This window comes from Miniopterus schreibersii, assembly GCF_964146895.1.
Source record: "Miniopterus schreibersii genome assembly, chromosome: 3".
Lineage (NCBI taxonomy): Eukaryota > Metazoa > Chordata > Mammalia > Chiroptera > Miniopteridae > Miniopterus > Miniopterus schreibersii.
In genome coordinates this window covers 49,622,675-49,766,853 of record NC_138103.1, presented here as the reverse complement: position 1 = coordinate 49,766,853, position 144,179 = coordinate 49,622,675, and the positions used below count along the sequence as shown (strand labels likewise).

The 144,179-nt window shown below is 37.2% G+C and overlaps 1 protein-coding gene across 1 annotated transcript; it reads right to left on the bottom strand.

Moving 5' to 3' along the window:
* Positions 1-64,150: 64,150 nt before the first annotated feature.
* SLCO4C1 (solute carrier organic anion transporter family member 4C1) lies at positions 64,151-123,207 on the bottom strand. Its single transcript, XM_081132061.1, has 13 exons — positions 122,800-123,207; positions 118,561-118,824; positions 83,950-84,132; positions 82,513-82,609; positions 80,991-81,112; positions 79,671-79,786; positions 78,102-78,246; positions 77,492-77,687; positions 76,688-76,841; positions 72,895-73,085; positions 70,321-70,385; positions 68,602-68,739; positions 64,151-66,821 (listed from the first exon to the last, which is right to left on the bottom strand). The coding sequence occupies exons 1-13, from the start codon at positions 123,140-123,142 to the stop codon at positions 66,661-66,663; spliced, it is 2,175 nt and encodes a 724-aa protein (XP_080988187.1). The 5' UTR covers positions 123,143-123,207; the 3' UTR covers positions 64,151-66,660.
* Between the last annotated feature and the right edge of the window lie 20,972 nt (positions 123,208-144,179).

Here is a 144,179-nt window from a genome sequence, read left to right as displayed (position 1 = left end):
TATGATTCATGCTAAGATATAAGGTGATATCACAACTCAATTTTTCTGAAGTTACTTTTGACTTTATAATTTTAAACCAAAGCACCAACTGCCTTAATTATAAAGTCAATATAAAGTCAAAAGACAAATGTTCAAAAAGAACTTGAAATATGCCTGTATATCATATAGCAGCCAGAACTCAAGTAAGTAGGAGGGTAATTGAATCCCATCATTTTGGGAGACAAATTAACTTTTCCATTTTTTTATTTTTATTTTTTTGTGTGTGATGAGAGCTTTTAAGGTTTACTTTCTAAGCAACTTTCAAATATACAACATAAAATTATTAAATATAGTCACCGTGCTGTATATCACATCCCCATGACATTTATTTTGTAACTCGAAGTTTGTGCATTTTGACCACCTTCACCCATTTCACTCACCCTCCATCTCTCGCCCCTGACAACCACCAATCTGCTCTCTGTATCTATGAGTTTGTAGTTTCTGTTTGTATGTTTTCAGATTTCACATATAAAAGAGATCATACAGTATCTGTCTTTTTCTGTCTGACTTACTTCACTTAGCATAATGCCCTTGAGGTCCAGCTATGTTGTCACAAATGGGAAGAAATCATTTTTATGGACGAATAATATTCCATTGTATGTATACACACACACACACACACACACACACACACCACGTCTTGTTTACTCACTCATCCACTGATGGACACTTGGATGACTTCCACATCTTGGCTATTGTAAATAATGCACGAAGGCACCCAGCTCAGGTAGGAGAAATGCAATTTTCTCTGCACTCCACTCACCTAGTGAAGCACTCTGGCATCAACTTACATCCCTAGGGAGGAAGCTGGAAGTTGTGACTTTGATACACACATGCACATGTGTATACACACACACACACACAGAGTTCTGCTAAGAAAGCCATATTTGTGTGGGGATCCGTCTGTCCTCCAAGGAGAACTATTTCCTAATTTTCACAAAGGTTCATCAAAGCAGCAGAGACATTAAAACTTGATAAGAGGCTCTGAGCTCCTTCTGATGCCAGAATTCTAGGGTTAGCATGGGTGCAGTGTAGGTTTAATGGGCTCTGCAGCAACAATTTGAAAAACACTGAAATTAGTCACTTGGATATGAGTTCTGACTCCCACTCCATCACCACTAACCACTCTGACCCTCAGCCTTCTCCTCAGCAACAGACATGCTGCCTTTTTCTCTACCATTAAGGGTGGCATATGCCTCAAATGAGATGAAATACTCACTCATAAGCTGTAAAGTACTATGGACTTTAATACATAGATGAAAAAGGAGACGTAAACTTGGAAGAGTAAAAACAGCATTTACCTGGATACTATTTATGAATAAACAGAGTAAGATTTTTTCCCCAATAAAAAGATAAAAAGCTGGAGCAAAGTAAAAGCTTTTAACTCCACATGCCCCACAAACTTCAAAGATTCAAAACCGGAACTTATTTATCAAAAGTCTTAAGGAATATTTGATGCTAGAAAAGACTCTGGTTAAGTTGAAATGTTGTTTCCTTCTTAGGCTTATAGGGTCTCATATCATGTATAATATATTAAACTTAATGAGCTCTTGAGGAAAAGAACAATGAATAAAAGACTTAAAAGATGTGGGAGAGCCCCTGATTATCTCAGTAAACAGACTACACTGTGAGTGGCTGTTCTCAACTCCAATGTACTTCTCTCAGTGTAAGGACCTCACCAGGAGGAGTAAAGATTTAAAGTTGCATAAGGCAGCTACTTGTCTGATGCTCAGAAAACCAATGATATAGAGCTATGCCCAAAAGTGTTTCTATTAGACGAGGTGCTGCAATATGTGAGGGAACTGAATAATCTTCCAGGGTAATACTTATTATATTTTAATGACACCTTTCCCATTTTAGAATTTAAATCATACATAAAATTTGATTCTACTCTGTTATATTAAATAATTCTAAAACCTATTGGAACTTCTTCCTACTGAATCTTCTCTCGTTCTAACCTTAGTTCTTTCAACTGACCCTTTAAAAGCTACCTGTGATCTTTCTAAAACGAGATTCAGATCATCTGTCTCCCCTGATTAAAATCTTTCCCAATGAAGTTTTATTACAAAGAGTAAATGCCAAGTTATTTAGTCTGGCATAAAAGTCTCCCCTTGACTTGTCCCCTAACTTGATTTTCATCTCATCGCACCAGTCATTCCAGACTCACCGAATGCTCCAGCCAAACTGAACAGCTTATAATTTGTTCTAGACAACAATTATTTATACATGTTCTTCTGTATGCCTGCAATAACTTCCCACCTTCTCTTCTGCCTACAACACTGTTACCTTTGAAAACTCAGCTCAGGTATTACCTTGCTTAAAAAGTCCTCCAACAAAATGGAATTTTTTCTCTTATCCGTGCTTCATTTATACTTTTGCATATTTGTATTCTAGCATTTTTAGTGCTGTACTATATAACTTTAGTAGACTGAATTTCTTAGAAGCAAGCACTGTTAACTTACTTTTCCAGTGCCTGGTACAATGCTTGATTCATTAAAGGTGCTCCATAAATTGTTTATAAATGAATCAGCAAAGTGCCATGGCATTAGCTTCTCGCTTTGCATTCCAGTGCCAGCTAAATCCCTTTACCATTTTCCTTTCCCCTAAATTCAGAGTATGTCTGCTTGCTCTCACTCTTGACTCAAGATTGTTCATAATTTCTCCCTGAAACCCAATCCCTGTCGAGGAGATTTACTGATTCCCTAGAACTAATTCTATTATTGTCTAGTCTTCTATACTTGTCATCTTTGGTTACAGTAATGAACCTTACGATCTAAGTGGCTCGCAACAACACAATGTGTTTCGCTCCCACAGTAAAGGAAAGCTGCAGATTGACCGCAGGGCTGCAGTGGACAGGAAGAGACCGACCCCCTCTCCTAACTGCAGGGTTTAGGCAGAAGGGCAACCCTCATCTGGAGTGTTCTGTTCTCTCCTAGATGAGCCAAGATAAAGAGACAATAAAGCAACTTCACAATAACACTCAAAGTTTCTGCTTAAATCTATTCAACATCCACTGGAGAAGCAAGTCTTCTCTCCTACTCTGGTGACAGGGCAGGGAAACATCCTGCTGCTCTGGCCCCTTTCCCCAAGGCTTTTTCTCTAGTCCAGGCGAGAGCCTATGGACAAGTCCCTTAAGCAAGCAGATATGCGATAGGGGAAAGAGCCCAGTCCTCCTTTCTGCATACGCACAAAAAATTCATGAACAGTTCTATTCCCACCCTACATTACTTTATCTTTGGAAAAGAGAACCACTAGTATACCCTCTCCCTTTCCCCGAAGGAAGAGAAAGGAACAGGTATTGACTTCTTTGAACTGTATACTCCATAAAAGTGATCTGTCTTACCTCCAAGTACTACTTCTTTGTTTCCCAAAGTTAAAAAAAAAAAAAAAGTTATCTTGGCTTATTTTACAACTGAGGCATCATCAACTCACTCCAAAAACGTTGGCCTTCTTTAAAACAGTCTTTGCTTTCATCAGGCATTTCCACTGCAATCTCTAAACAGTTTGGTCATTTAGGTGAACGGATAAGCTCTCCACTGGTGATTTATACCATACTGTTATGTGACAGTCACCTGAAGTAGAGACATTCTATAAATAATCAAATGTGAATTTAAATAGACATAGTGTATACCCTGGACATATATATTCTTTTGACAAAGGAGCTACTTTTCCAAAGTGTTTAAAATTTCTTTGGCTTCGTAAATTCCTCTTGTAATGTGGTTTCAAATGCAGGATCAAGTTTATCAATAACATGACTTTGGTGCAGTAGTTGCATATTCAGAGAAAAGTAATGATGCCATTGAAACAGCAATTAGAATTTACCGCTTCTCGGATGTTCCCACAAATTCTGTTATATGCAAAAGCTGCCAGGGAATCCCATGAAAAGGAAAACAATTAGTGGCTAGATGCATAATTATGATAGAATATGAGTCATGTCTCTATTCAGGAGTAGTAACATAAAGCATGTGTCAGGATTATAGAGCCATTTCAAATCAAGACGGGGACTAGGGCACAGAGAGCCATTCATCACTGCCATGATTTGCAGTAACAAATGAAGTGCCCAGAGGCCATGGTTTTAGAGACGCTCGGAACGGGCATAACAACAGATTTATAGTTACTCCTCTAACCTTTAAATCAGTGCTGATTACTAAAAGCTCTGTGGGAAGTACTTATAGCATATTCACAAAGCATTTAGGATTTTTTATAGCAAAAAAATCTGTGTACTTTCAAACTTAAACAATATTCAGAACCAAATTTAAATGAGAACATGTTCATGCATAACACAGTTATAGTAGTATATCCTAAAAATATTCTCCATGCACTAAGTTGTTTTACTTTCTAGTTTCCACTGGAATTAAATGCTGATCATTTCCCTGAACTGTAGCTCGTAAAAGCCAGCCTAGAAACCACTGTCAGCATATTTATTGCCCTATGATCTCTCACGAAAAATGGGTACACCCAGAAAATACGCATGTGGTAGCATTTCTGGTAGAACCAAGTAGAGTTTCGTATAAAACAAATAAATAAATCTACCAAATGAGACCACATGCCTGGGGAGTGCTCAGGAAAATCTTTATTCCATGTTATTTACCTTATTACCTACGTATGGGAGTACTCAGTATCACAACCTCCCAAACGCTCACCCTTGAAACCTGACAGCAGATCATGCAGGTCAAAGCAACATACACGGGTTATATGTTAAGAGTTTTCCCAGAGCCTGGGCTCATCGGCATTAATGCAGCTTTACCTAGTTCTTAGAAATACCTTTAAAGCCTGGGGAGGGGGTGTGAGGAGGGGGAGGGGGTCAATGGGCAGGGAGAGGGTGACATCTGTATAACTTTCAACAATAAAGAAAAGTTAAAAAGAAAAAAAAGAAGAGAGAGAGGGAAGGAAGGAAGGAAGGAAGGAAGGAAGGAAGGAAGGAAGGAAGGAAGGAAGGAAGGAAGGAAGGAAGGAAGGAAGGAAGGAAGGAAGGAAGGGAGGAAAAGACCTTTAAAAATATAGGCCCTTCGTTCAGTCTTCCACATGGGAAATTTTTCTTAGCATTTTCAATCATGGTTCTAATATGGTTCATTTAACAAACAAACTTTATTGATTTATAAGCAAGTGTCTAGTCTGTTTCCCCTCTTAGTTCTGTCAGTTTTTTATTAATAAATTTTGAAGTTCTGTTATTAGTGAATTTAGATTTGTATGTCTTCCTAAGAAATTGTCCCTTTTATCATTATGAAGTATCACACTTTATTGTAGGTAATACATTTTGTCTTAAAATCTAGTGTGTCTGGTAGTAATACAGTTATTCTAGCTTACTCAGACTTTCAGGGGGGAACTTCAGGTGGGAAAAGACATCAAGAATTTCCTGGGCTTCTGACTTGCCCTGGGCTCTAGTATATCCTACATACAGAGTGTTTTCTTACATGATGTTCTCCTGTAATGAATTGGTTTGAAGGAAGAGATAGTGAAGAAAGATGTTCTGTAGTGTTTTGTGGATATTTAGAGATAAATGCATGTTTTCCTTCCTTCTGATTACAACCAGAGTGTGCCAAGTAATTATCTGGACACAAGAAGAAACTGAAGTGGTGACTAAGAATGACGACCTAGGAAAGTTCTGTTATAGCATATTTATCTTCTAATTATCAGTTTCGAGATTTTAAATGAAATGAAAATACACAGAATAGTCACATATAAATCTCAAATAATTGCAAAGCATGGGTGGAGAGTGTGCTCTTTGTCTTTTTAATTCCCATAACTCTCTGGTGTCTGGAAGAGAAGCCAATATACTGTGTATTGAAAAAAATGTTTGGATTAGAAAATAAACCAAATTGAGCTACATACTGCTTTCATAAAGTGATCACTGCTTCAAGTACTTTAAACTAGGAACTTGACAAAAATGCCTGAATTCTATCATTATCAACTTCAGTTTCTATTGTCCTTGAAAAAAGCAGTATGACCACCCTCTGGTCACCTGTATGACTTTATATCTCCCTTATAATTGATTTTTCAATACTTTAAGCACGTCACCTCACTTCTGTATCTTTGACATTAAACATGGTGTTTCGATTGCAACAAGGTTTTGACAAACTATTGTTAAACATAAATGCATATGTTTTCTCATCCTATCCTTCCTAAGGTCCTCACAAAATGCTATTGCTTAAAATGATGTGCTGGACTACTGACCTTGGACAAACTAGAAAGTTTTTTTACTGGTTATATCTTATTTCATTTTAAAATCATTTTAGAAGTAAAATAGTCTGAAGTGTCACTTATGATTATTTTGAATGGTAATGTTCACGACCCTCTTCCAATCTCATTTAGGGAATGGGTCTTGCTGGATTCTATGTGGTAAAAGGAAAAAATGGAAAAAGTCCAGCACTACTTAAGGTATTAAAGATTTGTAAAACACTTCAGAACAAACTCAAATTAAGCATTCACCTAATGATAATTACCATTGCATATTTTTAAATGCTTGTATCACATTGAAGACTTAATGAAATCTCAGCAGGCAAAAGTTCTGCTTGTATAATTCCCCAAAAACCTTTTCTAACTATAAATATTCATCACATCACTGTATTTACTGACAAAACTTGTTTACCTCATACAAAAACATCTACATGATTTGTGTATATGTTGGACAATGGCTATAAAGTTTCGTGTATGCTAGATGAATCAGTTCTACAGATCTGTGTTTGCATATATCCAAACTAATCAAATTGTATACACTAGATATGCACAGATTTCTGTATATCAGTTATACCTCAATAGAGATGTTAAAAATAATTTGTATATTCCTGAAAATGTAAATACTTTTAGAAGGTATTTCATAAACAATTTATATAGCATTGTTAGAGACTCTGGTAAACTATAAATCATGGCATGTCACTGAACAGAACTCTAAAAATTAGCTCAATACTTTTAGAAATCTATCTAGCAGACTAAGAATTTTTTCTCTAATATTTTTCACATCTGTTCTGTTGTGCTTGAGTGTACATATATATGCACACACATCTACCTTAAATAGTTTGTACTACATGATTAACTTCCCCAATACCTCCACTTATAACACTACCATTGTATTATACAATAAATGAAATCACTGGAGCAATGAACAGAGAGCTGGAGCAATCAGGCTCATTAACATGGATCAATACACCAAATAATTTTCTTTCCAGAACACTTGTATTCAAGGGTGGGAAAAGGTGGGTGTACAGTTTTAAGTACACAAAACACAGTTTATTCTTGTATTATTATTACTGTATTATTTATTTGTATTATAACCGAAACCTACTTTTGCCCACCCCATATTTATTTCTAAACTCTCTGCCATGCCTCCTTGAGGAGGCAGGAAGGAAGAAAAAAGAAAGCTCTCTTTGACGTGTCCCTAGAGAAGAGCAGAGGTAGAAAAATGAGCTTGATGCTAAAACGGAATTAAAATCGTGAATAAGTGAATTTACAAATGCCTAACATTTAAAAGTTCATCTATAGGGAACAAGAGATTTGATTTGGAATTTGGGAGTTTTCAGCCAAGTACCTTTTGTGGGTTTACTGAGTAATTCTGCCCCTTGTCCAGTGTCTGGAGTCACTAATATGACTGTGTTGAGTGTGTGACTGGGGCAAGCTCAGTTATACATATATTTTCTCTCTCCTTCCCTCCCTCCCTCCACGACTTCTCTCTTCTCTTCCCGCACCGGCCCTTCCATGAGGCCTGTCTCTAGCAGGGCAGCCTGAACTTCCTTAGGGTATGGACACTGCATTTCACAGCCCTGCAGCACAACCAAGGTGAATGTTCAGTAATGTCCTCAAACTGATGTTTATATTATAAAATCCTGGTTTGTGTGGGGATTAACAGACTAATATTTAAAAACACATTGCATTTTCTAAAATACAAGCACAATGCCAATGTATGTCATGACATGGTAAGACATGTTATCTCATTTATTCTGATCCATCAAAAGTGTATTGGAGTGCCTATATTTTTAAATATTTTTATTGTGGTAAAATATATATAACATAAAATTTGCCATTTTTACTATTTTTAAGTGTACAATTCAGTGTCATTAATTACATTCACAATGATGTGTAACCATCACCATAATCTATTTCCAAAACTTTTCATCACCCCAAGTAGACACCCTGTAACCAAGTAAGCCATAACTGCACATTTCCTCCTACTCCCAGTCCCTGGTTACCTCTGATCTACTTTGTCTATGCTGTACTAGCCCGTTCTAAATATTTCATGTAACTGGAATCATATAATATGCGTCCTTCTGTGTCTATTTTGCTTCTCTTAGCATAATGTTTTCAAGGTTTTTCCACGTTGCAGCATGTAACAACATTTAATTCCTTTTTATGGATAAATAAAACTGTATTGTATATATTTACCACACTGTGTTTAACCACACTTTTTGGCTACTGTGAATAATGCTGCAATGAACATAGTATACATATAACTGAGTGCCTCTTTTCCTTTATTTTTTATTTAGTTATTTTTTAAATATATCTTTATTGATTTCAGAGAGAGGAAGAGAGGGAGAAAGAGGGATAGAAACATAAATGATGAGAGGGTCATTGATCGGCTGCCTTCGGCACACCCCTTGCTGTGGATCCAGCCCTCAACCTGGGCATGTGCCCTGACCGGGAATCAAACCATGATCTCCTGGATCATAGGTCAATTCTCAACCACTGAGCGATACTGGCTGGGCTCCTTTTGTATGTTTTTTAATTAAAAAAATTTTATTGCCATTTCAATTCTTTTGGGCATATATCTAGGAGTAGATTTTCTGGGTCATAGGGTAATTTTGTTTAAGTTTGGAAGTGGAGTGACTATTTTATACCACATACATGAGTAGGTACTAAAAACCCATTAATCTTTCCACTTAAACACATTTGAATATAAGTTTTGCATGTTTTGTTTTGTTTTTCATTTTAAAAATCTGTTTCCATTTTCATCCATACACATACACTCAGCCATAGATGTTTTCTGCTGTGCTTTGTTTTTTTACTTATTGCTTACTTATTTATGCATTTTATTATTCAGTTGAGAATCCATAAGTATATATTTTGTTTAATTTGACTCTTCTCACCCATCCCGCAAACTGGCTGGGGTGCTTACGATACCTTTTAACTCCATCCATTCCTAAAACTACACTGCCTTTTACCCCCTGCAACCTGTTGCATCTAGCCACATAAGCTTTAAAGAGTTTTGATACCCAAATTACCACACCTGAACTGAGGTCTCACATAACATGATAGCAATATTTTACTATTCCTTAAAGGAAGAGGAAGACTATTTTCAAAGTCAATTTTTAAATATTTACCAACTTTTAATTTTTCTATATTGCTCTCAAATAGCTGGAAGCCACTGCCACTTGCTTATTAATGAATGTGAGCAAATGAGTATCTGAAGAATAAAGCAGAAAACTCAAGAGAGAACCTACTCCTATTCTATATGTACTTATTTTTAGTGACGTGTGCTGAGTGCTTGTGTTTTTATAGAGACACATAATGTAGAGTAATTTGCCAATAACCCATTAAGTTTATATGTTAAAATGGAATCAAACCATGATTCACCCAGAGCTTCATGACTTCCAGCACTCTACACCTCAACATACCTCACAGCCTTGAACTTGGAATGTTAGAATCATTATGACTCTCAACGGCCTGGCAATTCATAAAATCAGGGAAAATGCCATCAGAGAATGATTGGAGAACAGGAAGGTGATGAATCAGCAGAGCAAGTCCATATGCCAAATGCAGAGTCACTCTCAGCCACCAAGACATTCAGGCAAATGTGTTATGGGCCAATAGATTTTTTTGGCTCTGTTACATCTAAAGAGACATCTTAATGAAAGGGAAATGATTAATGACCAGCCAAGCAAGACCTCTGCTAGGATTAATAAATGGGAAACCTCTATCACCAACCCCATCTAAGGAGGCACCGATCATAACTTGTCATCTTAATAACATTTTAATGCCAGCTCCAGATTCATTGCACTTTTATGGAAATTTAAATCATGCCCAAGTGTGGAACACCTCCAATAATGAGCATGAAAGTGCAAAGAGATTTTGATTAACATCAGCTACTGAAGAACTGGAAATGTTGCGTGGGGAGCTGAGGGGCTTCACAAACTCTTTGGGGCTCTTTTAATGACATAAGTTCAGTTACCATATTTACAGTATGTGTGTACATTAGGATTGTATCTTTGAATACTGCTTTTTTAACTAAGATTTAAGACAGAAAATTTTTTCTCACTATGAACAGTTCCTGTCACGGAGCATCCTAAGTAGCTTTATTCAGCAGTGCACTTCGCACAGATAGAGATTTTCTGTTCACAACTTTACTCCTACAGCTGCACAAAGTAGAAGACAGCACAGACCTTCTCAACTTGATAATAGAAGCCAAGAAAAAAGAGATTATGGTAGTCTCACTTCAGAAATCACATCGAACATGCGCATCATATAACCCCAGAATCTGGCCTCCAAATTATACGACTATCATTTGGGACACACATCAATATGGCATTCCCAAAAAAGTTACATCACACTGACACTTTGTGACAGTGGAAGTCATGAAAATCCTCAATGTCTGAAGAGCAACAATGTCAGGAAAGTACATGAGGCTTGTTGGCATCTCTGAAGCAGAATGGATACCATCCGCTCCACAGATGACAGAATCTAGGCAATAACTTAAGTGATATCTTTATAGCAGTAATACCTTTTTCCTTTTTTTTCAGCATAAATATATAGGAACCTTGTCAATACATTTTTAAAATTATACTTGAATTTATATTTAGGTAAGTATCAAATGAAAATATTATGGAATTAATTTTAAACTAAAATATTTCTAACTTCTAAGCCACTATTATTTACCTATAACACTTATGCATTATTAAGTAATTTACAGTGTCAATAAAAACACCAGACATGCTTTTATTGAGTGGAATAAATGTTGGGTGCAAGGGCACAAACCATCTCTTCCACTGCTCCAGCAATGCCATCATCACGACTTCAGCCCACACTCCAGCCACATGAAACCTCTTCTTCTCCTTAGTCACCTCTCATTAGTTATTGCATGCGTGTGTGAATCTACTTACTGATTTATTTTTTAAATTAAGCATATAAGTGTGCAAGCCAAAGGGCTAAAGGCAGAGATGACCAGTATCGTCATTTACAATGTGCAATCCAGATGAAATGTTTCCACATATTTCTGCACGTGCATTTTCCTTCCTTTGGCATATCTCCTTCCTTTCTCTCCTGTCTGAATTACCTCTGCTCTTCATGGTCATCCAGCTAATGTAGGGACCTTCTTTGAAGCCTTCCCTTATTCATCCTCCAAGAATACCAAATTTTCTCTCTTGAATACTCTCAGCACTCCTTTTACATGACTCTGTGCATATATTAGTAGGAAATATTTGTTTACATATCTACCTATCCCCCACCAGACTGTGAACTTCCTATGAATAGGAACCATGGCTAACTCATCACAGTGCTTGGAGTATAGTTAGTATTCAATACATCAGCTGGTTGGATGAATGAATGAACAAGAATAAAGAAGCTGCTTCCATTTACCATCTTTCCCCAAAATGTTTGGCATTTGTTCTGTATCTACATATGTTTTTCCTACCCATAGGAACATATTTAACTTATCTTGATGTGGAAAAACAACTTCTAAATTGTGAAAAAATATAACAAGGCAGAATTTACTATAGAAATAATAAGAAAAATTATAAGAAAATATCACCAAAATTTTAAGATAAATGATAAGTGAAAAAGTTGTCTTTATTAAATGTGACAAATATCTAACTTCACTATTAATCATAAAGTTAATCAATGAAATGTCAACTAAAACAAAGATAAAATCCACCTTCTGAAGAGAGATTTTTTTTTAATTCAATGCCAATGAAAATGTAGCTCATCCCACTTTGCTAATAGCAGCATGAGGTGTAATGACCCACAGTTACTTCTTTCCTTTCCAGACAAATGATATTGTCTACATTATACTAAGAAATACCCAGAGTATATAGTATATTGACATAAAGATTTCCAAAACAGTATTTACAGTTGCATAGGAGATCATGGGCATAGATTTCTGGGTGTCACAACTATAATTTAAATACTATATTGTTGATCATGGTGAAATATTACATATTATACAACAAACGACCACCAGAGAAGGGACAAATGGAAACAGACATTTCCCTTTTGTGTCATTTTTTTAAGACCTTTCAGAGAGAAAACAGATTCTGAGTGGCAATTTGAAATTCTCATATAAAGATAGTCATCTGGATGGCTTCACCTTTTACCTTATCAACAGCAATTCCCTAGGCCATCACTGATTGATTAATTGAGGCAACGCTGAGAAGCAGTGAGAATGCTAGTGGTAGGTGGGGTTCCCTGCCTGTCTGCATTTATGGATGGTTCCTGGCTCTGTGTAATCTCACTTTCAGTATCCAGAATGCTAACTCAAACTAGTCTTTTAGTGAATGACATATATATACTCAAATATAGAAATTCTCAAATATTATCACATTTAGTCTGTACAGCCTGGAAAACATTATCCCCATCTTACAGATAAGGAGACAGAGGCTTAGACAAATTAAAGATCTTCCCCATCAAAACACAGGTAGTAAATGATAGGACACAGATCAAAGCATTTCTTTCTGACTCCAAAGCCCCATTTCCTTCTACAGGACAATCTTGGCTTCGGGAGCTTCTAGACAGCAAGGCAATTTTAGTTTTGGGAGTTTCTGGAATGAAGAAGCTGCTGGAATAAAGGGGTTGAAGCAAGGAGTGCCACAGTAGAGCTGCCAAAGTCCAGTCAAAGACCCGCTATCTAGGAAGCACCCAGTAACAATGCTTTAAGAGGACACTGGTATTAATGGTCACCCATTTTTAGAAAGTACATAACTGTTCTCATTGCAGAGGCCTCGGCCACAATGTGCAGTGCTGCTGGACGCTGTGATCCTTCTGGTCCCACATTACCATTTGAAGATGTTGCAGTGGCCTCTCTATAAACACAGGGCAGCAGTTGCCCTTAGGACAACTTCTAGAAACTTCAAATGATTAAGGTTTTTGTATAATTATTACCTGTTTTTGCTTTTCCACTGGGAATAAGATCCAAAGGGTTCCTTAAACTGCCACTTTGGAATTTGCAGACCCCATCCTTTTTTTACTCAAAGGTTTAATAATATTTTGTATAGTAATATCAGTTTTTCAGAATAATCATTTTCAGATTTTTTTTTATTGAAGTACAATTTCTTGGTGATAAGATGCACAGAACTTAAATGTTTGGGATGATAAGTTTTGACAGCTATATCATACCTATGTAACCGCCACACGAAATAAAATATAAATCATTATTATCACCCTGGAAAGTTCCTGCTCCCATACTCCACCCCCTTCAAAATAAAACACTTTCTTATATCTATCACCACAGGTTAGTAGGGATTTGATTTCTTTTGCTCAGCAAAATATCTGTAAAATTTGTCCAAATGGTTGCATTCTCAGTAACATTTTAATCTTTTTCAAATTTTATTGGAGAAAGAAATGAACTTCATGTTGTTGCTCATAGAACAATAAATAATTTCTTTGGAAAGATCATATGTTATTTTTTTGAATGAACTAGAAGTATCTACATTTGACTAACTGGATATTTCCAAAGCACAGATACTGCTTTGGGAGCAACAGCATCCGTACAGGAATAATAAGCCAGTTACTGGCATCTATTGTGCTTATCAGACTAAAGTTTAAAAAACATTCAGACTTCACTAAATCCTTTAATTTAGGATATTCAGCCATGCACTTACTTTTCTAGTTTACAAGAAACCAGCGCTACTCTAATGCAACACTGAGTATTAATTTACCTCTGCCATAGGGAAACAGTGATCTTCAAAAGCATTACATTGTACCCATGCAGACACAATTTAAGGACTGAGTATAAGACCTGCAGAAAGATGTATTTCTCCCATCACTTGCTGCAGTAATCCACCCACAATTCCCAGTATAACATATGTATTTTTTAATACAAAGTATTAAGAAGCACAGAAAACTCCATTTCACTTAAATCAACCAAGGACGCTTTAAGACCTTGACTACCACTGTAGCATTGGCATAAGTAGCTGAAAATGCATTGGTGTGATAATGTAAAATATGTCAAGAGTTACAGAGAGGATCATCCCCTTGATATATGTTGTCCTTTAGGTATAAAACTATCAAGAGCAGGTTGATATAAAGCCCAGTGGCTGCTGTAAGGTATGCATACACTATTTCTCATTTTCAAAAGTAGCAAAATATATCCTAAAGCAAGTGCACCGTTAAGGATTTGGAGTTCAGCTCAGGCTTGAATTCTTTGTTGAGGGTCACAGTAGAGTCACAGTGTTTGACTGCAAAGGACCTTAGTATTATACTGATGACTAAACTGAGTGCTAAGACCGTGCTGCTGGTCAATGGCAAAGCCTATAGTTGAACCCTCATGATCCTAATCCTCTGCATTTGCCATGATGATATATTGCATTCCTCTGAAAATCCTTCTACAACTACTCATGCCTACAAAGCTTATGTTGACACTTACTCCTATTTCTTTTCAAATTGTAACAACGTTGTCCTAGGCTTTTTTTTTTTTTTTTCCAGTTAGAGGATTCTAAGTAAAACTCTTCCCAGAAGAAAACAAGACAGCATTTCTTGTTGAGCCCCAAACAATAAAATTGTAAACTCTATAGCCCATTATCATCCTTCTCAGTCCCCAGCCAAGGCTATTTCTGAGAATATAATCTTAAGGTGCAGAGAAGAAAAAAAGAGGGGCAGGGTCCGGGGAAGGATAGGGAATAGTGAGTTGAAAGAACTATCACTGGAGATGGTAAACTGTCCAATTGTCCCACCTGCCATTACCCTGGACCCAGAGACGGACTGGAGCCAGTGTGCTGAATGTCAACACCGACACTATAGAGCAAGGCCTTCTGCCCTACTGCTGCCAAAGCTAAAATCATGCTCCTGCTTTAATAGCATAAATAAAGTTCCTTACATATATGTGTCAGAGCCTCTGGGATTCCAGACGAGTCTAGAGAACGTACACAAGACCCCTGCCCCAATCCAGAGGCTCAATATCTTTCTGAATTTTTTTTTTTCTTTTTTGCCATCATGGTTATAGCGACCATCTCACAAAGGCTCATGTTTATTTATGTTCTCTTCTGCCTCTATGTGTTGTCAAAACCCTGACTTTTAACTAAGATCCCCAGTTTTTAAGGAACTCTGAGTTTACATCTCCAGTATACTATATACTTCTTAGACTGACAGTAATAGATTGTATCAGCTAGGAACTCAGAACAAATTCATGATTATGCCTCATTCCAGCAACACGACAAAGCTACTCACTTTGCCATTGGAAAATTCAACTTCAGCAAATTACTACATGCTCAACTGTGGATTCTATGATTCACCAAAACTACGGCTTATATACCTCACAAATACAACAGCTTTCCGAACCTTTATAGGGCAAGATGCTCTTTCTTTTTTTTCATTTTCTTTTTTTGGCAATGAAACTTCACTGCTTTCTTTCTTTTTAAAATATATCTTTATTGATTTCAGAGATAGGAAGGGAGAGGGAGAGAGAGAGAGAAACATCAATGATGAGAGAGTTATTGATGAGCTGCCTCCTGCACGCCCTGACTGGGGATGGAGCCCGCAACCCAGGCATGTGCCCTGACCGGGAATCAAACCGTGATCTTCTGGCTCATGGGTTGATGCTCAACCAGAGCCACGCTGGCTGGGCCAGGATGCTCTTTCAATCTGCTCCAAACAAAGCAGACATTGCCCTGCCAGCGTGGCTCAGCGGTTAAGCATCGACCTAGGATCCAGGCAATAGGGGTTCGATTCCCGGTCAGAGCACATGCCCGGGTTGCGGGCTCGATCCCCCGTCCGGAGCGTGCAGGAGGCAGCCGATCAATGCCTCTCTCATCATTGATGTTTCTCTCTCTCTCTCCCTCTCCCTTCCTCTCTCTGATATTAAAAAAAATAGCAACAACAAAGCAGACATTTATTGTCTACTCCAGGGCCAGAGCTAGAGCCAGGAATTACCATACAAAGTCACAAGTAAAGAGGCAAACCAAATCTGTTGAAACGATCTAAGGATACAAAACAACTAAACAAACAAATCAAAACCCAGACTCATAGACACAGAATTGAATTGGCTCATAGATACAGAAAAGAGATCGGTGGTTGCCAGAGGGAAGGGGGGACTGGGGGTGGTTAACTGATTGAAGAGGAACAAGGGGTACAAATTTCCAGTCTTAAAACAAGTCCTGAGGATACAATGTCCGGCACGGGGGATGCAGTCAATAATATTGTATTAACTTTGTATGGACACAGATGGTAACTAGACTTACTGTGGTAATCATTTTGCAATATGTCCAAAGGTCAAATCACTGTGTTGCACATTATGAAACTAGTATAGTTTGTGTCCATTATTTTGCAATGAGAACAGGTGTCGTATGCATCTGTGTATTTATGGCTCTTTAATTCAGTTGTGGAAGAGAATCAGTTTAATACTATATGCTTTTTGCCCAACGTGCTTGGAAGAAAGTTATTCAGCTATTCTTTTAAATTTGTCAAGGTTTCAATGTATAAAAAACTGGAAGGATTCGTCTTTAAAATATTTTTTAAAATAAGAAACATTAGGTTCATTTTTAAACTAACTTAAATAGCTGCTTACCAATTATTTAAAGTTATTGGAAACACACTAATGATACCAGGAAGAACTGCGATATGCATGAAGACATTTATTAGCCATTTACCATTATTCCAGTTTGTGCTCTACTCTGATCTCTTCAGGTTTAATGGCCTTCTGCTGCCCTGATAGGAATGTATCCAATTGTACAGCCACAGAATGTGTCTCAGGTCATTAAAGAGAGAAGCCCTTACTCTAGCAAGTTTTTGTGTGTTCTCTACTCCATTTCAAGAAAAGCTAAAGAATATGCATAAACACAATTTTGTTCATATGGGAGCTTTTTTATTATTGTTATTAAGGTCTCCAGTTATAACCTCTTTAGGCTCTATGGTCTTTAAAAAAAAATCTCTTCTGCAATTTGTGTGTTATTGTTATAACAAGTTGAAAATAAATCATGACACAATGTGTAATCTCCCTTCTGTTAATTAAAAAACAAAACAGTTTTATCAAAATAGCTCTTCTCTGAAAAAAAAACTCATCCAATATTTATACTAATTATCCTTTGCTTCTTTTAAAACTAGAGATAATCACATGTAATAAAGAACAAAAAAAGTTTACATTTTCCCATTTTTATTTCTTATGCTTATGTTTTTAAATTATTTCAAAATGTTACAATAAAATTTTATTTACAGCAGGGGAAATAGGAGAAACCTTGAAGGAAGAAGTAATTTTTAAGTGTAGGTAAAGGCTGAGTAGGATTTCAGCAGATAGAGATGAGGAAACTACAGAAAACAGCTTTTAAAAAGATGATTATGATGAGTTGCTATTTACTGATTGTCTACTTTGTTCCAGTATTGCTGTTTGCTTGTCCCCTATAATTTCATTATAGTTACATTTTTCGAACACAAAAGTTAGGCAAAATTATATCTATTTTACTAATTTGGAAACTAAGGCTATGATATAAGAAACTACTAGAGGATCACCAATCATGTATCTGAATTGTACATATAATATGCAAAGATTTAATCCAGGTCTACTTAACTTTAACATTAACTCCTGACTCTCCTTGAGAGAAGAAAATCCTTTGAAAAACTGAATGTGTCCAGTTTACAAATCATTGTTCAGGATGCTACTGCAGATATTCAAAGAGATCAAACTCTGTCCTTTGGTGTTTCTGTGGCCTCTGAAATTTTAATCACTTTTTGAAAACCCAGCCTCAGGGGAGAGATGATATATTACCCTGCATTTTAAAAGTGTTCTGAATTATGGAATCAACAGAGATCATGGAATTTAAATCATAGGTCTTTGTCATTTAAAAAAAAAAAAAAGATGATTTTCTATATGAAAAGGAGGCTATAAACTGTTTTGATAAGTATGATACTAAAATATCAATTGACCTCCACATACTACTTTAGGTAAAGTATTAGAATATATATCAGATCTACTCAAAAAATTAAAATAAGATGTCAGGCCTTCCTAGGGCTACTCAGTGTTTGGTATAGTTGTTTCACAAAATGCAGATATTGCTGGGCTTTATCATTGCCCACTCAGGAATATACTCTATGGTTCTGAACGCACCAATGGGAGGCATTTTCTAAACTGTAACGTATAAAGTTATTCACAACAAGCACAATGCCGCAGCTATGGCCTATGGGGTATGCTCGTTGACTACCTAAGGAACCACCTGTACAAATCAGGTCTCTCAGACTGAAAGTTTGCACCTGAAGGCCACCTAAAAGTGTTCCTTAGTCACAAATTGGTCTGGGACATCAACAATTCAACTTTATATTACTTGTTTAAATTATGAGCCCAGGAATCTTGGATGTTTAAAAAGAACACTTACCACTGTAAATGGATATCATTAATGAAAATAATTATTTACAGGGGAGGTAGAGGGAGTATAGGGAGGATTAATGGTGCTGGAAGGAGACTTGACTTGGGGTGGTAAACACACAATACAATATGCAGATGATGTGCTGCAGAGCTGTGCACCTGGAACCTGTATAACTTTGTCAACTAGTGTCACCCCAATAAATTCAATAAATAAAAAGAAAATAATAATTAACCACTCCACTTGTGCTCTCTCTCTTTCCACCTCTCTCTTCCTCCGTCTTTCTTTTTCTCAAGCACAAACACATACTTCCAGAGGTATGTGTTTCTAAATGACCAAGAAAAGAAACTCTGATCCCTGGGCACCCAGGGTTCAAATAGCTCATTTTCAGAGGTTAAATAATTGACACCATTTAGTAAGCTGCTACATCCAAGTTTCAAATGGTACCTTCAGATTCAAAGAAGCAACAAGTCAACAAAATACGGACTTTCTTCCAAAGATTCAGTGAGTACTGCAGTAAACCCTTAGGTGATGGCTGAGCTACACAAATACGACATCCCTGAGGCTAACCTGATTGTGTAACACGGGAGTTTCAGAAACCACTAACAAGATCAGGGGGAAATTGATGATGTAATCTAGAAAAATAAAATAACTTCCATCTTTAAGTGACTGCTTTTTAATAATTTGGCAAGAGTACTGTCAAGACCTTAAATGGATTAGATAACATTTCTGTCTTGCTTCCTTATTTCATGACAAGTCTCCAATGATTAAATCTAAATAACAGTCGGAGATGGACATGTCATTGGTATCTAATGAGGCCTAAAAAATAAAAATGTTCTTTTATCTAGAGCTAAATTTGTCATTTATAATAATCATCTTACTATAAAAAATATTTTCAAATGAGATTTTTAATAATTTTCCATAGTCCATTGTTGTCATAAAATATTTTAATTACTCTAGAACATAATATGAATGTAAAATAGTGTCATGATTTCTGGGAACTTACTACCTTGAATCTCAATTCAGTGTGTAAAATTTAATTTTTTTCATATTAAATGATATCTGAAAAATCTTTGACCAATATTACTAATTTAATTGGCCTCATGGTTTGTACCAATCTCTTCATTATGGAAAGAATAACAACATATGAAATGTAAATTGCAAATAAAACTGTCCAAAGTTTTTTATTTTATTTTAAAATAATCTGAAACTTAACAGAAAATTTGTAAGAAAACCTCAAAAATGTTTATATTGAGTGTGAGCCGTTGACACGATGCTACTCCTCCACAAATACATTAGTGTGTGTTCCTTACAAATGAAGACAGCCTTCTACATAAACCAATATGGAAACTGGAAAAAGGAAATTAACATACATTCCTGATTCTCTGTCCTTTATTTTGCATCCTATCCAGAGTCTCAGGATTTAAACTTCTTTCATTATTGATAATGTTCACTTTGATCAATAATTAAAGTAGTGTTTGCCAGGCTTCTCCACTAAGAAGTCACATTTCCCTTTTGAAATTGGTAAGTACTTTGTTGGGAGTTATTTTGAGACTCTGTAAAAATCCCATTCCTAATCCAAAATTCAATTTATTTGTTTTTAGCAGTATGAACGAACATAGGATACCTGTGTCATGATCCATTACTATCATTATTTGAGACTCAAATTTTTCCAAATTTGACCCTTGGAAACCCCATTAAAGGCTGGCTCCTATGTACTTCCAACATATACCCACTATTTTTTAACACTTCCTTACTTTATGGTGCAAAAAAAGTTCCAGTCTCATCTGGTACATTCTCTGTCCCAGCCCTGGCATTTCTTTATGGAACCCTAGCTCTTCAGAGGAGAAATCAAGAGCACAGTGTTGATAACTGCTATTATTTCCATAACCCATCTTATGGGCTACTATTGTCATTACTTTCATATATGCTGTAACACCAAAGTGCATTGCTACCTACTTTTTTAAGTACTTACTCCCTTCAGAGCAAAAAATTTATATCATTGCCAACAGCTGGTATTGTCAGATTTTTGGATTTCTGCCATAGAAATAAGTGTGTAATGATATCTCACTGCTGTTTTAATTTGAATTTCTCTAATGATAAATAATCTTGAGCCTCTTTTAATAAATATAGTATTTACCATACATATGTGTTCTTTGAAGTGTGTTAAAACCCTTTGCCCATTTCTTTAAATAGTGCTGTTCACTTTCTTACTTTTGAGTTTTAAGAATTCTTAACATATTCTGGTGATGAAGCCTTTAACAGAGGTGATTTACAAATCTTCATAGTCTGCCGCCTGTCACTTCAATCTCGGTGTCTTTTCCAGAGCAAAAGTTTTTAATATTGATACCGTCCAATTACTTTTCCTCTCCCAGGGTAACACATTTTGGTTTCGTGTCTAAAATGGATCTTCTGCTGTGTCCCGGGGCCCCTGGGTGTGCTGCTCTTCCCTCAGTGACTAAGACTTTCATTTCCTAAGGAAGTGGGGGCCCTCCAGCCTTTCCCACTGCGCTGGCTACCCTTCTCCCCGACTCTACCCTGGAGACTCGGCCTTCCCCTGTCCTCCACTCCACCTCCAGCCTTTCTTGGGAGCACACATTAGAAGCTCCTGAGAATGAGTGCAAATTCCCCTTTTGTCTGCGCAGTGAGGGGGGGTTCTCCCCGCACCACAGTCCACATTCAGCCTTTCACATTCGTTACAAAGTTTAACTGCACCTTGCATGCTCCTGGGAGTCCAGCACCTCACCCTCCCACAGGGTGCGCAGTTGAGACTGTGGTGTAAGGTACAGGACTGTCTTGGCTTCTACATCCTTAGAGGGACCTGTTTTTCATTAGACAGCTGGCAACTTGCTTGTCTTATGACTTCAGCTCTCTTGTGGATACAAAAAAGTTACAATTATTTAGTTTATTTCATTTGTCCTTGTGTTTGGTTGACAGTGACACATCTTTTCCAGTTTTCTATATCCCAGGCAGAAGCAGAACTCTGGGTAATCTTTTAAATTGTTTCTGCATTAAAAACTCAAGAGGCTCTGAGCTGACATTTTTCCAAAATAAGAACTTGATCGTGAATTCCTCAAATGCTGAACCAAACTTGCTATGTGTGCATTTGTGTGTGTGTGTGCACACACAGGAAAGTGAAAAGAGGTAAGTTCCATTTTATTCTAATAAGTAAAGTTACAAAGAAGTTAATGAAGATTTCCAAAAACTCTAAAGTGTGACACAATTTATTACACAATTTAGCCTAATTTCATAGTTGATTTATACACTGGCATTTTATAGTAGATGCCAGGGAACATAATGAGATATAAAATTGCAGACTGCATAAAGCCTGTAAAGAAGACAAGAATATATATCAAACGGCAGTTACCGTTCAAGGAGATTGCCGATTACCTGTCCTTTACCCTGGATCATCCAAGACCGCTCTCAAACAGCCTGAGACTACAGTCGAGGGATCCCATCTCTGCTGTCTCCATGGGCTGAATGAACAAATATCAGTACTTTATGAATTTGGCTCTTCAAATAGTTCATAGTGCTTTTGGTATTTTAACCTCATAATATAAATTTTATAGCTTTGCTCAAGCCAACTACCAAAATGCTTCCCTCCAGAAACAAATTTTGTAAAAACTGGCCCCAGGCCCCTAAAGAAATCAAAAGGAACAAAATGATGGTGTCATCTTCACTGAAAATGCAGCCGAGGATACCATCAGCACAGCACTGGCTCGGGACAGCAGGCCCGCGACAGGGCCACTGCAAAGCACTGATGTGCCCCTTAGCAACCCCGCTGAAAGAGGCTGAGCTCAGGGCAGGGAGGGGAAGGGCGGTGGTGGGAGGCCCCACAGCGCGGAGAGCACGCTCACGGTGTCTGGTCGCTCATCACTCAGGCGAATGGGACCCACGCCACGCTTACAGCGGCTGCTTAGGGTAATACATTGCTTTGGCTAAAATAAGTTTTTCATCAGATCTATTCTGGGAACTTACAACTCTTCACTCGGAACATCTCCAGGTTTGGTGGGAAATGCAAGAAAAAGAAACATCCTACCTAGTCACCAATAACTTTAAACTGAAAAAGACACGAACACATGGAAAGTATTCTGATTTTTTTAGGGTTACCCTCTAAAAAATGTACCCAGCAATGTATCCAGGATGACACGGATCCATGCACAGCGCTCTTGCCAAATTCACAGAAAATAGAATTTCATGTTTTACCCTCTTAAATTACATCTACAGAGTTCACGAAATTTGCCATCTTGTTTGTCTCCTTTAGTTCCTGTCAATCCTGTGCCTCTCCCTCAAGAAGAATGAAAATTTCTCTTTTTGTCTAAGTCTATTATCTTTTCTGAACTTTCCCACATTTCAAACCCTCTTTACAGCCCATCAGTAAACCCATCACTAACCCCTAAACTTACCTTTCCTCGCCAGGTGTACACTCCCCTTTCCGCTACTGTCTTCTTCCGTTTTATTCCTTTTCAGAAAGAAAAGAACTTTTTTTCCTGCCACGGCCACAGGTTCTCATTTGTCTACCCCTTTCGCATATCTACCCAAAGATCCTGATGTTTGAAATCGGAATGAAGCACTGTCTGTGTCATTGCTGGGTCAGTCCTAATGAACACTTCCCTAGAAGTCAGAGCTAAGCACCAGCAGGGGAAGGTAGGAGCTGTGGACACCAAGACCCAGTGACTCAGTTTACTCTGGCTGAGCAATAGGTACTAGTCATTTTTCACTCAAACCAAACGATTTCAACCTGTTTATTATATTACTAATGAAATAAAATTATTCAGAAAGCATGGTATTGACTGGTTAGGCTCTCGTGGCTTCAAATTCAACATGCAGAAAATCCTTTGCCACTATTATAACTGGACCAGGATGCCGCTTTATTTGTCTACCAAACCTGCCTTTAAACACACTCTGTTCAACTCTGTTACCATTTCCCTGGTCACATTTCAAATATATCACATGACTTTTGAGTCATTTTAAGGAATCAAAATCCATATTCAACAAGAGGTACATTCAGGTACTAAAAACATTCATTCTAAATCAAAACTTCACTCTCACTTTCAATCCAAAGGTTTCCTCACCCAATACACACCTGTACCATTACTCGGGATCTACAGTGGGAGAGGCAAAACATGTTCTTTCGTTTTTACTCTACTTCTTTCCCCAGTCATTTTCTGGGTTTTCTAGAGCCTGTGAGAAGTTTAGAGAAACAGGGTGAAATTTTATATTTGCATTTCTCTCTCCCTGCCTCACGTTGGCTGACTTCCAATGTCCCTCTGTTTGGCAGGCATACAAATCTAGGCTTTTGTGTAGCACAGATAGTGTTCCTTGGAGGCCCTGGGAGGACTCGGCCTTTCACATTTCCTAAATATGGGCTATTATCCTTGGACTACCGTCTTATAATTCATCCCTACTCAATTCATACTCCCAAAGTATTCAATACAACCTCTTACTTTTGATTCTCCCTGACCCAGCATGCTAAGCTATTGCTTTTAATTTACTATCTTGGCCAGTGAGAGTGGAGGGCAGAGGCAGTCCTTTCCCACTTTGTCATCAGATTCCAGTAGCTTTTCTTATGGCATTTCTTTGTTTATTAATGTTTGTGATTCTCCCATGTTAAAAAATAAAAAGTGTACTAAAGATAAACACCAGCATAAACACTGAAGACCAAATACTAACATAATCTAAAGAATTAAAAATTAGTCATTCTGGGATATATCACTGCAGTAAATATCTGCACAGTTGACCAGACTCAGCCTCCTTTCTTGTCTTATGAAAGCATTATATTAATGTCTGTTTGCAAGACATCTAGAAATAAGACTGAAGTCTCCAACTCCTTTTCATCTAAATCTATTACTGCCCGGCCGATGTGGCTCGGCAGTTGATCATCAACTCAGGATCCAGGAGATCGAGGGTAGATTCCCAGTCAGGCAGGGCACATGCCCAGGTTGCAAGCTTGATCCCCAGCAGGGGGCATGCAGGAGGCATCAGATCAATGACTCTCTCATCATTAATGTTTCTCTCCCTTCTTCTCTCTGAAATATATATATATATTTTTAAATCTATTCTTCCAGTATACTGAGAATGCTAAAAATGTCAAAAAGTTAATTTTTGACAATATCGAATATAAATACACAGCCACAAATTCCCCTTACCTAGGTCAATTTACTCTGCTTGTCTTTTTACATCTTTTATTTTGTAACGAACTATGAACCTGAATGTCAGTTCTGTTCAGAATAATGAATTTAAAATTGCCAGTGACAGAAGCTCCTTATTGTCTGTTTATAAAGGAAAAGGCAATAGAGCGCAGTGGATCTTACAGACCTGACGTGGAAGCTTCTCATCATTGCAGATCTAAAACACTGTAGAAAGCAAAAACGCCAAATAATTAACACACAGGCTAACATAGGCCACAGCAAGAGGAAGCAAAGTCTATGCATATAATTTTTTTCTACTTAAAGACTTCTCTGCACATGCTCGAGTTTGCCTAAAGTGCCATACGTCACAGAACTAGATAAGTACACACAAATTCCATTTGCATAGTCCACTGGATACACTGCTAACAAATACTTGGCTTTGTATACCCTATTTGTTTATAACATACCAGCCCCCTTCAAAGAGAAGGCCGTCTTGGGGAAGGGGAAGCGGCCTAAGGCTGCCCAGGGAAGAGCTAGCATAGGGGAAAGTGGAGAGGACTAATTTTCCTCCCTACCTGTACCGTCCCCTATGGGCGAGGACAAGTTGAAACAAGCATTATATAGAGTTTTGAAAAACTAAACACATGCACACAGACACAGAAGATTCCTGGCATTCTCTACGCCATTCTCCCAGTTAACTGTCCACACTTCTGCACTGTGTCTCATTGCTACACGGTGAGGACCTGAATAGAAAACATCCTAGACCCACCTGCAGGCCTTCTGCCCTTCTATCAGGTTGGACCAACTGAGAGTCCAGCTGGATACTGGAGGGAAGGATAGGGCAGAGGGATAGAAGGGCAGTGGTGGTGTTCACTCTCCAGTTCCCTCCACGGGGGTCCCCTGGGGTTGACAATATCCTCCACCCCAACTGAAGGTCACAGCTTCTCTCAAGGTGGCTCCTTCCCACAGACTGTCTTCCTCCAAGTTGTAGAAACCACTCCCTTCCCTTGTTTCTTCAGGTCAAGAGTGATAACAGCTGCTACTGGCCCCAGGATACAACCTTCCACCACTTCTTTTTTAAAACATGCTCCTTATTAAACCGTTCTTGAATTATGCAATTTAGAGTGTGTCTTTGTTTCCTTCTGGAACCATGACTGATAGACAGGAGTGTGGACAATATACCAGCTTCATTCTCCACTATGCACTGAGTAGCTTGCATAATGCATGACAAGGGCTCATAATAAACATTTAATTCAAAAAAGGAGAGAGGGAGGGAGGGAAGCAGGGAGGGAGGGAGTCTGCCTACAGGACAGATTTGTGTTCCTTCCTTTAGTGATTATTTGGGAGGGGCATTAGTCTCTGCCTCAGGTCTCCCCTCCTACACCTCAATTGGACTCTTAAAAAAGCTTTAACTGCTTTATCCCTTTTGATTTTAGATGTCCTACAATTCATTTTCTCTATAGCACTCAGGCTGATTTCTCTAAAAATGCATGTCGCACCCCCACACACACACCCCCACCCCCGTCCCCAACTCCCAAACTCCTCACAGGCTTATAGATCAAGCCCAAACTCTTGAATGTGGCACATAAAATTTGCCATCTCTAGTTTCTAACATACTCTTTAGACTCATCTATCATTCTGACAACTCAAATATCCTAAAGACTCTTCACTCTGACAATAATCTGGCATGTCTCCTCCAAAACAAAGAACTTTCGGCAGAATGGAGACATGTTCTTAGGTCCAATACATTCTGGCAGCATATACAGAGAGAAAATATTCTAAAAGTAGATTAATAAGATATTCATCGAATGACCAAGTTCAAAACTCCTTGTCTTTACACTTTACATATAATTGTTCCCGGTTTTATATTCCCTATAGAAATCTGGCATTTGATATTTTTAGGTATTATTAAAGTTTGGAATCGATCAGAGATTTTGTTTTTATTGCTTCAACATAAAGTGATTGGCTAACATGATTGAAAAGGGAATTGATTAGGAGATTGTCAGGTAAATCAAAGATCAGTGCCAATAAAATGGGTAAAATGACGAAAGCAGGGGCTCTGCTAAGGTGGAGAATGGTGATGTCGCTAAATGTCCTCACGCAGGAGGCACCACTGGAATGCAGGAACTCCAATTTTTTTTTTCTCTTTTTCCTGTCCATGAATTATGTAAAGAGCATCAGGATATATATACACCTAAGATTTTGCCAGTGGGGGAGGCAGAGTTTTCTAAAGGGAAATCGAGTGCCGTTAGGAACAGCGTGGAGCCTGGATGCTGAGGTGGGGATGCAAAGCCACGATGTGAAACAGCAAATGTTCGCTGACATTAGATTGTCGATTTTAAAACTTAGGAAATGAAAAAAAGTACATATATTAGTGAATAAGAGAGAGAATGATGGGCTTTAAAATGTAGGCCATAGAAATAAAGTAAGTATGACGGACTAACAGAGAATAACTTAAAAATGTGTTTTGCATCACAATATCCCATTAATCTGTATCTAAGTTACTGTATCAAACTAAAAGTAAAAACTCTGTTGAATATTTAAATTTATTATTAATGATTTGCTTGTGATATAAACTAGACAGTTTAACCTTTCGAAGGATTTTTCTTCGACTGAAATATTTTAAGACTCCTTTTCTCTTTTTCCCCTCTGAGAACCTGAGTCAGTGGAGGAACACGGCTAATCCAAGGGGAAGCTCAATGCAGTAAACAGATTTGATACACCAAAGAAACATCACATTATAGGAACTGTTCGGAAAAGCAATCAATCAATAGAGTAGGATGCACTATTCTGTGTTGTTCCTATCGTGATGTGCAAACTAAACACCATGCTTTTTGTTGCCATTTCATTTAGCTTGCAGAACATAATTATAGAATTATCGGCTGTCTACCCAGGATGGATGTCTAAGCTCAAAAGAAGCCGATCACATACGGCCTGTCCCATTTGTTTTGGTCTCCTTTCATATCAATTGCCATGACTGCCAGTTTGACAAAATTTTAGCACAAAGATTATAAGATTATACCTGGTTATATATCACCCATGGAAGGAAAATTCAATGTTTCTCAGCTCTATTACACTATCCTTTTTCCATCTGCCTTCAATATTTATAGCCTTTTAAGGAAAGGAGGCATCAAAGTGATAAGGCCCCATCAGTAAAGATAAAATAAAGCAGCTACATATTTTCATGCAGGAGCTCCTCATCTATTGGTTACATTTAGGACTCTCTTCGTTATAAACCATCTCACACAAACTTAAGTCAAAAGGCAATTGTTTAGTGCAGTGATTTTCAACCAGTGTGCAGCCAGAATTTTTAAAACATATGCAATACCTGAGCATTTAGTCGCACTTGAAATAGCAAGTCCTTCCCTAAGGAGGGCTCTGGGTGGCTCAAACTCCCATCCACACAGACCCCTGGGCACCACTGAGATCCACCTCTGCACTGAAGTTCAGGAAACAGCACCTTCAGGAATCTAGTAACCCTTATTTCTCCAGAGAAATGAGAAAATAGAAATTGCTGCCCAGTCCACTGCTGATACTGGTTTTCACTGTCCTCCACGACCCATGCTAGATTTCCCTGACTCTCTGCTACCACCTCGGCTGGTCTCAGGGGCTTATTTGATGACATGACCCAAACTCTCATCCCAGGGGGGACTGCACCTCAAGTCAGGATGCCATTTTCAGGCTGGTGCTGCTATTACTGTTCATTTACAGTAAAAAGGGGCAGCAGGAGTGTATTAGTCTACTTGGGCTGACTTAACAGAATAACACAAACTCAGTGGCTTAAACAACAGGAATTTTTCTCACCACTCTGGAAGTCTGAAATCAAGATCCAGCGGGGTTGGTTCATGGGAAAGCCTCGCTCCCAGGCTTGCACATGGCCTTTCCTCCACTCGTGCAGAGAGAGCACTATGGCATCTCTCCTCTTATAAGGATGCCGCTCTTACTGCACCGGGGATCCTCTTTATGACCTCCTAATTACCTCTTTAAGTGCCCTATCTCCAAATGAAGCCATATTGGACACTAGGGCTTCAACATACTAATTTGGAGGAGACAATTCCATCCATAACAAGGGACACCTAGCATGCCTAAGGACTTCACCTTGGTTCCTGAAGTAGTGCCCAGCCCCAGCAGTGGGTCGGAACTCCTGAATCCTCCTGGTCAGGAGGAGTTACTCCTGCCCAGATGGCATCTGCACTGTTAGTCTCTGAACACAAAAAAGTGCCCAGCTGGCTGATGTAAACTGTAATCCAATAGGACCCTGGTAGAGTACGCTCACGTTGGAGACCAGTATATTTAACCCTGCACAGCCTGGAGTTGCAGAGACAGGACGCACGCAGCCCCACGCAGGTCATTATGAGTAACAGTAACTGAGATTACTCCTGCTTTCACTGTTTGCTTCTGGCGAAGGTAAACACAGTAGAGCACTGGCTAAAGTGGTTAAAACAGATTTTATTCAATAATTACTGACAGTAGTGGAGAGAGCTGAGCTTCATTCCTATTTGTGCAGAGGTAAGAATGAGGGACGGGGAGAGGTTATGCATATAAAACCTACATTTTAAAGTTTTGGTCGACATGAATTAATTATTAATATTGTCTTTGTGTTTCTAAAACAGATAATTGGGTGAGAAATTTTCTCTTGGCTTTAGGACAGAGCCAAGCTAACTGGGCCCTGTGTACAATTGCCAATATAACACTGCCCATAAACATTAAAACAAAAAATAATAACATTATAACTAACATGTGTTGCCTAATGTCTATGTGTCAAGTGTTTCACATGGATTACTTCCTTAATCTTTATAAACTTTCTATTATGTAGTTACTCTATGTGTATATATAACTACATAATATTATTATAAAATATTATAGTATTTTATATAGCATTATATATATTTTTAAATTCTATGTCATAAAGGAGGAACAGGCCCCAAAAATATTTAAAAAGAAACATACACCTGCATATTTCAAACTGTGCAGTCCTAAAATACACTAAAAATTTCTCCATAATGAATCTTATTTTCTACAAGTACCTAAATAATATATTTTTCAAAAAGTAAAGCTCACCTAGATTCTTTCACTGAGAAAAACAATGAACTTTTGAATACTGTTAAATAACTTAGTTATAAAAGAATAGCATTTATTGCCTACAAAAGCTAACACCTTGGTGGAATTTACTCTCTTTCCTCATCTCACAGGAAAAAAAATAAAATCAACATGTCTGCTATTGTTCTCCCGTGCAGGCAATGTCATTCCAAACCTTCTTCTTACTACTTAAAGGGCGAACGCACGGACTTGCATCAACCATTACACTCAAGTCCACTCGAGGAGAAAAGAAGAAGGCAAGGTGTGTGGCTGTAGAATCAGGTCGTCACAGTCTGCATCGCCCTGACCGGAGGTCACCCGTCTCCCGAACCACAGCACAAATATTAACACACTGTGGGATATAGTTCCCAGTTCAACTAAAGTACTTGCTCAGAGTGGGTTCACTGTCTTTAAAATCCCCTGAACTAAATAAAACAAAACTCTAGAACTTTTGATTTTATTTAAATTGTCACATTGCCATCTGGTGGCTGTAGTTGGTAGAAGCTGAAATTGATGATGGCGGGGAGGCCCTGATGCCTCTGTTTTGAATTTGGGTTAAGGCCATGATACCATCTTAACTGCCTGAGTCAGGAGAGACTAAAAATGCTTTGTTGCTCTGACCGGCAGCAATAGGATCACACAGAATACAGTAGAACTACATATAAAATGGGGATGTGATTGCCGATCGGGAAAAGGCATCTTCTAAATTAAGAATAAAATAAGTAGACACTAAATTAAAATCTGAAACGGTCTTGTTACAAAACATCATCTAGTTCTCCAGAGAAGGACAATGAGGTTATTTTCTCAGGAACCTGTCCTATTTTCTCTAACTTGGACAGTTACAGAATGAATGCTTCTCAGGGACATAACAGGTTGGACATCCAGTTCAGGCAGCTACAGACCAAGTGTAAAGCAGAAGCCACCCTACACAGGTCTCCCTGCTTGGTTGATTTAAAAGCTCCACAAAGGCCTGCATCAAGACAAATATAATTCCCATGTCCACTTTGTTGCCTTAAATTACCAACCTTATTTTGAGTTATTTTTTCTAAAAAAAAAAAAAAATCTTCCTTTAAAACATAAATGGCATAACCTTAGTAGGGCTGCATATTAACATCTAAATATATTTGCCTGTGGATTCATTAATTCATCCAAATTTGCCAACTTTAATATTGGGATCTAAAAGGAAAAGTGTGGTTTTGTAAAGCAGTTTTTTTCTAAAATATTCCAGAGCACAGAAATTTTCAAAAGAAAGATAATGTATCTGAGTGGCCAAGTAAGCAGTTCCTGCTAAATTAGCCGGGTTGGGGGAGGGGGGTTGTAAATAGTTCAGGGAGCCTGGGAGGGAAACAAAGGGAACAAAAGGCAGTGCAACCGATAGGAAAAGCGTAATTGGTCAGTGGATATAGAACACTTGGATAACTCTCATTTTTCTGAATACTTCCAGGGTTCATTTTACTACCGCATATTTTTCACTTGGAACTTCCATTTACCAAAACAGCAAAGCCATGGCCACCGGCGTGAACCAACCGCAGGAGAGCAGGAGTAGCTGCATCTCCCGCTGTCCTGGACAGTAACGAGCACGAGGCTGCTGGTGTTCCGGCTCCATTCGGGGCCTTGTCACTGACGAGCAACATTCTTGGAGCCACGAGATAGACCCATCTGACATGAGAGCCTGGCTGTCATCCTGGCTGTCATCCCTGCTCTACGGCGCCTTCTCCTCAGCAGAAACCTGCCCGGGGTGGGCCAGGGCGGCAGTAGGTAGAGGAAGAGCAGAGCCAAGGTGGGGCAGGAAGCCGACTGAGCAGGCGGGGGAATCCCACCTGGGCCCCGGCAGCCACTGCGACAGGCAGGGGCAGGTGTGGCCGAGGGTAAGACCATCACCGACCCGGTGGAAAGCTGCAGAAACCTGCCCTGTCGTTCCTCTGAACTCTGGTCTGAGAGAACAGTCTCCTCCCGTCCCCCGCCCTCCCAACCCAAGCTCAACAGGCCACCTCATTTTTCTCAAAATCCATATGGACTAACTAGCACAACCATTTATTTTTCAAGTTTTACTCAAGGTATGTCGTATTTAAATAAGAGTATGCTTTCAAATTAATGCACATCAGCAACAACAAAAATTCTGAAGTCTGAGTAAGCCTGCATGAGGAAGGTTAGCATGAAGGGCTAGACTTGCCCTGCAGCTCTCACTGTTCTCTCGTGAAAGGCTCGGGTGAGTAGCCCGCACCGGCGCTGCTCTGCACACAGGAGGCAGTCGGGAGGGGTACTGTTGAATTCCAAGCCAGGGAAATGACCTTCTCAGCTGTGAGCTTAACCAACGGCTGCTGCTATGCGCTAGAAACCTTGCTCTTCATGCTATTGATGCCAAACCACTGGGAGGGGAGAGGGCAGAAGATGTGAAAGGCTTCTCTCTCCTCACTCACCCTGAGAACATCTGCCATCCTCTCCCTCTGCAGCTCCAGGCCTTTCCATAACGGCTGCTGGCTGCGAAAAGCATGGGTACATATGTGTCTGTCACTATGGCTGATGGCCACCTTGACTATACCACTCAGTGCCAGAAGCTAGTTGAACTTTTCTTTGTGGCCTAGTATATAATATTCAGTCGTGGGGTTAAATAGTCACAAATGGGTGAAAAGTTATATTGACTACAGCACATAAAATGCAATACATATCTATTGATTCTACTCTTTTGCTGAATTATTTCTATCAATTTAATTAAATAAAAATTAATTTGGTGCCATTACATGGCAGGTTCTTATTTTATCTTATTTTATCCAGTCACGGATTCAACACTTTACTTAGTCTCCCAATACAATTATATGTATTTGCATCAACTCTTTCTTTTGCTTATAGAAATTTATGATTTCCTTATTTTGATTTTATATTTATTCAACATTAGAACTTCTGCTTGCTTTTACATAGTGATTATTGTTATTGCATTTTATTATTTGTTATCCATGCTTTCCTTAATTTTATTTTAATTGAATTCAGTTCATTATACCTTTCATTGTTATCTAATGTTTTTCTAAGAACTCTAGCTTGTGCCCTGGCTGGGTAGCTTAGTTGGGTAGCACGTCATCGGATGAGCCAAGTTTGAGGGTTCAGTCTCAATTCAGGGCGCATACAAGAAAAACCAATGAATGCATAAATAACTGGAACAACAAATCTCTCCCCACCCCTTCCTCTCACTAAAAATCAATCATTTAAAAAAATTTCTTAAATGATCTCTAGCTTGCAAATGCCATGATGTTGAATTACATTTATGCTATACAATCAAATCTGAGATTCTTTACCATTAAGCAAAAAAGTCTGGACCACTTACTCTTTTTGTCTTAATTATTATAGTAGGATTGATTTTAGTTTCCCTATTTAATACATTCTGCTGCCATGTTCTCTTGACACTTTTTTAAAAATTTTGTCCTCACTAGAGGTATGCACTAGAATGTATTATTTACAAAGCAAATATCTTAGTTTTCTTTACTAGGGATTATTTTAAAACAGAATTCCCAAATATTTTGATAAATCAGTTGTATATTTGTGATAATATAAGAAAAATTATTTTTAATTTACTTTTATTAAGGGCCACTATACAGAATTAAACTGCTTTGTCAAGTATTATAACAGAGAAATGTCATGAAAAATATCGTGTTAAATTCAGACCAAGTAGATTTAAGAGAGTGATTCGCCTTACTGTGGCTCTTTATCTGTAGAAAATAATCCCGTTGCAATAGCAAAAACCATGAGCATTAGCACTGTAAAGAACTCTACCTTCTCAATTTCCTTGTTTACCATGATTCTTGACATGTAAGGTCACCTATTTAGTCATGATATTGGACATAGATCTATTGCTTCATCTTGACTCCCCATTTACATTCCATTTCTCTCTCACAACAATGATTGCCATGTTCCTGTTAACTGCTCTATTTCCATCTTGATTAGGCAGCTGTTGCTAAATTATCTTAATCCTCACATTCATCCTACACAAAGGAAATCAAAAGTGTTTTGAACTTTATTTCAAGAGTTTATACCACTTACAGTCTTATGGTGTAGATGACTACCTTTTCCAAAATGCAAATACTCTTTCCACTGTCAAAATCAAAAACAAATGGAGACCAGCTTTGAAAATTCCCTGAGCAGACAAAACCAATTTAGTCATACATACAAGCAAAGCTTATTTAGCTTATCTGCAAAACTACCTTGACCTGGTTCAATCCTTGTTTATGCCTCTGGAAATCATATGCCAAACTTAAACTGCTTCCCAAGATTGATATGGAGTAACCACTAACCAATTCCCTTTCATTTAAAAAAAATTAATATTATAACCAATCACTGTGAAAAATAAACAGTCACTGCATTCTCACTATATGAGCTGCTTTATAACAATAAACCCCTGAGCCTTATGCCATATTTAGGCTCAAGTGCTTCCGGTTCGTGAACTGTCTTTGGTGTGTGCACAATAAACTTTTACTAATTACCACTCCCATGATCCATTGGTTTTACTTCTTTTATTTCTGAATTTTTGACATCACGTCCTCCAAAATTCATGTTTCAAAAATATCACTGTAGGACTTCTACCTCTAATTATAGAGGGTTAAATTGTATCATACCAACCTACCTAATAAGAACAAAGTAAATAGAGATAAAATACTTTTTAACACTGGAAACTTATCTGATTTTATTAACCAATGTCACCCCAATACATTTAATTAAAAGTTAAATATATAGTTAAATAATATTTTAAAATATCTTTGACAACATCAAGGGCCTACAAAGGCAGGCAAGACTTGAAGTTTTAAGATTCTATGTAGTAGGCTCATTTCAAAAACATCCCCAGTTTCCTACTCCCATTTGCACCCCCTACCATTGCAATTTGATTCTGTAGAGCTCCCTGTCTAAAGATAAAAGCTTTTCCCACACGCCTGTGTCTAGGTGGATTTGTGACCTGCTTTTAGCCAGTGGAATGCAACTAAAGATGTGCTCTGCCAGTTTAAAGCCTAATAGGCAAAAAATGTTTGAAGTTTTCTTCTTTCTCTCATGGATTCCCCACCACTGCCACGTGGACGAGACATGAGAACAGCAAAGATGCCCAGGCTTACACCCACCAACTTTCAGAAGAACTGTCTAGTTACTTGCAACTGATTTAAAAGAAACAAGAAAACCCAACTGAAACAAAAGTCATCAACAGAGTTCATCCTAAATCACAAACCTACAGAATCATCATTAAATAAATGTTTGTAATTTGAAGCTACTCATTTTTGGAGAGGTTCACAGCGGTTGCTAGGTAGCACGATCCTGGGAGAGAGTAAAGTATAAGCATTGCTTTCCAGTGAAACTAACTTTCAACAACAAAGGAAAATACATTGTCAACAAAAGAAAATTAAAAGACCTACCTTTGAAGAATGGCTCTGCCTCACTTGGAGCACCTCCTCTGTGCATCTTCATACAAGTTTTGAAAAAATATTGGAGGGGGCAGTAATATCTATTAAGAAACAAAAAAAAAATCAAATGTAGAAGCAAGCACCATTTCAAGCCCAAAAATAGAATTCTGTTGCATAAAATAAGTTAATGCTTAAAAGAGAAGGGGGGTGGGGGGCAGGAAGAGATTAACTAAAGAATTTATATGCCTATACGAATAGCCCATGGACACAGACAAAGAGCAGTGAAGGCCTGGAGGGGGCAGATGTGGGGAGAAGGGGACATCTATAAGACTTTCAACAATAAAGATAAATTTAAAAAAGAGAGAGTAATATATAGTTCACTTGTTAAACAGCCTATTCCTGAACCCAAACACCTGTTACCACATCTTCAAGGCTACAGTCTCATATTTAGCATTGAATGCTTATTTTCTCCAATATTGGAGGAAACTGCAGTCCTAGCATCACAGAGATGTATTTATCTAAGGATATAGCTTTCTCACCCAAAGCTCAGGCTGCACAGCAATAGATGATTCAGGTACAGGGGGGGAAATAAACTAAGGTGCTAAATCTGTGATCATTGTCATTTGCTGTGTATTAAAACCTATATTCACTAACTATATCCAGCCATTACCCCGCTATATAATCTCACTTGACACAACATAAAATCACTACCAAAGATAAACCAATGGTCCACACCTGATGCCACTGGGATGGAACTGTTTCACAAATGACAAGTGTCTGTTTAATTAATGGTCACTGTCGCTCTACCCACCCACCCATCCTCAATTCCATATATTCTTTTATTCCATTCAGAAAAAAAAAAAAGTGGTGCAGTATTCTCCCCTTTTAAACACATTTAGTTTCTTCTCAGAACTTGTCCCTAGTAGCTCTCTTTGCTCAAAGGGTAGAATTAGATTCATGTTGACCACTTCTTTGATTCATGTAACGACTTCTCCCTGCCCATTTCATATCCTTCCAACTCTGTCCATTAAAAAAAACAGGGAGTGATAAGTTTTAAGGGTTCCCTCAACAAATAAAATAATAAAAGTAGTCCCTAGATTTTAGGCTTTCAGCTTATTCAAATCCATTTAATCGGGGACGGGGGGAGACTACTTTATTAGGAATGTAGCTTTTCACCTTAACTTTAGAAGCACAGTCATACTTATCCCAAGCTGTGATTTAGCTGATGTTAGATTTAGTAGTTTAAGCTAGAAGAGGTTAAGTATTTGTATGGATGGAAAAAGCCAAGGTCTCATTTTTCTGTGTCAGTTCATTTGTGGTGATATAGAATGGGCTTTTTCATGCTCTTACACTTAGGCAGAGTCCACTAGTCCTTCCCACTAGTCTAAGTCATAAAGAGGCCTTGTTTTCACTTTCCTATACCTTTTAAGAGTGCTAAGTGTAGATTATTTTATCATCAGGAAACAGTTTTATTGTCCAAAAGTAAAAAGAGTTTCTCTGGTCAATCAACACTACCAGCAAGTATAAAAAAGAAATATTTCTCTTTTCTAAAAGCATCTTGCCCAGCAGTTTTCCATTGCTGCATGATTGGTGGGCTCTCCCTTTTCTGCTGCAGAGGAAGAGATACCCAGACCAGAGGAGGGGCACACATGCTCCTTCTCACATGCTAGGGAGCAGGCTCTGCAGCATTAACTTTTCATCTGCCCATCTGTGTAGCAGCTGCATTGCCCAGTCTTCTACCTGTGCCAAGTTTGCTGCAAGATGCCCTGTCAGAGTCACTTCCAGCCGAGCTAGAGTTGCCATGTGTCCGCCATCCGTCCCTATTAAAAGCTCTGTGGTGATAGGATGTGATGCTTTCACTGAACTTTCTTATCTTAGCACATGCCTCAGTAGTTAAGAAACTTGAAAGATACTTTTCTGTTCTTCCTTTTCCTTTCCACCCCTGTCTTTACTCCCCAGACTTACTATAAAACATTAGTAAAATAAGAATTAAAATCACATGAATCCAACCAGAAAAAAAAATGGCTAAAAGGCATTCTTCAAACAGAAAATAAATTATAAAAGAATCTTGGAGCATCAGGAAAGAAATAAAACTGGGTACATGCAATAAACTATCTTTATTCTCAAGAGTTTTCTTGTGAACATAAATTTTTGAAATGTTACCAGATCAAACCAAACTAAATATAAAAAATATAAGATCTCATCTTCACCTAGATTTTATTCCAAGGAATAGAGGTAGTTATTAATCAATGTATCTTCTCATTAGAGTATTCAAAATCATATAATTATGTCAACAAATGTAAGAATTATTTAACAAAATTCATTCATGACAAAAACTATTATCAAAGTATGGAAAGAAACAGTTTATTTATATATAAAGAGTATTAATTAAACCAACAATAAATCATATTTAATGACTTAATGGTGACCTTTTGAGAGCTTGCCTCCTAAAATTGTGAATGTGTCATCTCACACTACTACAGATAATTTAAATTTTTAAATAGTATAGCTTAAGATAGTATGAAACTATCAAATATCTAGGAATAAACAATGAGAGATCTGTATCCTTCTACATATAAAGTTACAAACCATCACTGAGTAGAATTAAGACATAAATAAATGGAAAGATAAAACATTTGTGAATCAGAAAACTCAGTATTATAAAGATATTATATCCCTCTTACTTTATGGATTCAGTGCCAACCCAATCAAAATCCAAACAATTTGTTTTATGGAAATTTATATGCTATTCTCAAATTTCTATTAAAAGACAAAGAAGTGTGAACACTTAAGACAATCTTGAAGAACACACATTGGTAAGACTACAGTAATTAAGACTATGTGGCACTGGTGCAAAAAGAACAATAGAACAGAATATGTCATCCAGAAAGAACCATATAAAAATAGAACCTGATTATAGCAAAGTTGGTGTGAAGAATAAAAAAAAATACACAACTTTCTAGTAAGTTTTGCTGAATTTATTGGATAGCCATAAAGAAAAAAAATGAATTGGTTGCTATCTCACAACACACACACACACACACAAATCTGTGTTATATATTTTTATCTTGATGATGACTACATGCGCGTGTTCACTTTGGAAAAAAACTTATACTTTACACTCATGATTTGCCCACTTTTCTCTATGTATGTTATACTTCATATTATGATATACTAAAAAGATTTTCTAAAAAAAAATCTTTTGTAGATTGATGGCATCATGGCCTATCTGTATCCTTGCCTTTTGCCCTAAAATTGTGTTGATCCCATATATATGAGTCTGCTAGGACTGCCATATTAAAATACCATAGATTGGGCAGCTTAAATAACTGAAATTTATTTCTCACAGTTCTGGAAGCTGGAACTCCAAGATCAAGGTGTTGGTACGTATGCTTTTTTCTGAGGCCTCTCTCCTTGGCATTCAGATGGCTACCTTCTCACTGTGTCCTCACAGAGGCCTTTTCTCTCTGTGTGCATTCCTGGTGTCTCTTTCTCTTCTTCTAAAGGCACAAGTAATATTGAATTAAGGTCTCATTCTAATGACCTCATTTAACCTTAATTATCTCCTTAAAGGCCCTATCTTCCAATATAGTTCCATCAGGGGTTAGAAGGTTCAACATACAAATTTTGAAGGGACACATTTCAGCCTATAGTATCAACCACTCTAATTTGGGGGCACAGACATGTGACTTGCTTTACCAAATCCAATGTGAAAATGTGGATGCAGAGCCATGAGCCTGGATTCGCGATTAAGGATACAGCAATGAGAGCAAGACATAAACAACCCATCTTTCCAAAAATATAATGAAAAGTCTAAGTGATTCAGTAAAGAAACACACACACACACACTATGACCCTATTAACAAAAAGGAAAAAAGAGATAGAAAGAGAGGACAAATAATGACATTCATACTCATGTGCCCTCCTCAAGGCTTTGGCCCAGGTTGGGGTCAGGGGATAGTGTACTGGATCATTTGGAAGGGATGTCAAAGACAGAGGGGCTTGGGAATCTGAAAATCTGAACAGAAATCACTTGTAGGCTGACCCACACCATCTTGCAGGCAGCCATGGTAAAGTAGGGAAAACCACATAAAGTCCACAAATGTGGATTTAGCAAATGCCATCCACTTAGACCTGTGCTAAACATTTTTAAAAGTATATGAAAGATAAAATATTTTCCCTGCTTTCAAAGAATGCACAATCATTTTGGAGAAAAATAAACATCATCAGTAGTACAAAAAATAGACACAGATGGTCGTATTTAGAGGTCATATAATCAGTTATAAGAAAACAGTGCCGATGTTTTTGCTACAGAGTGCTGTGATGCAAAACTTGTTGTAAGATTAAGCTTGATATTTGAAGAGGAACACCTACCCTGCCAAAAATCTTGCTGCAGTATGTTCCAAAGTACATTTGTACATAAATATTTCATTGTTGAAATGTCAATAAAGCCAAATGCCACACAGGTTTCCAGTCTCCATTCTATGAGGCAACACATTTATAGTTATGGAAACTGAGTTCACATTAACCACTAAATAAGTGTATGTCTAGTATCTTCTTAAGCAACCCATTAGACAGGTGGAAATTAAGTCAGATAGTGATGCATGATCTCAACCCCTGTGAATGGTTTTGTTGATCTTATAATTGATTTAAGTTTGGGAGAGATCACTGGTTTATATGTTGTCATGTTTCTACAGGGCCTCAGGCCAAGAATTCCAATCTTCAGGCCATTTCTCCTTCTTTCATGTGTGGTTTTAAAGCCAGAGGTACAAAATGTACTTGGTGCTTTGCTTTTCATAATTGAGGTATAGACTTGCTGAGGGGTTGAGTTCAGGGCACATTTCATTACACATTATAAAACACTTAACCATTTTCAATCACATCCAGTCAGGCAGCAATATTCAGGAATGATTTTAGTACAACCTCATTCCTGTTCTTCCAAATAAGCAATGCTTTTCATCTAGAGCCACGTTTTCCAAAGTGGAGTCAAAACTTTCCACGGACATAGAAGTTTTTGCCAAGGCACAGAGGTCTGAGGCCTGTATCTTGAATTTGTTAACAATTCATATTCTTTCCATGCGCATAATTTCTGTCTTTGCTTCCATGGAGACCCCTATTGCTTGTTTTTTTCCTGTTTCTCCTCTCTCCTTCATTAATTGGTGTTGCCCGTCAGTCTTCTCTCTCTCTCCTTCCTCCTGGGCCTCCCCCCCGCCCCCCCCCGTCATATGCACCCACAAGCATTCTTTTCTTCCTCTCGCCCTAAACCACAGCACGCGAAGAAACCAGAGCCTGACCAAGAAGTTCGCTCCGTCCATCCAGGGTGACCTTAAGGCCAGCGGAGGCTGCTCGTGGGCAGACCTGTAGCAGCACTTCCCACTCCCCCGACAGCCTGCGGGGCGGGAATGAGCCAGCGCCGCAAGGCTGCCCGTGGGGGCGCCTCCCTTCACTGCACATGCAGCCAAGCGCTGGGCATCCTCCCCTGGCGAACTTTCTGTGGCTCTCAATGGAAAAGATCTTCTCTCTCTCAGGGTGTGAGCCAAAAGGACAAAACCCCAGCGATGCTCAGGCCGCTCCCCTCATCCAGGGAAGAGGCCTCACGGAATGACGTGAAGACAACAGGGCTTTCCTGCTTTCAAAATCGATTTCTTCAAGCCTCCTCCAGGTTTTGGTTTTTTTCCCTAATAAAGCTTTTTGTTTTATTTCATTTTAATTATTTTGCTGTGTTTATTAGAATTCAAACTGTGTTCTGTTACTTGTAATTGAATAAGTCCTACTCAATAATACTACTTATTTGTGTCTCATTCCTTAACAAAATCTTCTGATTCCATTTTTAAGTTGTAAGATACAATGGCTAGTTTTATGTTTAACTCGACTAAGCCACAGGGTACCTAGATATACAGCTAAGCATTATTCCTGGGTGTGCCTGTGAGAGTGTTCTTGAAAGAGATTAGCTTTCGAATCTACAGACAGGTAAAGCACATTGCTGTCCGCAATGCTTCGTCCAACCCATTGAGGGCGTCCATAGATCAAAAAGCAGAGAAAGGAAAATGAGAATTCTCTCTCCTCTCTCCCCCACATATTAAACCTGATGAGCTCGGGGGAGGCCTGCCTAGCCGGACTTGCAAACCCAGAAACCGAAAGTAACCCCATACGATGGGCTGAACATAAAAATCCCTAACTAAATGCAAGTCATGGTGGGCAGTTACATCCTAGGCCTGTAGCTTCCCTGACAGAGGTCATTCTTTAAGTGAGCCTAAGATGTCTTTTTTGCATCTAAGATAATATACCCTTGGAAGTCAGAGTAATCTTCTTTTCCAGAACCCCTAGGGCACAACCTTCCACCAGAGCACTGAGACCACAGAACCCTTCACTGTTATCTTGTTCCCCCAATACTGTCTCTGTGTGCTGTAAATGTTCATTATTACCTATCCTGTACCCATGGATGTAAAAGAAATATGTATCTCTCCATTTTATTTTTTATCCAATCTCAGAGACTTCCCTGCTTTGCTTTCTCCCGCCTCCCTAATTTACCACCAATGAATTTCATGTGACGGACATTCCTTCTGTCTCCTGCTTTTATTGTAATGTATAAAATAAGCTGCAAAACTGCCATTCTCTGGAGCATTATCTCAATCCGTTGAGATTTTGCTTCTGGGCAATTATCAGTTTAGCTCAAATAAACTCATAAAAATTCTTTACAGATTTGGATGTTTTTAACATTGACAATACACATGGTAACAGCCACAGGGATGAGCTATATGAATAATGAAATTTCCTCCTCTTTAGTTTTTAAAGCAAAATGTGTCCTCGTTTTTCATAAATGTTATTGATGCTATTTTGTTACCTGCAATTCAGTTCTTATCACATACTTTGTTTTTCAGTTTTATTTCTTTCATGGCTGCTCGCCTCCAACTTTCTAGTATTAGGAGGTCAAGGAGAAATATATGAGAAGTAAGGTAGTTTTAAATGAAAGACATCATTTACGATTATAGGAGGAAATACAGTCAAGAAAGAAAGAGTTCTTCACTCAGTGCTCTCAGTACAGACCATGCACCTGGAGGGAACAGAGAGTCGCCAGGACATTTTCAGCAGCTGTCCTTCACTGATTTCCTCACCACTGCCTGGGGCCAGACATCAGAATGATTCACCCGAACAATCCAAAACCCCATCAGAGATCAAGTCAAAAGAGCTTTGTAGTTCTCATTATCCTGACCTTTTCCAGTGGAGAGACAGATCATCAGGATAAACCAGAATGTGTGAAAGTATGAGCCTGGGAGTAGATTGGGTCAGAACCATCATTGCCATTGGAGGGGAGCCTGGGATAGCAGAGCTTTTTATGAAATATAGATATCACACAGTGGGTATAATTGTGTGAAGCTACAGTCCTTAGAGTGGAAAATTTATTCTAGAAATGTACTAATTAAATGTATAGATTGATATTGGGTGGCAACCTCTTTGGGAGCTTCCCAGGTATAGCCTGAAACCAGCCCAATTCTCAGCACCAGGGAGAGTGCAGAAAAAGGCAGACCATTCCAGGTTGGTGGGTGGCAGGTTTAATAAGCAAGGGAACTTATGAGGCTAAAAGACAAGAAGATTTCTGCACCCACCCCCAAATCTTAAAATGTTTATATAGAGGCCTTAACTGAGTTTAGTCATATACCCAGTACAGGTCATCTCATCACCACATCTCTATCTCAACGCTGTGTGCTTGGGCAGCTTCTAGTGTGGGGAACACAGGGGAGCACACCTTCCAAGCACCATGAGGGGAGTGGGGAGCCTCCAACTGACCCAGCCCAGTTTGGGTGTCAAACCAGTCTTCACATCTTCTCATCTTCTTTCTGACCTTCCCCAACAACTGATTGCCCATACTTCATATCCCATTTTTTCATGTTACTTATCATATTTAAGTTCAGAGGCCTTGTCTTCCTCTCAACTCTACCTTTAATCAAGTCACTTACAACACTGAAAATTATCATTGCATGAGATTATTGTCTTAAATCCTGCTGAGATTTGTAGTAGAGTTTGTAATACCTCAGACCTTTCAATCTGAAGTTATTTAAGTTGTAAAAAGTCTTGCATCCTGAGTTCTCATACGTGTAACATCAGAAGTTAATAAATGTCATCACAAATGACCCTGTCCTCTCCAAGTTTATTTTCCTGCCTTTGCCTCATTCTTACATCTTCTCCTCAGCAGAGTTACTTGAAGTTCTTGTGGTGAATTAACTGAATTGGGCTGAGACTGTAATAGTACTCAGGTGAGAGGCTAGGTGGTCTGGGACAGTGTAGTAGCAATACAAGAGCTAAGAGTTGAAATCAAGCTCGGTACATTTTTGAAAATTGAGATGACTTTACTGCTCATGATTTGGTTGTGAAATAGAAGGCATTTATTGAGACTGAGGGACTATCAGGTTTTTGGGGAAAAGGGATTAAGATAATTAAATTTCATAGAGAGCTCTATAGACATTCAAGCACAAAAAGTCAAGCAAGCATTTATAGTTATTGAGTTCAGGAACACAATGAGTGCTTGCGATATAAAGTGGGAATTACAAGGATCGAGGTGGTATTTGAAGTTATGAGATTAGATGATAGCATGCAGGATGTGAGTATAAATAGTTAAAAAAGAAAGACCTGTGGATGAGCACCAAGTGCTCTTACATTTAGCGATTCAGGAGAGGAGACAAAACCAGAACAAGAATCTGAAAAGTAGCTACTAGTGAAGAGGAAAAGTATGCAGGGTTCTAAAGAGGGTTGTAGGCCAGAAGCCAAATAAAGAAAATATTTTTTCAAGGTGATATAGATCAATGGTGTTAAATGTTATTAAGAGCTCCAATAAAAAGAATAACATGGATTGTCCATTAGGTTTCAAAGATGGAGACCATAGAGCACTCATATGAGATAATTTGAATGGAGCAGTGGAAATGAGACTGGGGAGGGTTGAGGAGAGAATAGGAAGTGAGTATGGGGAGATAATGAGTACATTTAAGTCTTTGGAGGACTTTTGCTATAAATTGATCATCCAACAGTAGCTAAAGGATCCTGTGAATCTAGGAGGATTATTTGTAATAGGAAACCAAAAAGGAGAACACAGAACAAAAATATAGTGAAGCAAGTAGGTGTGCAGGTTTGCAGGTGGGACAATAAGGCAGTTTTCTTTAGATTGCTCAGATTTTCTCAGGAAAATCAGAGATGAAACAGCTCAGATTAGGAGTGGAAAGAGTAAGCAGAGATTAGCAGTGAGATGAGAATGAGGGATAGTTTTCTTGGAAGTAAGAGAGTGACGTTCTGTGCATTCTTCTGTCCCCATGGTTGAGTAATCTGTGCACCTTCCCAAGTCTTGTCTACTGTGTGAGCAGCGGATACCCTCCACTCTAACATCAAGAACCTCCTGCAATTAGCCTACCTTCAGTTTATCCCATACTGAGTAGTAGTCTCTGTCTCATTTGAGATTTATGGTCATAAATTAAAAATGAGACGTATAAATTGGATATTTTTCCCCAGCTACATTCAGCTGGTTGGGTACAGGTAGTGAGTAGATAGAAATTTGAATGTAATGAGGTTGGGGTTTTGCTAGATAAGAACAACTGACAGAAGAGCAAGGGAGTTAGGTGTTATTCTGTTTCAGGGCCTCTCATTTAATCATCACCAATATTTCCTGCTATCCTTGCAGCTCCCTGCATGTGTAGACACACACACGCACACGCATGCACACCAAATGAGTATGAAATTTAGGGGTATAAGGATTCTCATAAGTTTTCTGGACATTCGCCCTTGCTGTACAGAATTCTCTCAAAGTTTTAAGATCATTTTAAGTTGAACTTTGATGAAGGAGACAAACACACAACATTTGGCTGACAAATTGAAACAGCTCTTGATCAGCTCATGGAAACCCTGGAAACCAGGTAACAATTAAATTTCAAGCATACAAACAAATACTGTGTGAATAATTTATGATATAAAAATTATGACCAAACCCTACCCCCATTAATAGTAAAAATAAACAGCAGTGAATCCACTTCGATAGGAGGTAGATATAAATATGTTTGATGGAAAAACATAAATTTTAGATTTTAAAAATATTAATTCTACACACTATTCCTAAGAATTCCACTGTTAAAGCTGACTATATTTAGCTAAAGAGATAATAAAAAAATCACTTGGCTTAGACCTAGTATCTGAGAATGTTGGTTTTTATCCCCACTGTGGCATTAAAATTATAGTGAAAAAATAAGTACATACTATGGCTACTAGAAACATCTCAGTCAGATGTTTCTTAAATGTTCTGATTCAAAAACAGGCATGAGTAAAGATATTTATTATCTTCTCATCAGTATTAAATTATTCTATATAAATTACGCTAAATATAGTTGAATATCCACTTCCAATTTGTATAGCACTATACAATTTAGAGTTGATAGAGATTTTATGTGTGTTTGTGTGTGTGTGTGTAATAATACAAAGAGCTGATAGAACTCCACATGTAGTAGAAACACAATTTGAACATTCCACATGGTTGCTAAGATCACAATATTAATCTTAAAATGCCTTTCTGATTTATTTTCCACTTATCTAGATCATTCATAATTATGATGCTCTACTTTATTTGAGAAAAATAATCCAAGTGATTATTTTAGCATTACTGGCGAAAGCGGAGTTAACAGTCTACTTTTTCAAGTGCATAGTCAATGGCATTTATTTACACAAGTAGGAAAATAAAAGCAGGTCATGTGTAACAAGTACAATATTTGTTGAATATCTCCTGATTTATATTCTCTTTGTGAGCTTGTTTCTCCCTCCCCATGCATTCCTGCCTCTAGGATCTCAAGATAGGAAACGGGAAATACCATTACAGAAAGGAGACATTGATTTAAGGGAATGCCTAGCAGAGAAGAGAATGCATCCCCACCCCCACTCCATGTCCCCTGAGACGTTAAATAGAGGAGACAGGAAGGTGGTGAGAGAGGACAACCTATGTCCTCATTTTTCCTTTCTGGAAAACTCCTGCTGGGAATGGTGGGCCTTGAGAATAGGAGAGAGAAAGAGAGGATAGTGACATGTTTACCCAGGATACTCTGGGAAGGCTACAAGCCTCTAGGGCATGAGGCAACAAATCTTTTCTGTAAAAGCCCAGGTATTAAATATTATAGGCTTTGTAGCATAGATTATCTCTGTCACAACCACTCAGCTCTGCTCTTGAAGCATGAAAGCAGCCACAGACAACACACAAATGAATAAGTGTGGCTGTGTTCAATAAAACGTTCTCACAGGATCAGGTGACAGAGGACTTGGCCCACAGGCAGTAGCTTGCTTACCTTGGCTCCAGGGACAGCCTTGCGTGTGGTCACATTCACCATGGCATGCCAGGGTCACATAGCATTGGAAGACAGAAGCAGTTGGAGAGGAGCCTCAGGTTGCCCCCAACTCTGGAGGCTGTGGAGGGGTGTCGATAGTTTTGTTGTACCCTGGCAAAGAGATACAGGGGATCAGCAGAAGGGTGAGGGACTGGGATCAACAGAATGCTCTGAGTAGGGACTTCACGACTGGTGGCAAAAGGTGGGAAGCATGCACTGCAATAGTAAATGTCAGTATCATGCCTGTTACATTAATTAAACAGGAAGGCCATTAGATTGAGCTGGCGCCAGTGCCATGGCAGCCTGTGTAAGCAACCCAAAATCTAAGCCTGTAACTCCCTCAAGGCTACAGAACTGAAACCTAAGGACGACAGATCACACACACCCAACTAGGCTTTAGTTGTAGCTAATAAAAAATTTTCTTATTTTGCTTCAGCCCTTTTTCTATAAAAGTCTTTCCCTCAGCTCCTATCGGTGGAGCATCCTAACCATTTCCTGTTTGGCGCTGCCTGATTGGAATCAATTTTTGCTCAAATAAACTCTTAAAAATTTTAATATGCCTTATCTTTTTTTAATTTCTATTTATCTTTCAACAGCACAAACATCCATGAATCACCACATCAGTCACTAATCCAGGGAATATAAAGGAGTAGTCACTCCGCAGCAGAAACCAAACGAAATCACTTGATTCCACAGACCTCATCTCCTGACACCACGAGGTGATCACAGAAGCCCCACCTCATGTGTACCAGACAGCATCCAGGCGAACAGGTGGGGATGATGAAAATATTTTTTGAAATATCTAATCATGCCCCCCAAAATTAATTACCAAGTTATCTAAATTAAAATTGTTTAAATTACTGAATCTGAATGAGTTTACTGTATTGTAAATATATTTACTGCATTCAGGGTGGGAGGACATGAGAACTCTGTTCTCCCCTTACAAGGCCAAGACATTGTACAAAATATCAGATCAATTACAGAAAGTAAAGAAACACTTTGAACAGATAAGTATCAAAAAAATTAAATGTTCGACCCTATTACATAATTTCACATAGTTTTTCTTTTTCCTAGAAAATTTATTTTGTGAAGAAAGGACGGCAGTCCAATGCCTATCCTTACAATTCTGTACCTTTTCTATATATCAACACAGAAGAAGAAGAAAACCTCATGCAACTTTTAACCTTAAAATCAAAGATTAATACAAGGATTATACTCTAATAGGAAGAGAAAACTGGAACAAATAATGCAGCCTCATAGAATAAAAAAATATATATTCAAAGAGCTGGATTTATTTGTAAGGTTAGGAATTTGCTTCACTTTCTCTTAAGATTGGCTCTCACTTCCACATTTCAAATGATAAAATGCAAACCTGGGAATACCAGGAATGATCAAAAGGGGTTTTTAAGCATGTGACTTCAAAGCTAGATGATGTTAAAAGGAGAGAGGAGATTTGATTTGGTTAAAGTAGCTTTTCCACCCTCAGTAGGCTTGTCCCTGCTTTTATGACATTTCTGTGCCACCCACGGTGCTAAGAAAGCACTTTGCCCTTGCTTTCAGGTGAAATAAGGCTTGTCCTTGCTCCTAATGGCTATCCCATGTCACCTTTGTACCACAGTGATGTTATGGAAGAAAACACAAAGGTGATTCACATTATTCTGAAGGCAATCTTTCTCTAATTATCTGCTGATGGGCCAGTTTCTAAAAGAATATAACTGAAGATAGAAATTAAGCTCCATTTACCCAGATAACTCTTGTAAAACATCAATGACAGAGACAAGCAGCAAGAATGTGGAAGTATGGCAGTACTTTATAACTAGACTTTTGTTTTACTTTTCATTAATTTTAAAGCTTTTCTACTAGAATGATCCTTTAAAGACTGAATAATGATGCCAAGAACTTTCCATAAACCCTATGCTCTTATTTTTTTACTATAATAAAGCTTTTGCAAGGACTCTGCTATTTATCGACTTAACTTTTTTGCTACATGAAGAGAAGCCTCATTCTTGAAAGCAGTGATTCTAACTCGATTTCTCTAAGCATCAGAATACTGTGAACATGGAAAGAACAAATGCCTGTATTCCTAAAGTGACAGATAACTAATAGTATATAACAGAACAGGGCCAAATATTCAAAACAAAGAATGAATACAGGATTATTATGGTAGTCATTATTATACAGAATTAATATATTTTTATAAGAATACCATATTTAATTATTTAAATCCACTTTTTTTCCTCATAATTTCACTCTAATTGAAGGGTATGTGAGTGGTACGCAAGCATCCATGTTCTGATCTATGGCTACTTTTAAATTCTTTAAGTCTCACCATTAAACAAAGACTAATGAGTGCATTTAAAAGCTCCTATTAAACTCTGGTTTCTCTTCTGATTGCATAAATCTTTCGCCTTTTAAGAGCTCCTTTTATTTAAAGACATAGTTAATTAAAAATAAAAGAGTACCTTTAATTGAGATCTCCATTTCCTAATAGTTATTCCTTTTAACTACCTAATTCCACGGAATATAATGCATCTAATCGTGAAAAAAGAAAGACATATCATCAGACTTCTCTTTTTTAAGTTCTGAATTTGGAATTTTCAAGCAACTCTGCTGTCAGGAATGGGAAAACGGGCCAATGCACTTGTGCTCTCTATAATGGATTCTTCCCCAGTTTCCAGGTGGCAACCGTATCTTCAGTGTTTCCTTGCTAAGAGAGTTTTTCAGGGTAGGAAAACAAAATCTTGCAGCCAAGTCTTTTCTCTGTCCTTCGAAAAACAGTGGCCTAATGAAGACATTATTTTAAGTGTGATGAAGGGGGGAAAGAAACAAATCCACAGAGGGTTGTGCAACCTCAATACTGGGAAATAGGATATTGGGAGGTACAGCAAAGGGCCAAGGAGGAAAAGTAACACCATTTTCATTAAGAGGACAGCAACCCTGCAGAGTATCTCTAAGGATTTTCCCGCACTCCCCAACTCTTCACCTTTGCTGGCAGGATAAAAGCCAGGGAGCGGACAGAGAGGGTGCGCGGGTCAGCGGAGGGCAGAGGCGGCCCCCCTTTTCCTGTCCCATGTTCCTGACCCTGGCAGGGCCGGGCCAGTTACCTTTGGTGCAATGACTTCATTTCTGATTCATTTTGTGAACAGAAGTTAAAAAAGGTAAATATTGATTATAATTGATGCATTTTATATGCTCCTTCTGTTTATATATGAGGGAAAAGAGTCAAATTTTGTCACATCACCTAGATAATTTCCTGAGCTCTTCTACTTACCGAGGGTTTCTGCTAATATACAGTAAATTTTATAATGCATGAAATTACTTCTAAGTATTGAAACATTTCCTGGGCTATGCTTAGTTATAGAGCTGTTCAGTACAGTTATTTACTGGGTCCAAGGCAGCCTCAGAAAAGACACTTTTTGTGTGTGTTATGTGCAAGGAAGAAAGTGAGATCTTCATATTACTGGGTCTACAAAGCTCCAAAGTGTATTCTTTCATTCATTTTATAAACTGTTGGAAGAACAGTCATTTAACCTTCTCAAATCTCCATTTCCTAATCTATTAAACCTCCCCCCCCCATAGGTTGTGTGGACTAAAGAAGTTACTACCTGTGAAGACACTTGCACTGATTTCAGGAACATAGTAGGTTCTTAACATATCTAAACTTTGTTGATTAAGTGCCAAGGATGAGATAAGTGATTAGGATGCACGTTCTCTACCCTAAATTTCTGAGGCACATTCATGACTAGGTCAATAGCAGAACTCAAAGCATGACCAGTAAACTTATTACGTATTAGTGTTCTGTCCCTGGCAACGAGTTACAGAGGTCCCTGACACACTTCCTGCCTGGGCCACGGGAGCCCAGGACTCTCAGCACCGTCCGCAGAACGGGAGATTTAAACTCATCCGGGCTAGACGTCTGCGCAGGCACCCGGGGTCGAGTTCCAGTGTGCTGCTCTTCTCCCACTCACGGACTCCATCATCATTTTAGTCATGGCCTTGCTTTATTGCTTAGGGGAACATTTCTAACAGGTCACAGATAAGCCACATTGAAAATAGCAAGCTCATAATAAATATGCCATGAAACAAAATGACTGGCAGAAAATGCCCTGGGAAGGAAACAAGGTGGATAGGGGACCCATTCACTAGATTTATGTGGCAAGAAATGAAATTTGTATGATTTGTTTAAGGCAGGGATTTCCACATCTTCCTTTAAAAAATGGGCAATATGATAAAAAGAAATGTGTGTTTCATGCTAGCCCTATGAAGACACTGTGAAATTTCTTTTCATTTTCTGACAGATGTTTTGCAAGTTTTCTCTGATATTTCCATAAATCAGTAGCTGAATATATAAAATTGTGATTATGTAGTTTCTGCAAAATCACCAAAAACCTTTTTTTAGATGACTAACTTCAATATTTTCAGTCTGTATATTTTATATATTTTAAATGTCAGTTTAAAACATTAGTTTAAATTATAAGCAATCAACTTCCTGGCACTTCCAGCCTGCTCCATACCTACGTCAAAACTGTTCCCTGTGACCAGAGACTTCCAGATGCTAGCAAGTACGGCAGCTATCTGCGTAGCCTGCTCGGGATGGGCTGAGGGCATGTGGCTGGGCATTGACAATGTCTTAGTACAGTAAAGAATGCTGAAGAGTTCAAAAGATTTAAGATGATTTGAAACTGTGTAACTCAGGAGGCGAGTAATAGAATAAATATAGTCAGAAAGAAGAGCAATGTGTAGACTAAATCCAGTTTTGGTAGCACTGGGTATGTGAAGCTAATGGGACAACCAAAACTGTGTGTTTGGAACTTGAGAGCTGACTTGGGTGACCCTTAAACAGCACAAACAAGAAGACTGGGAACAGGAGAAAAATTGACATCTAGGAGGCAAGAAGAATAGACCACCCCCCCACCCCACCCCCGGCAAAAAAAGAATAAGGTTACAGGCTGCAGAAGAACTAGATATTACTAAGTTATCTTTATTGGCACCTAAACTAACAGGATTATGCTAGTTTTGCAATAGTAGAATTCTTTATCCAAGATAATTTGCCTATGGCATTAATTTGGAAACATACAAGAAGTTTATAGAATATTTGGTTTTGCAATGTTAAATTTCACCCATCACTGATTTAAGAGTGGCTATTAGAGAAACTGTACAGATTAATAGCTACAAAAGTGGACATTCTCCAAAACCTGTTTTCAATATTGCTGAATAATTTTTTTCTTCTACTTACAGAGACATTACTCTCAGGAAAGTATGAAAACAAATGTTCAAACACTGAAGTAAAAACTAGGTTTTATTTTAGTTAATTCAAAGTGATTGAAAGTAAGGTATTTTGTTGAAAGATAGATTGTAACCTTAGTTATTGTACTCATTACCACATACCCCAGAATAACAGCCATTTGGTCAAATGACTTGCCTTGACTTTGTTTGATAAAAATATTGTGTGTGTTTTTTAACTTAGCAATTATCTAAAATAACACCAGCACTGCACAGTTAGCCCATCCTGGGATGGTAAGTGTTACTCCTCTAGTCAGTGTCATACTTTTGGTCCGGGGGCCTAGCATTTCTGTGACCAGAGAAAATATGATGCAATAAAAGCATGTCAGAAATTTACTAGCAAGAGGAAAGAGGGAAAAAAGACTGTGAGGCTTTCTCTTTTTCTAGGAGCTCCTTCAGGCTTATTATGTCTCATGATAGTATCTTAGCAGTGTAATGAACTGTTTTCTTATGATTAGTTTAATGTTAAAGCCTCTGGTATCTAGATATTAAATGAACTCAGTAATGATTTTAGTAGATTATTTCTCATTTTCTCAGCCTCATCGCTTAATGCTGCTTATCAGTAACAGAGAGAGTATGATTACTTTGATTTTCACGGTGCTTTACTGCTACTTACACACAGATTTTTGAACAAAGATCTTTGGAGCCCAAAACTATTAAGGCGCATATTGAGCTAAAATTTACCCCATATGAATGACTCGCGGAGCTTGCCTCTCCGACCAACTCCTGATTATTTTCATGCTATAAGCTGCCAGTATTTAATTTCCAATAAAAAAACACAAAAAAAAACAATGTAAGGTTGTGCTCCTAAGCGTAAAAATAAAGTGTTCTGTTTCCATGCATTTCTCTTACTCTGGTCAAGAAACTTTTTCAAAACTGAGGACTTCAGTCCTTCTTTGAGAAAAAGGTGTGTGTGTGCACGCAAAAGCTTGAGTTATATTTAATCAATCCATAGCAAATGTATTTAAAACACTTTTGTATAAATGCTAGAAGGCATGGAGTTTGTGTCTATGTAAGATAGAAAAATTGGCACCAAGTCAAAAGGCGTTTTGCATTCCCTTGAACAACTAAAGTCTTCCCTTGTTAGCCGGTTAGTCTGTCATCATATGAAGACGAATTGTTAGTATCTTTCCAAATCTGTAGACAAACCAGAAATTTCAGAAAGTCTTCAGACTGTATGCTTCCCTTTGAGATCCATCAATTTCTGTGCATCTTTTTCATAAATATACGGGAGGAATAGAGTAAAAGAGGGTATATTACGATATCAAACTCAGAAAACTGCAGCTAAGGAAAAATGTGAGACATGCCACTGAAAAGCCCCAAAACCCTTTGCAAGTCAATGGGATTTTCTTCCCCTGAAACTGCTCAGTTTTTCTAACTGAATTAAGAGGTTTTTAACTGTAATTTAGTCTTTATTAAGTAATATATACACGGTTTGAAAAGATGAAGAATGTCACTGTCTCTAAGAGAAATGCAAATGGAAACCAAAAGGCGACACCACCCGAGAGCTGTGAGAACGGCTGCTATCGATGAGACACGAAAGGGCAGGCGCCGGGGAAGGCGCGAAGGGGCAGCCCTCGGACCCCGCGCTGCTCGGAGCTGCGCTAGGTCCACCCAGACATGACTGCGACCCTGACAGAGTCAATGACGGGCGGGAAGGGGTATACAATTCTGGACAACTTCATTGCATTTTCTAGCTTTGTAAAACTAAATAGGCAAACAAATAACTGACTAAAGAAGAAAACTATCCTTGTGAATGTGCGCGAGTGTGTGCAGAAAAAAGTAGGGAGCCCGTATGCACTGCCCCCTAGTTGTTAGGGGAGTGAGATTGCGAGGGAACGGGAAGGCTGATAAAGGAATGGTGAAGGGATGGGGGATATTGAATTTGTTTTAATAGTCATATGTTATAATTTTAACTAACACAGAAGAATATCAGTAAAGTACAATCTCCCAAAAGGGAAGTTCCAGAAACTTACTTGCACATAATTCCTATGTCTTACAAATTTTAACACACAGGAAGATTTTTTTCCTCATAATTTAACCATATTTCTTCGTCAGCCATTAAAAAGAACAAAAAAACATTCTTTCATAAGGCTATGGGAAGTAGGATGAGATACTGAAATGTAGGTGTTGAATTTGACTCTCTGGCAAACCACATACTCTGAGTTTGCTAAAATAATGAAAAAAAATAGTCATACATGTCCTCCATACTAGCCTTGTCATTTTCTGGAAACCCATGTAATCCCTGTTAGATTGCTCTCTGTATCTAAAAAGAACTTTAAAAAGGAGTGTGATACATGCCTTCTAACTTTTAGAAGGTTGTGGCAATGCTGTGGGACACAAACCATTTCAATATATAAGAAAGTGGGCCCTGTCCAGGTAGCTCAGTTGGATAGTGTCATCCTGATATGCCATGGTTGCAGGTTCGATTCCTGCTCAGGGCACATACAAGAATCAACCAATAAATGCGTAAATAAGTGGAACAACAGATCGATGTCTCTCTCTCTCTCTCAATAAAAAAGTAAAAAGTCTGTAAATATAAATCTATAATAACTATAATTTGTTTGCAATGTTTAAATCAGGTCAAAGCATAAAAGATTACAAACTGTGCATCTAGGATCATATTCTGAAACTAAGCCCAAAAACTTGGGGAAATATAATTAAAAACAGAATCCTCTCCCAACAGAAAGAAGTTGCCTTTCTAAAGGAAATGCTCGCTCAGCCAGTGTGGTTCAGTGGTTGAGCTTGAACCCATGTTCAAAACTGTTGTAGGTTCAATTCCCAGTCAGGGCACATGCCCGGGTTGTGGGTTTGACCCCCAGTAAGGGGCGTGCAGAAGGCAGCTGGTCAATGACCCTCTCATCATTGATGTTTCTTTCTCTCCTCCTCCCTTCCTCTCTAAAATCAATAAAAACATATATTTTTTAAAATAAGTAAAAAAAAAAAAAGGGAAACGCTCTAAGAAAAGGGAGAGAGAGAAATCTCTTCCCTTATTTTCCACAGGGAGAATTAAGCCTCTAATTTTAAATTTGTATTTCCCTCATGCCATAATAAACTCATGGAGGCCCTGTAGGATATTTAAAATTTTTAAGAAAACACAGCAACACTGGATACCTGTTATACTCTGCACAAATTGTTAGCTTGAGGAATTCAGTCTTAACATTTGATTGCACTACGGACATTCCTTTGATGATGACATATCTTTGAAAAGCTGAGTTTTCAGCAATCACTATGATAAAAAGCAAGTATCTGTGAAAATCACTGGGATAGGAAACAAGGATGGCAGCGTCCGTCCGATCTGATTCTAAGGCTGGAGAAGCTGTGTAGTGTTCAAGTGGTGCACACATTAGTAACGGTAATTATTTAAGAACTAAGTAAAAATATAATTTCTTTCAAGTTACATGTGTTCTTTTTTTAAGTAACTATTAACTTTAAAAAATATGAATATTTATTCAATTTTTGGACCCATCTAGTTCATAAACGCAGTTGTTAACCGTTTCTTTGGGTCTAGACGTGCAATAAAAACATTACTGAGACGCTAAGTTTGTTGTGAACTAAGAAAATTTGGGAACCCTGGGACCAGTACCTCATCTCTGCAAAACTCCGAGGCAACGTAACAGCGCAGCAAACGCACTCATTCCTATAACTCACGCCTCTTTTTCCTATAACTTCATTGATTGAAAGGTCCTTGCTCTTTTCCACTCTCTGAGAATTAAGTGCACATTTAATAGAATAGAAATGATTCTAAGACAATATTTTTATCTAGGACAGATCAGAGCCGGCACCAAATTTAGGTTTTGTTTCCCCTCCCTGTACCCAGGGTCCACGGATGTCTTGTCTTAGGACTAATAAAGCATATAATTCACATTTATATGAGCATGAGAATTCATTTAAAAAATTTACTTTCCACCAAAATGGAGACTTCCATCCAATAGAGGGCCAGAATTCCCGGGCCTCGCAATTCACTGAAAGGGGGTAAAGCCCTCAGGACAACAAGATTCTGATCAGCACCAAACAGCCTTAGGAACAAAGCCTCAGGTCTGCTGACCCCACAGACAGAGTTTCAGTCAAACTAAATGGAACCATCTAAGTCTCGGTTGTGTCTCAGCTCCAGGGCCAGAAAAGCTGAGAAACCAGAGGAAGTGATGCCGTGGCTGACATCAGGAGCAGATGCACTGACCAACTACCCCTACCCTAGTGCCAGCCAGTCAGGACCCCAGCTCCCTCAGTCACCATGATTAATGATTTTCCCCTACATAACCCATCCCCTGGAAGCCACGGGGAGCCAGGCCTTTGGGCATGAGCTCACCTGTTCCTGGGCATGGGCCACTTCCCGAAATAATCCCTCACTGTCCTGCCGAAAGCGCCTGTTCATTCATGTCTTATGGGGCTTTGACACTCACGGGCAAAAGGGCCTTTTAGTCCAGGAACATGACAACACCTCTCTCCATCAACTGAACAGTTATTAATGTATAAACGCAGCAGTTTTTGACTGGCGAAGAGGTACGACATTGGAAAAGTCTTCAGGGAGATGAGCATAGCCTATTGCATCTCCATTCTTTCAAGTTCCGTGTGTATGGATTGCATATCTGCAATGCAGCTACTCACCTAAGCATTAAGGAGAAAAGATAGAAACAGAGAAAGGCAAAAAGAAGCTACGCGGCATACCCCGTGTGCGTCTGTGTTCCTATAAAGACTGGATTCATGAACCCCCGCCAAAGAAGGTCGTTCACTTCAACTGAGATGAAGCACAACCGCAGTGTCATTTTCTTAATCTCCCGTATGACTTTCCTTCCCTGCGTCACATTTCCATCCCTCATTTCTTTTGTCTCGTTTCATGTCTTCTATTACAGAGCCTTTAATATGCTTACTGCCCAATCTCTTATTGGCCCGCATTCAAACCATTTACTGTATGTAATTAGCTTTAGTGTTTCTGAGCCTGTGTTATCACCGCCAGTTCAGCTCGCAGCAGAGTCTTTTATGCGTTCTCTTCTTTACTGAGAATGTAAAATAGTCAAAATCGGATCAATGTCTGTTAAGGACACTGTGGCTTAGTTTCTCTCAGTTTCTAGCAACTAATTGCTCTATTATACTCTTTTGATTAAAAACACAAATCCATTGACAGATATATTGTTTAATTATAAAGTAATAGGATAAGTCAGACTAAAACTTAAGAGCTATTATACTACAGATTCCCAAAATCCAAAATCAAATACCAAGCAACCACAAAGAGATGCTGTATAAAATGTGCTCAGAGAGACTTTAGGGAAGACTGAAATAAAGTCTAAGAACTTGCATCCCCTTGACCAAGACAGCTTTACCATTCCTCTTATGACTAAACCTTAGAAAAGCTTCTGGCTGACTCAAGGCCCTGACCTCCCTTTTCTTAGAACACATATAGTACTTTAGAAACCTGGTCATTGTAAATTCTTTCTCTGCCCCTTTAAGGTGTAAATATTTTTAAAAGCTTCTTGCCTGTTTTACAACCTAGAAATGTCTTTCTCAAGCACTTGGGTACCATTCCTTTGAAATGTAGTCACACAGGAAGGTAGCACCCCTTTCACCAGGCCCAACTTCCGTGGGTTCCTTGATCTGCATTGTAAAACTGCCTCCTCTCATGAAGATAAGTGAGAATTTACTTTTCTTTGGTTAAAACCAGTTGGAAAACAAAGATGGCCTGTGATGTCCCCCTCTCCACACCTCTTAAAAAAACAAATCAAAATAAAACACTACCTCTTGTTTCTATGGAGTTGCTTTCAGACTGAGTTCAGGTCTCTCTTGAATAAAGTCTTTCTTACCTATTTAAATGTGCCCAGTGCAATTTTTGCTTTGACACCCTAATGCCTGATAAAATTATTTTTAAAATATTCAAAACCATCTATTTTATTTCATAGCTTTTCCCCAGGACTGGGTCTGGCCAATCAGCTGGGTGCTGTGGAGCTGGAAAAAAATTCCAGAGAGTAAGCATTTCCATTTTGAGTTTATATCAGCAAGTGATTCATATTTCAGATTACTAAATTATCATGCATTTGTTACAGGCAGTTAGACAGACAAGAGCAGAGCAAGGACAATGGGCCAGGTACAGAAACTCGCCAGGGCAAAAGTCCCAGATGCCTGGCAAGGAGCAAAACTGGAAAACAAGAACCTCACCCCAGGGTAACCTAACCTCCCCCAGTATATCCCTGGTCACTCGGTTTTGACCCCCTGACTTTTCATATCATTAGTCATGCGGTTTAGACCCTCCTGACCTTTACCTCCATAAACACGTAGGCCTCAGTTGTATTTCAGCTCCAGGCCCAGAAAAGCAGTAAAACCAACCAAGTGATCCCATGGCTGCCTCAGGACCAGCTGCATTGACTAATGACCCCCTGCCCCGGCACCGACCAATCAGTGGGGACCACAACCCTGAAAGAGCACACCTGGAAAGCTGATGAATATTCTATTGAGACGCTCCCCCGAGACCTCCCTAAGATTTCCACCTGCAAGAGAAATAAATATGCTCAGGATGAAGGACCCACTGCGTGTACTCTTCCACAGAGGAGCATGCTCTTGCCATTCCCTTTCCCCTTCCTCCATCTAAGGGACCCCACTTGCAACCAGGGGAGCAATGGGCAGCAGCAGCTCGTCCTGGGCTAATTCCCTGAACCTGTCTCCAAGGTCCCCTTCTCTCTGACTTCCCCGTGAGCAAAGCAGCCCCACCTGGGCTCTCCAGTTGATTCTTCCACGCCCTTTCTTGGTTCACTGTCCTAAGCATATTTTTGCTGCTGTCGATAAATTCTTACTTTGCTACACTTTGTCTCTTGATTGAAATCTTTCCCTCAAGTAGACAAGAACCGAGGTCTCATCATCTCCCCAGTAACACTTTCATGAAGGAAATGTTTGAAAATAAAAATTAAGCCAAGAAATTAAATTTAGTACTTTATCATTCTTGATGTTTCCTGAATTCAATTGTTTCTTGACAATATATATAGATAATGAATAAATAAAAATTCAGTCTAGATCTAGATATGCCATTTTTTGAAGAAATTTAAAAATATGTTCGTATGTTATCCTTTTCTTGAAATTATGGCCATTACACACAGTAGTTGTTGCTGGTTTATAGCCTGTTGTCGAGACAGGGATTGTTCATGGGTTTAGAATAGGATTGCTGATGGCTTCAGGCTGAAAAGGCAGAGGGGAGTCTGGGAGTCAGCCGGGCACAGCCATTAACCAGAATGGAGAAAGCAAGAGAAGGAAGGAGGCCGACTTGGGGGAAGCAGGGTAGACGGTGAGCTCAGTTGCTGGCAAATGGAGTTTACGATGACTGTGATTTGGCCCAAGGGACATGTCCACTACACATCCACCTGAATATGGGGAGGCAGATCAGGGCTGGAGTCGTGCGTTTGGAAGACATACAGGGAATGAACAAATTTTCTAGAGAAGGGAGAACCTTAAATTCTTTAGATGTGAAAGAGGAAGGGAGGAGAGATTAATGTATTCTACAAAGGGAAATTAATTGAGCAAGGTCCAGAAAAACACCAACAGAGGGACTCCGAAAGGAATGAAGGGGCGAAGTTGGCACATAATTTTTAAAATGAAAGGGTCTCTTTTCCACTGAGATGGTATGAAAACCAGATAAACGTTAATTTGTAAACAGGGTGTAAAGAGATGTAAATAGAGGCTGAAAAGAGTCCTATTTAATGTCTTTCTCTTTTCTGTAAAGCAAAAAGCAGTATCACCTGTGGAAAATGAGGTTAGGATGCATACTCAGGGCCTGTTAGTGCCTGTTCCACTATGAAGTCAGCTCTAACTAAACCAGTTTGGGCATAAAACTCGGCAAGTCGTTTGCGATCAGGTATTGCTTTGTAACATGATGTCAATCCATCACTTTCTAAATCACTAACACAGCTGTCATTCCCCTACATAAAAATTCCAGATAGAGTTGTTGAGTCACTCCCATTGTGCATTCTGGTAACAATTTGAACACTACATATTATATTTCTTTACAGATTTACTGACTGTAAGCACTGGCTTGGGAGGGGCTGTGAGAGGGTAGGATCTATATTTCTGTATTAAGTGCCGTGCTTCACACCAAACTCCTCTACATAAAAAGCCTGGTGATAAAATTGAACTATATTTTAATATAATTGATTAACCATGATTCTATTTACAAAAGCTCATGAGACCCTGAAGAATATAGACTGTTTGGAACTCAAATAGTTCCTGGTATTAAATAAAAGGCCAATAAATGTTTCTGGAAACTGAATGTTTTGACGTTTACTTAAATTTTGAATTGTTTTGTTAACTCTTCACATACTTTGGCTTTATTTCATCAATTAGATGCTAAGTTTTTGAGGACGGTAACTCTAGTCACAGCAGTGCATATTAAAGCCCCAACTGGACTAAAAAGAAACTTTGAGAGAGATAGTTTTGTAAGAGAACTACAGAACATAATGCATTTCCTGGCTAGCCAAAAAGGGCTTGAGATTATAAACACACTTGTATATAATAAATACGAGAACATATTATCTATATCCTCAGAGTCATTTTTTTAAATTTTATCTTCAGGTGGTATTATAGATACTAATGGCAGGAAATCCCAGTATAATAGTAAAAAAATGTTAATAATTTTAGTATGCACAGAACTCATATTTGCCAAAGGAGAGACAACCTGGTCAAAATTTAGAAATTTATTATTTTTGGAATTTCTTTTCTATGCTTTATAAGGATCAAATACTGTTAATAGGAGAGAATTTAAATAGGTATTTGGTGTTTAAAATAAAATATAAGTATCTAAAACTATATACATTATCTAAAATTCACTCTTGGCCAATATCTGGAAAGAAAAACAACGAAATCTGTGCCATTCCATTTTCAAGTGAGGGGGAAAAAAAAGTAGAAAAAGTGAAAGTTGCACCGACAAATAATTCTCATTAGTTAGTAAATAGTTTCTCTTCTAACTGGAAATCCTTCCAATTACCTGCAGTGAGAAAAGAATTCTGGAAAAATCACTAGGAGAGGGACAATGATAATAAAATATGCAAATGAAAATTTTACCAAGAAACGAGAAATACTCCTCCACGTAGAAAAGGGAAAGGCTCTGAAAGCAAAGCGCCTTTACTGTGGTAGTAAAAACAACACTGCCACCTGCTGGTACAAACGTAAATTGCAAATCTGGAAATACGAAAGGATTTCAATTTAACACTTTTTTCTGGTGACGAACACATTTTTATATCTAGTGACTCAAATTTGCTTACTAACTATAACTTCATGAAATATAATTTTTGGATTGAAAGAGATATTGTATAATCCCCATAATTAAATCTGTGCTTTTGGTTTGCTTGCTTTCTTTTAAATCTATGTACTTATCTTCAGCATATGCCAGTGAAAAAAAGAAAAAGCCCAAGCTTTGGAACCACAGATACTTGGATTCAAGTTCTAGCTCTGACACTTACTAGCTTTTTGCCCTTGAAAATTTAATTCCCCTGGGCTTTAGTTTTCTCTCGTGTGAAGTAATTGTTAGTGCTGCAGAGAGTATAAAATGTGTAATACATCTAGCACATTTCCTCATGCTCAATAGATAAGCAGTAACTGATATTTTCAATAAGCAATAACAGCCTCGTTTTCACTAGAATTACTTGATATTTGTTATATTTTTTGAAAGTGTTTTCACGAGCAGTGTTAGCCAACAGGTTCTGCTGCTTATAATTTTCAGACCTTCAAATCACCTGTCCAAGACATACGATAATTACCATTACACCATTTACTTATACGTGCAAAGGGAAAGCCAATAGATTGACTTAATCTAACCAAAGCAAAAGGAGATGTATGTAAGACAAGAAAAAGAGAAAAAAAACAAATTAGATATATTTGATACAGTGCTTTATTTTTTCATTTCCTTGGGTAAACTGCTTTGCTGACAATAGCAAAGAAACTAGTCAGAGTATTCTGTCACTGGGAAGCCAGATGGGTCAGTTTTTTGCATAATCTTTGGAAGATCTCGAGAATATAGTTGAGGAACATTTGCCAGGATGTCTTTATTTTATGTCTGTCAGTGTCTTAAGTATCTCCACTTAGTTATGTCAAATCTGCTCCATTCTCCTTTACCAGAATTTCTCACATTATCGCCACATAGTGCCACACACTCAACTCTATCCTTGGATCTCTCCAGGAAATAACCTGTCTTGAGTGTTGGGCCCACATTATTACGGAAATGGCTCACTAACGTGTTTATCAATTTATCATGTACTAATCTCTAAGTTTTTATTTCTGAAAGGAATCGCTCTGGGAATAACTTAAAAACAGGCAAATTTCTCTCCAATGCTTTCCAACTTTCCAACACCCTTTCTTCCCCAACTCAATGTTTTAATATTTTCAGAAACCCTCAGTTACCCCATCATTCCTTTTCTATTCTTTGCTTTCAAACTAGACTTTTCTTCTCTTAGAGATCAAATTAGAAATAAGAAAACATAATTAAATCACTCGCAAAATGTGATTCTCTACCTTTGCCTAAACTCCTTCAATTTGCTAGTTTCTACTTAGCCGTTTCTAACCTTGACTTCGTTTTAGAATCACCTAGATTTTTAACAAGTGAATTTAATTGGTCCTGGATGGGGTTGAACAGGTGACTTCAACTTCAGCCTTTGTTGTTAAATCACTCAACCCAAATTCTAGTTAATGATTTTCAAAAAGTTAAAGAATAACTTTTCTCACAGGTTAGAAATATACTAAAGTCATAGTGTTTATTGGCTCTGAATAAGTAAAAGGACACAAAGATCGTAACAAAACTAGGAGAGGTGGAACTCCTGTAAACAACCTTATCCCATTGCTACCTTCAAATACATTTTGTAGGATCCATTAACCCCACCTCCTTGACAACATTCTGGTCAGATTCCATAGCTACAAGGCCCTTTTTTAAGTATCAGAAAGGTCTGTTCCCTCAGGCCCCCAAATTAGAACCGACGTATAGAAAAGCATCCCATCAGGGGAGGGGTAATAAACTCACTAGTCCTTCCACCTTCTGCAGGGAGATGGAAAGAGGCAAAACCCTGATACCGCCAGGACCTGCATCATTTTCTCTTAGCTAACACGGGCTGACCTCCACGCCCTCCTTTCCGGCAGGCCTCTCAAGAAGCTGGTTTAATTATGGGGTGCAAGTGTAGGTCCATGGTGACTCCTGAGATGACCCACTCCCAGACAGGCTGATGCTCCCTCGGGCTGATTTCTTACAGACCCACTCACCTTAGTTCCTGCCTCTACAGATGCTCTTCCCCTGACGACGGAGTTACGTCCCAATAAACCCATCGCAAATTTAAAATACTGTATGATATTTTAAATGCATTTAATACTGTTAACCTGCCGAACATTATAGCTCGGCCCAGTCTACCTTAAACACGCAGAACAGTGACACTGGCCCACAGTTGGGCAAAACCACCGAACACAAAGCCTGTTTTATTAAAAAGTGCTGAATATCTCATGTCATTTGTTGAATTCCGCCCCGAAAGTGAAAAACAGTGGCTGTCTGGTCACTCACCATCGACGCACTCGGCTGAGCGCACGCCGGGCCTGAAGACCGGTCCAGGCTCTGGAAAGACCAGGAGTCCAAGCGTGGTTTCTACCGAATGTTTGTTTATTGCTTCCCCGCCCCCGTAACATTGAAAACTCGTAAGTGAAGCCAGTGTAAGTCAGGGCCCCTCTGAGGACCTCCCAGCAGCAGCTCTTCGGGGCAGTCCCGCCAAGGCCGCTCCCCAATGCCATGCTCCCGGCCCTAGAGGCGTGCAGCCGCTCCCCAAGGCTTCCTGCAGCCGCTCCCCGCGGCCTCCTCGGCTCAAGCCGGGCCCCCAGCTGTGTTCCTTCCCTCACTCAGCATATTGGGGTGTACACGCCATTCTGATGGGCTGAACCCAGCAAACATCCAACTGGGAAGAGACACCAGCCTCCTTCCTGAGAAACATCCCCATCACTAGCATGATTCCCAGCAATGTTTTTGTGGTTTTTTAAAAAATACGTTTTTTACTGATTTTTAGAGAGAGGAAAGTAAAGGGATAGAGAGAGAGAAACATCGATCAGCTGCCTCCAATCTGATCTCTTTAAAAAATACTGTACTATTTGGATAACCCAATATGAATTAAATATAACCTTTCCAAAACATTACTTTTGCAGTGTCAGGTATTTCACAACAAATTATCTGTAACATATATCCCACTCATATAACTATTTTATATCCATCTTTCATACATGGAAACGACTGTGTGAAGAATTTCAGTATATATTTCATAATGTGTGTGGTTTATATTGAATTAAATACATCTGTTGAGATACCACAAATCACTGGATTAACTAAATCACATTCACCAAGTTCAAAAGTACACTGATTTCCCCTCTCCCGACCATCATATGTGCAAGTATTCATAAACAGACAAATCATATTTCAAAATCCGTACCATTTAATAAGATTAAACACTTAAAACACACTAGTATAAACAGTCTGATTTTTAAGAAAGGCACGTATATACATTTTGCACAACTGTTTACAATTTAAAAAATCTTGAAAGAAAATAGAGCTAAAATTTTATTTATATTTTCCTCCAATTTACATAGCTAAACCAATTGTATACAGTTCTCTCCCTGTATAAGAGTGTTACATTTGGATTTCCTACAGTAAGGAAACCAAAGGTTAAAATGAAAGTTTTAAGACATACGCAATTAATTACATACAAAAACCACAGGTCAATTTACAGATTCAAGCTTAAAAATCATTACAAATTGTGAAAAATACATATTATGAAAAATTTTGTTTTTAAGAGTAGCATAATACCAACCCGTATAAATCCAGGTGAATCCAAAAGTATAAACAACATTTATAAATTACAGTAGTGTCTATACTGCCCTATCATGAAAGGAGGTATTCTTTGTAATTATGTATATTATAAATAAGAGACTGACTTCCTTCCTTCAAGTGCCAAAATTACTTTCACTTCAACCATTATTAAAGTTTGTAAAATGTATCATAAAATTGAGTACACAGAATACAATAAAACCCCTGAAAACTAAAAATCATTATGAATGCCAATTATTTAGTGACTTGTTCATCAAACTATTTTTATGTATGGGGTGATTTTATTCTTCTCTTAATTAAGTGCCTTAGATGAATATATTTTCATAGTTACTCTGTTTCCTCGCTTGCTGTTGTTTCACATCTTTATCAATGAGTTCCTTGGAATTTGCCATTATTTTACATCCAGAAAAATTTTTTATTCAATTCCCTGCTTCCACATGTAGACACAGAAAGCCTAAGCTGTCCTTTAGCCGCGGCTCCAAAAGGGAGCAGCATTTAAAATGTGTCTGGCTGGGTGGAAGGGAGACTGATTCTGAATCAAAGTATCATGTGTTTCTTCCCTGTCTACCTTGCACTGTCTCTTTGGTTGCTGTGAATTTCCTGCTTCCCAAATACCTGGGTTTTCTGACTACCCATCTGGCCTGAACCTCTGGTTTTTATGTTCCTGGTTTAAGTTCATCTGTCTCTGATTCCTGACCCACTGCTCCTCTAATTCTCTAAAATTCAGTGTGCTTGCTTGCCTAACTCTATTTCATTCCTCTTGCACTTCAATTTATAAATGCTACTGGTTTCTTGAATCATCACTGGCCACAGATTACCATGAAACATAATCTCTTAAATTCTGTAAAGACTAGTGCTTTTGGTCCTGGTTTCCTACCAGGCCTTTACTCTCATTCTGTTAGTCTGGTCACAGTGTATATAGCACGCTGCTTGTAAAAAAGCTAACCTTATTAAGTTAGTAAACTTATTTCACAAAAACTTCAAGTGGTTATGAATCAACACTCTTCTTAATCAGTAAAATTGAGGACCAGGCAGGTGTTATTTTCACTGATGTTCACTGATCTATTTTTCTCCACATTCTAAGTAGACAAAGTTGGCTGAAGTCTGACCTGAATACATGGAGTGTTGTAATGTTATCAGACATGTGAAATGGTTTATCCTTCAAATAAATGGATCAGTTAGAGTAGAGTTTGTTTTAATCAACAGTAACAGTGCATGCCTCCTATAAGCAAAGTGCTATTTTAGGTGCCATAAGTAATGTACTAGGTAATCAGTTTTTTAAATGATAAAAATTAAAGTACTGAGTATCTAAACATTGATCAAAAGTTCATTAAATCTTTTCAAAGAAAACCAATAAAAAACATATGTCATTAAAAAAAAAAAATCTTTTTGTGTCTAACTGGCACTTTGCTGAAGCTGGTACTTTTCCCTGGAAGATATGTAATTGAACAACACTATCACAGATTCATATTAAGAGGTAAGTGTTAAAAATCAGCAATATCAATAAATTACCTCCTGGATTTCTTGAGTTAAAGTGAAAATATGTATATATAATGCTGATATTTCTAAATTCACTATATGCCGGGACACAGAAGATAATTAACCTATGTTCTAACAGTTCTGTAACTTTCTGTGATAAAGGACAGATTAGTATATGTAAGTTTAAAAACAAATGATATTATTTAGCTGGTTTTTAATTCATGGATTTTCAATAGTAGTTTTTGAAAATCATGCATAAATACAATTAATTTTTGAAACGATAAATTTTAACTCATCACTGGCTTTTTTTTTTTAGTTGAGAACTTCATACTTAGACAATGGGAAGTGTGTGTGTGAGTGTGTGTGTGTGTGTGTGTGTGCGCGCGCGCGCGTGTGTTGAGGCTTTTGGTGGAACTTTGAAGGCACAGGTCTGTTTCTTACATCAAAATAAAACAAATGAGTCCATACATATATGCCATACATACACAGAAAGCATATTTACTTATAAAACATCGATTTTTAAATGACTGTCCATATTGAGCCGATGACGCTGCGACAGCAATGTGCACTCTTACAAGTGGAGGCCAGTTCTCCAGCTGTACCACTCTCCCCTCTTTTCCTATTTCATCCCTCATTTCTTGCTCTGGTGAGGTCACATTCCACTGCAACAGCGGTCAAAACTGCACTCGAACCGTGAAAGGACACATCTGTTTCTACTGGTGGCGGTTTATAGAAAAAGATTGCAAGCCCATTGAAGAGAATGGTGATAACTTTACAAGTAACACCTAAATGTAAGAAGAAAAACTAATCATGCATTTGGGCCTTTAATTATTAAAAAAGAATCAATTCTCATTGAGAGATTCTTTATATCTAGAAGTTCACTATATTAAAAAGTATACAGGCATTATAGTTCTATGTTTTAAATTTTTAAAACTTTAGGAAGCTTATATTCTTCAATAAAAAAATTGTATACATTTCAATGAACTAGTCTGCATTTTTCTTCTAAACAATAAAAATACACAATAATTATTTTATTCTTGGTTATAATTGTACATTCCTTTCTAATTTTATTGATACAATACCATATCTATAAAAAAATTACAAGCAACCAGAAATCAATGACAAAGGAAAACAGCTTATAACATTCTTGAACCTGAAACAGTTGCAGAATTTTCTTGGTCATAATGGAAAATAACTCTAAAAGTAAAAAAGTTTTGGAGTTCTTAGGAGAAAGCCTCTATGAGAATATATCACATTTAGTACTCAGCCAAACTTACTTTTAAGTATCAACTAAAAATATGAAACATCAAGAGTCACTTCGACAAACTTTGATTTGTTTTCAAAGAACTCAGATTTTGAGCTCAACTATATGAAGAGAAACTAGTTCTGGCCACATCACAAGCCTTTAAGTTCCAGTCTAATATGATAAATAGCCTTACAATGTAGTTTTTACAATATAGCTACTTTGTATTAATCATTAATATTTTACTCAAAATGTGCATTTGAAAAATAAGAATGAGCTAAGTGTTTCTAGATTTATAGGAAGATTAATTACATAAGTACTACTGTTACAATGTTTTTGAAAAAATTAAAGGTCTATGTGTTTGAGGGGAAAAACTCTCACATTCATCACAGTAGGAAACCGAACAATTCATTACCTTTATCTTTTGATGAAAGACTACAAATATAATCAATTACATTTTTAAACATAAAAGCACACTGAATAAAAATGTTTTTCAGCAAGTAAAAGTGATAGGAAGATTAATTTTGCCTATTCTAGTCAATATTAACTTTCCCTTTTTAAAAATTTACATATTTATTTCTTCAGTGGATATTTTACTACTGTCATAAATTCAGACAGCATACTCTGGGTTTAAACACATGCAAGAGCAATAAACTATCCTGAAACATATGCCAATATAATTGCAATGAAAATCACACATTATGTAAATATATATTTTCTATCTAGGATTTCTCTGTTTTAAAACATTCTAATTTCTTAGGGTGTTTTAAAATTTTTATCTTACTCTTACAAACTAGATGCATTGTTCTGTTTCCTTAATCTTAATTTTCATTTATTGCTTTACCAAGACTATATGACAGGCTGCCAAAGGCAAAAAGGGTTAAAAATCATGGCTCATCTTCTAAACTTATGAAAAGATTTCTTGTAACATTCCTTAGAGCCAAAAGACACTACCCTTCCTCAGCTCTATGTGCTTTCTAAAGCCCAGATACCTAGATGAAATCATTCCAGAGTTTATTAGCATTCTCCTTCAACTTCTGTTAGATTCCCCCAAAAAAGTTTGAGAGAAGTTGTTAAAAGAAAATTAAATGATATGTGGTGTAATGAAAGCTAAAATGTTATTCTCTCCTATTTTAGACTTAGTCCTGCAGACCCCAGGAAAAGCCTTTCATAACCTGCTGATACCTGATCTCTGCTTCAGGACTATAGGAGAGCCCAAAAGTGCAAACTGAACATTTAAAAACTGAAGTAAGTAACAATGAAATTGTTTTTCTCTTGCCATCACAGATTTACTCTAAAGTTATTAAGAAGTCACTACTTACTTATAGCCACTAGCAGACGGGCCATCCTGATGTTATCATACATCCAGCAAGCTCCTTTAACTCCACATTCATTAACATCCCAGAGAATACATGCGCTGTCTATTGTGACACCAAATATAATCGGTCCAGGTATAGAGCCTAGAAGAATTATATGTGAAATACACATGGGTAAAGATTATAGGTTATAATTACAGATTTTTATGTTTAAGGATATCCATGTATTTTATTTTTTTACTGTATCTTGTTTTTTCCCATCACTATTTATCCCCTCCATGCCTTCTTCCACCTCCCCACACAGCAGTCGCCACACTGTTGTCCATGAGTTCTCTTTTTTCTTTTTTGTTCAATCCCTCCACGCCCCCAACACCCCACCCCACTACAGCTGTCTGCCTGCTCTCCATATATTTTAAATAAATAAGAATAGGTATTAATCTGTCCATTTGCAAACCAATCAGTTCATATACAAGTAATAAGGAAGAAACTTAGGCAAAAAGTCTAAAATAATTACACATAATTATACATTTCTAATCAATTAAAAATATTTTAATAAAAATCACTGGCATATATTGCATTGACATCTAATTAAATATTTTAATTCACTGCTTTTCTAATTTAATAAGTGTCTTTGAAATTAGCTATAATACCTTTACAAATCAAAATAAATTATTGATGCACAAAATAAGTGCTAAGAACAGCGTGTACTGTATGTATGTGCGCGCATGAGAATGTAACGTGTACACAAAACATTAATACTAACATGCCTAGTGCTGCTATCTCAAACACACACCCTCCCCTGAGTGAGATCAGAAGGCACAAAACTTTCACATGATTAAGGAACTTCCAGTTGTTACAAGTCAAATACATGATTTGAAGTTGCATTTCTTAGACAGAGATTTCAGCTACATCCAGCCTGTTCTTTTGTGACCTGTGGCATGACAGAGTCAAAAGAGCACTGGTCTGAGTAAGGAGACCATCTTCCTACTCTCATTTGCACCATTAATCGTTTAACTATGGGCAAACCCCTGAATCTCTAAGGGCCTTCATTTACTCATCTGAAAAATGGGAAAGTTGGTTCAGGTGACCTCTAATGTTCCTACATTTGGTTTTTGTTTTTAACATGATTTTAATAATATGTGCATACTATTGTGAATGTAAGTATACACACATAATTATGTGTATAATATAATGCTTGTCTTTTGTATTCTTCCCGGATCTGGAACCTTTATAAATTCTTTCTTCCATCAATTCCTAACTAGTCTTCATTGTTGATGCAACATAATCATACCCTAAACATAAATAAATGCTGGGAGAAAAAAATGACAGTAGTAATTTTTAAGATTTTATCATAATTTATGTTGGTGGTAGGTTTTATGTGAATAGAAAAAAAATGTCTCTTACTATGCTCTATTAGAAATGCATTGATGATCATATATTATATTTCAAATAAATACGATATACTCTTTAAGGTTATATTTGCAACGGAATTGGAAACAATAGTTATAACCAGTCAAGGAAATAAAAAGTAAAGTCATTATTTTCTTATGTGATATATGATACTATATCTTGAATATTGGAAAACAGATTCTTCAATGGCAATTATGTAGTTTTCTACTGCATTTAAATTAATTACTTTCTTGGCACATACCATAAATGAATAAATCAGTAACACTAATGAACAGAAATAACCAAGTTACGAATGAATTAAGAAAAACGGCATACCTAATAATCGAAGCATCATAAACTGAATTCCCAATGCTAGAGACCGTTGCCTTTGATTAACACACCTGGAGATAGTAAATGCACATGAGGCCAAAAATAGTTGTACAGTACATTCGCTCTTTGAGCAAATTCATTTTATACCAGGGTGGCATTTCTAGATTAAAGTAAATTTTATGCATATGAAAGAAACAAGTTATTTGTAACAGTTTATATACAGTTCAAACTTTCTGGAATTAAAAAAGGAAAAAAATGTCTTCTGAACTAAAATACTGCAAATTATACCAAGAAGAGTAAAGTAAATTTTAACAAATATACTGAATATATATGAATTTTAACCAACATAAAGGAGAAAGCACATTCATTAACAAGACCTATTTTTTTTACTACTGCTTAATTCACATGTCACATAATTCTTACTCTTACTAACTGTGAAACAAAAATCATACCTATGAGATAAGAGTACAAATTTGAGAAATGAAAACAGTCGCTGAGGCTCAATCTAATTCAACAATACGTAATGACTACCAAATATGAATGAGAAATGATGCTGGGACATGAGAGTTAGAGGACAGATAAAAGAGATCAACTACTCTTTAAAAACAAATTTGCAGTTGAAAGGTGACATAGATAATTTTTTTCAAAATAAATTTTTAGAAAGTATATTCTCTATTCTCTAAGTAACTCCAATTTCCATGTAGTAAAATGTTAACAGATTCATTCATTAATGTTTTTAGACAGAGTCTCTAAAACTTCCATTTGTCAAAAAGTATGTGAAAAGACACAACTGATAAAGGGTCAATATTCAAAATATATAAGGAACTCATACAACTTAACAAACGGAAGACAAACAATCCAATTAAAAAATGGGCAAAGGACCTAAATAGACACTTCTCCAAAGAGAACATACAGATGGCCAAGAGACACATGAAAAAATGCTCAAAGTCACTAACCATCACAGAGATGCAATTAAAATGACAATGAGATATCACCTCACACCTGTCAGAATGGCTACTATCAAAAAATCAACAAACGACATGTGCTGGCGAGGGTGTGGAGAAAGGGGAACCCTGGTACACTGCTGGTGGGAATGCAGATGGTGCAGCCACTATGGAAAGCAGTATGGAGGTTCCTCAAAAAATTAAATATGGAACTGCCATTTGACCCAGTGATCCCACTCCTAGGAATATATCCTAAGGAATCCGAAACACTAATCAGAAAGAACTTATGCACCTCTATGTTCATAGCAGCACAGTTTACAATAGCTAAGATCTGGAAACAGCCCAAGTGCCCATCAGCAGATGAGTGGATAAAAAAGCTGTGGGACATTTACACCATGGAATACTATGCGGCTGTGAAGAAGGATCTCTTACCCTTTGGCACGGCATGGAGGGAACTGGAGAGTATTATGCTGAGTGAAACAAGTCAGTCAGAGAAAGAAAAGTACCAAATGATCTCACTTATATGTGGAATGAACAAAATAAACTGATGAACAAAATGGATCCAGAGACACAGAGGCATGGAACAGACTGAGGGATCTCAGAGGGAAGGTGGGGAGGGGGGAGCGGGTGGGGGGAGATTAATCAAAAAACTTATATGTATATAGGCATAGCTCATGGACACAGACAATAGTATGGGGTGGGGTGGATGCGGGGTGGAGGGGATCAATGGGGAGGAAGGGGAACATCTGTAATACTTTCAACAATAAAGATAAATTTTTTTAAAAAGTATGTGAAATGGTTAAGTATCAAGGAACCAAAAGTGAAAAGGGCAAAAGCCAGGGTTTGTTAGGAAAGAGACAGAAAGGCTGACGGGCTTATGGAAGGGCAGATAGGAAATATATTTACAAAGTGAGGTGGAAGGAGGAAGAGCAACTAAAAGCACGGACCACTGTGAAGAGCCAGGTGACAGCCAGCTGCTTATCTATCAGGGCTGTTTACAGGAAGGTGTAAAATCGCAGCACCTACTGTAAAGGGAGCATGCAAGCCATTCGGATTCTGACCTATGGGGAGCACACTGTCTCTCCGTCATACTCACCACTCTATTTCCATCAAATAAAACTGAACATATTTCCAGCTTACAACTGAAGCCTCACAAAAGCAGCAGAGAAACTGACCAAGTATATAACAGGTGGGCAATATTAGGACACTTCCACATACATGATCTCATTTACACCTCATACATCTGAGGCTCAATGAAGTAGCTTTTTATTTATTTTTTATTTATTTTATTTTATTTTTTTAAAAATATCTTTATTGATTTCAGAGAGAAGAAGGGAGGGGGGAGAGAGAGAGAAACATTAATGATGAGAGTCATTGATTGGCTGCAGCCCGCAACCCGGGCCTGTGCCCTGACCGGGAATCAAACCCCGATCGCCTGGATCCTAGGTCGACGCTCAACCACTGAGCCACGCCCGGCTGGGCATGAGGTAGCTTTTTAAAAGCATCAAACTAATGATCTTGTAGAGCTGAACTGTTATTAGAACCAATGGTCAATATAAACCTCAAATGACCCTCTGAGTCCTCTCTCTTTCATTCAACATGCTGCCTTAGGGATGGCAAATTTCAAAATCCATACCTTAGGATGGACACAGTTATGGGGGTACCAGCCATAAAAGTAAAAATAACTGCAGCAAAGAAAATGCCGAGGAATATGGGCAAATTGGTACATCGAGTTTCACACTTTCCAGCTTTAGCTTCAAAACCAAAATGTGCTGCCAGAGGTGATATTTCTGTTTTCATTCCAATACAGGAACAGTTGTAATATACCTAGAATATTAGACATAAAAATACCAAAAGTGTTTATCTTGAAAACATGTTTTATCATTGTAAATTAGGTGATCTCTAGACATGGCTCTCTCACACAGTCTTAATCTATACACAAAAAATAATGCTGAGAAAAAGTAATTAACCCTAAGAAATGAAACAAGGGAAAGCAAGCAGCCATAGTTATAAAGTAGAATCATCTCTATTTGACTTTTCTGTTCATTACTTCAACTTGTAACCTATTATTGACTCCGGATTTATAAAACAAACTGACAAGAATATAACAGTTACGTCATCGAGCAATTCCAGACTGCTTTGAACTCATCATAATTGTTCAAACAATCTTCCCGATCACTGTCTTCATTTCCATTACAGGACACAAAACAAAAAGCATGCACAGCGACAATCTCACCATTACACTAGTTTAAAAGAACAGATACTGTAATTTTAACAAGTGCTTCAGTAAAATAACTAATATGTCACAAGAGTTTGGGGAAAAATTGCTTCTTTCAACTAAAGCTTATTACTATAGTTGAACTTTTTTGAATTGCTTTATCAAAAACAGTCTCCCTCTTAAGATGACATATTTATGAATATCAAAACTAGAAGTTATTACATTATCCGGAAGGCTATTTTATATATAAATAGCATAAATATGTATGTTAACAATTCTTGTCAACACATTTAAAGAATATGAAATGTTGGAAGGCAACATGTCAAAAAAAATCACAAGTATTACTTTGTATGAAAAAAATTCAGATATTTTAAAAGTTAGGCATAATTATTTTTTAAAGGCTTTTTACATCTCAACTCCATTCTTGCTTTAAATCCTTTTACACATTTGAGGCCTCAATAAAAGAGCAGAGGCAAAGAAATCAAAGGGAAGTGGTACTTTTATTGTTCTGAAGTCAGAGACCTTTTTTGGCTGCTAGAGGTGTTCCATGACCACTGGTACTGACTCAGGACAACAAATAATTAGATGACGCCCCCAAAATAGACTGTTTTATACTCAGCAATCAGGTATATCAAATAATGGAGTAATGTAGCCTTTAAAATTTTACAGAAAGAAAACTGAGAACAGTTTTTTTCTCTTTTTTTTAATATTTATTTTTAAACTTTTTAAAATTTATTGTTGTATTACAGAGGTCCCCCATTCCCCCCTTGACCCCCTCCAGTTTTTTGTCTTGATGAAACTTTACAACTCTCTTACATAAAAAGAGTATACATTTGCCTAAATATAGTTGCTGTTAGTTAGCATCTGTTTTTGTATTTTGGGTCACTGGTGTGAAATATAAAACTAATACTTCTGTGAACAAATGTGCATAGGTATTTATTACGTTAACATCAATGCATTTGTCTATCTGAAATACTCTATAAGAAAAAAAATTCCAAGAAAAAATGAGTTGCTACATGACATAGTTGGACATTAAAAAGTCAGAACAAATAGAAAATTTGGAAGTCAAGATAACATGCTTTTCCTAAACAACCCCTAGAAGACAATTTAATGTTTAAAATAGCGATTATGGCACTTGGTTAAAAATATATAAACATGAAATTAATCATATCAAAATAACCAATACTATTTTCAAGTATGTTCTGGGATTAGATTTTTATTACTATTTACTTATTTAATTTGGGTTTCCTTGTGCAGGATAATATTTGTATCTAAGTATTTTACTATGTAAGTAAAACTCTTCCAATAACTTAACTTTCATGTCATAATTTTCTAATTAAAGTTAGTTAATAGCACTATTGATCACATTTTATATACAGGGAAATTTTACCCACTTATCTACCTCTCAAAGAAATAGTTACCTTCCAGGTAGTTCCTACTCTAAGATATACATCATGCTCTTTATATTGGACACAAACATCTAATTTTCTAAACCTATTTTGAAACTGAAGCAATACCAAATGTCCACTGGTTTGGAGGTATAATAACCCTCAGTTTGGGAATCTTAAAAATATTCCTGGCTGGCCAGGGCTGCTCAGTGGTTACTGGCTCAGTTCCCTGTCAGGGCACATGCCAGGGTTGCGGGCTCAATCCCCAGTAGGGGGCGTGCAGGAGGCAGCCAATAGAGGGTCCTCTCTCATTGATATTTCTATCTCTCTATCCCTCTCCCTTCCTCTCTCTCCAAAATTAATAAAAACTTATTTTTAAAATTTTTTTTTTAAATATTCCTGATGTCTTATTAACTTTCACAGGCACTTCATGGCAGTGATCTAATTAGTTTCATTCCAAGGATTAAAACTGTACTTAGTCATGTCTACCAGGTCTACTATGACTCACCACAGACTTTTTTTTCAGTGTTCTTAGATAATCACTTAAAAATCTGTAAGCTAGGTAATATGAAAAAAATGTACATTGTTTTTCACATTCTGGTTTACTCCCAGTAGGAAGGTCAAATCCTGGTCTTCAAATACATTAACACTGAGATAAATGTTTAATGTATTTATTACATGCAAAATTATTACAGTTATGCACATATATACACGAACATGTATTTATGTGTGTACATATGAACATATAAATGTGTATAAATGTGTATAACCACATACCCATATACACACATCTGTTAGTTTTAGAAGAAATCGGAGGTAATTTTATAGATCATTTCAAATAATTATTTCACCTTATTTATATGGAAATATTTTTTAAATTTATCTTTATGTAGAAAAAGAAATGCTGTTTCACTAGTTCATGTTTCAAATAAATAAGATTATGCTGTTTTGTCATATTATTCATTGTGGTCTATTATATCATAGAATATATTTCCCTCAGATCTTTTTAGTGTTACCACATTATCTATTAATGCCTAACATATTATATAGTATTAGTAATGTGAATATTTGTTTCCAAGGCTCTTAAATTTAGCTAAGATGAAATCTTTGGATTGTAGATGTAGTACCATAAAATTCTATTGGATCCTCTTAAAATGATTTAACTGTTAAAAAAAACACATATCTAGGAAAACTGATATGCATTCTAAATCCAGAAATAAAAGTAAATTTGTATTTGAATATGAGTAAATGATTTGGATATTTTCAAATGAATCCATGGTACATCAAATAAAAGCAAAAATACTTATGATACTTCTACTATGTACACTGTAATTAGCAAGAATAGGAAAAGTTCCCTGACTTCAAGGGAGGTGTACAGTTGAGGAAAAAATAATGAAAAAAGGTAAGTAATATTTCACTGCTATAATACAGGTAATGTTACAAAGATGTATGTAACTACCAAGTTAATTTTTCGACAATAATTGCATCTAAGGTATAAAAGAAGACTTTTCCTGTTGGAGTGGTCAGGTTTTATGTTTTGTTTTGTTTTGTAAGGTAAGACCACTTAACATGAGATGTACCCTCTTAACAAATTCTAAGTGTACAATACATAATTGTTGACTAAAGGGACAATGTTACCCAGCAGATTTGTGAAGCTTATGCATCTTACGTGACTGAAACTTTATGCCTGGCTTCTGAATGGAGGAGGTGGGCCAGGAAGGAAAGAATAGGCATTGCATAACTCCATTAGAGGGATCGAGAAGGCCGTCCATAAGTACACGAACACACTGCCTCATTAAGGTAATGTAGTGGACACAAGTTACCTCCGGATGGCTTTTTGAATCAGAACTTTTACAACCTGCAAAGCAGGGAGAAAAATACTGAACTCCATCTCTGCCACAGACAGGGTAATAATGTGACCGCATGCAGTTGCAATTGGCATTACAAGGAGTGGTCAAGTTTCCCAGGTCTCCTGTCCTGTCAACGAGAAATGAAAGGTGGGCAAATGATCTCTGTTACAGCATTTAATATACAGTTCAGAAGCATTGCTATATCTTTCCATTTAGTCATTTATTCAATCACTAATTCAATTTATTCAGTCATTTATTCAATTCAGCATATATCTATTGCTAAATAAATAAAACAAAATGCCTTTTCACATAGAACTTAATGTCTTGTGCAAGAGAGCAGTGGAAACAATAATTACATGCCTGTCGGTGAAAAGAAAAACAGATAGAGTAAGCAAACATAGTTTCTCATTTTATACCAAAGAACTCTTTTGGGGGGAGGGAGGAGCTGATTCTGAAGACGGTAGGATGTTCAGCAGCATCCCTGGCCTCTACCCACTGGATGCTAGTAACATCCCCTTAGTTGTGATTCTGCTGTATTTAAATCTTTGTATCCCTGAGCATAGTACCCAGTACAGAATAGTGGCTCTCTGAATAAACACCCAACTTTTAATAAGATGTCAATTACTTAAACGAAAAAAATGTACCTATTCTTACACAGGAAAAAGCCTTCCAATTAAAAAAAAAAGCCAATCGCTTATCATTTCATCATATACTTGGAGAAACACACATAGTTGATTACTCTGATAATAATATCAAAAAGCACTGAAATATACCTACCCATTATATAACTGAGACACACCAGCAAATGGCTCATTTTCACAGCTGGCATAAACAAATACAAAACTCAGCACAAGTGCAATTAAAGATGTAAGCAAAGAAAACTTCATTGTGTTCTTACACGTCATTTTGAATTTTGAAACAAGAACACCACCTAAAATCTGACCAAGAGCAGCTCCAGGAATTAAAATAGCCCCTAATGAGAAAGAAGACACAGTGAGAAAACATATAAATATACTCAGTAACTCCTACCAACAACTGGAAAAATATCAAAAACAAGCAGCAAATTGATTTTAACATATGAAAGCACTCATGATTTAGACACATATGAATAAATGATTTAGTTGTTATATTAAGAGATTAATAAAATTAATGTTTTTAATATAAACATTTATATTGTCTTTAGCTATATAACTATATAGGCTCTGTATCTCTCAAGCTCATACAAAAGATTTTTTTAAATGTCAGAAAATCAGAAAATTTTATCAAAATCCGTATAAAGTTTAAATTTCAAGGACTCAGCTATCCAAAATTACATGCTATTCTATTAAATATTTAATATGGAACAGTAAAATTATTAGATTATGTTAGAACAAAGAGGATGTTTTACCTCCAAGGGTAGCTGCAAAGCTGGATGAAAATCCAAATTGATTTTCTATAAATTTAGGTAAAAATGTAGCAAATCCAGTAGTAACTAAGGCTTCTGAAGAAGTTGATAAAACTAAACACATAAAGACAGTATTCCTCATCAAATTCTAAAGAAAAAATACAGTTCACCAAATGAATAACTATGATCATACTGCAAAACACAGCATCAGAATGGCAACTTATTCATAAAAACCATATAATTATCCATAACATTTCAGGCTTTTCCTCCAGCGTAAAAGTATAAATATGGATTAAATAGTTTTATATAGAGAATGTTGAGAAAATTTATCTGGGAAGCATGTGAGGATTGACAAATGATTCATCAGTAGGATGACTGAGCCTTTGCCATACGCAAGGGACCAGAAAAAGGAAGTAAAAACCCACTTGTGGGATGGGGTGGAACGGGTCATTGGGGAGAAAAAGGGACATCTGTAATATTTTAACAAAAATAAAATTAAAACAAAACAAAACAAAACAACACTTGGAAAGCCTACTTTCCCAGCCTCACTATAAATCTCCATACAATAAATCTGCCCCTTATTTGACTTTCTTAGTGCGTTCCAGTAAATGAAGAACTTGACTGTGAGCACAATGAGAATGGTCTTTAAGTGTCAAACTTCTAGTATTGTTCAGTGACTACAGGACTCAGTAGTTCAGAACCTTAGACAGGCATAGAGTTCAGTCATTTTAAAAAGGTGTTTATGTTCCTAGACTTCTCAGAATGTTATTAATCTATCAGAAGAGTACAGAGCTTCATTATTTCAATATATTTAACCATAAAGTGAAAACCAAAGTATAGTTCTGGAATATTTAATGTAAAAATCTTCATAAAACCAACCACAACACACACACACGTGTGCACATGAACAAAAACAAGAGTCAGAGGCAGGTGGTCTAAGGAAAAGTAAGTAATTTCAAATCTGGAAAAGGTAAAATTATAAACTCCTTTATGTGCAAAACTTTTATGATGCTAAATAAAAAGAATGCTTTTCTGCTGAGTTCAAAAGAATAGACCGTAACACTTTTGTTTCTTTAACCTCAAATTCAAATCAAGTAACCACTAACCACCACTTCTTTCACAAGGCAAATGTATTGGTTTGGCATTCTCAAATACATATTTACAATTCAGTGATAACTGATCGATCCTTTACATAAAGGAAATGGCATGGAATAATGGGCTATAGTACTAATGAGGAACCACTCAATATTGATATTGCCAGTAAGGTAACTCATTTTCTCTCAACTACTCTACTCTGGAATAATTTTCATTTACTCAAAGCTCAATAAAATTAAATCTGGAGAGTTGTTTATAAGAGGTAGAATAATAGTAAATAAGCAAACAACAAAGCATTGTGGAAACATATGTATATACAGGGTGGGGCAAAAGTAGGTTTACAGTTGTATTATTTTATTATTTTCCATATAAACAACTGTAAACCTGTTCTTGCCCCATCTGTATGGGTTTATGTGTCTATATAATGTACACATATGTATGTGTGAGGGAGTATGTGTGTGAAGCATGTTATTTTACCTTTAGAGCAGCTGGAAAATCTTTAAAACTCTTTCCAAAATTCTCGTCTGTATGTTCTAAGGAACAAGTACTCTGATGAGTCTGGGAAATTTTTCCGTCTTGAATTTTTGCTGTACCTAAAAAAAAAGTATATGTATTTGCTCTATCACTTCATTCTTCATTTTTAAAAATGCTTACTTTTTAATGAACACATTTCTGCAAGTATGTAAATTCCATAATATAAGAAGCCAGTTCCTCTCTTTGTTAAAAAACTGTATAAATATCCATGTCTGCAATCTGGCTGTCCTACGAGCTCATATTATTACCATTAGCTCAGGAAGTACCAACCAGTGTAAAACTTAAGATGAGACAATTATGCTCTAATCACATATTTATTCTCTTCATTTAAAATCTCTCTTAACATTTTTTTTCTTCCATTCAAATACTTCTCTTTCTCATCCTTTATACATTAAACAAAGTATGTTTGAGGCTTTTTTCCTTTACTCTCTTTAATTGTAAGTACTTTGCAGATGAAACAGTATTTACCCTCTATAACCAGGTCCCTTTGATTTTTAATAATGGTTCTGTGAATCAATCTGAGAATACAGTCAATATATGGATTCAGAAGTTGGATTGGCCAAGGTAGGAAAAAAAAAAAAATGGTTCCACCTACTTCTACTCTGCCAATGTTTCTTCTGCCCATTTCCAGTGGTAATCATCTATCCTGTTTTATATAATAGAAACGATACCTGAGCCTAGAAAAATATATATATTTGAACTTTATGATTATACACAAGCAAAATCTCAGAGAGAGAAAGAATTGAATATTCTCTTCTATTAACCTTTTCTTTTTTGGACAGACAGGCTAGTATTGGAATAGAGTGAAAATGAGTATACTACAGCATGACTTTAGTGACAACTGAAAGAAGCAATTGTACTTTCAACAACAAATAATAAACATCAATGATTTAAGGAAGATTGGCTCTTCAAGTTAGTGACTGAATACCAACTAATAGTTTAAAAGATAATATATCTTACATATATCTATAAAGCAGGATTCCAGATAACACATAAGAAACAAATGTATTAACTATATAATAAAGAGGTGAATATGTACAGTTTTACTGATTATGAATTGAAAATAAAGCAAAAACATGAATATTAAGATTATTACCCAATGTTTCCTAAAATAGAGAAAGCTATTCAAAAGTTTGCATGGTCAGACAACTGAGATTCTATAAAACAATGAATTTTCTAGGGTTCTTACCAATCATATAGAAAGCAACACTTGACACCTGGAATTGGACTAAAATTCCTTGGTTTTAAAGAAAACATTTTTACCTGGTAAATGTTTTGGAAAACATGAAAAAGGTATTATCAAACACCAAGCAAAGAGCCAAGCCATAATAAATCCAATCCACCACGCCCCCAGCCATCGCGGATCATCCTCAGTGATATCAGTGCTATGTGATAGAAAAACAAAAGGTCAGAGTCAATTCTATTTTTTGTAATTTACACTCAGCTGTGATAATTATATACTTTACAATTCAAGTGCATTTATATAGGTGTATTGTTATAATATCCAAAATTTTAAGTGGAGCCATTTTGATGAATCAGACAACAGATAGAATGCAGAAAGGAGAGCTGTAAGAATAACAGTTTGTAATCTATTTCAGAATGGCAAACAAGACATAAAAGTTTCAAATATTCAATAGTAAATGTAAGAATGTTGAATATTTGAAAGCATACACAGAATTTCTGAACATTCTTTATCTGTTGGCTAAGTTTTCGTTCTCTACTATATTAAATACATCTCACAGTGTATCATTGATCTACGTTAAAAGCCTATACAGTGCTTCAATTACAGCATTCATTTAAATATAAGTCTTCTTAAAGCGATTTAAGTTTTTTATAATGGTTTTCATATTTTATAACAATAGGCTCTTCCCCAAAACACAACTTACGCAATTCGCCACTGAAATTAAAATGTTCTTTCTTAAAATCCAGCTCTCTGCTTCAAGGGCTTCCTCTGACGCCTTTTTCTACAGTCTCTACAAGATTAACCAAGAACTAGCAGCTCAAAGAACAAACCATATACCCATGACCACATGGTCACTGCTCACAGTCATGCAGACGACTGTGTAGTTGTAATTCCCAATGGTAAAATGAGGACATATGGTCTCCAAAGTTCACTAACTTCTCAATTCAGGAAGAGACAAAGGTAACTAAGTGCTTAAGAGGAAGATTTTGGAGTCAAAAAGATCTACTCTTGACTCATGCCTTGGCTACTTACCTAGCTGTGTATCAACTATCTTACAGAATTATTAAGAGGATTAAATAAAAATGGCATGTAAAATAAGGTAGTACATAGGACCAATATTGTGTGGAAATAGTATGGGATAAATAAACATTACCTATTACTATCCTCCACTGTCAGTTATTAAAACGGCACAACTGTGATCTCTAAGAAGTTATCAGAGCTACCACAGAAGAGCCTGAGAATCAGACTCTTGACTCTTCGAGCTATCTACCTCCAGCTAAATGTACTAAAAACAATCAATTTTGATTAAATTCTTCTTTTGAACAATGCATTGGGTCTTGGATGTGTATTTTGAAAAATTATACCAGGTGTCTAATTAAACATCCTTATTTATGAATAAATGTTTTATACTACGAGATGGTATGACATTAACTCATGAAGCAATGCAGCCAAAACATTATATAAAAATTGTGTATATTAGTTTTGTTTCCTGAAAAATCCTCATACTATAGTGAGGAAATACTGTGAAAATGTTCTGTGTATGATATTAACATTATAATAATGAAATAAACTCAAATAAAAGAAAAATAGATATTGCCTTGCCTTTGTCCCAAACCAACATCAATGTACAGGGTTAACAGCTGTCCTCCCAGCACATAGCCAATAGCAGGGCCTAATATTGACATAGAATAGCCAATTCCTAGAAGGAAAAAGACATGGAAAATGGTCATCTGTACAACTTTGTTTTGAATTTCTAACAGTAGTAAAGAAACGCAAATATTTTACTATAGAAAAATCAAAATGGTTAGAATTACATGAAAATTACACATATTTTCACTAAAAAATGCCATCTGAATGTTATCACTTGTAAAATCCAGGAACTTAAAATAAATAATTCAATTTAAAAGTTGTTTGACTATAATAATAATTGCAAAAAAACAGTAATTACAAATCCATGGAGGGATATATTGTAAACTGGTGGCAGGGGCAGTATATCGACTACCCTTTACGTATGGTGATAGTAATTATTGCTTACAATCTTTATGGAAAAATGTGTGCTATGATAAGCCTTTTCCACTCTGTACACACTACAAAAGCATTCTTTATTTTGTACTACAGCAGCTGATAAAAACCTGGATCTGGTCATTAGTTTGTTTCTTAAAAGTAATTAATTTAAACATCAGCTTTTAGTGAATCTCCCATTTTTACTTGCAGCAGAATTAAACTGACCTTATTTCTCTCAGATACTTAAAAATTCATCATATATAACTTTTTAATTTTGCAAAGTAAGCCCTCACCAAACTGAATATGTGGGCACCCTGGTCTTGGATTTCCCAGCCTCAAGGACTTTAAGAAATACATTTCTGTTGTTTATAAGCCAGCCAGTCTATGGTATTCTATTATAGCAGTCCCAATGGTCTAAGACAGTCCTCCACATTAGAATAATAAATTGATAAAGTGAAAACTAATGTGCAAATAAATTACACATTAATTGGCCATAGGGCAACAGATAGTCCAGTTAGTTCTAACTTGCAGGAACTTCAGGGAAGGAATTTAAGAGAAATTTATGCTACCAAAAATTAGATCACAAAGGGGGGGAAAAAATCAAGTCATATATCAAAAGGGTTTATCTGAAGGGGAAAACTCCATAAGGTTTCTGGGTACTATTTTGTGGTTTCTTTTGTTGACTTTAGTCAATAGGATGTAGTAAGTCACATAGAATGACAGAGCTCAATCTCTACACCCTGTGTAAATCAGCTGGAATTCAAGAGTCTACTGGTTGGACAGCACTTCCAGGAAACTGGCATGCCCAGTAAAAGAAAGAGAGCAGGACACTGAACAAAACTCACAACTGCATTCTACTGAAGGACATGATAGGCCAGTAAATAACAAAACAACAAAAAGCAATATTGTATATATCTCATGAAACTCCTATGAAATTACAACTAACTTTAAAATAAGCATATGTTATGCTTTACTTATAAATTAAACAGTAAGATGAAATGATACTGAGACATTTATATTACAGAGCAAATTTACCTATATAGAGAGAAGATTTGTGTGTGGGCACAGAATCATCAAGAAAGGCTGTTCCCAAGGTATAGAGCGGAGTTCCTCCTGTCCCCAGCAATAGTTGTCCCAAGATGAAGACATACAAGAAGTTGGAAAGCGAAGAACTTGAAGAGGTACAACTGGTTCTGTTCCTTGCTATTGTACAAGTATCTTTAGAGAGAAAAAAAAAAAAAAAAATTGTGAATATAAAGAAATTCAGAGAAAGACAAGTACCACATGATTTCACTTATATGTGGAATCTAATGAACAAAATAAATTAACAAACAAAATAAAAACCGACTCATAGAGAATAGACTGACAGCTGTCAGAGGGTAGGGTGGTTGGGGGCCTGAGTGAAAAAGGTAAAGGGATTAAGCCAAGACAATAACAACAACAACAAAAAACCCTCATAGACACAGAGAACAGTATGGTGATTACCAGAGGAAAAAGAGGTTGAGGGAAGATAGAAGAGAGTAAAGGGGAATAAGTGGTGATGAAATGAGACTTGACTGAGGGTGGTGAACACACAATACAATATATACAAATGATGTATTATAGAATTGTACACCTGAAACCTATATAATTTTATTAACCAATGTCACCTCAATAAACAATAAATGAGCATAGAAGAAATCCATAAAAAAGAAATTCAGCTAATAATTTAAATATTTATCTTTATAAATTATACCTGCCTAACATTAACCTTCTTTATATCTTCCAATCACTTCCCTTTGATTATATTTAGCTATTTTAAAATATATATATTACTAAAGAAAATTTATGAAATATTATGTTAAAATTTAGAAAATATAAAACAAAAGTAAGAAACAATACTTATGAGTCAAAATTAACAAATTTCAGGTACATTAATGTGAGCACAACTGATGCAAGCAGTGCCAAGTCATAAATACAGCATGACCACCATACAGAATTAATCTTAAACACATTTGAAAAGTGTACTTGGGTAATAAAATATTTTGGCCAAACAAAACAGTAATTCTTAATGTTCACCACAAAGCAGTAGTATTTGGAAGTTATGTCTAGTTCTTTTTTTACAGCTCAAACTATTTTATTAACTTTATTTTTTCAAACTATGTATGGGTCTATAGAATATTCTTTTGAATATCATCAAAGGAAAAATGGTTCTTTTTAAAATTTGATTAAAATCTTAAAAATCACATTCAAACTCTGGGTATTATAGTAAATCCATATTTCCTAAACTCATATGCTAATGAACAAAGAAGCTTGTTAAAAATATATTCCGCCCTTTCCCTTTGAAGCCAGTGTAGTAGCCAGGAATCTGCATTTTAACGATAGCCTCAGCTAATTCTATTTTCATTTCCTTATTATCAGATCAAGACTTATTTCCTCACTGATGAAATATGTAAGGCCCTTCAAGTACCAATCCTTGACATTCTTTAACTGGTTCATATCCATCAAATTTTTAGATGCAAATTTTATGCATAAAATATGTCTTTTTAAATTTAAAACATACCTTATAATATGGCACGTATTCATGTTATAAGAGGTTGATGAATATTTTGGCAGATAATTTGTTTATAACTGGGCTAGGTCTGCATTATTTGTGTTACCTTCCTGGCCATGTCTGACATTTGAATTGTAACTCCTGGTTTCAATAATCAGTTTCTTGGAAGGAGTAGATTCGACTAAGAATCTCATTATTTGATACACGGCAAAATGGGATACATGCATATTTCTCAGTTTATTATTTTTCTTATATTTTCATTATATGAGTATTCTTCGGGGTTTTGGTGTTTGTTTGTTGTTTTTCCCAAGAAGAGGTAATTCATGAGGGTTCCACATGCTTTTTTAAGTAAATTTTAAATAGCAACAGAAGACTATCAGGAGAAAAACTAAACTGTCCCTTACCCTGCCCACCTCCACTCTATGCTCTCCCATGTAACTTAGATGGAGGTAATAACCCCTGTTAACAGTTCCTTTTATCATGTTTCATTCTTTTCACACATTCACATTTTATATCATTTACTTTTTTTACACAAGTATGATCATACTAAACATACTATTCTTATATTCAGCAATTTCCAGTTTTCAGATATTATGTCCTGTACGTCTTCATGTTGGAACCTAAAGCTGTATTTAAAAGTCTTTGTTCACACTGTTATATTATTCCACAGCATAAATGTTCTGTGTCTACAACATATATTTAGTAATTAATAATATAACGTATATTATGATTATCATTATATTATACACATTTAGGTCATTGCAAACAATATTGTGATGACTATTTTTTAAATTTATCATAAAATATTTGTACAAGTCTATCTGTAGTACAGGCTCCAAAAAGTGAAAGTGCTCGGGCAAAGAGTATAAATATGTATATTTTGATACTGCCAAATTGCCTTATCAAAAAGTTATATGAATATTCAATTTCACCACCAATGCAATAATACTTTACATAATAAAACTTAAATAACTACCAATCTCATTGGTTAAAAAATACATATAATTTTAAAATTTTATTTTTAAGTATTATCATTGAAATTAAGCTTTTTTCCATGTTATTAGCTACTTGCATATTTTTTCTGTGACCTAACTTTTCAAATTTATTTCATAGGTTCTGAGTTTGATACTTGACTTATAAAAGTCTTCCCTTCTCCAAGACTACATATAAATTTGCAATGATTGTATCCTAGCATTTTTATTACTTTGTTTTTAATTCATATGTAATATATTTTTGTGGGAAGAGACAGGGATGCAGCATTCTGTTGGATTAACCAAAGAGCCTTTTACAACATTTCCTATGTATGGGTTTATTTCTGGGTGCTCAGTTTCGTGTCACTGATTTTTGCAGTCCCTCTCCAGCACAAATCTCTTGTAATTACTTCAGCTGCCTAAGCTTTGAGGGGATCAATACCTCAGCCTGGTGCTCACCCCCTTTACAGTACTGTGTGAAAGGCTCTGTAACAGCATCTTATTTTATCATTTTCCCAAATAAACAAGATCTACTTATGAAAACTACTGTGTCTAATATATTACTCTGTCTGTATTATTTCTAAATAATTTTCTTCTATTGCTTTTCTTAGAGTTGATAAAAAGAAATGACATATCAAGAAGTCACAGATGAATATTAAATGCATATTGATAAGTAAAAGAATCCAATCTAAAATGTATACATACTTTATGATTTCAAGTATATAACAATTTGGAAAGGCAAAACCATAGTGATGGTAAAAAGATCAGTGGATGCCAAAGGTTCAAAAAAAGGGAAGGAGGGTTAAGTAAACACAATACAAAGGATTTTTTTTAGGACGGTGAAACTATTCTATATGGTAGTTTAATTGTGGATGTATGACACTATGCATTTGTCCAAATTCATTAAACTTTACAGCACAGAGTGGAATTTAATGTATACAAATTTGAAAAAATCATTTAAGAGGTCAAAAGGTTCCAGGATAAAATGCAGAACGTGACAAAAGGATCAAACTGTAATATAAATGTATGAAACCTCTAAAGAGGATGGGTGTACGGGTGCTGATCTAAGTAACTGTGGAAATGAGTGGAGTCTGCAAGACTGCAGGCAAAAGAAACTGTACATAATCACTGTATTCTAGATGATAGTTATTTCCCATTCTCTAATTAAAGGGCCTCTTGGAGAAATGGCTGATTCTAGGACTAACACCAGAAATATACAGGATGAGCCTGGATCATCTCATAGTGCCAGGAAGTAGTGCTGAATACAAACAACCAAACCCCATACGATAGAGGCCTGTCAAAGGGACATATGAGCCAACTCAAAGGACTCTGGTAGCCAAAGCTGGAATAATTTGAGCAATAGAATAAAGTAGCATTGGATTATAACCCAAAGTATAATATATATATACACACATATATATTAATATATATCCATCCACACTGAAAAATAAATGACTAAGTAAATGTGGGAGAGAAAGACAAATCTTTAGTTCAGAAGAATTTCAAGTAATTATGTCTATATTCCACTCTCAAAGAGGTGGAGCATAACACCCCACGTCTAAAGTGTGGGTACACTTAGTGACTTTCTTCCAAAGAGTATAGTATGGAAAGTGAGAACAAAAAGAGTGACTTAGCAGGGAATTATACTGAAAAAACACTGCCTCAGCCAGGTGATCACGATCATCATCAAAAGTGGTAAGTGATGTTGATAGTATATACCCTTGATCTGATGTGATGAAAATGGCATTTTGCCTGTGTGGTCCTCTCCCCAAAAACTCATAACCCCAGCCTAATCACTGGAAAACATCAGGCAAATCCCAGTTGAAGGATATTCTACATCTGACTAGTGCTCCTCTAAACTGCCACAGTCATCGGAAAAAAAAGAGAAGAATCTGAGATATCATCACAGCCAAGAGAACCCAATTGAGCATGACAACTAAATGTAATATAGTATTCTGGATCAGATCCTGGAACAGAAAAAGAACATTAGATAAAAATTAAGGAAATATGAATAAAGCATGGACTTCAGTTAATAAGTACAAACATTAATAGATGACGTATCAATATTAGTCCGTTAGTCATAAGACACGTAGCATACAAAGTAAGATGTTAATAATAGGGGGAAATGGAAACTATATTCTATCATCACAACTTTTCTGTGAATCTAAAATTGTTCTAAAAATCAAGTTTATTAAAAATTTTTAAAGTACAGAATAAAACAACCCATTACAAATACAGGCTTAATCTTTCACAAAAATTGAAAGTAAATAAATAAATAATGAAAATATAAAGCAGCAATTTCGATTAAGCAGATTCTGCCAGAGATGCAAGAATAGAAAAAGTTAAAACAGACTTTAATTTTCAACCTTCTCAGTTCAAGAAAACAAACTGTTACAAGTGGGCAAGGAAAGAGAAGACCTAAACAATATAATTAGTAACACTGAATTTAGGAAAGCAGGTTAAATTCCATTTTCTGATAAAATTGTGCCTTCCAGTTAGGGCCCATGGACAGTTCTAAAAAAACTGACCAAATATTACAATGCAAAAATATCTATATACATTCCAAAGAGCAAATAACAGTAACATCCTGTGGTCAAAATAAAACAAAATTAAAAACCTCTACTACAACAGAAAATGAAAAGGCCCTTGTATCTAAAATTTAAAAAAATATATAGCTCTATTAAATTATTCTTAGATCAAAAAAATGTGAAATTATAAAATTTCTTGAAATGATAGTAGAAACAATACACATCAAAAATTATATGTTATAACTACTATAGTACTTACAAGAAAAGCATCTTATTAAAACAAAAAAAGCACTAAAAAATCAAATCAAAATAAAATATATATAAAAATAAATCACGCATTAATGAGCTGCTCCCAACACTAACACCACTACAGCTCGATGAGGTTATTACAGAGTATCTATAAAGAAAATAACATGCAAAAGAAAACCTAGAAAAACAATAATGAAAAAGGGAAGCAATTAAGAGGCCTCTCTAATTAAAACAAAGAATTAACAAATATATAGAAATCTGAATAATGGAATAAAAAATATTAAAATTAGCAAAAAGTAAGTCTTTTGAAATAATCAATAAGATAAACCAGTAGCTAACATAATTAAAAAGGAGAAATTACATATATACAAATAATACATGAAAAAAGAAAATAAACCGTGAGAGGAAATTTTTTTAAAATTACAACAGATTACTTAGATCAGATTCTAGCAAAAAAAATTTGAAAATCTAAAATGATTAGTTCTCAAGCCCATAGTTAGAGATAAATTTTATCAATATTTTAAATAATGACAATAATCACATTATTATACTAATTAATGCTACTTAAACTATTTCAGAACATAGAAAAAGGGTTAAATATTACCAAAATATTTTTATGACCTGAGTACAAATTGATACCAGCAGGTGAAAAATATTTCCAACAAAAGAAAAACACAGACCTATCTTACATCTGAATATCAATGCAAAAAAATCATAAATAAAATATTAACAACAAAATCCAAAACAAATTAAAAAACACAGCAGGACTTTTTTTAAAAGCACAACAGAAAATCTTAGAAAATTTAATATCTAATTAGAAAAACCAAATGATCACTTTCATAGATTTTAAGTAGACATTTGATATATGTCAACACCAAATCATATTATCAACATAAAATAAAAGTAGATATTTAATTAGTATGATCAAATATATGAGTAGATAAGTCTGTATAAACCCCCATATACGCATATGTACACATACTTACTGCTAAAATCAGGAGTAACACAAGGAAATTTGGAATTATAAAACTACTCTGCAACTTTTCAATATTGTATTAGAGGAAAATACAAAGGAACTAGAGGCTTACAAGTTGGAAATCAAGAGGTAAAGCTATCTCAATTTGCAGAAGTTATAATTGTCTTCTGGAACACTGAAAACAATGAATGGAAAAACAGCTAAAAACAGTAAGAGAATTTATAAAAATAGTAAAATATAAAATTAACATACAAAATAAATCAGTAGGCTTTATATGCCCAAGTTAGATGATGTGAGGGATGGAAAAAACAGTGTATAGTAGGAAAAATAAACTAATACACCCAAAAATAAATGTAAGCATCCTATATGAAGATTATGGTCTATCTAGCGTCACTGAGAAGCCTGAAGTAGGAGAAAACAAGGAACAGTGTGTCATAGGCAAGATGCCAGAAAAAGACTCTAAATTTGAACAGAAGTCTTTGCATGTGGGGAAAAAGTGGAAGCTTTACTCATGAAAAACATCCATCTCCACAGAGAGAATCTCCGCTTGTCCAGAACAGGGTTCCAGTCCTCTCCTGCATGATATTATGTTATGCGGAACTCCAAGACGGGTCTCCCAAAATTTCCCACTCTAATTCCTGAGACTGACTATGACAACATCACACCTTGGACATGGTACAGTGGCAAAAGGGAGTCTGCAGAGTAATTTAAGGTTACTAATCAGCTGACTCTGAACAAGTCAGAAAGATTATCTGATTGTGCTCCATCTAATGACATGAGCCCTTTAAAACCAAGAAGGAAAAGCAAATGACATGGCAAAATAGTCTCCAAAAAAAGTCACCATGACATAAACTTACAAATTATCATACTGCCGTCCTTTAAAAAAAGTAATAAAAGCAATTGTTTCTTAAAATCAAAAGCTGAAACCAGAGATTTAATAAGACCATAAATGTGGTGAGATCAGAGAAGAAAAAAACAGGCTGAAAGAACTCAGGAAAAACATGAAATAAAATGAAAACTACTATAGAAAGAAAAGATACTGGAATGGACAAAAGAGAGAAAAGAGATTGCGAATTACAAGGACAGGCAAAAGAGGCTTGAGAAATATGAACAAAATTAAATGGACAAAAACTAAGACTTAAAGATTCCAGATAAAATTACACAAATGAGATCCAAACAAAATTAAACATATGTATAATCAATCAAAATATTAAAAATATATACATTCAAAGGTAACACTCAGGAAACTTTCCTGAAGTAAATGAAGACTGATCTATAATTTAAAAGGGCACAGAGCATCCCAGAAAATTTTGTTACAGGACTTTCAACAATAAGACATTCCCTTGTAAAGTTACTGGATTTTCAAGATGAAAAAAGACTTTTTTGAACAGTCAGGGAAAAAGTCACTTTATGCAGAGAGAAATGAAAAACACTTAGCTGACATCAGACTTCTCCACAGCAACATTAATCCCATAAAGACAGTAAAGAATGGCAAAAGTAATCAGTGAAAGATAGTATGACTCACAAATGCTATGTTCCAACTTGGAACATAGAGGCAAAAGACAAATATTAAAATATATTTAAAATGTCATGAAATTAACCTTTCCTGGAAACAAACAAACAACAAAACTAACTAGATGGTGCATATCAGAGATGCCATGGGGACCTAAATGAAAACCATTCATCATAAGTAATATTCAATAACTTATCACATTGCACCTGTTAAATACATCTTTATAAATACTAGATTTACCTATTATGTAAATACTGTGGTATTATTTGAACCTAGAATTTCAACTTCTAATGGGAAATAATAAAATATCTGAAAACAAAACTCCCAACACTTATTTAAAAGCACATGATTTGACAATACAACACAAGAGGGAGCTCCTCTGTTGTTTATGAAATGGAGCATTGCTAATAAAATTAAGGCTTAGAACTTCACCTAATGGCCAACTAATGACCTGTCTGGCCCACCAACATGTGCAGGAAATAAAGACAAAAGGGCAAAATAAAATCTATACAGCAGAATGTTTAATAGTTAAATATCAAGCTAGGCTCAACCCTCATCCCCACTGAGAGGCCCTCAGCCTGCTCCTCTCCAGGCATTTACCTATAAAACCTGGACATTAAAAGGGATCATATTTTATGCTTTTTAAATTTTATTAGATTTATAACATACTTCAATAATTTATCTGATGGAAAAAAATAAAGGAGCAAAATGTTAAATAAATAAATAAACAAATAAATAAATAAAGATCATGTTTTATTGTTGTTTTAAAAAAGTAACTAAAATAAATAAAAAGGGCCATGTTTTCCTCTGCGCTCATCCTGCTGCCTGCATTAAGGCAGGATGCTGCAGTCTGAAATGAAATCCCACACCCCGAACGACAGTTTTGTGACAGTATTTTCAGGAAATACCCATACCTCCTGAGAAGCAAAACAGTTTTTTGGGGAATTGGGTCTGCCTAATTACCTGCATCAAGTACTTTAGGGTGGCTATCTTTAATCAAAAAACAGCTTCTTCCTCCCTTCCCAGAGAGTAACTGTAATTTTCTCCCCCTGGTTCTACTTCCCATCTCCTAAGCAGTGCAAAGCAAACTATATATTCAACATAATTCCTATTAAATACCAACAGCATATTTCACAGATCTAGAACAAATATTCTAAAAATTTATATGGAACCAAAAAGGACCCCAAATAGTACAAACAATCTTGAGAAATAAGAACAAAGTTGGAGGTATCACAATACCTCATATCAAACTATACTACATGGTCACCGTAATCAAAACAGCCTGGTACTGGCATAAGAATAGGCATATAAATCAATGGAATAGAACAGAGCCCAAAAATCAACCCATACCTTCATGCACAATTAATATTTGACAAAGGAGGTAAAAGCATACAATTGAGCAAAGACAGTCTGTTCAATAAATGGTGCTGGGAAAACTGGACAGACACATGCAAAAAAATGAAACTAGACCATCAACTTACACCATACACAAGAATAAACTCAAAATGGATAAAAGACTTAAGTGTAAGCCACAAAACCATAAGAATCCTAGAAGAAAGAATAGGCAGTAAAATCTTGGACATCTCTTGTAGCACTTATTTTTGCCTATATATCTCCTAGGGTAAGGGAAACACATGACAAAATAAACAAGTGGGACTACACCAAACTAAAAAGCTTTAGCACAGCAAAAGAAACCATCAACAAAATGAAAAGGGAACCCACGGTATGGGAGAACATATTTGCCAATGATACATTTAATAAGGGGTTAATTTCCAAAATATATTAAAAACTTATACAACTCAACACCAGGAAGGCAATCCAATTTAAAAAATCGGTAAAGGACCTGAATAGACACTTCTCCAACAAGGACATACAGATGGCCAAGAGACATGAAAAAATGCTCAATGTTACTAATCATCAGAACGATGCAAATTAAAACCACACTGAGATATGGCCTCACACCTGCCAGCACAGCTACCATCAATACGTCAACAAACAAGTGCTGGTGAGGATGTGGAGAAAAGGGAACCCTACTGCACTATTGATGGGAATGCAGACTGGTGCAGCCACTGTGAAAAACAGTACTGAGTTTCCTCAACAAATTAAAAATGGAACTGCCTTTTGAGCCAGTGATCCCACTTCTGGGAATATATCCTAAGAAACCCAAAACACTAATTTGAAAGAATATACTCACCCCTATGTTCATAGCAGCATTATTTATAATAGCCAAAATCTGGAAACAGCCCAAGTGCCCATCAGTAGATGAGTGGATAAAAAAGCTGCGGTACATTTTTTCAATGGAATACTACACAGCCAGAAGGAAATCTTATCCTTTGGGACTGTATGAATGGACCTGGAGATTATTATGCTAAGTGAAATAAGCCAGTCAGAGAAAGACAAATATCACATGATCTCACTTATATGTGGAATCTAATGAAGAAAATAAACTGAAGAACAAAATAGAAACAGAGGCATGGATACACGGAACAGACTGACAGCTGTCAGAGGGGAGGGGAGAGGGTGGCTGGATAAAAGAAGGTGAAGGGATTAGCAAAAAATCATATATACATAACATATACACACAGATCATAGTGTGGTGATAGCCAGAGGTTAAGGGAGATGGGGAACAGGTGGAGGGGAACACAGGGGAGGAAAATGAGGACATGGGGACAGAAAGAGACTTTGCTTGGGATGATGCAGTGCGCAAATGACGTTTTATTGAGTTTACACTTGAAACCTGTATGGTTTTGCAAACCAATGTCACCCCAATAAATTCAATTAAAACAATAAAATAAAATAAAATAAAATAAAATAAAATAAAATAAAATAAAATAAAATAAAATAAAATAATCTTAAAAATTAAAAAAGAAAGAAAGAAAGAAAGAACACTTACGCAGTCTGGGCTCAGGAGTCAAATACACTTGGAGTGTATCCATAAAAAACAAAACAAACAAAAAAAGAAATGAGAAATGTGAGCAAATGAATGATTTAAAAAAAAACACAGGAAATGTTAAATACACAAGATGGCCAAAGGAATGAATGATTTAAAAAAACAACACCACAGGAAATGTTAAAAACACAAGATGGCCAAAGGAATGAATGATTTAAAAACAACAACACAGGAAATGTTAAATACACAAGATGGCCAAAGGAATGAATGACTTAAAAACAACAACACAGGAAATGTTAAATACACAAGATGGTCAAAAGAATGAATGATTTAAAAAAAACAACAACACAGGAAATGTTAAATACACAAGATGGCCACAGGAGATTATATGTACACATAATTGAAGTTCACAAGAAAAAACAAAAAAACAAAATAAAACTAACATAATGGAACAGAATCCTCAAAGATATAATTTCAGAAAATGTCTCCAAAATTTCAAAATATGTATATAAATCAATATACTTCAATCTTCATAACTGGGTGTCAGGGAAACATGACTAACAGTCATAACCAAGACACAGCTTACTCTCGACTTGGAAGGGATAGTGATTTGCATAGATGTATGGACTATTGACAGTATTCTTTTTAGAAAGCACCAGCAGCATACTGTATATCATGTCACAAGCACTTCTGAATGACTTCAGAATACAAAGGTGGACAGAGGTCATTGAATACTTCAGTAATGTAAGAATGGGGTAAGAAATTCTAAAAAAGGCAATAATCAAATTATAAATGTACAAAGGAAAAACACTGAAGCTACAAATATGAATAGCACCTTCTGACAAATACTCCACTAACCTTTACCTACAATAAAATATATCCTATTTTACTCGCACTGTATTGTTCAGGAGGGAAAAAAAGCTACATAAATACTTAGCAATGCTAGACTCATGGTGTTTCTCAATACTTAAAGCTTTCACATACATTTCCTAACCTAATCTTTATAACTTTCTGCAAATATTTTATAAATGAAGAAATTAAAACCCAAAGTCACACTGTGCAACATAGATAATTCGATTCCTATTCTTCTTATCCTCCAACGTGCTCTCCATGAGCTTTGAGCTACAATGTAGTAAGATAAGCCATCTTCTAAAGATACCGGTATAAAGCAAGATTTCCCCAAGTATACTTTATGGAGCCCTAGGCTTCTGAGAATTTCCATGAACAAAACAGTTTGCAAGGGAGGGTCCTTATGACTTTAATTTAGTTTTAAATCCTGGCTCTAAAAATCACATCTTCCTCCCCCTCTCCCTCCACCTGTAGAAGGCTAAAGATAACATCTTGACCTAAGTAAATTTCAGCTCTTAGATCCTAAGATGGAATGATCCCCTGGCTACTTCCTTATGAGATGGGAACAGAGGGACACAGGAACAGACCTAAGAGCTGTTTCCAACACCAGAAAAAATGACTCATCTCCATTATCTGACCTCTGACCAATCTGCTCCCAACACGGCCCTAAAGCCCTAATCCAGTGTCTTGTGGTATTGCCCTATATAAATGTGTAACCTACATGCCATCAGGGAGGTCGGGCTTTTGAGCATTAGCTTCCCGTTGCCATTCATAATAAAATAATCTATATTTCTCCACTACAATTCTTGGTGTCTAGTGTTTGGTTCTGCTAGCAAAGGGTGAACAAACTCTTTCTGTTCTCTTTTTTTAAATTTGTGTTTGTTTCTTTGTTAATCCTCAGCTGAGGATATTTTTTTCCATTAATTTTTAGAGCGAGTGGAAGGGAGGGAGTGGGGGAGACAGAGAGACAGAGAGAAATATAGATGTGAAAGAGAAACATCGATAGGCTATCTCCTGCACACATCCCAACTGGGAAGGGGATCAAACCTGCAACTCAGGTACATGCCTTGACTGGGAATTGAACCCCTGACCCTTCAGTGCACCAGCCGATGCTCTAACCACTGAAAACACCAGCCAGGGCTTATTTTTTATTTTTTAATTGATGATTTAGAGAGAGAAAGAGAGAGAGAAACATCAATTTGTTGTTCCACCTATTTATGCATTCATTGATTGATTCCTGTATGCACCCCATCCAGCGACCAAACCTGCAACCACGGCTACCTGGACAACGCTCTAACCAACTGAACTTCCTGGCCAGGGTTTTCTGTTCTGTAACAGGTTCCACGGTCAAATTAGTTTGGAAAACACTGTACTCTATTTTTGCACCTCTCCTCTTAGAGAGTAATATGCATGCATTTAAATGTCATATGACAAAGGTTTACATACCATCCATCATACATTTGTTACTTTTTTCTCCATTAACGTCTATCATCTCATAGAACTAGTGCTCTATAAAACACAATTTTGAAAAATACTGGTCTGAAGTACAACAAAGGTATCACGTAAAGCAAAACAATTCTGGGCAATATATATATTTTTAATTTAACCCTTGTATAGATAGGCTTAAATTTTAAAGGGTTAATTTTATCAGTGATGACTTAATGACGCCTACTGTCAAGCTTTAGGATTTCGCTCTTCACCTTCTCTCTTACTCCTCTCCTGAGAGTAAACAGCCACTATCCTTAGAGTAAACAGCCACTATTATGGATGCAGAAACCATGAAGATTGACTCCAAATCACGATGTTGACTTTCCAGTATCTCTTATGATCCAGAGCTTCATTTTCCAATACCAAATTTCTGTCTCTAAAACAAACTCACCCTCTTTCTCACAAAACCAATTCTCTGATTTCCTAATATCCATTTATACATCCATTTTCTAATCAAATTTAAAATATAAAAACACTTCAATATTATATTACTTGCCTACAATGATCACACCACATACTTTTCCTACTGAAATTTTACCCACTGTTCCAGCCCAGCTCCAATTCCACTTTCTATTGAAAGTTCTCCCCTGAATTGCCAAAGGAAATTCTTTCTTCTTTCAGTAACTATAAAATGTGAAGTTTCAATGGCCTGTATGACTCACCAGTTCTTGCTTATCATTCCTTACATATCTCTTATCCTCAAGTATGTTAATAGCAATAATAACAGTAATAGTTACTGAGTGCTTATCTTATGCAAGGTCCTTTACTGGTAAGCATTATCTTATCTAATACCCAGAAATTTCCTATGAAGATGGCACAATGACCTTCCTCACTTTACAGATGAGTAAAGTCAAGATTAAATTAAATTCTACAAAACCTCTAGGATTTAAGAGCCTAAACTTTTAACAGATTCAACTCATGGTTAATGGTGACAAAAGTAAAATTAATCAGTTACTCAAATAATCTGGGATATAAATTCAAAACATTTCTATAAGGGTTTCTATAAAGATAAAATAAACAGACAAAAGCTTTTGGCATAAGATCTAAGTCAATCTATCTTCTCGAACATGCAAACTTTTGACCTAAGTGACCATTAACCCATCAAAAATTAAGAAAAACAGAATTCAGTACTATGTATATGATAGGAATAACCACAAATACTTTTTTTTTTAATTTAAAACATTAAAAAATGCTATGTACAATCTTATACCAAGAAATTTTAAAATCTCTTAAAGTAAAAATGTTGACCATACGTGATATAAAATTTGAATGAAGCTATGATTCTAGAATAAACTAAAGTGAGAGTCAAAAGTCTACCTCTAAAATCTACCTATCTGAAATTATTTTTCTAGAAAATTTATATTAAAGCTCAATAAAAATCAATCCTTTAAACTGTTTCAATATAGAAAAGAAAATAAAAGGTTCCCAACTTGTTATAAAAGTATTAGCACAGCCCTGGCCGGTGGCTCAGTTGGCTGAATCATCATCCAGGGCACTAAAAATGTTGTGGGTTCAATTCCTGGTCAGGGTATAGACCTAGGCTGAGGATCCGATCCCCAATCAGAACGAATATGGGAGGCAACAGATTGATGTTTCTTATATCGATGTTTCTCTCTCTCCCTCCTTTCCTCTCTCTAAAATCAATAAAACATATTCTCAGGTGAGGATTATATATATATATATATATGCAAAATTTCATTTCAAAACAGAAGTGATTTGTGAGAAGGAACTTTAAATATTTTAAAAGACAAAAGTTAAAATCTGTGTATGGATATTTTTATATATCAGTTAAGCTTGCAGTAAGATACAAACAAGAAATAACTGAAGCAAATTTAACATTTTTTATGAATGTATATTGTCTTATGGGGTGGATTTTTTAACAAAAGCAGAGTTAAGAGAACAAACAGTGAGGGCTACTACCACTTGGCAGTCACCAAAACCTGGCAAGTTCTGTAGTGGCAGGGGGCATCCTCTATGAGGTGGCCTTAGGTGGAACACACAGTAACTTCTGCAACAAGTCTAGTGGGGAGCAAATGAGGGAACTAAGCACTACAACCTCTTCCCAATATGCAAACTCCCTTAGGCTGAACCCAACTAGAAACCAGGGGCAAACGTTTAGGGGCGATATAGTCCAGGGGGCTTCTGTGTGGTGATAAAACACTTGACAAACAGTGAATGACGGATCTGCAGGGACAGACAGACTATCCAGCACCGTCCAATTTTTCCTTTGGTATCTTAGCACCCCCTTTATCTTCATCCAGATGAAAAATGTATCTCCAACACAAGAATTCCAAAAAAAAGCCTATCAGCAAAATATCACCCTGGGGCAATGTCAACCCAGTTATTCTACCTGAAACCAAGGCTGAAATGTTAGCCACCACCAGGTGGGCTCTGTAAAAATGGTAGAGAAAACAAGGGCAGTAGGACAATCAACAAGTTCTTCCTTCTACAGCTGGTCGGAAAGCCTGCATTGACAGCCATTGCTTACTTTCCTGACATGGAGGTCACGTTCCCTTTACTTCTGCCTGCGCCCCAGCTGGTCTGGGATTTTACGTTGTCTTTACGTCTTCAGCTGTTCCATCACTGTTGGGTTGCTGCAGTTTTCCTTTTTCACAGGTACTACTGGGTGTGGGATGTTAAGAGGTACCAAAATGAATTCCTTCAGTCCAAAATACATCTTCTTTGGCAATGTACAGAAACCACCCAATTTCCTCTTGCTAACTGGGATCTCTCACTTCTGCCAGTTCAGTGACCATCTTCTCTTCTGATTATTTTGCATGAAGAGATCAAAAATGAATGGAGAACAGTGTCAGCGTTGATTCTAAGGAGATAAGGACTGCGTTGCCTGATGGAAGCATTCATCCTTTGGGGACTAGGAGTCAACAAGACCAAGGCAGGAAGCAAAAATTCCCCAAGTAGATTTTTGGGTACAGTAGCAAGAGACACGAATCCACAGACACTCCCTAGTTCCCTTACCTATGCATTCTGCCTGTGGAGGAGCCAGCAATACAAAGGGGTTTCTGCCTTATTCAACACATACACCACGTTCTGTAGGGAAGGAAATCTTATTCTGAAACTTGTGACAGACACCATTCTAGCAAGTCAGAGGCTTCTGGGTGTTGGGAGGCAAAGATAAGTCGATTTCATGAGTAGGAGTTTGTTACCTAATACTTCTTTTGCTGCAGGTGAGTTTCTTGGTGAGAAGTAATGTTGTTTATGATATAATAATAATGAATAAGGCATTTTGTAAGTCAAACCATTCTGACTGTAGGTAGAAGCATTGCAGGTAGAGAAAACAAATTCATATGTAGAATATACACCTATCTCAGGGGATAAACTGCAACCAGGATAGATGCATTTTGGTGGCCCTGGGGTATACCAGTTGCCCTGGGGAATGCTGCAATACCAGAAGCTCTCAGGACTGGCCCCTGCAGTTCGCATATCAGACAATGAAGCTGCGGTAGAGGTAATTAGAACAGCACTGAAGAGGGGAAGGGCATGTTTTTTAACGCTGGCTTAGCTTCTTTTTATGCTATATGGCCTTTTTTTTTTTTTTTAAATATATCTTTATTGATTTCAGAGAAAGGAAAGGAGAGAGAATTGTCATTGATCGGCTGCCTCCTGCACACCCCCAACTGGGGATCGAGCCCGCAACCTGGGCATGTGCCCTGACCGGGAATCGAGCCTCGATCTCCTGGATCCTAGGTCAATGCTCAACGGCTGAGCCACGCCCAGCCCAGCGGCTACTTTGTTTGTCTGTTTAATCCTCACCTGTGGACATTTTTTCCCATTGATTTTTAGAGAGAGTGGAAGGGAGGGAGGGGGTAGGAGAGACAGAGAGAGAGAGAGAGAGAGAATGTGAGAGAGACACACCGATTAGTTGCCTCCAACAAGTGCCCCCCAACCAGGCAGGGGATCAAACCTACAACCCAGGTACATGCCCTTGACCGGGAATCAAGCCCACAACCCTTCAGTACATGGGCTGACACTCTCACCATTGAGCCACACCAGCCAGGGCTATATTGCCACTTTTAACATGGGACAATTCCACAAGCATCACAGTAAACAGGGAAAAATACTGATTGGCATTCACTGGACAGATCATTTTTAATTCCTGATTGAGAGTCTTTTCCACAAAGAATGCCCTCAAATGAGTATTAACAAGTAGCAAAGATAGCTTTACATTCTGCGCCCGTGCCAAGCATATCTCTTAGCTGGAACTCCATATACCTTGTAGACAACTTTCATTCTAGTTTTTTCCAAGCTTCTGACTAGCCAGCTTATCTATTAGTGTTGTTCATGAGTCAAACGCTACTTTACACTTCTATCGAAAGCGAATTTCCACTTATCATTGCCTTTTAGGAACATGCCTGATTATGGCTGATACTCAAGAGCTGTCCACTTTTGGTGGGTGCCAGGCTCCACACACTCTTCCTCCTCTGTTAGCAGCCACAGGGAACTCTGTGAAGTCCTTATAATGAAGACATCTAGGTTTCTGTAGTAAGGCCATGTTAACTTCTGCCTACAATGATAACCTTTCTGCATTTGAAAAGAGAGAATTGCAAGGCAATAAAAATAAGTAGCACATTGGTCTGAGATATCTGCCTAAATAATTACTTGTGCCTCCAAACCTACTTGTACCTGAGATTTAACAATAAAAGCTACAGCACATATCCAACTTTATGATTGGTTATAGTTGATAGCACAAACTTCACGATGGGAGTTCAGGTCACAAGGTGTTCATAATCATGCTTAATCTAACAGACCAGAATCAAGGAGCAATCCAAGACTTTCTTTTCAAATGGAGACTAGTATAGGCAGAAACATGGTCTTATTCCAAAAACTTAGGGGTTCTCACTTTGATATTGTCATGCAGACTCGCCAGAGGCTTCATACATCCTCCCTGCCTGCCGTAACTACCACCTGTATCTTCCGTGAGAACTTTATCTTGTCCGGCCTTATGTATTACCTAGTAAGCTAGGTTTGAGTTGGAGCAAGGTACTCAAATGTGGTAGATGGTGCCTCCCAAATTCCAAGCCCTGTGTAAGTGCAGAGTGTACAAGGTGCAAAGTGGAAGTTGTGACATGGCCCAGGCCACTGGACCCCTAACATTTTAACTGTTATGGTATGCCCCTTAATGTTTTTGCGGTGTATCTCCTATCTCTAGCATACATATGCTTTACTAAGGCATCTAAAATACTTCATCTCACCAAGTCAAATTAGCTTAATGCCATCACTATAGAGTCCAGCATGTTTTTTGGATAATAAGATGATCATGGTACCTCCAGATCAGAGTTTCACAACCTTGGCACTATTGACATCTGGGGCTAGGTCATTCATTTTTGTAGGGGCTATCCTGTGCCTTGTAGGATATTTACCAGTGTCTCTGGCCTCTACCAACTAGATGACAGTAGTACCCTCCACCCCGATCAGAACAATCAAAAATGTCTCTAAAGACAAAAAACTGGCCCCAGTTGAGAATGAGAGCCACAGCTCTGGACCATTTTATGACAAAGAACAAGAGGATGTGTGTGATACTGAGATAAGATAGTGATGGATGATGTACTCTTGTTCCTCCACCGAAAAGCAAATTATCTCAGTGTCTTTCCACTGAGAAGGGAAAGAAAACATCTGCTAGATCAACAACTACATATTGGGGGTCAGGGTCTGTGCTGACTTGCTCTAGTAGAAGTACCAAATGTGGAACCATAGCTATAATTAGTATCACCACCTGATTCTGTTTACAATGATCTAAAATCATTTTCTATGACTTTACCCTGAATTTGCACCAACTACATAAAAAAAGGGAGAATAGAGTAGGAATCACAACCCCTATATCTTTCCATTCTTTGATGGTATCACTAAGTTCCATAATTCCCTTAAGGCTACAGTATTGTTTCTGGTTTACTATCTCATACAGGGGCTTCTACTTAGCTCTTCATACAATAATATAACTCTTAATCCACAAGTCAGGTACAAATGTGGGGATTCTGCCAGCTATTATATCTATACACGTTCTACATCCTAAGACTAGGAAAACAAATACAGGATGGACCCACTGTGGGATAGAGTAGTCTTGGGCCACCTTTATTATTGGACCTCCATTAAGTCCTCATTTTACCAGAGGACCATGGCAGTATTCTAGAGTTCCAGAGATCAGCTCAGCTCAAAGTCATTATCGAATCACCTCCAGTGAGTCTGAATACTACACTTTCCCCTCAACACTTGGGATAAAAGGTGTCAGGGTGGGTTTAGGGGGAAAGAAACATTATATACTCCTGGCTATGTTGTAAAGTTCTTCAAAGATTTTTATTTTCCCTATCAATAATAAACTCACTTAGGCCTAGAATTGGTTCAAGAGTTGTAAAACCCCATTATACTGATTCAGATGGGGTTTCTGCCCATGAGACTTTGGATTTTTCCACTTATGTCAACTCAATCTCTGGAACTTGTTTAGTAATTGAGTCAACCTTGCCTCTAAAGGTTAGCATAGGCATTTAGTTTCTATCTTCCCAGGATCTGGATGGGCAAATGAAAACTATCCAGTATAACGTATATCCCATAGGTCTTTTTGAATTTATGAAAAAACAAATTTAGAATATAAGAATACAAGATTAGATTTTATAAAAAAAAAAAAAAAAAGAGAGAGAGATGGGTATTAATTCAATTTAATAAACATTTACAGCAGGGTTGGGGAAATTTTTCTGCCAAGAACCATTTGGATATTTATAACGTCATTCACAGGCCATACAAAATTATCAACTTAAAAATTATCTATGAAAAAAGCTCCTACATTTATTGAATTTTGAGTCCCACCTGTGGTTGCCTTGGCAGGGCCAGACCAAATGATTTCATGGGCTGTATACAGCCCGTAAGCCGGACATCCCCCACCCCTGATTTACACAGTAGCTAATATAAACCAGGCTTTTTAGCTCCCCAGCCCAATGCCCCAGGCCACTGCAGCCACCCCAGGCCTGCCAGCACTCCAAGGCTCCCCAAGTGGGCACCAGCTGGCACTGAGCACAAGCAGTCTTACACTCCTACATAAGGCCACTCCTTCAAGATCAGGAGAGATAGCTATTTCATCTTATTCACAGAAACAAACACAGAAAATCAAACAAAATGAGAAGACAAATAAATGTGCTCCAAGTGAAAGAACAAGAAAAAAACCCTAATGAAACAAAAATAAGTAATTTGCCTGATAAAGAAGTCAAAGTAATGGTCATAAAGATGCTCACGGAACTTGGGAGAAGAATAGAGAAACTCAGTGAGAAATTTAACAAAGAGTTAGAAAATATATTAAAGAACTTCTTGGAGTAAAGAAGACAATAATTGAAATGAAAAATATATAGAAGGAATCAACAGAAAATTAGTTAATACAGAAGAATAGATTAATGACCTGGAAGACAGAATAGTGGAAATGACCCAATCAAAACAGCAAAGAGAAACAAGAATTTTTTAAAAATGAGAATAGTTTAATAGACCTCTGGTACAACATCAAGCACACTAACATTCACATTTTGGGAAACCCAAAATGAGAATAGAGAAAAAAAGGGACAGAAAGCTTACTTGAAGAAATTATGGCAGAAAGCTTTCCTCACCTGGGGAAGGAATAATATATCCAGGTCCAGGAAGCACAAGGAGTTCCAAACAAGATGAATCCAAAGAGACCCACACCAAGATATATTGTAATTAAAATGACAAATTTTAAGACAAAGAGAGAATCTTGAAGGCAGCAAGAGAAACCAAGTAGTTACAAACAAGGAAAACCCCAAAAAGCTAATTTGAGACAGAGAAACCATAAAACTCTACAAAGAAATCATAGGCCATAACTACTGCCTGTATCTTCTGTGAAAACTTTACCTTGTCCAGCCTTATGTATTACCTAGTAAACGAGTTGGAGTAAGGTACTCCAACTCTTTACATCAGTTTCATAAGGTCCATGGCAACTCTAGTCCAAAACTTCCGTCTGGGTAGGAGCAGTCACAGAAGCAGGAACTTGGCAACTGACATGGACATGGGAACTTGGCAATTGACAAACCACAAAGTGACCACAAGCCCCTGCCAAACCACAAACAACCGGTGAGAACACCTGTATCTGTCTCCAGGAATGACAGAAAGAACAACAAGATTGAACTTTTTACCCAACTCCTCACTCCCCCTCCCATCTGACTAAGCCCTATAAAAAACAGTCCCTACTTCCTCGAGGTGGTGACTGCCCATTGAACCTCATCCCACCTGCGCCCAGGTGGTTTACAATAAACCTGCTTTTAACTCTCAATAAGCCTCATACATCTCTCCCTCAGGAAATCCCCCTAACAAGTCTTAGCAACAATTTTTGGATATGTCTCCCATGGCAAGGGAAACAAAAGCAAAAATAAATAAATGGGACTACATCAAACTAAAAAGCTTTTGCATAGCAAAGGAAACCATCAACAAAACAAAACGACAACCTACTGAATGGGAGAAGATATTTGCAAATGACATACTAATAAAGGATTAATATAGCAAATATATATAAAAATATATTATGTTATATTAAATATAAATTAAAAACAGAACTATCATATAACCTAGCAATCCCACTTCTGGGCCTTTATCCCAAGAAAACAAAAAGACTAACTTGAAAAAATATGTTTACCTCTGTGTTCATTGCAGCATTATTTACAATAGCCAATACACACCTAGATGTCCATCCATAGATAAGTACATAAAGAAGACACACACACACACACAAACACACCACAGAACATTGGAATATTATTTAGCGATAAAAAAGAATTAAATCTTGCCATTTGTGACAACCTGGATGGACCTAGAGGGTGTTATGCTAAGTAAAATAAGTCAGACAAAGATAAATACCTTATTTCTTCACTTACATGTAGAATCTAAACAAACAAAATAGAAAGAGATTCATAGATAATACAGAGAACAAACTGATGGTTGCCAGAGGGGTGAGGGTGAGAGGACGGGTGAAAAAGATGAAGGGGAATAAGAGGTACAAAATTCCAATTATAAAAAAAATGTCATGGGGACGCAATGCACAGCACAGAGATTACAGTCAATAATACCTTAAAAGCTTTGTATGGTGACAGGTAGTTACTAGACATATCATGGTGATCACATCCTAAAGTAAATAAATGTAGTATCACTATATTGTACACTTAAAACTAATATAATATTGTATATCGACTATACTTTAATAAAAAACAGATTAATTAAAAATTCTACACTTGGGAAAAACACCTAGTATTTAGAATACATGAGCAACTCTCAAAACACAACAGCAAAAAAATAAACAATCCAGTTAGAAAATGTGCAAAAAACATTACACCAAGGAGGATAAGCAGATGGCAAAGGAGCACAGGCAAACATGTGCAACATCATTAGACATTAATGAAATGAAAATTAAAACCACAATAAGATTTCAATGCAACCCATCAGAATAGCTAAAATAAAAAACAATGAGAACACGAAATGCTGACAGGGACACAGATAAACTGGATTGCTCATTCACTGCTGATGGATGCTTAACAGTTTCTCAAAAGCCTAAACATAGAACTATCAAATGACCCAGCAGTTTTATATCTGTAAGTCTATCCCAGAGAAATGAAAAATATATGCAAACAAAAATCTGTACACAAATCTACACTACAAGGAAAGAAAATTACAGGCCAGTATCCCTGATCAACAAAGATGCTAAAATCCTCAACAAAATATTAGCAAATCCAATCCGGCAATATATTAAAAAGATCATTTATCATGAACAAGTGGGATTTATTCAGGAGGCAAGGCTGGTAGAATATTCACAAATCAATAAATGTGACACATGACATAAACAAAATGAAGGATAAAAATGACATGATCATATCGATAGATGCAGAAAAAGCAGATAAAATCCAACACCTATTTATGATAAAAACTCTCAGGAAAGTGGGAATAGAAGGATCATACCTCAACACAATATAAGCCATATATAAGCAAACCTACAGCCAACATCATATTCAATGAAAAAATTAAAAGTGTTTCCCTTAAGAACAGGAACAAGACACGGATGTCTGCTTTCACCACTCTTATTCAACATAGTACTGGAAGTCCTAGCCACAGCGATCAGAAAGAGGAAGAAATAAAAATCATCCAATTGGAAAGGAGGAAGTTAAACTGTCATTATTCACAGACGACATGATAATGTACATAGTAAACCCTAAAGACTCCACCAAAAAAACTGCTAATAAATGAATTAGACAAAGTAGCAAGAAACAAAATTAACATCCAGAAACTGAAGGTGCATTTTTACACACCGATAATGAACTCTCAGAAAGAGAAACTAAAAAAAAAACAATCCCATTTACAATTACAACAACAACAAAAATACAATACCTGGGAATTAACTTAACCAAGGAAGTAAAAGACCTGTACTCGGAAAACTATAAGACTTTGAAAAAGGAAATAGAGGAAGATACAAACAAGTGGTAGCATACACCATGTTCATGGATTGGAAGAATTAACATCATTAAAATGTCCATACTACCCAAATCAATCTACAGATTCAACACAATCCCTATTAAAATACCAATGGCATATTTCACAGATCTAGAACAAATATTCCCAAAGTTTATACGGAACCAAAAAAGACCCCGAATAGCCTCAACTATCTTGAGAAAGAACAACAAAGTCGGAGGGTTCACAATACCAGATATCCAGCTATACTACAAAGCCACTGTAATCAAAACAGCCTGGTACTGGCATAAGGACATGTGTACATAGACCACTGGAACAGAATAGGCACTCCAGAAATCAACCCACATCAGTATGGCCAATTAATATTTGACAGAGGAGGCAGAAGCATACAATGAAGTAAAGACAGTCTCTTCAATAAGTGGTGTTGGAAACAATGGACAGATACATGCAAAAAAATGAAACTAGTCCACCAACTTACACCATACACAAGAATAAACTCAAAATGGATAAAACACTTAAATATAAGTTGCCAAACCATAAAAGTCCTAGAAGAAAACATATGCAGTAAAATCTCAGACATCTCATGTAGCAGTATTTTCACTGATACATCTTGTAGGGCTAGAAAAACAAAGGACAAAATAAACAAATGGAAATACATCAAACTAAAAGCTTCTGCACAGCAAAAGAAACCACAAACAAAATGAAAAGGGATCCCACTGTATGGAAGAATATATTTGCCAATGATACATCTGATAAGGGGTTAATTTTGAAAATATACAAAGAACTCATACAACTTAACACCAGGAAGACAAACAATCCAATTAAAAAATGGGCAAAGGACCTGCATAGACACTTCTCCAAAGAGGACATACAGATGACCAATAGATATATGAAAAAATGCTCAAAGTCACTAATCATCAAAGAAATGCAAATTAAAACTGCAATAAGGTATCACCTTACACCTTCCAGAATGGCTCCATCAACAAATCAACAAACAACAAGTGCTGGTGAGAATGTGGAGAAAGGGAACCCAACTGCACTGCTGGTGGGAATGCAGACTGGTGCAACCATGTGGAAAACAGTATGGAGTTTCCTCAACAAATTAAAAATGGAACTGCCTTTTGACCCAGTGATCCCACTTCTGGGAATATATCCCAAGAATCCCAAAACACCAATCAAAAAGAAAATATGCACCCCTATGTTCATAACAGTGCAATTTACAATAGCTAAGATCTGGAAACAGCCCAGTGCCCATCAGTAGACGAGTGGATTAAAAAGCTGTGGTACATTTACAACGTGGAATACTGTGCAGCTGTAAAAAAGAAGAATCTCTTATCTTTTGCGACAGCATGGATGGTCCTGTAGATTATTATGCTAAGCGAAATCAGCCAGTTAGAGAAAGACAAATAACACATGATCCCACTTATATGTAGAATCTAATAAGCAAAATAAACTGATGAGCAAAATAGGTCCAGAAGCATGGATACACAGAACAAAATGACAGATCTTAGAGGGGAGGGGGCTTGGAGGGACGGGAAGAGATTAACCAAAGAACATATATACATATATGTATAATATATGGACATAGGTAGTGTGGGGAAGGGTGGGGGCTGGGTGGAGGGGGCAAAGGGGGAGAAAATGGGAGACATTTGTAACACTGTCCACAATAAATTTAAAAAAAAACAACTCACAACAAAGGAGAATTGACTAAGTAAGTTATCTATAAAATGAAATAATATAAAAGCATAAATGTTCTGTAGTTCTATTTTCATATGTAACAATGTCCAAATACATTCCAAGTAAAAAAATTTTTTTAAATGTAGATATCCCTAAGTTCAAAATCTTGTTTCCTTAAAATGTGTATTTGAATGTGTATATGTAAATGTGATGTAAAGATGATTATGTATGAATGCTAGTAAGAGTGTGTGGATATGACTAAATGCTGACTGTGCAATGTAAATGGGTGTAATTATGTGTGACTATTTGTGAATACATGTATGAATGTGTATATACATTTAAAAGGCTGAACAATATTAAGTGTAACTAGGTAATACTATGAGGAATTTTTATTTCCTTTTTTGTTCCATTTTTTCCCCTTTTATTCCATATTTGTGTTTCCTATCTCCTGAATGTCTTGCAAAGGACATATTAAATTCTTTAAATTAGAAAGAAAGATATTTTAAAAGAGGCAAGTTCGCTATTTAAAAGGCGGTATTTCAACATGATGTTTTGAATAGATCCAATTAAGTGGATCCAATTAATCTGAGCTACATCAAATAAATTTATTTTCTTATAAGAAGAATACAATCCTGGAAACATCTAATTAACACCCTTTCTAATATATTACTTTGAAAGTGGTTAACCACACTTTGAGGGTATGTCAATATTAAGTGATACCAAAAAAAAAATGTACCACATTGAAAGATTTTTAGTCGTTCACATTATTTTGTAACTACCATTGCCAATAACTAAACAAACCAAGAAAAGCAGTTTTTTTACATTACTATAGCTGTTACTGAATTATGAACACCATTATTATTCATTGCTCCTATTTACTGAGCACTTAGCAAACACTAGGTACTGCCTTAGAACTGCTTGGGTACAATCTCCTATCAGGTAGCAGTTTTTATCATAATCATGATTTATAGTTGAATAAATTTGTCCAGGGTCACATAATACTATCATACAGTTCTGAAGTAAAAATGTAAGCTCAGTTTTGTCTGTCCCTAATATCCCTGCTCTACTACTGTATACTTTCACACTCAATGTAATGGGCTAATAGTATTAAAATTTAAGAAAAAGTACACTAAAACACACACTGGCTAATTTGTGCATTTTTAAGACCACTAAGAAAATAGAATTTCCTCATTTTGTTCTTGCCACAAACCACATTTTAACCAAACTTTCTGAGGAAGGTACAAAAAGCATTGCTTAATCTTTTCCTCCCAATATATTACATCTGGTTAGACACAACTATATCTATGATCCACTTGAATGCCCTGTCAAAGCATTTCCTTTTGTTGTATATATTAAGCTAAATAAGGACTAGGCTGGTGTGGCTCAGTTGGCTGGGCATCATCCAGTGCACCAGGAAGTTGCCCATTCCATTCTGGTCAAGGGCACATGCCTGGGTTGCAGGCTCCATCCCCAGTGCAGGGCATGCAGGAGACAGCCAATCGATGTAGCACCATCAATGTTTCTCTTTCCCTCTCCCTTCCTCTCTCTAAAAATCAATAAACTATTAAAAACATAATAAAATAAAAAGATAAATAAGGATAATCACTACTAATAATCTATCAAAAAATAATCCTAGCATTTAGCCCCACCTTAGAAGTACAGCACATAGTGAAATCAGTATTTTACAAGTAATTAAGACAAAAACCAAAAGCTACTATTTTTGAATGTGCTTCTCATTTTGGTTTCCTTTTTCACACTGTAAAATTTTCAGATCCCAAAAATTACCCCCAAAAAGATCATTTATGGCAAAAAAACACCTTGCCTCTGATAACACAATTCTTCCCAAATTCAGCGGCCAAAAGAAGAGAAAATGCCGTTACACTTTAGGTCAAGTTTATGGAAAATGTGAACAGAGAATTGCAAACTGCTTTTTTCTGTAATTACCTACTCGTCATGCCTTCTGTGGAAGGACAAGTCATCAGGTTCCTAATATGCCTCCACTGAAGGTATCCATTCATCCATTAGTTCATTTGACAACTCGACACACATTTCCTGAGCACCTACTATATATCACATGCTGTTCTGGGTGCTAGTCATAATGAGGTTTCTAAATCCAACAAGAGCTTTCAAAATCACATGCTTAGATATGAGAGCACAGAAGAGATTTTCCCAAAACCTGTTCACTGAAACACTGATCTGGAAGAGAAAATGTGGAGTGGAAGCAGTGTAAAAGGGGACAAGCGTAAGAGCAGAGTCCTTTGGTCAGTAAGTTGAGAACTCTGTATATCATTTACCTAGCTAAAGATTCACAAAATGTGTTCACCTTTACAGTGATGCAATAGAGACACCTCTTTAACTTTCACTTTTTTCACAAACTCATTGAACCATAGAACACATTTTAACATACTCTTAATACCTTCAGAAACTATGCTTTGCAGATCATACTTTGGGGAATGCTGAGACACAGTTTCTTGCTGAAGGCCATGGATTTTTAAAATGTTTACCTTTCTGCAAGTTATAACTGTGAACAGAATTGAGTTTGTGCTAACTTCTCATTGACACATGCTTTTCTACTATTTATCTCTGTGAGTTCCCTCTATTTCAGAAGTTTGGTCACTTGAATTTCAACAAAAGTGGCTACATTAAGGTACCTAGTATTTCATAATGGTGGTGCAACTCCTATTTTAAAGGAAGATATAAAGCAATAATCCTGAAATGAAAAGAAACCTTTCTCTCTATGCCCACAGTTGAAACTTCACAAAATAATTAAACACTAAACTGGACATGTGTTTCCTAAAATGGACTGATAAGATAACCTAGGCAATTTTTTAAAAATATAAATTCCTGAGTCCTACTCCAGACTTACTGAATAAGGATCTCCAATGGATATTAAATAAGGGTGAAAACCATACAGAGTAATTCATATTATTTAAGAATTTTGGCAAAGACTAAGTTGTGCTTCTAATATTAAAAATTGATCATTTCAACTGGAGCACTGACTAGTTCTAGTTCTTTGTGTATTAACTTTAAAAATCTTTCTGAATAATTTGTTTTATTACAACATTATATCTTCTAACTTAAGAAATCACCTCTCCTCTTTATTCACTTCGATTATATGAACCCTGAGAAAGAACATACCTACTAAGAAGGGCTCCTGGTGGCTTAATGGGGCTTAAATTTAAAAGACAAAAATAAAAACTATAAAAAATAAATAAATAAACAAAAATAAAAATTATAATAAATAAATAAGACAACAACAAAACAAAAACAGAGCCTGGAAGCCATTTCTTAACAGGGGCCTCTCACACAAACTCTTTCAGGGACAAGTCTGCACTACGCTGCCTTCCTCCTGCATCAACTCCGTCCTGAACTGTTTCTGCCATCTGAACCAGCCCTGAGGAGCTCCTGGAATCCTGTTTCAAACAACAGGACTGAGGCTTCCCAGTCCAATTGAAGCTGCAAAGCTATATTCCCCATCAACATCTTCACCAACCAATCAGAGCAGCTCCATTCTGACCAATCAGAACAGGGCCTTTTGGACCAATCAAACTGTTGGGTTTGGAGTCCTCATTTGCATGAGGATGGACCAATCATGGGCCAATGGTGGGGCATGTCTATATAAGCTGAGGTGAGCCCACTTTCCCTTTCCACCCAAGACTGTTTCCCCAGCTGGAGCTGAAACATCAAAGATGTTGTCTTGCCCAAGCAGAACAGAGCAGACCTGAGCAGAGCTGCCTAGCTGAAGAGGCCTGGCCCCAGGGCAGTCTCACAAGCCTCCTTTATCACAACTGAACTATCCCACAGCCATGTTGTATCCCCACTGAGCTGTTTGGCACTGAATAAAGGTTTCTTCTTCACTGCACCCTGCACCCCAAACTGGGGATTCCTGTTGGCTCCAATGACCATGGCTTGACAGTTACAATAAAATTAAAACATAAATAAAAGTTATTTCCATAAGGAAGAAGTAATGTTATTAACATTAACAGGCCAAGCAAAGTTAAGGCATCCTGTATTGAATTAGTGCTTGAAAAACTAAGATTCTCAGCCCTATGTCTTCTCTAATCTAGGTAAGCATTCCAAACTTTAAAAAGAAAAAAATCCTTAGGAGTACAAGGTAAAAGACTTAAGTACAATTTTGAGTCCTGCTCTAATCATTTTCCTACTTTAACTTTTCCTACTTTTTTAAGTAGTCACCTTGCATAACCAAAGTCTTTTGGTGCAGAATTCTCCCTGAAATATCAATCTACATTAGAAATGAAGTGCTGACGCAAATGAAAAGTGTTGAGAGCTACCTTTTTTTAAGAGAAAGGGGTGGAAAAGAGAAATAAGAATACAACTTGAGAAACATTATCCAAAAATTGGTCAATAAGGAAAAAGTACTTTCCTGGATTTAGTAATTACTTTCTACAACTCCTAAGTACAGTATTTACTAATGACTAATGAGACTCCCGCTCAAAGTCTGAGAGATAAAAGATTGATAAAAGATTATTTTGCTTAACAAGATTAAATTAACACTCATCCAAAAGGAATTAAAAGATACTTGGATAAAAAGAAAATGCTACGTGGTAAAGATTTATTTATTAAATTTTTTAAATATTTAAAAGTTTTATTAAAATGTTTTGTTACACTAATGTTATGTTTAAATACATCCAAGTGTCAAAAGGATTCACTTGAAAATGTTTTGTAACACTTTTATTTTTCAGGTTAACATGTCCTTAGAAGCATTTATTTCTCTTAATTTTAATTCTTCCCCTTTTTTTGTATCCAATAGCAACCACCAAAACTTCCCTTTGATAAATTCTTTTATCTTCATTCAAAGTTAGATAATCACATCTCACCCTTGTATCTCCATAAAAGCTCCCCTCAAAAAACATTTCCCACCCTGATTGATGTGGCTTAGTTGGTTGGAGCACCTCCCTGTACAGGGAAAGGTCGCAGGTTCAATTCTGGGTCAGGGCACATACCCAGGTTGGGGGTGCGATCTAAAGTCGGGCATGTACAGGAGGAAACCAATCGATAGTTCACTCTCACATTGATGTCTCTCTCTCCCCCCCCTTTCATTTCTTATCTCTCTAAAATCAATAAAAAGCATGTCCTCAGGTGGGGATTAAAAAAATAAAATACTTTCCCAAACGTAAATTTGTTTTTTACAGAATAAAAAATTCAAGCTGTTTCCACACACACTTTTCTACCTTTTGCTAAGTCCTAGCCTCCTTTTGTGTTCTCACACCTGTAGAAATTATAATACTTATCATACTTCATATTCTGTTTTCTTCTACTTACCAACTATACTACATGAATTTAATCTTTTACAGAGATTACAATATCCAAACTGAGCCCTGGCTTTGGTTTTCCTCAAATTTAAAAACAATGGCCACAAAAAAAGCACACAGGGAATATGTTAATTCTTTCTGTATCAGTTTCAAATTAAATTACATGAATGATTTTAATTAATAAAAAAAAATTCTTAATGTTATGCTCTTTAGGCTATTTATGTTATGTCACCTAAGAAGATTATACATTCCCTTGCTTCTAATTTACCCACAGGAAGTTTTCAACTATTTTGTTTCCTTTTCTCACATAAATCTTTAGTTTTCTTCTACAGTGAATAATTCAGATTTTTGGTTATAGGATCCCATACTTACAAAAGTAAATTAATTCACTTGAGCAGACAAGTTATTATGTTTTAAAGAAAGCGCCAGCCCTGGCCAGGTGGCTCAGTTGACTGGAGTGTCATCCTGTTCACCAATAGGTTGCAGGTTTGATTCCTGGTCAGGCGCATATCGGAGGCAACTGATCAATGTTTTTCTCTCACATCGATGTTTCTCTCTCTCCCTTCCTTCCTCTCTCTAAAATCAATAAAAACATATCCTAGGGTGAGGATTAAAAATCATAATAAAGTACAGACCACTATAACTGGCTATTTGAAATTGGGGAAGAAATGGTTTAAATTCATAAAAATACCTAAATTATTCGATATAGTTAAAAAACCTATTATGAGTCATAAACAAAAATTTGGGAAACATTAAACAAAGCATAAAAACTAGTATTAGTTTTAGCTGTTATTGACCACCTATGAAATCACTAGTAAGTCACCTCTTGTCCTAAGGTTCTACAGTGTAAAAAAGGGGATTTATGCCCAGCTGGTGTGGCTGAGTCGGCAGCTGGGCATCGACCTACGATCCAGGAGATCCCGGTTCAATTCCTAGTCAGGACACATGCCGGGATTGCAGGCTCGATCCCCAGCAAGGGGAGTGCAGGGGGCAGCCGATCAATGGCTCTCATCATTGACGTTTTTCTCTCTCTCTCTCCCTTCCTCTCTCTCAAATCAATAAAAATATATTTTTCAAAAAGGGGGGGATTTATGATTTCTAATATTCCTTATGTTTCTAAATGTCTGAGTTCCATTAGATATGTAATGCAATTTCAGTCTTGAGTTTTGTATGTTATATTGTAAACACCTGCACATACCCATAAACACACCACAATGATATTTCTATTGAAGAAAATTTTCAGGAAAAAATGTAAAAATTCAAAATAGCAACTAGGCATTTTCATATATTGACTGTGAGAGAGTAACTGCTATATTCCTTCCTAAAAGTCCGTGTGACGTTATCTATGAAAAATTAGAATGAAGAAGCCCTTTAAACCCAGTATTTGCGTTTCTAGGAATGAAGACGAAAGCATAACTTGCACATTTACATAAACACCTAGGTCAGAGATATATATTACAACATTGGATATATAATATGCAGTTCAAACTTAAGTCCAAACCTGAGTTACTGATTTTTACTCCCAATTCTGTTCTGCCTAGTTTTCCACAGTCTAGTAAATGGCCCCAGTTGGTCAAGGTAAATAGCAAGGAGTCATTACTCATTCCTCCTTCACAATCTATCCACTAGAAAGTCCTATCTCTTTTTCCCTTAAAACACACTGAAAATCAGTCACTCCTCTAGATCTCTTCTGCCACCAATCCCAACCACATCTGTCACACCAGGACTACAATAAAAACCTCCTGAGTGATTTCCTCCCACTTAATCCTGTTCCTCAGGTCAACAGAAGCCAAAACGATCATTTTAAAGATCATGTTCTTCCCTGTGTAATCCTCTCCCACACTTTCCATTGCACTTAAAGGAAAATCTAATGCCTCATGCCTCTACCTGCCTCTCCAAGCTCATCTCAGGCCACGCTCTCCCCTGGTTTGACCATGCTAGGTAACACGGACAATCCTAAAACCTACCAAGAACTCTTTCCTGCTTCAAGGCCCTTGATCATGTTTTCTTCATCCTGGAGAGCATCTTTCAAGGCTGGCTCCTCACCCAGTTATTATCTAAATAGCCTTCCCTTTGCCACATATTTTCCCTTTTGTACACTATTACTTCATACTATCTGTTCCTTTCATACACTCTCCTCAATCTTGTTATTGTTTTTATGGTTCTTCACACTAGTACATAACATCCAGATGCAATTAACTATTTCACTGCCATTTTCCCAGCAATATGTGTAGTTCATATCAATATTTATTATATGACAGACTAACACAAGGACAACATGAGTTTTTGCCACAGATAAGCTATTGTTTAAATTAAGAGTCTTAATTTAGAGTAAAAATTTTACAGATCAGCCAATACCTCTATTTAATGTACTTCAGCTAAAATAAGAAAAGTATCAATACGAATTTGGTGAAAATTTACACAGTATACAATAACGTACTAAAAGCTTATGATCTGGCTTCAGCAATCTTCTTGGCTTCAGCTCTGGCCAAACACACATCTTAATTTGTGACCATTTCCCTATGGGAAATATAAATTGTTCAGATTGGCCGTAACTCAAGGTGCACATGGCAAGAGATGAAGCTAATAAGATTGCTGAAGACAGATCAGGCTTTTGTACTAGAATAAATGATCATGTTTTAGAGAGTCAGAGGTTTGTTATCAAAGTTTGTATACCATATGAACAGGTAGGGCATCTGGTCAACTACAAGAGTGAGAGATTAGATTCAGTACAAAGGTTACCTCCTGCATGCTATAACATAGTAGCATTTTTGCTATCACAGAATCAGTATCATGTTTCTTGTGTGACAGACTAAAATTTAGAGTGTCCTTTACTGTTAAAGGTTTCAAAGGTGTTATACTAAGGCCTGTGTGACTTGTTCCTAAAACTACCCCAGTGAAATTATGTGAAATTGGCTTTATGAAATCTTGTCCAATCTTAGATAACGTACCAGACTCAAAATAAGTATTCTTTCCACTGATAACACATTCACCTTATCTCATTCATAACAAACTATATCACATTTGAAAAACATACTCTATTGGTCCATATGCTTGCACATTCTATTTTTATTTCCAAATGAGGGATGCTTACGTAATAAGTGTACTCCTAAAATCATGCTGCATAATATATAATTTGTGCCTGGCCGGGCGTTGCTCAGCAGTTGAGCACTGACCTAGGACCCAGGAGATCGCGGTTTGATTCTGGGTCAGGGCACATGCCCGGGCTGCGGGCTCTATTCCGTTGGGGGCGTGCAGGAGGCAGCCAATCAACCACTCTCATCATTGATGTTTCTATCCCTCTTTCTCCCTCCCTTCCCTTCTCTGAAATCAATATATATATAATTTGTTATTGAAAACATTTTGCTATTTGTTATCATTCTATAATTGGGAAATTGGTCTTGGGAAATAACACTTTAATATTAATTGTCAATATTAATCCTCCCAAATATAACAATCTTAACTTTTAAAAAATAATGCCTATATTGTAGCAGGCCCCAATTCTCCTTTCTTTTTACTCTAAGCCTTTTCTTCACTTACCTAGACCCTAAAATCTTCTGATTTGGTAGCCCTCTGATTTTATTCTATATTTACTATTAAAATTCCAGGAAGAACAATAGAAATGTTAAGGTCAACTTTCATTAGCTCATTCCTCTGGTACTATCCTAATTGTTTTCCCATTAAAAATTATTCTTTGAGAAAAAAGAAAGTATAAAAACAATCAAATTTCTTTTTTGACCCTCTAAATAAAGCTTCTTCATCTAACTGGAGCAACCCATTAGATGACTCCTGAAGTTCTGGGCCTTTGGAGAGTCATAAGTCCTTCAGTCCTTTGGAAAAGCTTCAGTCCTCCTATAAATTTCACCTCTCTTTATCTCAAATCAGGAATCAACAAGTCCAGGTACAGAGCTACAAGCACAGCAAATAAAACCGCAAAGGGAAAAACTATGGATCTTAGAACTCCAGCGAGTCACAACCTCAAAGGTAAACAGGTTATCACTCTTTGAGGAGGACTGTGTATAATATGGGGAATGAGTATCAGAGGATTGAAAATTTGGAAGTGATGGCTATTGCACAATCTCTCTCTGTAATCTACACACCATTCCCATCACAACAAAGCAATGAGCAGTGGAAGGCACCTTACCCTACTTACCCGTACAACTGAGTTGCAATATATAGTTAATGACCTAGTTTCATACTACTTCTTGAAGTAGAACAAAAACACAACAGAAACCTACCTTCAAAAGGGGACCCCAATTGGTATTTTCCACTAAAAAATTTTGGCAGTGAAAAGACAAGTGCTCCCAGTCCAATCATAAAGGATGCAAATGCAAGCCATCTTGGTTTGTGTCCTCTCTCGCCAACGTATGAAACAAATAAAGACAACAAACAGAATGCTATATCATAGCTTGATGATATCAGGCCGGTCAGGGAACTCTTCATTTCATAGCGCTTCTCAATAGTGGAAATGCTAATATTTACTAGGCCATTTACCACAATACCTAAAAGAGAAAAGAAAAAAAAAGTATGGGCATTATTACAACTTTACCATATAGATTACGATTATTAGCACAATGTACTAAAGTTTGGTTGTTCGTTTTTTTTAATATTTTTTTTTAATGTACCAATTTTTGACAGATTCAAAGTTTCAATGGTAGGTAATCCCAAACATACTTCCTTACAAAATCAGTTTGCTTTTAAATTGTACACTTGTGAATTTTCAGGTGTTAAATAAAATTGATGCTTACCACATCCTAAATTGTAGCTAACTTTGTTTTTCTTTAAATGACAATCAAAAAGTCAGACTGGTAAAATCTCAGAGGACAGTTTGCCAGTTTCCAAGTGTAGCATACTTTCACCACCCTCACTTAGGAGAGTACAAAAAGTATAGCAGATTCCAGAGGTCATCTGAGTAATGCTCAATCACTTTCCAAGTTATTCAGTCCTTAAACATATTTATATATAACAAGAGATCCTTGACTTAGTCTTTGAAAGTTGAAATTGAGCTCTCAAGTCTCTTTTTTCTTCTAACACTCTTATAGACATTAAAGTTAAACATCCTGGAGCAAAAGTAAACATAAATCAAGAGTATTATGTCAACCTGTAAGATGCTAAATCATAGGCAAAGTAAAAGAAAAAACTTACACTTCATCTGCTTATTATAACTATAATGGAGGAATATAATGTAAACAAGGAAAGACTGAAAATCCAATTTTGACTGACAACAAAAATAGCCTGTCCAAATATCGATTAAATTTACAGTTTAAACATTAATATAAATTAAGAAGAAAAGTCATCTGATCAAATTACAAAGTTTTTAATTGGTTACCTCTCTTAAGAAAATACCATCACTTGTTTTCATTTATTTATTAATAGAATGAGTGCACACAAGCCATGATCTCTATAATATTTTTAAATTTTGCTTTCTCAAGAAAATTGATATAACAAGTTTTAAAAGTCCTGCCTGGCAGGTATGGCTCAGGAGCTGATCATCAACCTATGATCCAGGAGATCTCAGTCTGATTCCCAGTCAGGGCACGTGCTTGGGTTGCAGGTTCAATCCCCAGTGGGGGGCATGCAGGAGACAGATCAATGACTCCCTCATCATCGATGTTTAATCTCTCTCTCCCTCTCCCTTCCTCTCTGATTTATAAATCAATAACGATATTTTTAAAATATAAAATAAAATTAAAAATAAAAGTCCTAATATACTTTTATGCCAGTTTAATGAGTCTAGAAGTCAATTACAGTTCCTAAGATTTCAATGTAAAATAAAGTATCCAAAGTACCTAGGAATGACATATTTATAAGGAAATACGGTTATCTGAGAATATGAAAATTTCCTTATCCAAAAATCAACTTCCCAACATATTTGCTATAGTGATTAAAAAGTCAGTCATTAGAACTCTTTGCCTTTATGGTAAAACTTTTCTGAAAAAGTAAATACATAAACTCTTGTGGAAGTATGGCACTTTAAGCCTATGAATCCCAATGTGAATTTATGCTACAGAAGTTCCAAGAACTCTGCTTAAAAAAAAGAAATTCCATGAAATACCGCATATTATGTCTCACTATTGTAAATACCTGAAAATAGGAGGCATGTTAGGAAATTAAGTTCTAAGAGAAATCCTGTTTATCTCAATGAGAAATCCTGTTAACACAATGAGAAATGTTGGGTTACGTAAATTTACCTGACAAATTTTAGGGTTCCCCCTTCACAATTAAACACTTATTAATATATGATGGAAATAGTCTTCCCACGGATCATGTTTGAGAAACATGGTAATAAATTGGGGACCTCTGGGTAGATGTAGCTCCAGGCTAAACATTTTTTAAGAGTGCCAATTATATTTGATAACCATTTTTAAAATATGTTGTATTAAATGTAACATGATGTCTTCTGGAATAATATAGAAATTTCAGAATACATTTTTTAAGATAAAACACAAGAATTTATTTACTTGTGTCCAACTGTTACAGAATAGTAAGAAGCTAGGAAAATTCCAGGACAAGTGGAAATTAAGAAAGATAACTAAACAGCAGTTTCCAGCCACCTAGTAAATCCTATCTTCCTCAAACCAAGGATTCTTAAAAGTAAATGGCTTGCATTTCTCCTCCCCAACAAGAGGGTAAATGGCTTAAGTCACCCTACTCAGGGAAACAGATTAAAAAATACAATTAGTGCCATTTGCCAACCACACCCAAGGACAGACTACATAAGAGAATAAATCTCATTTTGGTATATTAGCATAAAGCTAATGAATATTCTATTGATTTCCCCCTAAGACTTCCCCTAAAAGCCCAGCGTTTAAAACCCCTGAAAAAAACCCAAGCTCTCTCCCCAGGGAGCACTCCCCTGCCATTCCCTTCCCCCTCTCCTTTCCCTACAGCCTAAACTCCAAGGGACCCCACCATACTTGCAACCAATGGAGCACCAGGCAGCAGCGTCTCCTCCTGGGCTAATCCCTTTGAACTTGTCTCCAAGGCCCCCTTCTCTCTGGCTTCCCAGTGAGCAAAGTAGCCTAGCCTAGGCTCCTGTTACTTCTTCCATGCCCTTCCTTGATTCACTGTCCTAAGTAAATAAATTCTTGCTTTCTTTTCTACCCTTTGTCTTTTGATTGAAATCTTTCATTCAAGGAGACAAGAAAAGAGGTCTCCTCATCTCGCTGGTAACACAACTTCTTTGAATTCTCCAATCCGTTGACACTGAGATGCTGGGAAATCAGATTCTGAACAACTGAGATCAAGAAATTGACTAAGATGAAGATATTGAGAGAAGGTGAACTTTAGTGGGGACAAGAAAGGTGGAAAGGGAAGTAACTCGTTAGCACGAAACTACCTCTAGAAGATGATCAGCAGTCCGACTTGCAATCAACACTGAGCACCTAACTTGTGCAAAGCAAGGGACATGATGTTCCTTTGAGACAGGAACAGAAATAAGAACAGGAAGGATATATTTGTATTTAGTCTGTTAATCTTAGAAAAGAGCAATTTCCAATCCTTCCCACGATGTTTCTTGCATGGCATTTCTTTCGATCAAGTCCTTGCTTGCCTCCTTGCAAAATATTTTAAAACTATAACTTAAGTGACAAAACCTATGTACATATTATTAAATTCTAATTAACCTTCAACATGTCCTTTACCATGTCCTCCGCCTCAGCGTCTACCTCTCCTCAATTTGTCACGTTAGTTGGTGTAATTACCCAATTCTTTCATCCCCTGCTTTAGACGCACCACCAGCAGCTTCTACCTTCACTAAGCCACTGTCTTCCACCCCACCACTCACTCCTCCAAACCAAGCTTAGACTGCGAACTCCTGAGGCTATAACCCTGGACTCGACCGTAACTCCCAAGAGACTGTAGAAGAAATCCTTGAATAAAACGGATACTGCATAACTCGCGGTGTTTGGAAGACCACATCCTTCAGCAGCGCCCGAAGCCTCCGCTAACTCCCTGGGACACACCCGAGCCCCTGTTCAGCGCAAACCCAGTGTACGCGCGCGACGCGAAGGCTCAGTAGCTAACCGCACTGCACAAATTCAACAAGCTTCCCCTTTCACAACCGCCCTCCCCTCACCTGCAAGTTTCTAAATCCTTCCGTTCCAGAAACTGTAAAAAAATCCCTTCCATTGGAGGTTTGGCGAATGCACGCTTTTGTCATGTAGAATAGATTCCCCAGGGCAACCACCCCAAGGGGAGGCTCCGGTAATTTCAGTCTCCCCGGGGGGCATCGAATCCGCGAAACTGAGGTAGGACACCGAGGAGAAAAGCCTGTGTGGCGAGTTTTAAATCGTTCCTGCGATAAAGGAGAAGCTAAAATGTGGAAGTCTGAACCTGGCTGGTTAATGCGGGTTTGCGCGCTCGCCAGCCCGCGGCGGGGCGGCCTAGGGGGCGCGTGGACCACCTGGCTCCCCGCGCACCTGCCCTTCCCCGACCCCCGACCCCCGCGCCGCCCCGCCCTCGCCCCCGGACCCTACCTTGGGTGAGGGCCAGGAGGCAGTAGTGGACCAGAAAGCCCTGGGGCGTGTTGCAGAGCTGGAAACACCGGGGCTGGAAGTTCCCCCACCCGCAGGGCCCCTCGAACTCCGACCGCGACTCCGGCCCCGACGGCTCTCGGGAGCCAGGGGGAGCTGCTGCGGGCAGAGGCGGCTCCCGTGACTTCGGGGGCGCCGGGGGCTCGTGCGGCAGCGAATTCTCCGGGGGGGTGTTGACGGACGAGACGGACACCTCGACGAGAGAGGGCGATGCAGAGAAACGGCGCGGGGCGTCCGGGCTGGAGTTCAGGAAAGCCGGGTTCTCAATGCCCTTCACCCGCTTCATGGTCCGGGTGGGTCCTCCCGACTCCAGCGCGTCCGAGCAGCCGAAAAGCCCAGGTCGCGCTCTGGCTCCTCCCCCGGGCAGGTGGCAGCGCCCCCGTGCGGGGAGACGCCCGCCGCCCGCCTCCCGCCTCCCGCCTCCCCCAGGGCTCTGGACGCGCAGCCGCTGGGCGCTCCGTCCGCGCGCCCGCCGGCCCGGCGGCGGAGTTGGCGTTCGCGCAGCTCACCTGTCGCCGCCGGCGCCAACCGGAAGGCGCGGCGTGGGCGTGGGCCGGGCGTGGGCGTGGGCCGCCGCCCCAGGTGCACCCCGCCCGCCGCTCTCCCTCGCGGAGCCCGGGGCTGGGAACCGGGCGGAGGCCGGGGGTCCCGATGACCCTGAAGCGCCCCCGCGGCGCCGGCGGGAGAGCTGCAAACAGAGCTGCGTCGGAGGCCGTTCGGAAAACACCCCTCGGGTTTCTTCCTTAGTCGCTCCCGAGCCGGGCTGTGCCGGGACCTGAAGCCTCTCGCGGCCACGGTGCAGCACCTGGGATTCCACGAACGTCGTGGTAAGACTGACCTGTCACCCTCCTTTAGAAAGGAAGCCCTGCCCGCCTGCTCCCCATCACGACAGGGCTGCCTTTTTTGTTTTACTTCCCCAAAGCTGAAGGAATAAAAATTAAACGTTAAAAGCATATACGTGATATTCTTTCTGCAGTATGTTGCAGATCAACAGTGTTAATCAGGTACATAATTTCTACCGGTGGAACAAATAAGAAAAACACTTTGAAGAACTGAACGCCATTATACCATCGTAGTTACAATTCATTCATTCGTGGAAAGATTTATTTCCTGGGTGCCGAACACTGTTGGAGGCTCTGGAGGTACACGTGTGCATGGAAACTGACAATTACCCCTCGCCTTATGGTGCTTGCATTCTAGTAAGAGACGGGTAAGTAATGAGTATACAGTGCATTTCACTGTGGTAAGTGCTGTGGGGAAAAATGGAGCAAGGGCAGGCTAGAAAGTGTGTGTGTTAGAGAAGGGGAGGAACGCATTTTAAACTGGGCAGTGAGGGAAGGCCTCACTGCGGTGTCTTTCCAGCTAAGGCCTGAAGGAGGCAAGGAAGAGAGCCTGGTATGTTGGAGAAATAGTGGCTGGGGTGGAATGAGATCGTTGGAGAGAAGTAGGAATTGAGGGCAGGTGAAGGAGTGCAGGTAGGGTGGAGGAGAAGTGTTTGGGGCCACACCTTGTAGGCCATTATAGGACTTTAGCTTTTATTGTGAGTGAAATAGGAAAATTTGGAACCAAGGAGTGACGTGATGCTGACACGATTCGGTTTTCAAAGGATCTGTTCTCGCTCCCCTTCAAAAGATAAGACTAATCTATTTCAAAGTAATATGTTTTAAGCAACAATGTTTTTAAAGCTATATATCAAGATCTCAGAATATTTCTTTCCCTAAATTAAATGTTTATTCCAATGAGGAACATCATAAAACATACATATTTTCTTTTTGCTGGGTACTCAGGGCTACATATACAAAATTGTTATGCTTCATAAGACTGTAGGGTGTTAAGGAACCTACTTCCTCAGATCTAATTACTGATTATAAAATATCTCAAAACAGGTCTCAGACGTTAGTGGGTACTATACTGCTATATTATATTGTTTTCAATGCACTACTACTATTATTCATATATAAGGCCCCTTTTATTAGAAGTTAGAGTACTTCACTACATATTAATTAATCATGCTATCAAGTTCTAGAGAGAATTTTCAAGTCTTGCTATCTTCACTTAACATCTGGCTGATGCCTGCCCAAGAAGCTACTTCTACATTCAATGCTAAGACCCCAGGAAGAGCAATGATTTGGTAACATATGATGGTCATATCTAGTGTAGCCTTTAATCCAGAGAAGAGAATATGGTGATAGAAAGGTTCCCTCTCCTCCTAAAATACGATGTTTTTTATTTCTTCTAACTATAGGCACTAGGCTCAATTAAGATGGCTTTCAGGAATGTTTTTCAAACACTATTACTTCTTAATGAAATAAGCTACAATTCAGAAGAAAGAAAACGCAGTGCATGGCACAAAGTATAAGTAGCATTTTGTGAAAATTCAGTTTCAATTCTTTATTTGCTAAGTTGAGGGATTAAGATTTTAAAAATATATCTTACTTTGAACAGACATACATCCTGTTTCTTGTTCCCTCACAGTCAAAAAAGGTCTAGACTGACAACATAGAGAAAGAGTAGAAATAGGAAATAACTTTATTTTTACATTTTTAATTAAATTTATTGGGGTGACATTGGTTTTGAAATAACATTTTTCAGTGTATGCAATATATCCCATTATTAATCCTTATAAGAGCAGTAGTAGCTATTATTACCTTGTTTTACATATTAAAGAGCAGATTAGTAACTTACCCAAGGTCATATACCTAAGAAAAGGCCTGCCCCTTTTTTCCATTGACCTTTAGAGAGAGTAGAAGGGAAGGAGGGAGAGGGCGAGAGAGAGAAACATTGATGTGAGAGAGACACATTGATCAGTTGCCTCCCACACGTGCCCCAACTGGGGCCAGGGATCAAACCTGCAACCCAGGTACATGCCCTTGACTGGGAATCAAACTTGTGACCCTTCAGTGCGAGGGCCGACACTCTAACCACTGAGCCACACCAGCCAGGGTTATGAAGTCAGTTCTCTCAGTCAGTTATCTCCCTGAACTTTGCATTTTTCTCTTTTAATTACTACAGCCTATCTCTGTTGATTAGAATTATTTCATAGAAATTGTAAGAGATCAAGACTCATATTTACCAGATGTTGATAAGGTTTGAAGACTAATTCTGTTCTGAATACCCCAGAGCTTTCAGATATCCCAGTTAGGTTTAGTAATCCTCCTAGGCCTCCTACCAAAAAAAGTTTAGACAGAAATGGACTTAAAGTGGTGTCTAAAGGTATAAATAGATATAATCACTTTTATCTATGAAATATGAAGTAATTTAACCAATAAGTAAATTTTGCTTTCATGAGATTTAATTAAATATAGTCACATCTTAGGGGTGGGACGAGATGGAGGAGGGTGTAGGAGGGATAAATGGTGATGGAGGGAGACTTGACTTGGGGTGGTGAACACACAATACAGTGTATAGACGATGTGTTGTAGACTTGAGCACTTGAAACTTGTATAATTTCTTAACCAGTGTCACCCCAATAAATTCAATTAAAAAAATTTTTTAAATAAGTTTAAATCATACTATCAAAGTCAAAGTAGCACAATCATCATGCACTTAAATCTATACTGTCTAAGGAGAAATCTCTATTCTTGGAGTGTTATAGAGTTGTGTTCAAAGCTAGCAGAAGTGCTATTGCTTCATTTTAAAGACAAATTGTTCTTACTAAAAGTGTTATCAACACCACTTTCCTGTTCCCCTACATCCTTTATGCTGCAATGATAGAAGGAAGGAGGTTCAGGTTTGCAACAAAGACAGAAAAGCAAAACACAACAAACAAAATGAAAAAGACCTGATAGGTTTTGTCCCTGATTATTCTGTGGAAAATGGAAAATTCTTATTTTTTAAATTCTTTGTTCAATCTAGGGTAAATTTAGTGAGCATAGTTAAAATATGACATTAAATTTCAGAAGGTAATTAATAAATTGTTATTAATTTTGTTATATTTTTGAAGGTGGAAAATGGGAGAAAGAACAGTATCCAAATTTTATAGTAAAGCTCCAACAATGTACACAGGAGCACATGCCCCTGCCTGTGGATATCATTCTCTGGGATGTACAGTAGTTAAGTCTTCCCCATCAGGCACTGGATAAACCAAGGAAAGTGACTTACTGACAGATGCTATCAAGGTTATTTCACTGACTCTTCTTGCTCTGATTCCATGCTTAAAAGCAATCTTCTCATTATATTTTGGCCTTCCATGTAGATATACACGTATAGGATGAAATGTACTTATGTACCTCTGTTGAGTACTTGATCATTTTCCTTTCTGTGTGCTTTTAATATTGTATAAGTTCCCTTATAGCTGCAGATTGGATGTGAATCCTTTACCAGTATAACACTATGAGGCTCATAGAATATTAGAATTAGAGGGATCTTCGGGAGAGCCTGAATGCAAAGATGGACAAGGGCAGATATTATTGAGGTAAATTAAAAATGCCAGTATTTAATACTCTTCCCTTCTGTTCTGGCTAATCCCCAGTGCTCCTATCTCAGTTTGCATGCTACCTCCTCAGAGACCTTCCTAGGCCACCCACCTAGCACCCTCTATGGCATCACTGTATGTTCATCTTCCACTTTTTACTACACATATTTTCTTGTTTATTTGTTGTTGATCTGTCTCCAAGGAGTGTAAACTACTTGAGAGTAGAGACTGTCAAACTTGTTCACTGCTCTAACCCCATAGGCAGAACTCATAGTTGTAGTAGGTACGCAATAACTATTTCTTAAATAGATGGGTGGGTGGGTGGGTGGATAGATGGATGAATAAATGATTTAAAATACATCTTGTGAAAAAAATATCCCAGCATTAAAAATTTATTAATACCACTTGATGTCATATTACTAAGTATAAGCAATGAAGCAATCTAAGCGATCTTGTATTCTTAACCTTTCTTTTCCATTTTAAATGCTCTACAAAATGCATAATTAAAAATAACAAATTATATCTAAGAAAAAATGTAATGCTGAACTAGATTATTTAAAATAATGTTTTGATTGCAGTTATATAAAAACACATATTTATATTGAAAAATTACATCTATACTTTTTTAGTCTTACTAACCATAAATAATGAAGAAAGTACATTCATAAACAAGGCTGGTCATAATTTTTTAAAAAGAAAACAAGTAAACATATACAATAATCCCATAAGAAAACTAACCCAATAGGTTATGAAAAATAAACTAGTATTAGTGTAAAATACTATACAGTATCAAGTTAAGCATTAAAAATTTATTAATACCACTTGATGTCATATTAATATGTGATAATTATTATAATTTATTCAAAACATTATGAACTCATAAAAGCATACTTGTGATACAAACATCACAACATTAGATATAGTGAAGAAAACATTGTTGGACTTATATATATTGAGAAATGCTTTAAACTAGAGGAAAATTATTCTACTGTAAATTAGTAATTAGGATATTACTTCTAAAACATATTGCTTTTCCACTCAAAATCTGACTTTGATGCCTGGAAACAGTCATTAATATGCTATGATTCGCCCAGCCAGGTGTGGCTCAGCGGTTGAGCATCAACCTAGAATCCCGTCAATCGGGGTTCAATTCCCTGTCAGGGCACATGCCCGGGTTGTGGGCTCGATCCCCAGTTGGGGGCGTGCAGGAGGCAGCTGATCAATGACTCTCTCATCGTTGATGTCTCTCTCTCTCTCCCTCTCCTTTCCTTTCTCTGAAATCAATATATATTTTTTTAAAAAGCTATGATTCTATAGGACATATGTAATCGCAATGTTATGATCATGACAAAAATGTAATCTTTATTGAATAAATAAACTACAACTCTTGATAGTCCCATCAACCCACAATTTAATTCCTACCCATTTTTTTAACAAACAGAAGTAGATGGTGAAGGTTATTAAAATTTAGATTTATAGAACCTTAAGGGACATCAAGATATCATTTGTTCTGCATCCTGCTTCCGGGAAGATTAATGTCAAATGCACCCAAAAGCTCAATGTAACCCAGCCAGTGTGGCTCAGTGATTGAGCATCAGCCTGTGATCCAGGAGATCGAGGTTCAATTCCCAGTCAGGGCACATGCCCAGGTTTCAGGGTTGATCCCCAGCAGGGGGTGTGCAGGAGGCAGCCGATCAATGACTGTCTCATCATTGATGTTTCTATCTCTCTCTCCCTCTCCCTTCCTCTCTCTGAAATCTATATATATATATAAAATCTCAACGCAGTTGGAAACAGGAAATCGACCAATAACAAAGTGATAGTGAGTGAGGAACTTTTGTATATTCTTCCATAGTAATCTTTTCATAATTTACTAGGAGTTGGGAGAAGTCTAGTATGAGGTTGAGGAAGCTAGCAGGCTACTGTTAATTAGCAAAATAATTTACTTGTAAAAACAAGTAAGAGCTTTAATGAACAGAGTTCAAGGCAGTAGACATAGGGAAAACAAACAAACAAACCCTTACATTGCTACTTTATAATTTGTGAAAGCTTTTAGAAGGTGCTCCTAAAAACAAGAACAAAAGAATGCAGAAAAAGGAGATAAACAGAACAAAAATGGGTAAGACAAAAAGAAAGCAAGTAATAAGGCGATGATTTAAACCTAACTCTATAAATAATCACAGGTGAAAATATGGTAAACATTCCAATTAAAAGGAAATGATCAGATCTGATATAAAATGCAAGAACCAATTAAATAACTGCCTACAACAAACATACTTTAAATATAAATGATAATAACCTAAAAGTAAAAAAATGAAAATTTTGATTAGTGCTTACACAAATCAAAAGAAACCTGTAGTGGCTACATTAATAACAGTAACAGTCCAAATAAACTTCACAGCAAAAATACATATATATTATCTGGGATAAAGAAGGTTATTTCCTGATAATAAAGGGGTAAATTCATCAAGAGGGCTTAAGCATCCTAAACAATTAGGCACTTAAAAACAAGATGTCAAAATGCACAAAAAAGAAAGAAAAAAAACTGCAGGGAAAAATAGACAAATGCACAGAGATTTTTAATACCTGCCTCTCAATTAGAGTATGATTGGTGATCTAAGCTGAGCAGAGGTACAAGCAGAAGCCAGAATGTGGTACACTGAGGAGTTAATGGAGATGAGATAGGAGACACCCCCTGCACCCCTCTAGTAAGCTATTTGGCTATGTCAAGAAAGAAACATATAGTTGATTTTGGTTAAGGTTGCACAACTCTTACCATACTAGAAACCATTGAGTTGTACACTTAAAATGAGTGAATTGTATGGTATGTGAGTTGTATCTCAATAAAGCTGTTTTAAGAAAACGAAAAATACAGGAGAGTGAATGTAGTCAAGGACACAAGGTAAGAGAAAAACTTGAACATATTTATATGCTGAAAGGTAAAAGCCAATGCAAAGTGAGAGTTTAAAGAGCCATGTGGTAGGGTTCCTGAGGAGGTGGAGAGAATGTCACCTGAGCATAGGACTCGGAAGCCAGGGCTGAAGGGAACACAGGGTGGCCAGGCAGAGAAGCACGGGGCAGATGTAGATGTGTTTGTGGGTGCGAAGGGCTTGGCAGTTGAGTGAGCTCACCCTAGTGGCTTGCGGCTTGTATTTTCTCTGTGAAGTAAGACTTCTGAGAATGAAGAAACCCATCTCTCCTGCTTCTGCCTCCAGCTGGAACCATTTGCTAAAAATGGGGGGTTGGGGTTTAGTTCTAAGACAGAAAAGTTCTAGACCCATTGAATTAGAGCCATACAAAATGGGATAGACTACCTCCATAGATAAATTTTCTATCAGTAGAGGAGCTAGCTGGTCGGCTCTTGAGAATATTGTGGAAGGCATTCAAACTATACAGATTTGGGTCTGCAATCACCGAAGCCCTTTCCAAATGTGAAATTCAGTGACACTAAAACTCTGTAATCATCCATTAATTTCCTAAAATACTGACAAGAATATAAATTTAGTTAAATTTGTTTCATCACACAACTATTTAGTGTCAGGTCCATAACTAGCATTCTGTTGTCCTTCCACTGGACCGCTTTCATTCCTTCTCCTGATCTTATTCCCATAGCCAGCAACCTGTGTTTCCCCCAGGCCTTGGCCAGGCAAATAAAGGGACTGTGTTCTAGCCCGGCCGGGCGTGGCTCAGCCGCTGAGCATTGACCTGGGATCCAGGAGATCAAGGTTCGATTCCCGGTCAGGGCACATGCCTGGGCTGGGGGCTGGATCCCCAGGCGGGGGCGTGCAGGAGGCAGCCGATCAATGACTCTCTCATCATTGAGGTTTCTATCTCTCTCTCTCCCTTCCTCTCTCTGAAATCAATAAAGATATGTTTAAATAAATAAATAAAATAAAGAATAAATGGACTGTGTTCTAAGCTAACTGGAACTATTTATGATCTCACTGGCTAAGGTGTTTGCTTGTTGTGACCATCTTCCTTTCTCAGCATTTTTGACTGAATAGACAATAAAGCTCTTACACTTCTGATGTACTGTTTACCCCCACTCTTGTTTTCTTTTTATGTCTAAGGCATTCAGAGTACACGTTAGCAAAGAGAGAAAGATTCATTTCTGGGATATGGGTGGGAAATAAAACAAGAATGAAGATACTACCTAGTTTTGAGGTCATTCATGGAGTGGAATGAGTCATAATACAGTAAGGCACATACAACTGTATACAAACAAATACTTTCCCAAATAATGGACCTGAATATAAAGGGTATATTGCATGAATGCCACTCGAGCTACTGCCTAAAATAGTATAATAAAACAATAAGTATGGTATGCTATAAGCATGAAACTACTGTAAGCATAGACATTAATTAGTTACTATAATGTATGTGTCATAATATTTAAGCATCATTGTTAATGACAAAGTTTTGGATTCAACTACACATTCTTTTATAATGGCCATGTTTCAGAAACTTATACCTATATTTCCTTGCCCCCCCCCCAAAAAAAAGTCAAGAGTAAAGGCAAAAATCTTAAAGTGAAATTCAAGCAGTAAAATAAAATTGCCCACAGGATACTGACGACTCCAGACAGTAGAGGCTGATCTGGAAAATATTTCCCACCAGGCAATAGGTACCAACCTGTGGTTGTCCCAAACTTAAACATTAAAGATAATTTCAATAATCCCCAAACAGTTTTGCATGTATTATATGAATATACAGAAAGAGGTGACATAATGGTTATGGTTCCTGGTTCTTATATAGTAGGTATAGAAATGTTGATTTTTGAACACAAGAAAAGTAAAGGCCAGTAGCTGTCTCTCCATATCACCAGGCTGTTTGTTCCAGGACCCCCCTTGGATACCAAATTTCACAGAAGTTCAAGTCCCTTATGAAAAATGGGGTAGCATTTGCATATAACCTATATTTGCAGATAGGCCGCAGCAGGTTATGCCTGCTATGGGTGACAAATTCAAGTTTTACTTTTTGGAACTTTCTGGGATTTTTTTCCCCCAGAATATTTTTATCAGTGGCAGGTTGAATCTGTGGATGCAGAACTTATGGATATGGAGGGCTGAGTGTACACCATTTTAGATGTTCTGAAGAGAATATATTTGATCATAGAGACTAATTCAAAACTGACACTGTCATATAATTTCCACTTCACCTGAAGGGTCTATGCAGCTTCCTTGCACTATTCTTGCAAGTTTTCTGTAATTTTGCACTTGGACCAAAACTTGAAAAAGTAAAGTCTTGTCGCTACCCTTTATAAATCCTCCAGTGCTTTCCACCATACTTTGAATAAAATTATGTCCTTCCCATGGCCTATAAGGTCCTATGTATTTTAGCTCCGCCTACCACTCCAACATTATCTCATAGTGCGTCACTTCTTGCTCAATATACTTTAGTCATAAAGGGCTCCTGTTTTCTTCATATGACATACTCTTCTCTGCCTCCTGGCCCTTGAACTTGCTATCCTCTCTGCCTAGAATATCACTTTCTAGGATCTAGTAAAGCTGACTTTTTCTCAACATTCAATCTCAGCACCTGTCATCTCAGGGAGGCTTTCGAAATATTCATTACACACACACACACACACACACACACACACACACACACACACTGTTACCTTATCCTGATTACTTTCCTTATCACAATTCACAAATATTTTCTTTACCTGTATATTACTGTACTTCTTCTAAACCGGAGTGGTTTTGTATTCCCAGTTCTAGCATGATAAGGGTTTAATAAATATTTGTTGAATAAATCTATTTGAAAGAAAGGCACAATATAGTTATCTTTGTAGTAATCATAATGATAGCCACCATTTATTTTGGCAGCAACGTGCCAAGTCCCTTACGTGTATTACTGTATTGTGCTGTATTGCGCCACGTCTTTCCTCACTTACCATTGTATCCTTACCTTTCATACTGCGATGGGCAGCTTCGGAAATGGCTCCAGTGAGCACCCCCTCATGGATACCATTTTGGCCTCTCCTTCCCTGTGTGTACTGGCTGGACCTCCTGACTCGTCTCTATCAAACAAGATACGTCAAACATGGTGGGGTAGGGTGATTTAAAAACAACAACAACAAAACTGACTTTGCTGAAGTGAAACCTGGCATATACAGCCTTGACCAAATTATCAAGGTTAACAACACGGGCAGTGTACTTTGACACCATGTCCCATAATATGATGCAATGGAAAGGGCAAATCATTTCTGTGTTGTTCTTCTTATAATGCAAAATCTCCATATAATCATGAGAAAATATCAAAGCAAACCTAATGGAGGGGCGTTCTACGAAATAACCACCAGTTGTGAAAAATCTCAGGATCATGAAACACAAGGAAATACTGAGAAATGATTACCGATCAAGGAGACTACGGAGGCACAACTAAATGCAATGTGACCTCCTGGGTGTCACATCCTGGAAGAGAAGAGCAGGGGTGGGAAACGTGAATTCTAAATAAAGTTGTAAGTTAGTTTTTTTTTTAAAGTGTTGAGATGTCAGTCCTGAGACTAGGCTATAGAAGAATGCGAGTTCCATCTTGTTTGCATTACTCTCTGGGTCTTCTTGCTTGCTGTGCTGATGAAGCAAGTTCCGCGACGCGAGCCCACATGGAAAGGCCCACAGGCAAGGACCTGAGAGTAGCCTCTGGTCAAAAGTCAGCCACTCGGGCCCTTGATCCAAATCCCTTGAGAAAACAAATCCTACCAGCAACCACACAACTATCATATGATTGAGTTTAAAAGCCGACTCTTTTCTATGTAAGCCTTGAGATGACTGCAGCCACAGAGGACACATTGATTCCAGCCCTGTGAGACGTGGAGGCATGAATCCCAGGTAAGCTGCACCCGGATTCCTGACCCACAGAAACTGGATGATATATGTTGATTTAAGCCACTAAGTTTTGGATTAATTTGTTAGGTAGTAATAGATAATAAAGACCCATGTTTCTATGCAATTATCATTCCTATTTTTCCAATGAGAAAAGTAGCTTAAAGTAGATAACTGCCCAAAGTTACATAATTGACAGAACATTCAAACACTCATCTCCCAAACACAAAGTCTATGGTTTTAATCACTGCATTATAATGTGCTCATAAAGTCCCTTAAAATAGTGGTTGTATTTCTTAATGAAATTGTTCTAAACCAGAATAAAGTTTTACAAAACATCTGATCCTACTGCCAAATAAATGTAAGAAAAAAATACCCCTTACTATGTAACTACGTCAAAGTAAAACTATGGAGTTTTGGGGGGTTTTTCACCATGATCCAAAAGGATAATATTAAGTAATCCCACTTAATGTGTTCTCTCAGCTACTTGGAAATACTTTTGGTAATCAACATTTGGTGAGCCCAGCAATGATAGATAAAATCAGATGTCCTATAAGATTCTGTAATGTGTTCAAGGGATTTCAGGGCTGATCAAGGAGAAGGGTATGACCACGAGGTGACAGTAGCACAGATGAGCTTTATTTGGGAAACACTTTTACAAGTTTGCACAGCTCGATACCAGCCAGAGGCTATTGCAAAAGGGAGGAGATGAGAAGCAATGTCCTGAAGGGGAGGAGGGCAGGGAACTCCAGGGGAGAGGAGACTGAGAGGGAATTAAATGTCCAGGTGATGTCACACGGTAGCTGAGCAGGGAGTCTGGGTCAGAGAGCTCTGCAAGGTCAGCAGTAGTTTGGGGTCTTTGATAGCTACAGGATTTATTTTATCTATAGTTAGCATTGTTGGGCACAGTTTCCTACGACGTGCAAAGGAGACAACTCAAAACGACAAAAAGCCTGTTTGTTTGGTCTATGTTGAAAACAATTGGATGTGTAAAAATTTTAGTTTGGCACCAGCGGTTTTTTGAGCTAACAGATCTCGGAGGCCGCTATGAGAAATAAAAAACCTAGGGACCAACTTTGGTTCATTTATATAAAAGATTCACACTAAAGTTCTATAATTGACTAAGTCAAATGGCAACAACTTGCCTTCAAAAACCACTAGGTTAAGATAACATCATACCGTTTAGTTCTTTGGCAGGTAGCTGCCAAAGAAGTATTTGTTCAGGCATACAAGAGGCTCGAAGCTCTTTGAGGAAAATGTTGGCTTCTTGACAGCCATTACTCTAGACTCTGCCCCAGGCACTTTCATGAGGAGGTGGGGTTACCTCTAAGCAAAAATAAGACAACCTCTTAACTTGTTTAACTGCATCTTATCCTGCTACTGACCATTGTTTGTAAAGATTGCGTGGATCTTTTCGGTAAGATACGGTCTTTGTGTCAGGCACTAGCCATAGAGTACAATTTAGAATTGTAAATATTGTGTGTTAAAAGTGTAGACGGGGTGTGACAGTCTAAGTGCAATGTCAGCCATAAAGTCTTCTAAATTCTGTAAACTCTATCTTCAAGCCAGAAGCCCAGAAATATTTATTTCTAGCTCAACGTTCAATGAGGATTTGAGAGTGTTTGCTATGCTATCCATAGTCACTCAGGGGCCCAGGTTGACTGAGGAGCTAGCTACCATCTTGCAGTTATACCATCTAAAACATACAGACACAGCAGAAGAAAAGAATCTGATCTGAAAGTGATCCATTTCACTCTGCTCACACTTCAGCGACCAGGAGGAGTAAATCTAACTTCAAAGGGACTGGACAATTAAAGTGAGGAGAGGGAATAGGCTATTTGATGAATATTATCTCTGGGACAATGTCATTCTTAGAAGTATTTGAGGACTAATATGATAGATGTATTAGTTTCTTATTGCTGCTATAACAAATTACCACATACTAGTGACTTAAAAATAACACAAATGCACTACCTTATAGCTGTGATGGTCAGAAATCTAAATTAAAATCAAGATGTCAGCATTTGGCATTCCTTGGTTTGTTGCCCTCTTCCTTCAATCTTCAAAGCAAGAAATGGGCCATTGAGTCTTTCTCACATCACATCATTCTGACACTGACTCTTCTGCTTCCGTCTTCCACATTTCAGGATCTTTGTGATTATGTTTAATTTGGATAATCCAGAATAAACTATTTTAAGGTCAGCTGATTAGAATCTTAATTTCACTTGCAAACTTAATTCTCCTTTGCCACATAGCATAACATTCACAGGCTCCAGAGACTAGGACGTGGACGTTTTTAGGGGCCATGTTCTGCTTACCAAATAGGATTTAAAAAAAAAAAAGTTGTGCGGCTTTGGCCTACCTGATATTAAAGATAATGCATGTTATGTAATCCAATGACTTTTATATAAAATTCAAATTTAAAAAATAATAAGAACTGACAAATTTCCTTTTATCAGTTCGTGGAAACAAAGTGACACAATATGTTTTCCTTTTAGTGTTAGAGAAAAAGAAGAAGAAAAATGAATTCAGTAATACATTGCATACCCATTTAAGTACCAGTTTCCGGAACAAGTAAATCCTGTTTTCCTAGGTACTCCTATAATTTATTTCTCCTTTTTAAAAAATGCTCCCTGTTGCTTCTAATGCTTTTAGAATAAAAAAGTATTAAGAAGTACACTAGTCAAAATATAGAACAATGTCAGCATTGCTGAATCAAAGAAAAATTGTAGAAATTTGGGTGCAAAGTGAAAGGAAAACTAAGTGTTGAACTTTATTCTGCAGAATATACTTATATTTTATTTACAACCACACAGAGATCAAGATATATATGAACTTGGAAGAAAGAATATTCAGAGGAATAAAATAGAATCTCTTCCCTAAGGAGCCCAACATTTATTTAGAATGACAAAACTGCACCCATAACTTGCTATATCTACCAAGAAATTAACAGAAAAGTATAGAGCAATGCTGTAGGAGTTATATCAGGAAGAAAAGATGGGAAACTGAGTAATTACATGATAAAAGGTCTGATGGGACAAGTTTTTAAATAATAGATTTTCTGTTTTAGAGCTGTGTTTTAGGTTCACAGCAAAAATGAGAGGAGATAACAGAAATTTCCCATGTAAACCCTGTTCCCAGTCCTACGCAATTATCAACACCTCCCCACCCCCATCCCCCAGGATGGTACATTTTGTTACCACTGATGAAACTGCATTGGGAAATCAGTCACTTACTTTAGGTTTCACCCTTGATGTTGTACATTCCATGGTTTTGGACAAACTTACAATGACATGTATCCACCATTATAGTATAGTTTCATTGCCCTGAGAATTATCTGTTCTCTGCCTGTGCCTCTCTTCTTCCCCTTAACACCTGACAACTACTGATCTTTTTACTGTCTCCATAGTTTTGCCTTTCCCAGAATGTTATATAGTTAGAATCATACAGCATGTAGTCTTTTCAGATTACGTTTTTTTCAGTAATATGCATTTAAGTTTCCTCCATGTCTTTTTATGGGACGATAGCTCATTTCTTTTTAGTGCTAAATAATATTCCATTGTCTAGATGGACCAGTTTATTTATCCATTGTCTATGAAGGACATCATTTGCTTCCAAGTTTTAGCAATTATGAATAAATCTGCTCTAAACATCCATGTGCAGGTTTTTGTATGGATATACATTTTTGGTTCCTTTCAGTAACTACCAAAGAGTGTGATTGCTGGACTTTATGGTAAGAGTATCATTAGTTTTGTAAGAAACCATGAAGCTGTCTTCCAGAATGGCTGCACCATTTAGCATCTCCAGCAGCAATGAGTGAGAGTTCCTGTCGTTTCACATTCTCACCAGGATTAGCTGTTGTCAGGGTTCCAAATTTTTACCATTCTAGTAGGTGTGTAGTGGTGTCTCATTGTTGCTTTACTTTGCATTTTTCTAATGACATATGATGTGGAGCATCTTTTCTTATTTGCCATCTGTATACCTTCTTAGGTAACATATCTGTTAAGATTTTTGGCTCATTTTAAAACCAGGATGTTTTCTTATTGTTTGAATTTTAAGAGTTTCTTTATATAGTGTGGGGCAAGAGTAGGTTTAGAGTTGTTTGTATAGAAAATAATACAGTAATTAATAAATAGCACAAGAATAAACTCTGTTTCATGTACTCACAACTGTAAACCTACTTTTGCCAAGCCTTGTATTTTAGATAGCAATCCTTTATCAGATGTGTCTTTTACAAATATTTTCTTCCAATCTGTGGCTTGTCTTCTCATCTTTTGCACAGCAGAAGCTTTTAATTTTAATTAAATCCAGTTTATTAATTATTTCTTTCACAGACTATGCTTTCCATGTTTAATCTAAAAAGTAATCACCATGTCCAAGGTTATCTAGGTTTTCTCCTATCTTATCTTCTATGAGTTTTGTAGTTTTGCATTTTACATTTAGGCCTAAGATTCATTTATAGTCAAGTTTTGTGAAGGGTATAAAGTCTATGTCTAGATTCACTGTTGTTGTTTTTTCATGTGAATATCCAGTTGTTCCAGCACCATTAGTTGTAAGCACTAATTTGTCAAAGATCAGTTGACTACATATGTAGCTCTAGTTCTGTGCTCTCGATTCTGGTCCAATACCACACTGTCTTGATTACTGTAGCTTTATATTAAGTCGTGAGTCTGGTAGCTTCAGTCCTCCAACTCTTTTCCTTCAATATTTCCTTGGCTCTTCTTAGTCTTTTGGCTCTCTCTATAAACTTTAGAATCTTTAGGCTGGGCAAAAAAAGACTAATAAAAACAACATATTGATCTCTCAAAAAACTATGTAAGACTTTTTAAAATAAATGCAGTCTCTTTGTTGGGCAAAAATCTTTCACATTAACAGACCACAAGGGGGGAAGAGAAAAATTTAACACAGCCTTGTTCGTTAATGGTTTGGAACTATCATTGTAAGTTATTATTTAAATGTTCTAGTAAGGGGACTATTGAAAGCCCTGCTCACGTAAGCAGTTAATAAGAACACTTCCTCTTATCAAATACACATCTAGTCCATAATTTACATTTATAAATTATTTTAGGATAGATTTTCATTACAATGTAGGAAAACTTTACATTTTATCTTTATAAATTCTAAAAAGCTATTTCCTAAGCACACACACATATATATTTTTTTCTTTTAAATATATCTTTATTGATTTCAGAGAGAGGAAGGGAGAGGGAGAGAGAGAGATAGAAACATCAGTGATGAAAGCATCATCAATCGGCTGCCTCCTGCACGCCCCCCACTGAGGATTGAGCCCACAACCCAGCCCACAACCCCAGGCATGTGCCCTGACCAGGAATCGAACTTAGATCTCTTCAATCATAGGTCGATGCTCAACCACTGAGCCATTCCAGCCAGGCAGCACACATATTTTTGAATTTACATCTTATTGATATCAAATGTTTCTCAGTTAAAAAATAATGTGTTAAAAAATAGAGTTGCTAAACAACCATACCCAATAATAAAATAAATAAAAATTTTATATTCAGGGCTGAAGTGCTATTTGTCAGATACACACCTGCAAACAAGGAACAAGGGTAAAGCCAACACATTAGTAAGAGATAAAGCAATTCTATCCATTGTCTTTCCTAAGGGTAAATGACCAACAATTTAGACTAGACAGATCTAAGGGTATAACCTTTGCCTTTCCTCTTCTGCCCCACCTACCACCTCCCAATAAACAAAATTACCTGTGGTTTATTCATGGAGAAATGTATGGGTCAGAAATGACTGCCATAGTCTCCTGCTTTTGCACAAGAAAGTAACCACTTGCATTTATACCTAACTCCCCTTATCTCCTCCTTCTCTCTGAGCTGAAATAAACATAAAGCTATTTTTCCTAAAAAAAATACTGGGAATCCCTGGGTCTGGCCTTGCCTACACAAAGCAGAATTACACGTTAAAAACAGCATATGACAATAACCACTTTAGATAACTCATTACTGTCTAATATATCTACTCCGAGTTTTATTGTTTTATTTTTATTTTTTATATCTTTATTGATTTCAGAGAGAGGAAAGGAGAGGGAGAGAGAGAGATAGAAACATCAATGATGAGAGAGTCATTGACCAGCTGCCTCCTGCACGCCTCGACTGGGGACCGAGCCTGCAACCTGGGCATGTGCCCTGACCGGGAATCGAACCGCGATCTCCTGGATCCTAGGTTGATGCTCAACTGCTGAGCCATGCCCGGCCGGGCTATTTTTACTGACTTTAAGGTGATAAAATATGTTTACAGAAATGGTAACTAGTTTTTTATCTCCAATTTCAATAAAGAGTAAAAGGAGCCCGGCCGGGCGTGGCTCAGTGGTTGAGCGTCGACCTGGGATCCAGGCGATCGGGGTTCGATTCCCGGTCAGGGCACATGCCCGGGTCGCGGGCTTGATCAATGGCTCTCTCATCGTTGATGTTTCTCTCTCTCTCCCTCTCCTTTCCTCTCTCTGAAATCAATAAAGATATATTTAAAAAAAAGAGTAAAAGGAGTTTTTTTTTAATATTTTGAAAACAAATTCCCTTGTAAGCTTATTTTTTGTCAGTAGTGCAGCACTTTTAGAATTGGAACATTCCATGGTTTTTATTTCTTTGTGCTACTCCTAAAATCGTTGAGCATGGAGACTTTTCTCCTGTGAAATTTCTTACATGAAGCCCACAGTTGGTGGCAACAAATCTTTTCTACCACCTATTTAGTCATTGTTGTTTCCTCATTATTATTTGTAGTAATTTAAACAGATTGTCATTTAGAATCTTTCTTGTGCTCAAACAACAACATTGAAATGAAAAAGGAAAAAAAGTCATAAAGGAAATAAAAATATAAAGGCAACAAAGGCAGGTGATGAGTGCATTTGTGTTCTAAAAATAATCAAATTAGGACAGTTTATTGTTTGAATGTTGTATATGTAGTATATATAATATATAATACTTTATATATGTGACACTATATATTATGTACAATACTATATTACACATTATATACAGTTATATGTAGTATTAGTTTCCTAGGGCTGGCATAACAAAGTACCAAACTGTGTGACTTAAAACGACATATATTTATTCTTCTGGAGGCTAGAAGTCCTGGTCTGTCGCCAGGAGGAGGAAAGGAAGAGTTCTTCCCTATAGCCTTGCGAGGCAGCATGGCCCTGCTGATACCTAGACTTTGGACTTCTAGCCTCCACAGATTTTATACTTGTATTCAGCAATCTATCAGCTGAGAATCTCTAAAAAAACAAAACCAAACCACCAGACTTTGGTTCCAATGGCATTCAAGATAAAGTGGCTAGCCATTCCTTTGCTCAACTGTGTTTTGAAAGTCTGTTACATAAAAAAGAACAGAGTCATGAACAACACAATCTGTCATTTTTAAAGGCTCTACCCTAGAAAAGAGCCAGGCAGGTAAGCAATTGCAACTCATTGTGTGACATGATCAGACTGGCACTTTAAAAAGACTCCTTTCACAGAAGAGAGGAGAGTGGGTTGGAAGAATAAAAGGCCAAGAGATCAGTGAGAGAGGTATCATGCTGATTATAGAACATAGGTTAGGAAGGTTAGGTCATGCGGAAATGATTGTAAGGACTAGAAGGAGATGCACAGAAGACTGTGGAGCTTGAGGAATTTTCTCAAGTTCCAGCCACCAAATCTGTAACATCACCTGCAGTTGCGCCCGTCCTTTCCTTTGTGCCCTCTGTTGCCAAGGAAGAAGGCCTTTCCCTTTACTCGGCTAATCTTTTCTCCTGTGCTTTGGAATGCATCCTATCCCTTTCTGAGTAATCTAGCCTATTAATTATATTCCTGCTCTTGGGCCACAGTCTCTTCCTACGTGCTCCTCACCAGCCTTTGAACGTGCTCAAGCTACCCATCATAGTGCAGATAGCAACAACCATCACATCTGCCGCCCTCAACAGGACTCCAGCCAACCACTGGCTCTGTCTTCTGTCCACAGCTATACTGACAGAAGTTGTTTCCATTTGATGTGTTCAATTGCTCACCTCCAACACATTTCTTAATCTACTAGCTTTTGGCTTCTGATCCTACAATTCCTCTGAAATTTCTCTCATCCTAGTTTTCAACAAACTCTTTGTTGCTAAATCCAATAGACATTTTCACTGCCTCCTTGGCTGGACCTCTCAGCAACATGTGACAATTTTGAATACCCGCATTGTCTTCATATTCTTTTACCTTACCTTTTATTACATTGATTTCTTTTTCTTAGTCTCTTCCTCTATCCATGTTATATGTTATGTTCTTCAAAATTCCTAGTCTGTAGTAGGCTTTTGCTTCTTGGGCAAATTTATCTTTTACCACAGGTCAAATAATTGTTTTTATACAGACGATCCTGTTATGACTCCAACTGAGCTTCATGTCTGTATTTTCAATGCCAAAAGTCATTTGGCTACCTCGAAATTAATATGTCCAAAACTAAATTCATATCTCCTAGATCTTCTATTTGTCGTATGTTCCACATATTAATAAATGGTAACACTCTGTATCAAAACATACAAGCCAGCTCCAAGGGTACCAAGTTTAATTTCTCTCCCATTCTCTCTCCCCCTCCCTTTTTTCCTCCCGTCTCCGTCTCGCCCGTTATCCCTCGACATCCACATTCTACCCTAATTCTCAGTGTACTACTGTAGTCCACATCACTCTAACATTTTAACTCCTACAAATTTCTCCTTCTTAAAGAATTATATGTGTGCATGATATATGCCTCTCCCAAACTGCCCATGGGAGCTAGGGGAAGCTGATGGCATCTTCAGCTCCAAGGCTAGGACCTGATTAAAGCATCCAATTATACCAATTATATTCTCCTTGGTATTAATTTAGGAGCTCAAGTATAAGTCAATCGGTTATTATTACCATTGCAACTATTATTGTTCCAGGGGTAGGCATGTAACCAAAAGTTGTCCTACTTGACTGAGGCCAGGGCATGTATGTGTATGTGTTTGGTTTTTTTTTTTCAAACTTGGGAAGAGAGTTTTTCTCCTCCAATGGATGTATGCAATGTAGCATGTTGGCTTTGTTGTTACAATTAATGTTTCATTCCCTTAAACTTTATAATTATATTACAGATGTATATACCCATTAATAATATAATATTACAAGTTATATTTATATATTCAACCTGCAATTTGGCATTTTTTGTTCAAAACTTTTTTGTGAGATGTATTTATTTCTATAGCCATAGCTCAATTTTACGCACTTTCAGAGTAGTATGGTTTCCATTACAAAAATATGACACGTGTATTTATATCTTATCTTATTAATACTTATATTGTTTCCTAATACAGACCAAGGTTTCTATAAACATTTCGAGCATGCCTCTTCCTGGTCAAATGTAAGAATTTTCTAAGACATATATTCCCAGAAATGAAATTTATACACTTTCAATTTAGAAGATAAAACTAAATGGCTATCCACAATGCTTGAACCATTTTACACTTCTGCCAGCAGTCTGAGAGAGCCCGTTTAGCCAGATCCTCGACAAGAAATACTGTCATGCTTTTTTAATTTTTGCAATTCTAATGAGTGTGAAATGGTGTTTTTCTCAATTTTTGTTTTCATGCTTACTTAATTAGGTCAACATCTTTTCATATGATTATTGGGCAGTTGTGTTTCCTCCTCTATAAAATGCCCATTATTTTTCTATTGGGGGTTTGCCTTTTGCTGGCTGAATTTTCGAAGTTTTAATATTTATGTATTCAGTATTAATATATTCAGTATTGCCCTAAACCAAGACAGGAAGTAACCTTGTCTTGGGGTCTGTGCTTTAAGAGGCTTCACTGACTCTGGCTTTACTCCAGCTTCTCCCCTTCCCACTGGGTGAAGAGTCCCTGAGGCCAACTGAATACACCAGGAGTTCCAAGAACTTGAAAGTTTCCTAATTTGGTAGCCCTAAGCCTACTTCCTCAACCCACATGGGCCTCTTCCTTTTCCTTAAATCCATTAGCTGGAGGTCATATCACACCACTAGTATGCACACTCTTAGGCCCTAGGGGTGGCCAAGGGGCAACTGTTTGCAGGGAGGTGGGGGTTACCCTATAGAGTTTTGGGCAT

Excerpts from the sequence above, each read along its gene's own strand:
- SLCO4C1 (XM_081132061.1), bottom strand. The coding sequence starts at position 123,142 with ATGAAGCGGGTGAAGGGCATTGAGAACCCGGCTTTCCTGAACTCCAGC. Across the intron at positions 76,842-77,491 it reads GTGTCTCAGTTATATAATGG|GACAGGAGACCTGGGAAACT; the intron begins GTAGGTATATTT and ends TCTCGTTGACAG. Across the intron at positions 68,740-70,320 it reads TATGATGCTTCGATTATTAG|GCTCTATACCTGGACCGATT; the intron begins GTATGCCGTTTT and ends TAATTCTTCTAG.